Source organism: Salvelinus alpinus, chromosome 38 (genome assembly GCF_045679555.1).
Source record: "Salvelinus alpinus chromosome 38, SLU_Salpinus.1, whole genome shotgun sequence".
In the NCBI taxonomy this organism is placed as follows: Eukaryota; Metazoa; Chordata; class Actinopteri; order Salmoniformes; family Salmonidae; genus Salvelinus; species Salvelinus alpinus.
Genome location: NC_092123.1, coordinates 7,750,296 through 7,882,076, shown reverse-complemented (window position 1 = coordinate 7,882,076; position 131,781 = coordinate 7,750,296). Strand labels below are relative to the sequence as shown.

At 43.1% G+C, this 131,781-nt stretch overlaps 4 protein-coding genes and 2 long non-coding RNA genes across 15 annotated transcripts; 4 read left to right on the top strand and 2 right to left on the bottom strand.

Moving 5' to 3' along the window:
* The first annotated feature begins 962 nt into the window (after positions 1–962).
* LOC139566376 (CCR4-NOT transcription complex subunit 9) lies at positions 963–11,580 on the top strand. Of its 2 annotated transcripts, none has more exons than XM_071387502.1 (8): positions 963–1,342; positions 1,785–1,964; positions 2,078–2,193; positions 2,316–2,425; positions 2,597–2,706; positions 9,767–9,865; positions 9,980–10,071; positions 10,306–11,580. In XM_071387502.1, the coding sequence occupies exons 1-8, from the start codon at positions 1,325–1,327 to the stop codon at positions 10,484–10,486; spliced, it is 906 nt and encodes a 301-aa protein (XP_071243603.1). In that variant the 5' UTR covers positions 963–1,324; the 3' UTR covers positions 10,487–11,580. The 2 variants fall into 2 exon arrangements, with proteins under 2 accessions (XP_071243603.1, XP_071243604.1); XM_071387503.1 differs by having other exon boundaries at positions 971–1,342; positions 10,318–11,580.
* Positions 11,581–12,237: 657 nt separating this feature from the next.
* LOC139566373 (1-phosphatidylinositol 4,5-bisphosphate phosphodiesterase delta-4-like) lies at positions 12,238–31,250 on the top strand. 2 transcript variants are annotated; one of them, XM_071387500.1, is made up of 16 exons: positions 12,238–12,409; positions 17,354–17,407; positions 20,456–20,614; positions 21,467–21,695; positions 21,935–22,064; positions 22,167–22,401; positions 22,621–22,822; positions 23,043–23,187; positions 24,551–24,703; positions 26,058–26,231; positions 28,284–28,440; positions 28,736–28,852; positions 29,005–29,183; positions 29,322–29,454; positions 29,593–29,742; positions 29,876–31,250. In XM_071387500.1, exons 2-16 carry the CDS (start codon positions 17,383–17,385, stop codon positions 29,965–29,967), a joined length of 2,280 nt encoding a protein of 759 aa, XP_071243601.1. In that variant the 5' UTR covers positions 12,238–12,409; positions 17,354–17,382; the 3' UTR covers positions 29,968–31,250. The 2 variants fall into 2 exon arrangements, with proteins under 2 accessions (XP_071243601.1, XP_071243600.1); XM_071387499.1 differs by lacking the exon at positions 12,238–12,409 and having other exon boundaries at positions 17,339–17,407.
* Positions 16,816–30,096, bottom strand: LOC139566377 (uncharacterized). The gene is made up of 2 exons (XR_011673094.1): positions 29,959–30,096; positions 16,816–21,660 (listed from the first exon to the last, which is right to left on the bottom strand). It is a non-coding gene; the product is annotated as an uncharacterized lncRNA (long non-coding RNA).
* Positions 31,251–31,381: 131 nt separating the features above from the next.
* On the top strand, positions 31,382–54,883 carry LOC139566204 (ribosome biogenesis protein SLX9 homolog). Its single transcript, XM_071387239.1, has 6 exons — positions 31,382–31,789; positions 32,067–32,187; positions 42,912–42,983; positions 47,553–47,721; positions 53,902–53,970; positions 54,212–54,883. Exons 1-6 carry the CDS (start codon positions 31,601–31,603, stop codon positions 54,339–54,341), a joined length of 750 nt encoding a protein of 249 aa, XP_071243340.1. The 5' UTR covers positions 31,382–31,600; the 3' UTR covers positions 54,342–54,883.
* A 9,644-nt stretch (positions 54,884–64,527) lies between these two features.
* On the top strand, positions 64,528–127,338 carry LOC139566179 (double-stranded RNA-specific editase 1-like). Of its 8 annotated transcripts, none has more exons than XM_071387177.1 (13): positions 64,528–64,714; positions 75,696–75,782; positions 96,233–96,282; positions 109,726–109,752; positions 116,823–116,897; positions 119,014–119,987; positions 121,115–121,229; positions 121,546–121,714; positions 121,887–122,041; positions 122,145–122,313; positions 123,203–123,384; positions 124,751–124,929; positions 125,130–127,338. In XM_071387177.1, the coding sequence occupies exons 4-13, from the start codon at positions 109,743–109,745 to the stop codon at positions 125,304–125,306; spliced, it is 2,205 nt and encodes a 734-aa protein (XP_071243278.1). In that variant the 5' UTR covers positions 64,528–64,714; positions 75,696–75,782; positions 96,233–96,282; positions 109,726–109,742; the 3' UTR covers positions 125,307–127,338. The 8 variants fall into 8 exon arrangements, with proteins under 8 accessions (XP_071243278.1, XP_071243279.1, XP_071243280.1 ...); XM_071387178.1 differs by having other exon boundaries at positions 96,223–96,282; XM_071387179.1 differs by lacking the exon at positions 96,233–96,282.
* Positions 102,976–105,283, bottom strand: LOC139566180 (uncharacterized). The gene is made up of 2 exons (XR_011673067.1): positions 104,964–105,283; positions 102,976–103,513 (listed from the first exon to the last, which is right to left on the bottom strand). It is a non-coding gene; the product is annotated as an uncharacterized lncRNA (long non-coding RNA).
* Positions 127,339–131,781: the final 4,443 nt, after the last annotated feature.

Genomic DNA, 131,781 nt, shown 5'->3' with positions numbered 1-131,781 from the left:
CGCTGAAGATGCAACCACTGAGGCTATAGGCTGTGCTATCCAGCCCAGTGTTTCTGAAACCTTTTCTGTGCTAGGGACTGTGTTCTAGCCAACTGTTGAAGGATTAACTAACATCAATTAATGAACACCTGTCTATGGTTGCATCACATGATCCGCCCCCAAAACAAACAAATACAGTTGGCTGGACTGGTTAATGAGTAATGCTACAGAGGGGATCTGGATGGACTGAGCTGATTTATTGGAACTGGGCACTAAACAGACAATTATTTGAGCGCTTATTGGTGCAGTGGAACACTCCTCCTACTACCTGGTCCGATTGACATACATTAACTTCAATGCCTATGAATAAAAACAGATAATTGTTTAAATAAAATGAAAGTCTAACTCCTTGTTTCACTCTGTGATCAACTCAAACGTTAGTTGCTCAATATGTAGGATGCAGAGCATCAGAAAAGGGTGTTCATGTTATGTACACACGTCACAATGGTAAGTATAATGAAAAAGAATAGTATCAAAAACTACCACTCTGTTATTATCAATGTAGCTAAGGTTTATATTTATGCATGTAGTAATGGGAGTGTGGCTCAGTTGAGAGAATGTGGATCAACACCCTTTTTTATGGGCCTCAAAGTCAAAACGCACAAAAATGACAACCATGATATACACTAGTAGATGTAAAGTACTCCACAAATACCTATATAATTAGATAAGAGGTAGCATATCGAAAATATGAATTTCATTATTTTGGCCGTGTTGGAGAGCTTCAAATCCATTATGCATTGTAGGTAAATTGTGACTTTTAAAAAATGTAACCTTTATTTAACTAGGCAAGTCAGTTAAGAACAAATTCTTATTTACAATGACGGCCTACACCAGCCAAACCCTAACCAGGACAACTCTGGGACAATTGTGCGCCACCATATGGGACTCCCAATCACGGCCGCTTGTGATACAGCCTGGAGTCGAAACAGGGTCTGTGGTATCACAGAGATGTAGTGCCTTAGACCGCTGCGCCACTCGGGAGCCCGACTGATTGAATTATCTACACATAATAATCATAATAATCATTAGTTGTAGATCTGTCATTCGGGAGTCGCCCACTGTCGCCTGCAATATCGAACAAGTGCATAATATTGAAGTCTGGTCCAAAACAGAAAAAGGCGGAAATAGTCACGACACTTTCCCAGCGGATCACTTGAGCCACGTCTGAGTTGAAAGGTTAAACGCAGTTGCGCTCTCGCGAGATTCGTTGTATGTTTTCACAACAGAACATATTTTTATATTTTACGAAACGTTTTTCTAAAATATCCAAGCGCTGCATAGAATGCTGGCTACAGGAGCAGTAAGTACACAAACGATATTGCTAGCTTGCAAGCGTTATCTAGCTAGGTTAACAAGAGCTAACACAAGGCTTTTTTGCTTTTTTTGCTAGCACAAGGCCTGACTTTGGCCAGTAGATTTGCTATTAGCTACCTAATGCTAAACTTGTTACAAAGATGTTTCGAACCCCTCTTGTGGCAAACTGTTTGGATAATACTTGCATTTGAATGAGCTAGTTATGGTAGCGAACGATTTGTGGGAATGTTACTGTATCCATGAAAGTAACGTGAATTTACATATTGTTGTTGACACTTGTTAGCTAGCGTTCGGTAGCCAGCTAGCTACCTAGCTAACTCATTCATTCATGAAGGTGGCTAGAAACGCATTGCTAACCCTGTTGTTAACTGCATAATTCAAACACAATGTCAGTTTAGCTCAATGTGTCCACCTCTCCTGTAAAACAGGCTGTAACCACGGCTCTGGCCCAAGTGGATAGGGAAAAGATCTACCAGTGGATCAACGAGCTGTCCAGCCCAGAGACCCGCGAGAATGCCCTGCTTGAGCTCAGTAAAAAACGCGAGTCCGTGCCAGATTTGGCTCCAATGCTATGGCACTCCTGTGGGACTATAGCTGCTCTCCTGCAGGTAAGATTGTGGACAACACTCACTGGCTAGTCTCCAGCAGGATGGAGCATGGTTTTCCTCTGAGTGTGGCTCTAAACTTGATGATGACCCGCTTCATACTCTTTCAAAAATAGGAAATTGTCAACATCTACCCCTCAATAAACCCCCCAACCCTCACCGCTCACCAGTCCAACAGAGTATGCAACGCATTAGCACTTCTGCAGTGCGTGGCCTCTCATCCAGAGACAAGGTGGGTCCCTTGATTCCTCTCTCATCCTGATTGAATTGTACAGTGCACTTAACCAAAACAGTCAGTGTATTTTCTTCTATATCATGTGAAATGTGTAACTTAAGTACGGTTGTTTTTCACAGATCGGCATTTCTGGCAGCACACATTCCTCTATTCCTGTACCCCTTCTTACACACTGTCAGCAAAACACGACCATTTGAGTACCTCCGACTCACCAGCCTAGGAGTCATCGGTAAATATCCTTTATATCATTTTTGTGGTTCTATTGCTATGATGCCTTCTCTCTGTCTTTTCTTCTCTCTATCTCACTCTCTGATGTTGTCATTGCCTAAGTAATGAAATGATCCAATTACTTTGACAATACAGTGTGTTTCTCTATAACTTGTTCCTGTTTGATTGGCAGGTGCCTTGGTCAAAACAGATGAGCAGGAAGTGATCAACTTCCTGTTGACGACAGAAATCATTCCCCTGTGCCTTCGCATAATGGAGTCTGGCAGTGAGCTTTCCAAAACGGTATCTCTCTCTCTCTGTAGCTCTCTCTCTCTCTCTGTAGCTCTCTCTCTTTCTCTCTCTCTCTCTCTGTAGCTCTCTCTCTGTAGCTCTCTCTCTCTCTCTGTAGCTCTCTCTCTCTCTCTCTGTAGATCTCTCTGTTAGAGGTCAATCGATTATGATTTTTCAATGCCGATACCGATTATTGGAGGACCAAAAAAAGCCTATGCCGATTAATCGGACAATTTGTATTTTATTTATTTATTTGTAATAATGACAATTACAGCAATACTGAATGAACACTTTTATTTTAACTTAATATAATACATCAATAAAATCAATTTATCCTCAAATAAATAATGAAACATGTTCAATTTGGTTTAAATAATGCAAAAACAAAGTGTTGGAGAAGAAAAAAAGTAAAAGTGCAATATGTGCCATGTAAAAAAGCTAACGTTTAAGTTCCTTGCTCAGAACATGAGAACATATGAAAGCTGGTGGTTCCTTTTAACATGAGTCTTCAATATTCACAGGTAAGAAGTTTTAGGTTGTAGTTATTATAGGACTATTTCTCTCTATACCATTTGTATTTCATATACCTTTGACTATTGGATGTTCTTATGGGCACTATAGTATTGCCAGTGTAACAGTATAGCTTCGGTCCCTCTCCTGGGTTCGAACCAGGAACACATCGACAACAGCCACCCTCGATGCATTGTTACCCATCGCTCCACAAAAGCCATGGCCCTTGCAGAGCAAGGGGAACAACTACTTCAAGGTCTCAGAGCGAGTGACGTCACCCATTGAAACGCTATTAGCGCGCACCCCGCTAACTAGCTAGCCATTTCACATCGGTTACACCAGCCTAATCTCGGGAGTTGATAGCCTTGAAGTCATAAACAGCTAAATGCTTGAAGCACAGCGAAGAGCTGCTGGCAAATGCACGAAAGTGCTTATGAGCCTGCTGCTGCCTACCACCGCTCAGTCAAGATTGCTCTATCAAATCATAGACTTAATTATAACATAATAACACACAGAAATACGAGCCTTAGGTCATTAATATGGTCAAATCCGGAAACTATCATTTCGAAAACAAAATGTTGATTTTTTCAGTGAAATACGGAACCTTTCCGTATTTTATCTAACGGGTGGCATCACTAAGTCTAAATATTGCTGTTATATTATGTACAATTCTGGCAAATTTATTAGGAATAAATGGTCTTCACACAGTTCGCCAGGCGGGCCAGGTGGCCCAAACTGCTGCATATACCCTGACTGCTTGCACGGAACGCAAGAGAAGTGACACAATTTCCCTAATTATAAGAAATTCATGTTAGCAGGCAATATTAACTAAATATGCAGGTTTAAAAATATATACTTGTGTATTGATTTTAAAGAAAGGCAGTGATGTTTATGGTTAGGTACACATTGGTGCAACGACAGTGCTTTTTTTGCGAATGCGCTTGTTAAATCATCACCTGTTTGGCGAAGTAGGCTGTGATTCGATGATAAATTAACAGGCACCGCATTGATTATATGCAACGCAGGACAAGCTAGCTAAACTAGTAATATCATCAACCATGTGTAGTTAACTAGTGATTATGTTAAGATTGATTGTTTTTTATAAGATAAGTTTAATGCTAGCTAGCAGCTTACCTTGGCTTCTTGCTGCACTCGCATTCATGAGGAGACTGCCACGCAGTCTCCTCATGGAGTGCAATGTAATCGGCCATAATCGGTGTCCAAAAATGCCGATTACCGATTTGTTATGAAAACTTGAAATCGGCCCTAATTAATCGGCCATTCCGATTAATCAGTCAACCTCTACTCTCTGTAGCTCTGTCACTTTCTATTTCAATTCAAGGGGCTTTATTGTCATGGGAAACATATGTTAACATTGCCAAAGCAAGTGAAATAGATTATATACAAAAGTTAAATAATCAATAAAAATGAACAGTAAACATTGCACTCATAGAAGTTCCAAAACAATGAAGACATTACAAATGTCATATTATGTGTGTATATATACAGTGTTGTAACCATGTGCAAATGGTTAAAGTACAAAATGGAAAATAAATAAACATAAATATGGGTTGTATTTACAATGGTGTTTGTTCTTCACTGGTTTTCTTGTGGCAACAGGTCACAAATCTTGCTGCTGTGATGGCACACTGTGGTATTTCACCCAGTAGATATGGGAGTTTATCAGAATCGGGTTTGTTTTCAAATTATTTGTGGATCTGTGTAATCTGTGGGAAATATGTGTCTCTAATATTTTCATATGTTTGGCAGGAGGTTAGGAAGTGCAGCTCAGTTTCCACCTCATTTTGTAAGCAATGTGCACATAGCCTGTCTTCTCTTGAGCCAGGTCTGCCTACGGCGGCCTTTCTCAATAGCAAGGCTATGCTCACTGAGTCTGTACATAGTCAAAGCTTTCCTTAAGTTTGGGTCAGTCACAGTGGTCAGGTATTCTGCGCCACTGTGTACTCTCTTTTTAGGGCCAAATAGCATTCTAGTTTCCTCTGTTTTTTTTGTTAATTACTTGACACATTGGAAAGAATTCTCTTTGTTTTCTCATGATTTGGTTGGGTCTAAATGTGTTGCTGGCCTGGGGCTCTGTGGGGTCTGTTTGTGTTTGTGAACAAGAGCCCCAGGACCAGCTTGCTTAGGGGACTCTTCTCCAGGTTAATCTCTCCTATAGGTAATGGCTTTGTTATGGAAGGTTTGGGAATCGCTTCCTTTTAGGTGGTTGTAGAATTGAACAGCTCTTTTCTGGATTTTGATAATTAGTGGGTATTGGCCTAAATCTGCTCTGAATGCATTTTTTGGTGTTTTACGTTGTACAAGGAGGATATTTTTGCAGAATTCTGCATGCAGTCTCATTTTGGTGTTTGTCCCATTTTTTGTGAATTCTTGTTTGGTGAGCGGACCCCAGACCTCACAACCATAAAGGGCAATCGGTTCTATAACTGATTCAAGTATTTTTAGCCAGATCCTAATTGATATGTCAAATTTTACTTTCCTTTTGATGGCATACAATGCCCTTCTTGCCTTGTCTCTCAGATCGTTCACAGCTTTGTGGAAGTTACCTGTGGTGCTGATGTTTAGGCCAAGGTGTGTGTAGTTTTTTTTGTTTGTGTTCTAGGGCAACGGTGTCTAGATGGAATTTCTATTGTGGTCCTGGCGACTGCACCTTTTTTGGAACACCATTATTTTGGTCTTACTGAGATTTACTGTCATGGCCCAGGTCTGGCAGAATCTGTGCAGAAGATCTACGTGCTGCTGTAGGCCCTCCTTGGTTGGTGACAGAAGCACCAGATCATCAGCAAACAGTAGAAAGTTGACTTCAGATTCTAGTAGGATGAGGCCGGGTGCTGCAGACTGTTCTAGTGCCCTCGCCAATTCGTTGATATATATGTTGAAAAGGGTGGGGCTTAAGCTGCATCCCTGTCTCACCCCATGGCCCTGTTGGAAGATTTTTTTGTTGTTGTTGCCTATTTTAACTGTACACTTGTTGTTTGTGTACATGGATTTTATAATGTATGTTTTTCCCCCAACACCACTTTCCATCAATTTGTATAGCAGACCCTCATGCCAAGTTGAGTCGAAGGCAACAAAGCATGAGAAGACTTAGCCTTTTTTGGTTTGTTTGTTTGTGTATTAGGGTGATCAGTCCTTGGTTCCAAATATTGGGGAAGATACCAGAGCTAAGGATGATGTTAGAGTTTTAGTATAGCCAATTGGAATTTGTTGTCTGTATATTTTATCATTTCATTGAGGATACTATCAACACCACAGGCCTTTTTGGGTTGGAGGGTTTTTTATTTTGTTCTGTAGTTCATTCAAGGTAATTGGAGAATCCAGTGGGTTCTGGTAGTCTTTTAATAGTTGATTATAAGATTTGTATTTTATTATGTCTATGTTTTTGCGTTTGTTTTTGCTGTTCTTTGTTATAGAGCCAAATAGATTGTAGAAGTGTTTTACCCATACATCTCCATTTTGATAAGATAATTCTTTGTGTTGTTTGTTTAGCGTTTTACAATTTTCCCAGAAGTGGTTAGAGTCTTCAATTACGTTGAGCTGATTTCTCATGTGCTGTTCCTTCTTTTTCCGTAGTGTATTGCTGTATTGTTTTAGTGATTCACCATAGTGAAGGCGTAGACTCAGGTTTTCTGGGTCTCTATGTTTTTGGTTGGACAGGTTTCTCAATTTCTTTTAGGTTTTTGCATTCTTCATCAAACCATTTATCATTTTTAATTTTCTTAGGTTTTCTGTTTGAAATGTTTAGATTTGATAGGGAAGTTGAGAGGTCAAATATACTGTTTAGGTTTTCTACTGCCGGCTTTACACCTTCACTTTTCCAGTGAAACATTTTGTCCAGGAAATTGTCAAGAAGGGATTGAATTTGTTGTTGCCTAATTGTTTTTTGGTAGGTTTCCACACGTCTCCTTCCATCTATAGCATTTCTTAATATTATTCAGCTCCTTTGGCTTTGATGCCTCATGATTGAGCAAAGCTCTGTTCAAGTAGAGTATGATTTTGCTGTGATCTGTTAGGGGTGTCAGTGGACTGACTGTGAACGCTCTAAGAGACTCTGGGTTGAGGTCAGTGATAAAGTAGTTTACAGTACTACTGCCAAGAGATGAGCTATATGTGTACCTACCATAGGAGTCCCCTCAAAGCCTACCATTGACTATGTACGTACCCAGAGTCCAACAGAGCTGCAGAAGTTGTGACCCATTATTGTTGGTTATGTTGTCATAGTTGTTCCTAGGGGGGCATATGGGAGAGAGAATGCTTTCCCCTCCAGGTAGGTGTTTGTCCCCCTGTGTGCTGAGGGTGTCAGGTTCTTGTCCAGTTATGGCATTTAGGTCACCACAGACTAGTACATGTCCCTGGGCCTGGAAATTGTTGATCTCCCCCTCTAAGATGGAGAAGCTGTCATCGTTAAAGTATGGGGATTCTATTGGGGGTATATAGGAAGCACACATGAGGACATTTTATTAATTTCTAGCCAGATGTAAAATGTTCCTGTTTCGACAAGTTTAATAGAGAGGGTTAGGTGTGCTCTATACCAAATTAGCCTACCCCCTGAGTTTCTTCCCTGTTTCACACCTGGTTGTTTGGTGGATGGACCTTCCAGCTCTCCGTAGCCTAGAGGGCAACCAGTGGGTCCGTCTCTTTATACAATGTTTCTTGTATGATGACCGTCTCTCTCTCGCGCTGTCTCTGTCTCGCGCGCTCTCTCTCTGTGTCTCTCTAAAGATAAATGTATTTCAACTGGGGAAGTATGATAAATCGGTGAACATATCGGAATCGGCCAATATTAGTTAAAATGCCAACATCGGCATCGGCCCGATGTCTAGTTTAACACCGGTGTTAAAAACCAATGTCAAAGCTACCGTGCACACCTATATAATGTAGGTACATGACGTAATAACGCCACGTAAAATTTTGCGCTACACGGGCAACACAGCATTCCTAACCTAGCCCGCAATGTCTGCTGTGTGGATTGAGCAGTCAATTGAAAGACTAAGACAATTTCAGCGAGACAACTCAAAGGCGAAATCCATTAAAGCCAAGATAATGGAATGAATTGCCCTTGACAATCAACCGTTCTCTGCCGTGGGTGATGTTGGCTTTCGCCGACTGGTCGAGCACTGGTACACACTACCAAGTGCGCTATTTTTCAGATGTTGCCTTACCAGAGTTGCACAGCAATAGCGTCACTGCTATTAGCTTCACGACATACATACTATGTAATGCCGTTTGGGTTGTTGCGTGTCAAAAAAGATACAGTAGCACTGTCAAAGCTGTACAAAAAAAGTCTGCAAACACCGGCCACGAACGATGTGTTTACAATAGCGCGTTGGTAATAAAGCATAATTTGTTCGACTGCAACTTCTGGGGTAGCTAGCTTTAGCTTGGTACCTAGCTAGCACCAATACAACCTGCCTGAAAACAATGACCAGTAGAAACTGCAGTCATTTTCATTATTCTTAGCAATGATTTAGGAATCCTTGTGAGTAAGTATTAGCTAGGTTGCCACTTGTTGAACGCCTATTGAAATTGAACTTCAGTTCATGAAAATAAATAGCTAGCCAGCTACTTAACCCAGTTTCCCAAAGCGAACGTTATAAGCAGCCAGCTCGCTTCATCTGGCTAGTGAGGCTCGACCGGACCGGGTTATGTGTTGTGAAGCTAGCCACAATAAGGATTAGGCACAATAGTGGCATTTGCAGTTTGCCTTCGAAATAAAAGTATGACATTGGCAGTGATGCAAATGAATATAAATAGTATTATGCCATACTGTTATTTTGAAGGCTAGCCGCAAAGTCCACTATTGTGGCTAATCCTTATTGTGGTTGGCTTCACATAGATGGGTCCGATCACCATTAATCAAATAAGAACTGTCTCATAAATTAATTATTTTAACTATAGCTACTGAAACAGATTATGTCATGCTATTTGACACGTCGAATAGTGTTATTTGACGTGTATCTTTTTTGACACGCAAAGACCCAAACAGCGTTCCATAGAAATCCTGGTTGAGAATGAAATAAGTGAACAACGAAACAGCACAGCAAGTAAGTGAAAGAAATAGGTTTTGATTATGTTTTACTGGTAATAGGGATCTACGTAAATGCCACCAAAATAACTTTTTGGTCAGTGTGTGTGTGTGTAACCTTTTATTTAACTAGGCAAGTCCGTTAAGAACAAATTATTATTTACAATGACGGCCTACCCCGGCCAAACCCGGACGACGCTGGGCCAATTGTGCGCCGCCCTATGGGACTCCCAATCGCGGTCGGATGTGATACAGCCTGGCTTCGAACCAGGGATTGTAGTGACACCTCTTGCACTGAGATGCAGTGGCTTAGACTGCTGCGTCCATATATATATATGTGTGTGTGTGTGTTAACTATTTAATTGTACTAGAATGCTTAAAAGGCCGCAACAATTTTTAATATCAGTTATCGCTATCGTTTTTTTTTTTTGCATGGAAAATATCAGGTATCGGTATCGGCCAAAAATGTCATATCGGTGCATCACTAATTTCAACCCTAATTTTTTTGTTCGACAGGTAGCAACTTTTATACTACAGAAAATCCTACTTGATGACACAGGGCTGGCATACATTTGCCAAACGTATGAACGCTTCTCCCATGTGGCCATGATACTTGTAAGTTCAAGGTTAACCAATATTCAAAATATTATACTTTTCCAGACATTGGTTGCATCCTGAATATTTTTTTAAATAATAAAAAAAAAAGTTTATTTTTGTTCTCTCTTTCAGGGCAAAATGGTTCTTCAGCTCTCCAAAGAGCCCTCTGCTCGTCTTTTGAAACATGTTGTCCGCTGTTACCTACGCCTGTCAGACAACTCCAGGTATTGAAATCAACTCTTCGACCCGCTGTTGCTTGTCTCATTTAGCCTGCGTTCATTCCTTCAGTGTTTTTGAAGCAATTTTCCAGGAATTACTAAAAAAACATATTGGGGAAATGATATTGGGAACTGAAAACAGTAGATGTGGTCATGGTCTTATCTTGATAGATAATAGATTCTGCTGATAGTGACTTACTCACTATCATAACTAACATGACTTTGTTTTTCTCACCTCTGCCCCCACACCAGAGCCCGAGAGGCCCTCCGTCAGTGTCTACCAGACCAGCTTAAAGACACCACGTTTGCCCAGGTCCTGAAGGACGACACCACCACCAAACGCTGGTTGGCACAGCTGGTGAAGAACCTACAGGAAGGGCAAGTCACAGACCCCAGGGGGATCCCTCTGCCCGCACAGTAGCTCTCCTCACTTCTACAGCAGGGTTGCACAATTATGGTAACTTTCCCATGATTCCCAGGTTTACGAAGACTTTCCTGGAATCCGTATGGAATAATCAGAAAATCTGGGAATTTTCCAAAATGGGATTTATGTAAAACCTGGGTATTTTGCCAAAGTTACTGGAATTTTGCAACCCTACTTACCATGCAGCTGCACTGAGTGATACCCACCAGCAAGGACCCAGCTTCCATAAACAGGAAAAAGGCACCAGTTTGAATGACGGACGGACTCATAAAGGGCTGCATATTTTGTGAAGAAAGACTGTATTGAATGAAAGCCCTGTACTCAGCCGTTTTCTTACAGTATCTTTCATTCAGATCAAACTGTCTGCCCTATCTCCAGAAGTATACGGATGCCTTTTCACTTGTCCTCCAAACTATTAGTTCTATATTTTTTCTCAAGGACATTTTGGAGTCTTCACTAAGTGTTCTGAAATTGAAGTACACGACAGAATGAAATGTTACACCTCGACATATGTGGCATATTTTCTCTTGTGTAATAACATATTACCAAGTAACTGCTTTGTAGTTACACGCATGTGTTATAGGATATACACATCTCAAATAGGCTAGTGTATGGAAATCAACTGAAATCAAGCTGCTTCTGTGTTGTGTATATTACAGAAGTTGCTGCAAGGTAAACGTGTTGGCGTGCTTCAGTGTTAACAGATAAGGGACCCCCCCATTTGAGCCTTGGCCCTGTCTATCTATGTGAAACCTGAGCTGCTGCAGTGTATTATTGATGCTCTGGAACCTGAGTGGAGACTCGGTCAGAAAAACAAGTTAATGTTCTCAGTGCTAAACTGTAGAGGTAACTCCGGCCTCAAGACAGCCTTGTTCTCTGTCAGTGGCAAAGCAGGTAGCCTAGTTGTTAGAGCGTTGGGCCAGTAACCGAAAGGTTGCTGGATCGAATCCCCGAGCTGACAAGGTATAAGTCTCTCATTCTGCCCGTGAACAAGGCAGTTTACCCACTGTTCCCTGGTAGGCTGTCATTGTAAATAAGAATTTGTTCTTTACTGACTTGCCTAGTTAAATAAAGGTAAAAAAAAACATTGAGTAATGCCTCTTCTCTTTAAACTCTCCTCCTCTGACCTGGCTTATTCATCATTATAAAAACACTAACCTGATGTGCCAAGTGTGAGTGTACTGCATCTTTGATGAGTAAGGTGTCTCCCTTTAGGTAATTGTCCCCTGTCTTTTGATAGCTTGAAGTTTCTTTGTGTGTGTTCACTTGGGCTCATTGCAGCAGGTTGTCTTTATCTTGAACAAATCTCAAATAATGTCAATGCGTTAACATGTTTAAGTTCAGTTTTATAAGTCCTTACAATGATGTGTGGTAGACTGTATATACAGTAGAGTAATGCTGTTAACATGGGGTTAGTCATTTATGGAAAGGTATGACCCCAGTTGTTCAGTTTGGGGCGCCTACATAACATTTCACCTCGTTTATGAATGAATAGTGCCTTTTTATATTTATCAAAAGAAGACCTAAAATGTGTAGCTGAAGCTTAAAGTAATAACATACTTTTTGATCTGGGCTGTTGGCTCAGGATCTTTGTACAGCTCATTACATTTCAAACTGACTGCCCATTTAACACTCCCTTTGAATGGAAAAAAACCTCAACAAAGACGAGGTTGGATGAATGGAGGGGGGGGGGAGAGAGTGGAGGATGGGAAGGGTGTGTCAGAGTGTTGTTGGAGACTGTGTTGACTCAGTAAGGATCAGCTATCCCTGCCCGCCTCTCTCTCAGCTCTCTACAGTGGCATGCAGAGCCAGAGCTGACCCAGACAGACAGACAGGGCCAGCTCCCCTCCCTGTCTCAAGCTCCGGAACCACAACAGGCACAGGACGCACCTGGACCCAGCTGAGATGCGCCTCCATCGGGTGAGTCAGTAGCTATCCTCTCTCCAGCCTGCTGTCCCTTCATTTTATGTCTGTCAATACATTCATTCCTCCATGTTTGCTAGCCTATTGACTGTTGTATGTAGAGAGAAACTTGACCAGCTTCAATTAGTAACATTTAAATGTGTTGCAGGGTTCTTGGTGAGGATGAATTCAATTATTTGGGAGACATGTTTTTATTTCTGAACCCAGTGAAATGATGTGGTCAGACGGTATGACAGAGATTTAGAAGAGGTAGAGGAAATAGAATCAGTGGAGAGGATAGTTTGGACTACAAAATGTATGTGTGTGTGTGTATATATATACATACACACAGTACCAGTCAAAAGTTTGGACACACATACTCATTCAAGAGCTTTTCTTTCTTTACTATTTTCTATATTTTCTACAGGGTAGGCCGTCATTGTAAATAATAATAATACCTTCTTTAAGTCTGCTGTCCTCTTCTCATACTGACACCAGTTATACACATGTATAACACACTGTGTGTATATACAGTACCAGTCAAGAGTTTGGAAACACATACTCATTCAAGGGTTTTTCTTAATTTTTACTATTTTCTACATTGTAGAATAATAGTGAAAACATCAAAACTATGAAATAACACATGGAATCATGTAGTAACCAAAAAAGTGGTAAACAAATCGAAATATGTTTTATATTTTCAAAGTAGCCACCCTTTGCCTTGATGACAACTTTGCACACTCTTGGCATTCTCTCAACCAGCTTCATGAGGTAGTCACCTGGAATGCGTTTCAATTAACAGGTGTGCCTTGTTAAAAGTTAATTTTGGGAATTTCTTTCCTTAATGCGTTTTGAGCCAAACAGTTGTGTTGTGACAAGGTAGGGGTGGTATACAGAAGAAAATACAAAGTCCATATTATGGCAAGAACAGCTCAAATAAGCAAAGAGAAATGTCAGTCCATCATTACTTTAAGACATGAAGGTCAATCAATCTGGAAAATTTCAAGAACTTTGAAAGTTTCTTCAAGTGCAGTTGCAAAAACCATCAAGCACTATGATGAAACTGGCTCTCACAAGGACCGTCACAGGAAAGGAAGACCCAGAGTTACCTCTGCTGCAGAGGATAAGTTCATTAGCGTTACCAACCTCAGAAAATGCAGCCCAAATAAATGCTTCACATAGTTCAAGTAACAGACACATCTCAACATCAACCATTCAGAGGAGACTGCATGAATCAGGGTTCATGGTCGAATTGATGAAAATAAACCACTACTAAAGGACACCAATAATAAGAAGAGACTTGCTTGGGCCAAGAAACACGAGCAATGAACATTAGACCGTCAGAAATCTCTCCTTTGATCTGATGAGTGCAAATTTGAGATTTTTGGTTCCAACCGCCGTGTCTTTGTGAGACACAGAGTAGGTGAACGGATGATCTACGCATGTGTAGTTCCCACCGTGAAGCATGGAGGAGGTGGTGTGTGGGTGCCTTCCTGGTGACACTGTCTGTGATGTATTTAGAATTTAAGCCACACTTAACCAGCATGGCTACCACAGAATTCTGCAGCGATACGTCATTTACATTTTTACATTTAAGTCATTTAGCAGACGCTCTTATCCAGAGCGACTTACAAGTTGGCATCTCATCTGGTTTGCACTTAGTGGGACTATCATTTGTTTTTCAACAGGACAATGACCCAGCACACACTGTAAGGGCTATTTGACCAAGAAGGAGAGTGATGGAGTGCTGCATCAGATGATCTGGCCTCCACAATCACCCTACCTCAAACCAATTGAGATGATTTGAGGTCGTGCTCAGCATATGTGGGAACTCCTTCAAGACTGTTGGAAAAGCATTCCTCGTGAAGCTGGTTGAGAGAATGCCAAGAGTGTGCAAAGCTGTCATCATGGTGGCTACTATAAAATATATTTCGATTTGTTTAACACTTGTTTTGGTTACTACATGATTCAATATGTGTTATTTCATAGTTTTGATGTCTTCACTATTATTCTGCAATGTAAAAAATTAAGAAAAATCCTTGAATGAGTATGTTTGTCAACTTTTGACTGGGACTGTATGTACACACAGTATGTTATACATGTGTGTAACTGGTGTCAGTATGAGAAGAGGACAGGCAGACTTAAAGAAGGTATTTTATTAGCAATAGCCGACATGAATAATGAAACTCAATTGCTAAACATACTGCAAATAGAACAGCATAGCATAAGTGATGTGTGAGTGTTGTGATGTTGCGGAGTGTCATCGATCACAATAACTATAGTTTTACAAGGAATCATTCAAATTAGATTAAGTAAATGGAATTGCTTTGCATTAACTTTTTATTGCTTTTTGCTCTGGAAGTTCAAAGGCTTGATAGGTGTGTTTTAATATGCAAAGCAACCATATACTGCACATTTGTTTAACAAACGTTTCTCAGTGAGGATGCTATCAGAAGTGTTTCCATTCGTTTCTGGGTGTGATGTTGTCAGCAGTCATGAACATGGCCAAGTGTGAGATCATTTCCTGGGACAGGGATTAACTTCTGGTCCCACCACACATTATTTTAGATGGGTTTGAGTTCCACTGCGAAGGTTGATAAGCGGATTATTAACTATTTTTTTACCTTGTTCATAAATCTACCTAGATAGGATTGCTATGATGAGTGAATGGAATGCCATTCCAAACAATGGCAGAGATTTTTATAAAAACATGAGGGTCTCCTGCCCTCATGAATTCCACCTCTCAAAACAAGAAGAGGACAAAGTCATAGACTGGACTACTCAGTGAAAACATGACACAGCAAAACAGAGCCGGTGCTTTCCACCCGGCTGGTACAGGCTGAATGGACGAAGATAGGAGGATGAGGGTTGGACAAAGAGGCTGCTGATCCTGGACTTAAAAAGTGCTGTGCTATGCAGCATTGGGGTGATTCTCATGAAACCAGTTTTAAGCATGTCTGTTTCAAATTGTTACAAAACCATGATGCATCTGCAAAAATCAACTATAATTCTGAAGACTAAGATGTCTAGTTTTTAGCAGTTTCTTATTTTATATCTATCTAAAGAATGTGCCTGAATTTTGTACATTTTCACCCCAAATTCTCATTACCAACTACAAAATATGATGCTGTAGTTTGTCCATCAATGCTAACTATTGTATACTAGTTGAAGTTTACATACACCATACACCTTTTACATACATATACTTTTGACTTTTAAATATACATGCATGTAATTACAGTACTTACAGGGCAGTCAGCAGGTATTCACATCCCTTGACTTTTTCAATATGTTGTTACAAAGTGGGTTAAAGGGATTTAATTGTAATTTTTTGTCAAAATACTTTTGTCAAAGTGGAAGTATTCAACCCCCTGAGTCAATACATGTTAGAATAACCTCTGGTTGTTGATCATTGCTAGACACTCATTCAGGTCTAGCCATAGATTTTCAAGCAGATTTAAGTCAAAACTTTAACTTGGCCACTCAGGAACATTCACTGTCTTCTTGGTAAGAAACTCCAGTGTAGAGTTGGCCTTGTGTTTGTTTTAGGTTATTGTCCTGCTGAAAGGTGAATTGATCTTTTCCTCTAGGATTTTGCCTGTGCTTAGCTCCATTCTGTTTATTTTTTATCCTGAAAAACTCCCCAGTCCTTAACGATTACAAGCATACCCATAACATGATGCAGCCACCACTATGCTTGAAAATAGGAGTACTCAGTAATGTATTGGATTTGTCCCAAATATAACACTTTGTATTCAGGACAAAAAGTTAATTGCTTTGCCACATTTTTTTTGCAGTATTACTTCAGTGCCTTGTTGCAAACAGGATGCATGTTTTGGAATATTTGTATTCTGTACAAGCTTCCTTCTTTTACCTCTGTCAATCAGGTTAGTATTGTGGAGTAACTACAATGTTGTTGATCCATCCTCAGTTTTCTCCTATCACAGCTATTAAATTCTCTGTTTTAAAGTCACCATTGTCCTCATGGTGAAATCCCTGTGTAGTTTCCTTCCTCTCAGGAAACTAAGTCCAGAAGGATGCCTGTAGTGACTGGGTGTATTGATACACCATCTGAAGTTGAATTCATAAATTCACCATGCTCAAAGGAATATTCAATGTCTGCTTTTTTTTTTTTTTTTTTTACCCATCTACCAATAGGTGCCCTTCTTTGTGAGTCAATGGAAAACCTCCCTGGTCTTTGTTGTTGAATCTGTTTGAAATTCACTGTTCGACTGAGGGACCTTACAGATAATTGTATGTGTGGGGTACAGAGATGAGGTAGTCATTCAAAAATCGTGTTAAACACTATTATTTCACACAAAGTGAGTCCATGCAAATTGTTACATTGGTAGTTGTGGAAATTGATATAAAATGCATAATATCAGAAAAATATATAATTATGATGAAATAGATAGAAGTAAAGATCCTAATCAAATCCAATTTTATTTGTCGCGTGTAGACCTTACCATGAAATGCTTACTTACAATCCCTTAACCAACAATACAGTTTTAAGAAAATCTCAGTGATCCAAGATTCAAGAGAATCTCCGTGATCTCAGTGATCCAAGAGAAAATTGTTTGAAAAATGAGACTTGAGAATTTGTGAGTCAAATGCCAGTTTTGTGAGAATGGCCATAAAATTGGGGTCAATTCCATTTAAATTCAGTCAATTAAAGAAATGCAATTGAACCCAACAGGGCACACATCACAGGTTGAGAGTCAAATCGAAAAACTGCTCTGGCAAAGTCAGGGAGTGATACAAAATATGTATTATTTGTTTATATCAAGTCTGCTGTAGTTTGAATATGACATTCTAAGTATTGACTTACAGCATTGTGAACTATCATTTGGTTGTAAAATATTACAACTTTGCTTTCATCCTGTCTCATCATAGCACCTATACTCTCTTCACACATTCTGATGACTTAACATACATTTAATTGTCAACCTTTTTGCTGGGCAGCAGGTGGAAAAAGCGTAAAACAACCATCGATGGCTTCTACGGGAAGTGGCCTGCGTAAGTTTATTCTTGAGATATAAATATGCATATTGATCAAAACAATACCCACTGGGCACACACTGGTTGAATCAACGTTGTTTCAATGTAATTTGTCACGTGGAATTAACATGAAAATACATTGGATTTGAAAAAAGTCATCTAATTTCAACCAGCTTTCTAAGCATAAAAATTAGGGTAAAATTTAAAGTGAAATACATTGACTTAACCTGATTAACAGGTTGTTACATCAATCTAATTTCAACATAATCATCAGAACTATGTATACGTTGAAACTGCGTTGAAAATTCCACAGAAACGTAAAACATATTTTTGATTGTATATTCAATTGGGTGGTTGAAATTATGCTGAAATTTAGATTTGATTAGACATATTTTATTTGACCTTGTTTCAGTGTTGTAGTAAAATGGTATGTTTGAATCAGTGTCATTGTTTCAACGTCATGCTACTGTATCAACCGAAATAAAGTGGTATATTGAAATAACATGTGAAGACAAAGTCCAACGATTTCTGCCTGAACAGTGACTCCTACTGGTTTACGAGGGGTAATGCATTTCAGTGAGAACAAGTCTACCATCCAGATGCCTACCTCTATATACCCTGTTTAGCTTTGGAAACAAGCTGTGTTCGTTTTAGCTGAGCTATCATCTCAATACATTTTGATCTTGATCAACTTCCATACTCATTTGAGTTGACTACCTAAATAACGTTAAATCGTTTTTAAAGTAACTAACTTTTCTAACACAAGCTGTATGTGAAAGTCAATTCGGAGTGAGGTTGAGTTTATGTAGGCTACATTGACATCTGATGTGCCCAACAAAGGACACTTTGGCTGCATTTACACAAGCAGACCAATTCTGATCTTTTTTTTCACTAATTGGTCTTTTTACTCTGAAAAGGAGCTGATGTGATTGGTAAAAAGACCAATTAGTGGAAACAATATCAGAATTGGGCTGCCTGTGTAAATGCAGCAAATACACTGCTCAAAAAAATAAAGGGAACACTTAAACAACACAATGTAACTCCAAGTAAATCACACTTCTGTAAAATCAAACTGTCCACTTAGGAAGCAACACTGATTGACAATAAATGTCACATGCTGTTGTGCAAATGGAATAGACAACAGGTGGAAATTATAGGCAATTAGCAAGACACCCCCAATAAAGGAGTGGTTCTGCAGGTGGTGACCACAGACCACTTCTCAGTTCCTATGCTTCCTGGCTGATGTTTTGGTCACTTTTGAATTCTGGCGGTGCTTTCACTCTAGTGGTAGCATGAGACGGAGTCTGGTGCGGTTGGCCCTGGGTTCCTCCTAATGCAAGACAATGCTAGACCTCATGTGGCTGGAGTGTGTCAGCAGTTCCTGCAAGAGGAAGGCATTGATGCTATGGACTGGTCCGCCCATTACCCAGAGTCTACAACCCACACAAGTGGCTCAGGTAGTGCAGTTCATCCAGGATGGCACATCAATGCGAGCTGTGGCAAGAAGGTTTGCTGTGTCTGTCTGCGTAGTGTCCAGAGCATGGAGGCGCTACCAGGAGACAGGCCAGTACATCAGGAGACGTGGAGGAGGCCGTAGGAGGGCATAAACCCAGCAGCAGGACCGCTACCTCCGCCTTTGTGCAAGGAGGTGCACTGCCAGAGCCCTGCAAAATGACCTCCAGCAGGCCACAAATGTGCATGTGTCTGCTCAAACGGTCAGAAACAGACTCCATGAGGGTGGTATGAGGGCCCGACGTCCACAGGTGGGGGTTGTGCTTACAGCCCAACACCGTGCAGGACGTTTGGCATTTGCCAGAGAACACCAAGATTGGCAAATTCGCCACTGGCGCCCTGTGCTCTTCACAGATGAAAGCAGGTTCACACTGAGCACATGTGACAGACGTGACAGAGTCTGGAGACGCCGTGGAGAACGTTCTGCTGCCTGCAACATCCTCCAGCATGACCGGTTTGGCGGTGGGTCAGTCATGGTGTGGGGTGGCATTTCTTTGGGGGGCCGCACAGCCCTCCATGTGCTCGCCAGAGGTAGCCTGACTGCCATTAGGTACCGAGATGAGATCATCAGACCCCTTGTGAGACCATATGCTGGTGCGGTTGGCCCTGGGTTCCTCCTAATGCAAGACAATGCTAGACCTCATGTGGCTGGAGTGTGTCAGCAGTTCCTGCAAGAGGAAGGCATTGATGCTATGGACTGGCCCGCCCATTACCCAGACCTGAATCCAATTGAGCACATCTGGGACATCATGTCTCGCTCCATCCACCAACGCCACGTTGCACCACAGACTGTCCAGGAGTTGGCGGATGCTTTAGTCCAGGTCTGGGAGGAGATCCCTCAGGAGACCATCCGCCACCTCATCAGGAGCATGCCCAGGCGTTGTAGTGAGGTCATACAGGCACGTGGAGGCCACACACACACTACTGAGCCTCATTTTGACTTGTTTTAAGGACATTACATCAAAGTTGGATCAGCCTGTAGTGTGGTTTTCCACTTTAATTTTGAGTGTGACTCCAAATCCAGACCTCCATGGGTTGATAAATTTGATTTCCATTGATCATTTTTGTGTGATTTTGTTGTCAGCACATTCAACTATGTAAAGAAAAAAGTATTTAATAAGAATATTTCATTCATTCAGATCTAGGATGTGTTATTTTAGTGTTCCCTTTATTTTTTTGAGCAGTGTATATTGAATATAGGATGAAAATGATTTTTAATGTTTCTACGTTTTCCACGTTGATTCCACATCACAATATGTAGACAAATGACATTCAAACAACGTTGATTCAACCAGTGTGTACCCAGTGTGTACCCAGTGTGTACCCAGTGCGTATGACTCTATGGGCGAGACTGAGATGAATGTCCCGTTCACTTAGACTGATCCCAGATCTGTACGAGTTGACAAGAGAGCACAAACAGATCTGAGACCAGGCTACTGTTGACTGATATTGTGCAGTTGCCATAATGTATGTCAGGACAGGACAGTTATCTGGGCCTTGACTCCTACTCGACTTCGGCCCCTGACTCCTACTTTCCCTAATGTGTCTGATCAGGTATCCAGGGGGATGACAACCTCCAGTCCATGATTGTTGGCACGGTGATGAGAAAGATTAAGTCTCGCACCTGGAAGAAGCAGCGCTACTTCAAGCTGCAGGAGGACTGCATGACCATCTGGTACAACACCAAGAAGGCCGGGAACGCCCACTCCACATGTGAGTAGTGACATTTACATGCCTAGACAATGTTTAGGCAACGTTTAGACAACATCACCTACTGACACACATTTTATCACATATGATACTTATTATATGATTGTCCACAAGATTATGTTCGGCAGCAGGCTATACACTGAGTGAACAAAACATTCTGAATATTGAGTTGCACCCCCTTTCGCCCTCAGAACAGCCTCGATTCGTTGTGGCGTGCACTCTACGAGGTGTCGAAATTGTTCCACAGGGATGCTGGCCCATGTTGACTCCAGTGCTTTCCAAGGTTGTGTCAAGTTGGCTGGATGTCCTTTGGGTGGTAGAACATTCTTGATACACACGGGAAACTGTTGAGTGTGAAAAACCCAGCGATGTTGTAGTTCTTGACACACTCAAACCAGTGCGCCTGGCACCTACTACCATACTCCGTTCAAAGGCTCTTAAATCTTTTGTCTTGCTCATTCCCCCTCTGAATGGCACACACAATCCATGTCTCAATTGTCTCAAGGCTTAAAAATCCTGTCTCCCCCCTTCATCTACACTGATTGAAGTGGATTTAACAAGTGATACCTGGTCAGTGACACCTGGATTCACCTGGTCAGTCTGTCATGGAAAAAGCAGGTGTTCCTAATGTTTTATACACTCATTTGAGTAATTTTGTTGTAGCAGGGGTCTAGTTTTATCATCACTGAAGTGAGTGATAATATTGGGCTATAGGGTTCACCATGTACCTAAAGACTTGACTTATTCCCTTTAGCCACGAGTGGAGCAAAAGGGCCTAAAGAAAACCCAAGGAGATAAATACCTAAAGAGATACCTAAGTAGATAGTATTCAGCTTCTCTTCTCCCTTTCAACAGTCTCTGTGAGTGACGTGGAGACGGTGCGTGAGGGCCACCAGTCAGAGGTTCTGCTAAGCATCGCAGACGAGTTTCCCCCGGACCGCTGCTTCACCCTGGTGTTCCGTGGTCGCCGTGGCAACCTGGACCTGGTGGCAGACTCGGCGGATGAGGCCCAGTCCTGGATCAAAGGAATGAGGAAGCTGATCGAGAACCTGGAGAACATGGGCGAGAGTGAGAAACTTGACCAGTATCCTTTCTGACAAGCTAAACCAATCAATCAAATGTATTTACAAAGCCCTGTATATATCAACAGTTGTGACAAAGTAATTAACAGGAACCTGGCCAAATACGATACACAGTCCTAGCTAGTTTGCTTAATGGAGTTAAGAAGTGCACTATACACGTGTATAGCAGAGTATCGTTTGTGTTATAGCTTCTGTAGTTTCGCTGTAGCATGATGACATTTCCCTTAAGCGACATTTCCAGGTGGATTTGTGAATGGTTTAAGAAGGCTGATAAGAACAACGACGGCAGAATGAACTTCCAGGAGATCAGGGTCCTGCTGAAGATGATGAACGTGGACATGAACGAACATCACGCTCACCGACTCTTCATGGTAGAAGCCCTGAGATCATCTTAATAAGGCCGTCTATCTTTGATTCTTGTACATTGCCGGTGTCTGTTGAGGCCTGAAGACTTTTCTCCATTTCATCCACAGACGGCAGACAGGTCTCAGACGGGGACTCTGGAGGATGATGAGTTTGTCCTGTTCTACAAGATGCTGACCCAGAGAGAGGACGTTCTCAGGGTGTTCCAGGACTACTCTGGCGATGGACAGAAGCTGTCTCTGCGGGACCTGGAGGAGTTCCTGAGAGATGAACAACTGGAGGAGGTGGACGGGGTTCAGCAGCTGGCCATGGAGCTCATCGAGCGCTACGAACCCTCTGACACAGGTAGTACTGACCTCTGACCCTGGCATGATTTGTGGCTACAGCTGGCCAATCACACCCTACGAATAATCAGGTCAATAACCATATCATCAGGTCAACATCATGGTCAAGCAGTTCTTGTTATTTCAACCAAGAACCGATATGTTTTAATGAATATCATGATGGTTGTAATGAAAAATATAAATATAATAGTTTGAACTGACTTTGTTTGTTGTTCCACAGCGAAGATGCTGAAGGCCATGTCTATCGACGGTTTCCTGATGTACCTGGCGTCGGCTGAGGGCTCCATCTTCCACCCCCGACAGCAGAACCTGTACCAGGACATGACCCAGCCCCTCAACCACTACTTCATCTCCTCTTCACACAACACATACCTGATGGAGGACCAGCTTCGAGGACACAGCAGTGTCGAGGGATACATACGGTATGTGCGCTATGCCAGTGGTGGCTGATGGGAAGGCTTAGTAGTCCGTTCTTGAGAGTGGTTTATCCTTTGTATTGGGAGATGGCTTTGATCTCTGTCTTGAGGTGAATTACGACACAACTTGTAGAAGACCGAATCAGAGGGATCGATCGTTGACCATTAAAAATGGATATACTCTGGGACAAAGTCCAAAAATGCTAACTTGTTTCTTCCTCGTCAGGGCTTTGAAGCGAGGCTGTCGGTGTGTAGAAGTAGACTGTTGGGACGGTCCCAATGGAGAGCCTATCGTCTACCACGGACACACCTTCACCTCCAAGATCCTCTTCAAAGATGTTGTGAACGCACTGGGGAACTATGCCTTCAAGGTATTTATTTATTCCGAAAAAATGGTAATGACAAGATTAAACCTCTTTGTATGGTATGCTTCACAGGTATTCTCTGCGGTATCGTGACATAATGTTTACATATCAGTGCAGAATACAGGGGTGTTTTTAACTGTTCAGATCCAATCATTGTTTAGCATTTTCATGGTCCATTTACCAGTGCAGTACTTTGCACACAGGAATCCAAGAACTTGCAGTACCTTGCAGTATCAACACACTCCTCACTCAGCACCTCATTATATGTGTATGAGTCAGGAGGGGGATCATTCCATCATGATATCCCAAAGCCACGGCCCTTTCAGAAAGCCGAGCCCTCACACAGTAAACCAGCATATGACCTGCCTGTCAAAGACTTATCCTATTCTGTGCCAAAACTGTCCTCCGTGCCGCCAGGTTCATGTTGTGTGTCAGGGTTTCAGGGCCCTGGTCAAAAGTAGTGCACTGCATAGGGAATAAAGTGCCATTTGGGATGCGGCCACTCATACAGGACAGCCCAGAATGTAGTGGATGGACTACATAGAGGGTGCCGTTTGGGACGCACTCTCTGTCTGTCTGCAACTGGATGGTGGCCTGGGCTGCTCCATGCGACCTCTATCCTGTCTGCCACAGTGGAGAAGCCTGGGCTGCTCCATGCGACCTCTATCCTGTCTGCCACAGTGGAGAAGCCTGGGCTGCTCCATGCGACCTCTATCCTGTCTGCCACAGTGGAGAAGCCTGGGCTGCTCCATGCGACCTCTATCCTGTCTGCCACAGTGGAGAAGCCTGGGCTGCTCCATGCGACCTCTATCCTGACTGCCACAGTGGAGAAGCCTGGGCTGCTCCATGCGACCTCTATCCTGTCTGCCACAGTGGAGAAGCCTGGGCTGCTCCATGCGACCTCTATCCTGTCTGCCACAGTGGAGAAGCCTGGGCTGCTCCATGCGACCTCTATCCTGTCTGCCACAGTGGAGAAGCCTGGGCTGCTCCATGCGACCTCTATCATGTCTGCCACAGTGGAGAAGCCTGGGCTGCTCCATGCGACCTCTATCCTGTCTGCCACAGTGGAGAAGCCTGGGCTGCTCCATGCGACCTCTATCCTGTCTGCCACAGTGGAGAAGCCTGGGCTGCTCCATGCGACCTCTATCCTGTCTGCCACAGTGGAGAAGCCTGGGCTGCTCCATGCGACCTCTATCCTGTCTGCCACAGTGGAGAAGCCTGGGCTGCTCCATGTGATCTCTATCCTGTCTGCCACAGTGGAGAAGCCGCTGGTGTATATAAACTGGTAGCAGGTATAGCCTTTCTCCTCACACTGAGAATGCTGCAGTCCAGTGTTGAATTATTCACTCCACCCTTCCTCCCCTCCCAGGTATCAGAGTACCCGGTCATCCTGTCCACCGAGAACCACTGCGGTGTTGAACAGCAGCGAGTCATGGCCCAACACCTCAACACCATCCTTGGGGACAAGCTGCTGAAAAGTACCCTGGATGGAAAGATACCCGTCAGCTTTCCTTCTCCTGAGGTGAGGCAGGCACCAGGAACAGTAGCCAGGTAATCTGCTCTGATCTGACTCTCACCACGGCATGGCAAGGGCAAACGTAGCGGGATGGTGGTGGTGATAGGACAGAATTGTCCCACAGAAATGCAATTACTACAACGGACATTACTATTCCAATTCAAGCCAGCGTTCTGCAATGTGTGGACCGGCGGCCATATTGAGTTTACCCATGTCAAATTGCCATGGGCTGCAGTCCAAACACATTATTTTTTACCTCCTCATTCCTTGCGCTATCCACTTTCCCTCGGGGGAATCCCCGTCGAAACCGGATGCAGTTTGATTGCCATCTTAAGTGGAGATCCAATTCACTAACGTTGCCCCCTCGGTCCTCAATTTAGCTCGAGGGAGCGAGTGAACAACTTTGGACCAAGTTTGGGAAACCCTGCTCAGGCTACCTGCCGCCCTCTAGGCTACCCGCCGCCCTCAACAAAACACTTTAGGGTGGAGTCAGTGTACAGAATGTACATTATTAAACCAGTTTATCTTGTTGATAGAATGCCTCAAAGACATTCATTAGAATTCACACACAATTTCAGATTCACTTTTTATAATCACTGTTTGATCATATTAATATAAGGCTATAAAACAGATTAAAACTGCCCAAAAGTTCCTTGTACAAAATCGAAATGTATTCCAATACAATACATGTAATCAAAAGAATAATGAATACTCATTTGAGATATGCAAATACTGAAATATGTGGCAGAAAGCAAAAATAAATAATGCATATATTTGACAGTTAACATAGAACCCAGATTAAAGGAAAAGTGGGGGGCCCCCGGACCGAGTTTGGGAAACCCCGCTGTAGAGTGATCTGTCGGTTCACCTTCACTTTCTACTACCTGTCTTGCTACCTACCTTTCTATCAGTGCCTCCCGGGCCATATGATCTGTGCTGTAAGATGCAACACTGGCACCGTGAATTATTAAAAAGACACAACATTGTTCCCTCAGCACTGAATAGAATATGATTGATTGTTCTCTCCGTCTTTCAACATTGTATTGGGCGTGACCTGCAGGTCCATATAGGACAATGAAGGCAAATACTTTATATGCCCTGCATCTCAACGCAAAGACTATTGTCTTTCTGTGCATGATGTATATTTGTTCTGCCTCAATGATTGTAGTATACTGTGCCCACAGTCATCAAGTATGCAGGTGACTCTAAATATCTATCTTTGTTACATTACCAATATGCAATAGAGAGAGGTTGAGAGAGACGTGCTGTCGAGAGGCTTTCTGTAACATGCCCTGGTACAGAAGCATGATATCTATTCCCTGGTGATGAAACGATCTAGCTCAATTGTTCTGACTGACAGGAGCTGAAGGGGAAGATTCTTCTCAAGGGGAAGAAGATCGGAGGTCTGGAGGAGAGTCTGAACGGGCCGGTGGAGCCGGAGGACTCCCAGACAGGAGAGGTGAGCGACGAGGACGAGGCGGCTGACATCGACGAGGACAGCCTCCACAGCAACAGCCTCCGACGCACGGCCAAGGTAGGCTACTGGTGTGTGAGTTGGTGGGTGTGTGTGTGTGGGGGCTGTGTGCCTGTGTGGGAGGGTGTGTGCCTGTGTGTGCAATTGTGCATGCGACATTGACGAGGATAACCTCTGCAGTGACAGCCAAGGTGGGCTACTGATCCTCGGCCGTAGCTGTCCGACCTCTCACCACTTCCTCTAGGGATCGACCTGCGAGACGTTTGTCTGTGTGTCTTGTCTAGGGTTTCAAAGGGAAGGTATATTACTGGACACTTACAGACACTTAGAAGTTTACCAGTAAACTACAAGAATGTTGGTATCTTTCACCCTTTTGGGTACTTCAGATTATCACAGGTGTCTGTAATTATCTCTGTCCCTCTGTGTGGCCTGTCACATGTAAAATATAGGAAATAATTCAATAAGATGATAGAATGACAAAGCTGTAAAACATTATCCTAAATAGAAACCATCAACTTAGTGAATACCGTTGGTGTTTAATATGAGTGTTTCAGCCTGAAATATCCTTTTTATATATTTTTTTACACACTTTTAGTTATTTTACTATGTCAATATTTGTTGTTAATGTTTTGCCACCAGTTGTAAAAAATGTCAATAGATGGAAGAGTTGCCGAGTTCATTGAAAATAATGCCATTGTTGAGTAATGTTTTTTTCATTACTTAGGCTATTTTCTCTATATGGACACAGATATAAAAAATGAATACTATATATGTTATTCAAGTATAAATTACCAAAGTCATGTTAGACTGCTATAGATGTTCTGTTAATTATAAAATGACTGAGGATTCCGGTAACTTTGGTAAACTACCGGTAGCTTTGCAACCCTAGTCCTGTCACTGTCACTCTGGGCCTGCCTGGATGTAGTCCTATATATTTCACTGTCACTCCTTCTTAACCCCATCTCTCGCTCTCATATCAACTTAGCAGAAGACGTCAGTCACTCACTCCTCCATTGTTCCTCAATTCCATCAGGGCAAAAGTGTATCATCTTTGTCTGAATCTGCTGTGTTGACTCAACACTATAACACTGTTATAGGACTGATATTGTCCAAGGGGTGCGTTCAACTCTGACATCGCTCATGAAAGATATAGGGCTAAAGCCAGGGGCTAGACCAAGTGAGCCTCCTAACGGTGCCATACGAACACCAGAGATAGCCATAGAGAGAGAGAGAGGACGGTACCAACACTCTTTCAAGACTGTACTACTGTCTTGAGAGAGAATACTGACTGACTGACTGACTGTAGGATAGAGGTAGAGAGCCCTCTAAAATGAGACACTTAATTGAAGTCAGGGATCACCTATGTCGCTAAACACTGAAGCACCTTTGACTTTATTCTTGGTTCTTTCATGCTATCGCTCAATAACAAGCAGTGCCCATTAACAGATTAGATGGAGTCCATGGATCTAAGACATCATTTAACATTGATACTCTATGTTTAATGAAAGCCATAGATTAGAATGCCATACTAGGGTTGACATGGTTTGATCAATATGGTAATCGGGGGTAAAAGCCAGTAGTCTACAGGAGCAGTGAGCTCTGGGATGCCCTTGGCCCTGGTGTAACTGACTTTGATGATGGCTGTCCTGTCCTAAAGACGGACTGTAGCTCAGAGTCTCTGTTTGTGTTCGGCTCCGGATCTGCTTTCATATAGAGGGAGACCTGGTTGCATTGCTAATTAGTCTGGCCTTGTGCCCGCCTGCATACCTCAACCTTTCGGTCATCGAAGCCTGATTGGCACTGGCAGACCTACTGTGGTTGGCTTCATGGTGAAGTATCTCTTACTCCATATTGGGGTTGTCTCAGTCCACTTGCTGCTTTCCCCCAGGGCTAGCTACACTCCACTCCTCCTCTCAAACTGTACGAGTGCCACGTTGCTCTCAAAACTAGGTTTTTACTGTATATATCCAATCCTCCTAGTGCAGTATTGTTCAAGCCATTGCCCAATTTAAATGTAGTTGAATTGAATGTAGCTTGGTAAGGTCAACACTCCAATTTCCCAGCTGTGGATCAATAAAGTTTATTCAATTCAACTCTCGTTCTTTTCCTCAGAAATCGAAGCAGAGTCTGTCAAAGGAGCTGTCGGACTGCGTGGTTTACTGCAAGAGTGTCCACTTCAGCAGCTTCAAGCACTCCCGCATTCACTCCAAGTTCTACGAGATATCCTCCTTCACAGAGTCCAAAGCCCGCAAACACTTGAGAGAGGCAGGTGGGGCCTGAATCTCTACTGTAACTCATGACATCATCAGTCAGGGTCAACCAGTCACTTACTCACTCAGGACAGTTTGTGTCGTTCTGTTTGGACCACAAAACAGAAGCCAAAAGTTGTTGATTTACTAAATGGAAATGTTGTCTGATTAGTGAGATTTAGTCAGTTATTCATTCAGAGGTAAGGGCCGTAAACAGAGGCAGAATGACTAGAAGACACAGTGCACAGTGTACTGTTCAATTGCATGGTTCCTCAAGCTCATCTCATGTATGGTTTAACTGTCTTTCTCTTCCAGGGGCAGAGTTTGTGCATCACAATGCCAGGCAACTGACCAGGGTTTATCCTAGTGGCCTCAGAACAGACTCCTCCAACTTCAACCCACAGGAAATGTGGAACACAGGGACTCAAATTGGTGAGGGGCGTTTTAGGTCATTCTAAGGCACGACACAATGATTAAACAAAATATCAATTTCCAATTTCCAAACATGACTTTGTGAAGCTAGTTAAGCTTATACTTCTGTTCGGATCAGTTGGTTAATTTCTCTGTTTTCCTTGCTTCCTCAGTTGCGTTGAATTTCCAGACGGCAGGGGTTGAGATGGACCTCAACGATGGACTGTTCAGTCAAAATGGCCGCTGTGGCTACGTCCTCAAACCTGACTTCATGAGGATGTCAGAGAGGAGGTTCGATCCTGAGGTTCCACATAACCGGGAAGGCTACCGACCCCTCAGTCTCTGCATTCAGGTACAAATAACAAACACCTACCTAAGACACAACCTGAGCCACAACAGAAAAACTACAGAAACCAAGTGGAACGCTAACCTTCCGATCTGACCTAAAGCGCTCTCATTGTGTGTGTATATATTTGTGTGTGTTTTCAAGGTGATCAGTGGACAGCAGCTTCCCAAAGTGAATATCAAGGAGAGCTCTGTTGTGGACCCGTTTGTGAGAGTGGAGATTCATGGAGTTCCTCTAGACCAGGCCAAGCAGGAGACCAGATACATAGACAACAATGGTAATATACACACCCATTAAATCCCAATCACATCGATGCTTATAATGTGACTTTTTACAGAAATGCTGATACAAAAAAGCAGTATATTACAGTATTATATTCTATTATTTTATATATTTATGAATTGTGTTTGCTCAGGATTCAATCCAGTGTGGTATGACACTTTGCGGTTCACCATCCATGCACCTGAACTGGCCCTGGTACGCTTTGTGGTGGAGGACTACGACAAGGCGTCAAGGAATGATTTTGTCGGACAGTATACCTTGCCTTTCTCATGTATTCAGCAAGGTGAGGCTCATCCATGTATTTAAGCATTTCGTACAAACTCATTATATAACCTCCTAATATGACAGTCACACGTAATAGCATTTAATAAGATGGGATGAATGGTCTACTACAGCTGTATTACTCCCTTTTCCAGGATACCGTCACATCCACCTCCTGTCTAAGGACGGAACCAGTATTCCTCCCGCTTCCTTATTTGTACATGTTAGAATCACTAACCTTGTATGAGCTGAACATTAGAGATTCCCAGTCGCTGCTGTCCTCTCTGCAAGACTTGTAGATGGGACACATGGAAGGTGGAAGACGCTGAAGGTGAAAGACACAGAAGGTGGAAGACGCGACTAAAAGAGAACAAACCATTGCTCATAGTTTTCACCAGGCAGTTTTGAGATTCAAGAGCTAGTTTCACAAACTATGTAATGAATACTTCCTGTAACTACTTCCTCAAAATAGTACGCAATGGTGTGCATATACTAAGCCAAATGTTTTTTGTAGGTATTAATGTGCTGTTAGAAAGTATGATTGGTGTGGTTTTCACTTGTGATCTTACAACTCTATATTTATAGTGTGTATTCTCTATCGGATGTATTACTGAAGAACTGGCTCTGGCATGATTCTGTTTTTCCAACTCTATGTCATCAAATGCTAGTCAACTACACAACTGTACGATGATTTTTTGTTTTATTGCAATGATATCTAGCGGAGAAATGTGCCACCACTGGTCAAGAGTAATGACACATTTCAACATCATTTCAGTCAGTCTTCTTATCCACACCACAGTATTTTCTATGAACCAAGCTCCTCGAGAACGTAACATTGATGAGACTGTTTGGTCAGAGTTGCCTAGACTTACTGTAGGACACATTTCCTCCCTCTTTTGCCTATTGGCATGTTTTTGGTTTAAAATGGGTTATGATGCCAATGAAACCTAATATACTCCAGTCCTCATCTCTCTCACTCTCTAATGCATATTATCATTTCCATGAACAATATTCTAAACAATTAGTTTAGTATAAACAGCAATTATAGCGGAACTCAAAAATGCCTCAACTTGTGTCATCTGTTTTGGATCATTTTATAGAAGATGTAAATATTTGCTGCTTGGATAATAGTTGTATATTGTTGTACACACACTGTGTGTGTTCGTGATGTATAGCAGGGGTCTCCAACTCTGTTCCTAGGGAGCTACCCTACTGTAGATTTTCGCTCCAATCCCAGTTGTAACTAACAACCAGCTTTATCAACCAGCTGATTATTAGAATCAGCTGTGCTAGATTAGGGTTTGGAGTGAAAATCTACAGGACGCTCGCTTTCCCGGAACAGGGTTGGAGATCCCTGATGCATAGCCTATTGTATTGTGTTATAGCATATCTATTAACTCTTTTGTATTATTGTCCAGTTCAGACTTCATAGACCTGTATTATTTGTATATGTATTTAACTATGTATGCATGTACTACAGTAGTTAGTTATTTGCCATATCCATTTGCAAATAAAGATGCTTTTCAATTATCTAAAGAGTTCAGAGACTGGTGAGATTCGATCATGGATGTGTATATATACAAAGATGGCATACATATGACATTTTATAATCTTAATAATTTAGATACACGGTCTTGATTTACTTCACCCATTTTGTTTTCTTGTAAGCCTATTTTTTTGCCCACTCCATCAGTCACTGCAGGACTTTGTGAGGAAGAGGCGGAACTATAGTTTGCACAAAATTGTTTCCCCCGGGCAGCATATCACAGAGACGCACATTTTGTTGTCAAAAGACTTTCCACGTTGTTAGCTAGCTCGAGCATGAATGTGGCTTCAGAGACAGATTGTATCTTTATTTAACTCAGTAACTAAAAGGCAGTATGGTTGGAAAGATAAAGCGGGTCCGCGAAAAGCTTCATCAGGCTGCGGTTAAACTTGACAGTCCACCGTTCGGTGGCGCAAGATCCACAGATTTAGAAAAGGCACCGATTCCAAGTGGTTCATTCATCTTCGATGTAAACAAAACAAACAATGCACAGTTGCACATAAAGAAGGATGAAAACGCGAAGGTATTTTATCAACACATAATTTAACGTTCGCTTGCCAACTGCGTCTCTTCTAGATGGTTTAGCTAACGTTGTAGCTAAAATTTGTTAGAACAGTTACCGTTAGCTAGCTAACAGTTAGCTATTTCACTAGTTAGCTAGATGTCAGCTAGCTGGGGTCATAATGTATACATGTTCATGGGATCAACCTAGCTGACTATAGAGAAATTACTTTGAAGTGTTTTTTTCCGCTCCAATATATTTATGTTGGGTGTCCAATGTGGATGTTCTCTTCCAACAGACCCCACTGAGTTCCTTTCCAAGTGGAATCTTTGCTGGAACACAAATCAGCCCTGAAGCCCTCGTGCAAACTCTGAAGTTTGAAGAACCATCCAATGACACTGTTACACCTGCGCAGAAAGGTAAAGACACTTTGATTATCAACCAAATGTTTAGCTACTTAATCAGTGGAAATCTGCACGAGAGTACTTGTCTGTGTGTCTCAATAACGAATCATATTCTACCTTCAAGTACATGCATTTCATTTTCGTGACGTTTTAGCTCCCCCAAACGTCCTGGAGACATTGTTTATTTCCAGCAACATCAACCAGGCACATAGTATTTTTCTGAACACAATATGTTATTCTCTCCTACCACAAGAGGGCAGAAAATACAAAGGAATCACTCGACAACAATTGACTTGTGATGTGACGATGACAACAGCTCAGTCTATGCAGTATATTGCTTAGCATTGGTATAAAATTTGTAATGAAGAAAGGTAAGTAGGATGGTAACCTATAGATAAGAAACGATGCACCCGCCAACCTCTTCCCTCTTGAGACCTTGGCTCTTTTGAATAAGCTTAAGCCCAATGTAAGTCAGTCAGAGCAGCTACTCCAGCTGCAGTGGCAGAGCTGCAGCAAGAAGCTCGTCTTCCTTGTTAGACAACAGAGGACTGGTTCTATTTATAGCCTCTCTGCAGCATAAATAGTTCATGCATGAAATCAAGGTTCTGTTCAGTTGCCTAGCTCCCCTGCATCAGTGTTCCTCCCTGACTAGATGAGTCGTGGCACCACTGGCGCATAGAGGAGGCTGGTGCTGCAGGGTGTAGTTCTCTTGGTAGGGTACCTCGCTGCAGCCCGGTGGGAAAGCATCAGGTGTTCCTGTCCCTTGTGTATTACAGTGTAGCAGTGATGATGTTGATACACAGCGTGTATTAGTCTGCCCTGACTCTTTGTTAGAAAGACTGTTAGAGAGCTGTAATTGAGTGTCACTTTTACTGTTTGGCTTTCTCATCAAGGTTGTTCCAATGTCTTGTTGTCTCTTGCTTGTTTAGGCTTTTGTCTGTAGTGCATGGTGGGAGGGGTGCCAGGTCCCTGGCTGGCTCGCTCGATCTCTGGAGATGGTGTCTGGCTGTTCCCTGTAGCTAGTGAGCAAGGATTTAAATGGCTTCAGTTTCTGCATTCTGCTGTTTCTTTCCTCTTCTCTCTCTCGTCCTCGCTTGCAGACGCACACACACTGCTAACGAGTACTCCGTCTTCAGCCTGTTCTTGCGTCAAAACTAACAGGGTGTTTTAATACGTTGGATGTGTGTGATCTAATAACGACGGGTATATTTAGCTGTGTCTATTGATTAGGCTAACTAATTAAAGCAAGTGCTTTCCTGGCTGCTGACAAATGTATGATAATTTTTTTTTTTTAAAGGACAGGGCAATGAGATGCAGTATTCCATCTGTTGCCATGGTGAAATGTTTGTCAGTGTGCTCTTGTTTTCCCAAAACAGTGTCTGTATATTGGCCTCTTTGTGAAATGGTAACTAGGTTCTGGAAAGCAAAATCTAATTTGACAGTACATTAGTGGGAAAAGAAAATTGAGGCGATATAAGTAAGGGTTTATTAAGAATGCTGTTTTTAATTCCTGTCCACGGAAATGGTATGAATTGGATTTTTCCATTTTCTCTCATCTGAGCAGACAGACATTGGGAGCTCTTCTAGCTGTGAAAGCTGCTGTGATTAAAGCACTGCCTCCTTCTACACATTAACAATGAGGGAACGGAAGGGAGCCGGCGTTATAGAGAGCAATTATTTTAGCCTACAGCTTCTCACTTCAGCTAAACGCTCTCACGTTGTCGTGTTTAATAGGGGTATTTCACCTGAAGGATCCCAAATTCACTTTCACTGACTCTACTACATTAATATTACTTTTATTTTGGTTCGTCTTCGCCACCACCCCGTCCTCGGCGGTGTCTGTCTCTGCCCACAGGGATTAAAGCCCTCTGGTTTCTGTTCGGGCATCTGTCCAGCTAGCCACTCTACTTTGCTACGCTGTTAATTATAAAATACTCTGTTCTCTCTGCCAGAGCAGAAAGAAGCAAGCAAATGCTGTGTGTGTGTGTGTGTGTCATGTCTTTTCATCCGTTGCCTGGTGTAGGTCCCCCTGGGGGCTTGTATCCGAGCAGATATAAACTCTTATCTGACATTTTTAATTCGATTGATTTAATTAGTATTATTATGCACACTTACTGTTGGTGCTTGGCATATTCGTTGGTACTTTGTGTGTGCATGTTTGTGCGTGCCTTTTGCCTAGTTAAATAAAGGTTAGATAAAAAATAAATAAATTTCCATCCTCCTGACTATCAGTCTCTGCAGTTGATTTTCTTTTAGGCCTATTCAATTGCCTTAGTTCAGAGTCTTCACCAGGGCTCTACGTTGCCATTTTTCACATTATTTTTTACAGTGAGCATGTGTACACCTAAGTGAAACAATTTAGGAGCACAATTAAAAATATTTAAGGCAACAAGCTGTTTTCTTTGTAGTAATGGTGCAAGCATGAATATTTCAGGACGCCAGGTCCAGGTCGCACAGCAAAATATTTAGGCTCATATGCGAGTAAAACTGTCGCACTATAGAGCCCTGTTCGCTTCCATGTGTTCTGTGCTGCGTGTGTCTTGAACAGAACAATCTCTGTCTCAAAGAGCAGAACTCCTTGCTGCCGTACCACGGCGTGCAGTTAAAAGTGATGACTGCGGCAGTTGATCATTCAGTGACCACCTCTGTTTTGACAAAGAGCCCTCTTTGCACTTAATAGGGGATATCAGTATCTGAGCCGGGACCCGGTGAAACCACCTCTTTATCTTGTTGTCAGCTCCCCAAAGGCCCTACCCCTCCTCTCCTCCACCTAACAGAGAGCTGCCTGTCAATTATGCCAGAGAAAAGGGGGAAAGCGGAGAGGCTAAGCGGGGGCAAACCCAAGCAGGAAAGGAAATATGGAATTCTCCCAATCACTCATAATAAAGCCTAATCAAGTTTCACGTTTTTGTCACGTGCACTAGTACAGTGAAATGCCTTTCTTGCGATCTAATCGGTGCTATCTATTTCACTGTGTACTGAGAACCCAATCCTCTCTGGGGGTACAGGAAGGACCAGGGAGGTGGTAAGTAAGGCTCTCTTCCCCCACCACAAACGGTCCCAGGTCGGGTTGGGTTTCACCCATCAGCAGTCCAGGACCAGGGCTGTCAGGGACGGGGATGCAGCAGGAGTAGAGATGCCTATCTGGCCCCTGTACCTCTGCTGCTACAGCAGGACAACACATTTGTTGTCGACACTGCGGTGGCAGATTAAAGATTGGACCCGGCAGGAAAGAACTGGCCTGGGATGAAAGTTGGTGTGTGTGTTGCTGCTGGAAGAGCTGTATCTGAGCATGGGCTGAGGATGCACGTAGAAATTAAAAGAGAAAGATGAAAATTATTTTGCTTGGTTTGATAGTTAATTTTACGCCACCATGTTTTGGCTTGAGATAAACTCTGTGATATTGAAGCAGTTTCCGATATAAGGTGAGAGATTTTCGGCGAGGATTTACTAGTTGCAGTGGTATACCCCGGGGGTTAAGAATGACCCTGATTTGTGATGTGGGGGCTGGGTCTTGTCCTGACTCGTCAATCGCCATGGCAGCAACAGCGGTGTGGGTGGCTGGGAATTGGTGAGGTCATCCTGTCGGCCAGAAGGGAGTCAGTAACTTCAGTAGATCTAGGTTGTGGTTAGGTGTGGCCCAGTTGGTAGAGTATGGCACTTGGACCGCCAATTATCGTTGGTTCCATTCCCGCTGGGGCCTCCCATATGGAACATATATGCAAACCTGACTGTAAGTCGCGGGATAAAAGCATCTGCTAAATAGCATATATACAGTATATGAGGTTAGTTGGTTAGTCAGTGTCACACTTTGTCTTCCGTAGTAGTGATGGGGGGGGGATTGATACAGTTACACATCGCATGCGTATATTATTTTGGATGATATTGTATCGATACTTTGACTCGAATGGACCAATTTATGAAAACTATTTTGCTAGGTAGAGTTACCCACATGAAAAAATACTATAGTATGGTATAAATACGGTAGTATTACTACATTTATATATTATTGTAATCACTATAGTGTTTTTTGGTCTTCGGTCCCCAAAACACTACAGTGAATACTGTAGTATTTACTATATTGTTTTTGTTTTATCTTTGACGTAGCCACCACTTCTTTCTCCTTGGCGAAACCTACTAGACAAATACTAAACGAGCACATTTTTCAGAACCTATAAGTAGGTAGGACTGGAGTCTGAATGTATAGTTCAGAGCTTCTGCTCTTCTATAGCCTGTAGGGAACACAACACATGGTCTATACTTGGCATGTAGGTTTCTCACTCATGGTGGCACACACTGGGGAGTGGAGTAGGTGGGGTATATGCAAAGTTAATACTGCATTTGTATTACTATAGTTAAGAAAGTGTTGTTTTTGTGGAAATTACTGTAGTATTTACTACAGTTTTTTTTGTGGATAATACTGTAGTAGTTACTATAGTATACTACACAATTCTATAGTAAGCATTACAGATTTGATGGATACTACAAGTGTATAGTATACTACAAAATTATATAGTAAGTACTACACATGATCAAGCGATACTACAGTGTGGAATATAGTAACTGGAATGTTGCTGGTTCGAATTCCCGAGCCGACTAGGTGAAAAATATGCCGGTGTGCCCTTGAGCAAGGCACTTAACCCTAATTGCTCCTGTAAGTCACTCTGGATAAGAGATTTAGTATGAAACGGCCTTTTAGAAGTGCTTTGGTGTGCTTGTCAATGCACGAGTCCCTTTTCCCCCACTCCTATTGATTTAAGCAATTTCATACGAAACTTTTACTACGCGTGAAGTTTCAAATTCATCCTCGATTTACTAAATGTGTTGTGTGTCATGTATTTGAATTATTATTTTTTTTTTTACACACAAGAACATTAGATTAATAAAATATTCAATCAGTCTAATGAATAAAAGGGAAAGGGGGATACCTAGTTAGTTGTACAACGGAATGCCTTCAACTGAAATGTGTCTTCTGCATTTAACCCAACCCCTCTGACTCAGAGAGGTGCGGGGGGCTGCCTTAATCGACATCCACGTCTTGAAGGGATGACGACGATGCGCTCTTTGCGAGAGGGAATCTAATTTGATTGGTCCTCAACTCACGGCTCGAACACTTCATTCAGGGTAAGTGGAGTTAGCCTTACCCACAGCCGGTTAGTTCTGAAGGATTCGTTGCCATAGAAATGTACCTGGCTTAAAGGGGACCCACTTTCTTGTATCTGGTTAGGCTATCCCGAGTTGAACTCAAGAGTTGACCAGAGTTAGCTCTCTAACTCCTCAATCTAGATTCGTAGTACACAACGCCGATCTCTTTGTGAACTAGTTGCTGCTCTTATCTAAGGAAGAGCTCTGGTCGGGATCCTTCACTATTTGCTTCCCGGTTAAAGAAGCAATGGGAGCTGAGTACAATATCTTTTGCCTGCCAGGCCCAATGGTTTTATCCATATTGCTCATCAACCGTGCCGCGGTCATTAAAATGACTGGAATTCTATTTGTTGGCTGACTGTTGTTTAACCTTTCAACCTTGTGGCTGGGGCAGCAGGAGGGCAGCAGGAGGACAGCAGGACAGAGTTGAAAGCAGGCCAATGCAGCAGCACACTCGCCCACCATGAGCACTTTTCACCATGTTAGCTAGAGCATGACTCAGATATGGAGGACATTACCTCAATGTAGATGATTTGTCAAAGTGAATCATTCACCTGGGCATAATTTCAATGTTGAATACTATTGTGAAATGTATTATCGGGACAGTCCATACCAGTGTGGAAGTACGCTGAAACCACAATTCAAATTTTTCCCGGTGCGTTTCAATGAAAAAAAAAATGGTGATCTGATTTTGCTTTACTTTCTAAATTGACTGGAAATGATGTTGACCGCAGCCCCGGTCCATACCATAATGTCTGTTTGCGTAAAGAGAGAAGCTGTAGGATGTTTTTAATAGCAGTGGATGGGCGAGGAGGTGGCAGGGGAATGATAAACAAACACTATGAGTTCCCTCATGTGTGACTGACTCCCACTGTCCCACACTGACAGTTTCATTGCCGCAGAATGACATTAGCTACCACCACACAACCCGGACATCCCTGCCAGCTCCCCCTGCCAACCGCGCTGCCCACTCCTCTCCTTTTAGTTTTTCCCTTCCTGCTATCATTAGTGGAGAGTCATTCCCCAGCAAATGTAGGCTGAAGAATTGATTTGCCTTTACAGCGTGGGCACTGTATTGTATTATCATAACATGATTGGAAATAGTTCTTTCCTGCCTTTCCTGCTCACTTTTCTTGATAAGTCAAATCCATTTCTAACACATTACAGTGCCTATTCAAATGCATTCTACAAGGCAGCTGGATTCAGAGATGGACAGGCACAGTACAGATGATTCATAGTACTTAGGTGGGTTCATATGTCCTATTTCACACATGTAAAAGTGTGTGTTATGTGTGAATTGGACATAATTATAATTTTTTTTGTATAACCGAACTCCCCCTGAGACACCCTCTGAGAGTGGGGTCATAGCCAGTAACGTAGTAGCTACACTCAACCCAGTACAGTGATTAGGACCCCAAGGCCAATTCCAGCACACACGCACATTCCCATGTGTTTTTAATGTCTGTCTGTTGTACTAAATGTCTGTTTTCGAAATGCAACGTGAGGACTGTGTTTTCAAAGCTTACATTTCAACTGGAAGTACCTTAAAGCTAGAATCCTTAATTGCTACTTCCATTTTTGGACTTAATATAATTAATGGCATACCCGTTGAAGAATATAACTTATGCATGCCTCGTGAGCTTAGTTCAAGTATCATACCCCAAAATATAAGCTTGTTTACTCCAATGTTTGTAAAGAATGTAAATGTAAACAAACACTGGATTGCCTGAAAGCATGGTTAAAACAAACCAATAAAAATGATCATGGATGGCCAGGCCTTGCATCCCTAGCTCTGTCTATGAATTTGAGAGTGGTTGCATTTCTCCAGGCCCATCCCTCAGCGTTTTACAAAAACAGAGGCGGGGTGCAACCCATGTCACTGCCTCGTACCACCTGTCTGTAGGCTATATCCAACATTTAACAGAAGCTCATCTGTGTCTTTAAATGAGATGCTATTGATCGGGGAGGTGAAGGGAGTGGTGTCCCATTAAACAACATCTCTAGGCTCTCTGTCTCTGCTCTGCACAATGCTGTAACCTCAAGCTGCCATTCAATGATTGGAAGTTTCTAATTGAACACTAATGATAGATACTACATCTACAATGTCATGGTAATGATGATGATGTAATTCATCTGAAAAGGTCTGGATGAATAGACCTAGTTATTGGTCCATCATCGTGGTTATTGTCAGTTGGCAGGCTAAAACAACATCTATCAAACTAAACAGATCGCCTTGTTCAGTTTGACAGGAATAACATATTATCGCTGAATAGGCAACGACAAAAGTGCTGTAGGAACCTCTTAAAATTAGATCCCAGGTAACAATGTAGCCTTTTCAGAGAAAATACATTGTGGCACTGTGTGTTGACATAAAGAAGATGAGAGTAAGAAAGGTCCCTACTAGAGATGCTGCGGCGTGTAGCATTTGGGTCCCATTGAGTTCCACTTTACCGTTCTCTCAGACATGTCAGTCAAGGACTGCGGCATTGCTAATTACAAAGCCAATTCCATCAGTAGGCTCTACTAGCTATATACAGTTGAAGTCGGAAGTTTACATACACCTTAGCCAAATACATTCGAACTCAGTTTTTCACAATTCCTGATATTTAATCCTAGTAAAAATTCCCTGTCTTAGGTCAGTTAGGATCACCACTTTATTTTAAGAATGTGAAATTTCAGCATAATAGTAGAGACAATTTTTTTCATCTTTTATTTATTTCATCACATTCCCAGTGCGTTAGAAGTTTACATACACTCATTAGTATTTGGTAGCATTGCATTTCAATTGTTTAACTTGGGTCAAACGTTTCGGGTAGCCTTCCACAAGCTTCTCACAATAAGTTGGGTGACTTTTGGCCCATTCCTCCTGACAGAGCTGGTGTAACTGAATCAGGTTTGTAGGCATCCTTGCTCGCACACGCTTTTTCAGTTCTGCCCACAAATTTTTTATAGGATTGAGGTCAGCGCTTTGTGATGGCCACTCCTATACCTTGATTTTGTTGTCCTTAAGCCATTTTGCCGCGACTTTGGAAGTATGCTTGGGTCATTGTCCATTTGGAAGACCCATTTGTGACCAAGCTTTAACTTCCTGACTGATGTCTTGAGATGTTGCTTCAATATATCCACATAATTTTCCATCCTCATGATGCCATCTATTTTGTGAAGTGCACCAGTCCCTCCTGCACCCCCACAACATGATGCTGCCACCCCTGTGCTTCACGGTTGGGATGGTGTTCTTTGGCTTGCAAGCGTCCCCCTTTTTCCTCCAAACATAATGATGGTCATTATGGCCAAGCAGTTCTATTTTTGTTTCATCAGACCAGAGGACATTTCTCCAAAAAGTACGATCTTTGTCCCCATTGTGCAGTTGCAAACCGTAGTCTGGCTTTTTTGTGGCTGTTTTGGAGCAGTGGCTTCTTCCTTGCTGAGCGACCTTTCAGGTTATGTCGATATAGGACTCGTTTTACTGTGGCTATAGATACTTTGGTACCTGTTTCCTCCAGCATCTTCACAAGGTCCTTTGCTGTTGTTCTGGGATTGATTTGCACTTTTCGCACCAAAGTACGTTCATCTCTAGGGGACAGAACGCGTCTCCTTCCTGAGTGCTATGACGGCTGCTTGGTCCCATGGTGTTTATATTTGCGTACTATTGTTTGTACAGATGAGCGTGGTACCTTCAGGCATTTGTAAATTGCTTTCAAGGATGAACCAGACTTGTGGAGGTGTACCATTTTTTTCTGAGGTCTTGGCTGATTTCTTTTGATTTTCCCATGATGTCAAGCAAAGAGGCACTGCGTTTGAAGGTAGGCCTTGAAATACATCCACAGGTACACCTCCAATTGACTCAAATGATGTCAATTAGCCTATCAGAAGCTACTAAAGCCATGACATCATTGTCTGGAATTTTCCAAGCTGTTTAAAGGCACAGTCAACTTAGTGTATGTAAAGTTCTGACCCACTTGAATTATGATACAGTGAATTATAGGTGAAATAATCTGTAAACAATTGTTGGAAAAATGACTTGTGTCTTGCACAAAGTAGATGTTCTATTCAACTTGGCAAAACTATATTTTGATAACACGAAATTTGTGGAATGGTTGAAAAATTAGTTTTAATGACTCTAACCTAAGTTTATGTAAACTTCCGACTTCAACTGTATAGGGCCAGGCTGCAACACGGACACTTCATTTTCCCAAAGTCATGGAGCAGCGCATCGATCCTGTTTCTCTCTATTTTGTCAAAAGAGCGTGAAATCACAGGGATGGATAAACATTTTATTTTTAAACACACCACAAAATACTGTCACCTGCCCTGTCAGATATCAAGGTCATGTTTTGTGTTCAAAACAATTAAACCGTTGTACTTCCGTTTAAATGAGTGATTTGCTTTTCTTTACCATCTCCATCTCATTTTCTCTCTCTAAAATGTGTCCGTTTTCCACGAGACACTCCGGTGATCTGGTAGACGGTGACAATATGCATACTGCCCAGCATCTGTTGTTGTCATTGCGCTACAGGAAGCAACTGTCTGTGCGATAACCTCTGCTCTTATCGCCCAGTGTCAGTGATAGCGCTTTCTTTGTCAGGAAGGGCAGAGATGGGACCAAATGGTCACACACACACACAAACCACAAACACAGACACACACACACCCCTGGGGCAACCCTATGCACAGGGGGAAGCAACGTGGTTGTCCCAATTACTGAAAACATTCCATCCCAGGACAGGATGTTTTTCTAAAAAGGGAGAATTAGATAGATATAGTAGGTAGTGTATTCTGTTCTCAACTCCTTCCCTCCGACGGTATCTCTCCCCATTCTCCATGCCCTTTGAACCGGGAAAGACGAGCCACATGTCCTGATCGAGCCGTATCTTCTTCTGAGGCGCTCGCAACAATACTGTGATTACTTTCTCCCTTTGGGCTTCGAGTTTTTCAGCCGTGGTTTGTTTTAATGACATGTTACAGGCTTTTCTTTTTCCTGTCAAATCAAGCTCTCGCTGGGAAATTTCCATTTTTATACCCCAAACTCAAATCTGTTATTATAATTCTACTCAACTGTGAATTATTTATTTGGCAATGGGAAAATTTTTACTGGTTCCATTTATCTTGTGGAAAAAGATCTGGCACGTTTCAATTTCCAAAGCATTTTAAAAAGTCGCCTCTCTTCCTTTATCGTTGATGAATTGCTTTGAACGTTGATGAATTGATTTGCTTTGAACGTTGGTGAATTGATTTGCTTTGAACGTTGGTGAATTGATTTGCTTTGAATGTTGGTGAATTGATTTGCTTTGAACGTTGGTGAATTGATTTGCTTTGAACGTTTGTGAATTGATTTGCTTTGAACGTTGGTGAATTGATTTGCTTTGAACGTTGGTGAATTGATTTGCTTTGAACGTTGGTGAATTGATTTGCTTTGAACGTTGGTGAATTGATTTGCTTTGAACGTTGGTGAGTTGATTTGCTTTGAACGTTATTTTCTATTGTTGATGATGACCTCTTCACATACCCACGAGGGTACCTATGTTCTCTCTACTGAATGTGTGAAGTACCAGTGTAACATTGTGGATGCTCACTCACTCTGTCTCTGTTCACAGCCCCTGAGGAGAAGAAGAAGCAGCAGACGAAGAAAGAGAAGATGAAGGAGAGGCGAGACAGGTGGCTAAACAGTGAGTATTATCATAACGTAACATACATCTGACTCGTACTCTTTCTATGAGGGAGACCCTCCTATTTCACTGGTCTGTTAGGCACCCTCACAGAGAGGCACCCTCGCAGAGAGTTACACAGAATCGGGAACTTTATTGGCAGGAACAAATGTGACTAATGTGGTTCTGTACAAAGAGAGATGATGAATGAATATACTGTATTTAATAGACATATCATGATAGTGAATGGCTCAGCAGATACAAAAGCAATACTAATATGGGCCGATTTAGTGGTACTCACTTCTGCCCACACACCATCACACATGTCCACTTGAAGAGAGACTGAATAGGCTCTGAGCAGGCAAGAGGACTGTGTCCGGTTCCCCAGCAACCACCAGACCCTAGCAACCAGTGGCCTGGTCACAAAGGTCAATAGGAGATTGGGGAGCCAGTTCATGACCCTCTGATCTCTCTCTGGCACTGTTTGGGCCTAGGTGGAGTGCACTTCATTAAGTGATTAGACTCACAGGCAGGGGACTCCGTAACAAATCAAATGTTATTTGTCACACGCTTAGTCTACACCCGTTGTTTACAAACAGTCCTTCCCAACAATGCAAAATAGAAATAGCATAAGAAATTGAAATAAAATAACACAAGGAAAAAATACACAATGAGTAACAATAACTTAGCTATATACACAGGGTACCAGTACAGGGTCAATGTGCAGGGGTACGAGGTCATTGAGGTAGATATGTACATATAGGTAGGGATAAAGTGACTAGGTAACAGGATAGATAATAAACAGCAACAGTAGCTTATGTGATGAGTCAAACGAGGTTAGTGCAAAAAGGGTCAATGCAGATAGTCCGGGTAGCTATTGGTTAACTATTTAACTAACTATTTAGCCGTCTTATAGCTTGGGGGGGTAGACTCTGTTCAGGGTCCTTTTTGGTTCCACACATGGTGCATCGGATCCGCTTGCCGTGGAGAACCAGTCTATGACTCGGGTGGCTGGAGTCTGATAATTTCAACGTTCACGTTTTTACCTTTCGACACTCCTTAATGCTGACATTGGGGCTCTCTCCCAAAAGTTTGAATTTATAAAATGTAGGATTTTTCCTTTTGTGTTCAAAAATCGAATGTTTGAAAGGCAAGATAAAGAGATACCTTCAGGACATAACAGCATTAGGTTGGTGCGATGAGGAGCTCCATCCCCACTGATCTCTGCTGAGGTTTCTGGGACGCGCCAGCCCGCGACAGAGCTAGCTGTGTCTACATAATTACAACCCCTTTTTAACGCTACAGTCTGGCAAATCAGCAGCCCTCTGAAATGACCATTGAACAGATTCCCAGATCCCAGATTGAGCTTTTAACACCACCACCTGCTTTTCTAGAATTGTGATCACTTAGTAACCCAATCTGCTGATCCAATCAATTCTCTGTGTAACACAAGATGTCTCCTCTGTGCATATCATTAGACTCCAATGGTTCTTTTGACTCTGTCGGAAATTAGAGACAGGCTGTGAGCCTCAGACCTCTGCAGTTTTCGGGAAATTAACAAGGAGAAAGAAAAAAGAAGAGAAAAAATCGGATAATTGCTTTTCTGTCGTAGACCAACTGTATTCCAGGAAGAGGCGGGGCTGTCTGCATCTGCAGCGTGGGGGTCCTCTGGATCTGTAATGATGAGGATGTGCAAAATATGTGTTGACGAATAAGGGTTATTATTCCGACTGTATATTCCACAGAGGGGATTTAATGCCCCATGTGTTCCTTCATTTAGCCTAAATAAGAGACAGAGGTGGCAATTCAATCCAACTCGCATTGCACGAGTATCGAGCTACAGTTCTACACAATCTGGAAATAGCCTGAGGATTAGCCTAAATGACATGAGCGGTGAATAATTTTCCCGCTGACATTTTAATACCTCCAACACGGCCTGTCTATGATCTGGTCGTATCCACCAAAGTCAGAATTTCTACTTGAAGCCATAAAGTTTAATGCACCTCCATTTTCACCTGTTCACGAACTGTACCGATGACATCTGGTTTGAATATTCCTCCCTGGCTCTGATCACAGTATTTGTTCAAGTCTGTGGTGATGTAGGGTTTAGTGTTTTGCCGCTGACGTGGTCACAGTCGATTACATGGGCAAGTCGGCACATAAGAAACCATATGGCTCATAGTCATCATAACTCATGGCTGAAATGGATGGGATCAACACCACTCTATGATGAAAGCCAAAAGGCCCAAACCACAATGCCTTTAACCAAATGTTTTACATCTCAAGAGAAAGAGATTCTCCTCATACACTATATAGTGTATACAAAAGTATGTGGACACCCCTTCAAATTAGTGGATTCGGCTATTTCGGCCAAACCTGTTGCTGACCGGTGTATAAAATCAAGCACACAGCCATGCAATCTCCATAGACAAATATTGTCAGTAGAATGGCCTTACTGAAGAGCTCAGTGACTTTCAACTTGGCACCGTCATAGGATGCCACCTTTCCAACAAGTCAGTTCATCAAATTTCTGCTCTGCTAGAACTGCCCCGGTCAACTGTAAATGCTGTTCTTGTGAAGTGGAAGCAACAAGTTCCAAACTGCCGCTAGAAGCAACGTTCGCACAATAACTTTTCATCGGGAGGTTCATGAACTGGGTTTCCATCCGAGCAGCTGTATACAAGCCTAAGATCACCATGTGCAATGCCAAGCATCGGCTGGAGTGGTGTAGCGCTCGCTACCATTGGACTCTGGAGCAGTAGAAACGCGTTCTCTTGAGTGATGAATCATGCTTCACCATCTGCCAGTCCGACGGATGAATCTAGGTTTGGCGGATGCCAGGAGAACGCGAACTCTGACTGCGAGCCAGGCCTAATTGTCCAACCTCAGTGCCCGACCTCTCTAATGCCCTTGTGATAAATGGTCCCCACAGCAATGTTCCAACATCTAGTGGAAGGCCTTCCCAGAAGAGTGGAGGCTGTTTATAGCAGCAATGAGGTACCAACCCCATATAATGCCCATGATTTTGGAATGAGATGTTCGACGAGTAGGTGTCCACATACTTTTGCTCATATAGTGTATAAATGTCACTCTACAAAGGGTTATAGGTAATCTTGGTAAGGCTACTGATTGTTGTGGAGGCACATCTTTGACATACAGTAAGTCTCTGCTGCTTGTGCCATGATGGAAACATTGTAACCTTCCTGAACCATCAAACAAGAAAAGCATCAATACAGGATTAAGATTGAATCCTACTACACCGGCTCTGATGCTCGTCAGATGTGGCAGTACTTGAAAACTATTATGGACAACAAAGGGAAACCCAGGCGCAAGCTGCCCAGTGACGCGAGCCTACCAGACGAGCGAAATGCCTTTTTATGCTCACTTCGAGACAAGCAACACTGAAGCATGCATGAGAGCACCAGCTGTTCTGGATGACGCTCTCGGTAGCCGATGTGAGCAAGACCTTTAAACAGGTCAATATTCAGATGGATTACCAGGACGTGTACTCAAATGGATTACCAGGACGTGTACTCAAAGCATGCGGGGACTAACTGGCATGTGTCTTCACTGACATTTTCAACCTCTTCCTGACTGAGTCTGTAATACCGACGTGTTTCAAGCAGACCATCATAGTCCCTGTGCCCAGGGAAGCGAAGGTAACATGCCGAAATGATTGCCGCCCCGTAGCACTCACGTCGGTAGCCATGAAGTGCTTTGAAAGGCTGGTCATGGCTCCCATCAACAGCATCCTCCCAGACACCCTAGACCCACTCAAATTCGAAGACCGCCCCAACAGATCCACAGATGACGATGAAACAGGCTATAGGGAGGAGGTCAGAGAACTAGCAGTGTGGTGCCAGGACAACAACCTCTCCCTCAATGTGAGCAAGACAAAGGAGCTGATTGTGGACTGCAGGAAAAAGTGGTCCGAACTGGCCCCCATTAACATCAACGGGGCTGTAGTGGAGCGGGTCGAGAGTTTCAAGTTCCTTGGTGTCCACATCACCAATGAACTAGCATGGTCCAAACACACCAAGACAGTCGTGAAGAGGGCACGACAAAACCGTTTCCCCCGCAGGAGACTGAAAAGATTTGGCATGGGTCCCCAAATCCTCAAAATGTTCTACAGCTGCACCATCGAGAGCATCCTGACCAGCTGCATCACCGCCTGTAATGGCATCTGACCGACCATAAGGCACTACAGAGGGTAGTGAGTACGGCACAGTACATGACTGGGGCCAAGCTTCCTGCCATCCAGGACCTATATAATAGGCGGTGTCAGAGGAAAGACCATAAAATTGTCAGAGACTCCAGTCACCCAAGTCAAAGACTGTTTTCTCTGCTACCACACGGCAAGCGGCACCAGAGCGCCAAGTCTAGGACCAAAAGGCTCCTCAATAGCTTCTACCCCCAAGCCGTAAGACTGCTGAACTCAAATGGCCACCAAACTATTACATTGACCCCCCCCCTTATTTGTTTTGTACACTGCTGCTACTCACTGTTCATTATCTATGCATAGTCACTTCACCCCTGCCTACATGTACAAATTACATTGTAATTTAAATGCTTTTTTTGTGTGATATTTAGAGATCAGCTCCATCAAGCTGGCCAAGGAGCAACAAGTGGCCCAGGCTAAGAGGGCGGCCATGCCCGTTGTGGGTGACATGAGGCCGCTGGCAGACGCCCTGCCAGAACTCTGCCAGCTCATCCCCTCCACCACCAAGACCTCCAGAAAGGCCTCCAGAAAGAACAGTGTGTAAGTACACATCCCTGGGGAACACCCCAACAATGCTATGATTTCACACCATCCTCTTTCTCCTCACACCCACTGACTGTTCTTACAGCTGTTGGTTTGTCTCGCAGGCCTTGTTTCATCCACCACGTCATGTCATAGGTTACATTTTCATCTCCTCACACTGTCCAACCCTTTGTCTGCCTTTGTCAAGTTGAGTTTATCCAAGTCAATTTCAATCCTCTGTTTTAGGTCTTTCTTAGCATTTTTGTCACAGGAATACATGAGCTCATAATGTCCCAGTGTTTGGTTGGTCTCAGGGGCACCTGGTAGCAGGGGCCAGCCCAGCAGCAGTGCCTCAGGACGCTGTCACTGGGTTTAATGAGCCATGTTACAGGACAGACCTGGATGGACATTCCCATATTTTCCACACAGTACATTATGACAGAACCAGACTGCCACAGCACACCCCAGCTCCCCTACCTCTACAGTATGGCCTTCAGCACAGAATTAGCCAGGCGTTAGTAAGTCGTTTTGAGGTGTAGAGGACGGATGTGGCAGGGTTGCAAGATAATAAGGGAGCAATTGACTTCCGTTTAAAACAGAGGAAGAAGGAAGAGAACTGGGGTGTATTCATTAGTCGGATTCCATTGCAAAACTTTTGGTCTTTCGCAAAACGTTTTGCGACAGAAACCTTTCTATTAGACAAATGCAGGTAGGTCTCTCCCCGTTTCATTCCCTTTGGTTCCTAGAGTAAATGGTAAACACACCAAACGTTTTGCAATGGAATTCGACTAATGAATACACCTATGGTGAGATTATGCCGTAAAATGCACTATATAAGAGGGGAAGAAATCGCCTCGAACGGCAATCCTGCAAGTGAATGAAGTCTGATCTAGTTCTGAGGACATTTCAATTGTGCATTATACCATTCCTCTTTGGTTTCTGGATGCTTCCAGGGTTATTTATTGCAGTCAAATTCAGCTCGGGAAAGCCTCAGTGGAGCTTGTTTATTGTGATGGGCAGTTTTTCAACCAGTCATAAATGTCTGTATGACTTAATGCCTTGGAGCCAATGCCTTGCGTTTGTTTTTTAATGTGCTGCAGTTCTCTTTCTCTCGCTCGCTCTTTTTTCTTTCGCTCTCTCGCTCCTGTCTGTTTCTATCTGTGTCCCTCTCTCTCTCTTCAGCTTAAAGATAAAGTAAACCAAGATGGCGAGCTCAGCGGAGCACACACAGGCCTACCTCCTAATTGTAACTATCAGACTCAAAAAAGCAATGCACCATATAGGTTGTATAAAAGGGCCCTTTAGACTGTTCCAATACATGCAATTAGCCTTGTGGCTCTTACAAAGCCTTCCATCAGAGTCCATGGAGACATGGTTGCTAGGCAGTGGCGAGGTTAGCTCACTTCTCACAAGTTAATTCTTCCAGGAGTACGGAGTAGCAGGCACTATAGAGAAGATCGAGGACAGGTCTTCGAGAAAAGTTATTTGTTGATGAAAGGCAGTCTTTTGATGAAGACCAGGAGATGGATGTTGCGTATTGCTTTTGTACCAGTTTTTGATGTGCCTGTTGTATATTCATACAAGGAAATCATGTAAAGCCTAATACTGGTCTGTCAGGCTGACTTATGGATGTATTTGAAGTGTGAAACGGGGATCCTAACATAAGCCAAAGGCCAGAGATGTCAGCAATGACTCTAAGTGTGTGTGAAGTGTGAACAAGACAGGCTTATTACCACCAGCTGTGTGACACTGGAATTCCTCCCTGACTGAAGTTAGAATTCTCCAGAGAGTAGATCAAACCGGATCAGGCAGATCGTGTTAAAGGAATGGAACGTTTGTCAGATACATTTTCCTTCAATTCCACCTTTATCAAAATCCTAAAACGTCTTCGTTATCTTTTTGATGTTTGTTTTTTTATGGAATAAGGGGAACTGTACCTGAACTTTCACCCCCAGAGGAAGGTTGTTCTTCTTGACACTGACAGACACCTCTAGAAGAAGATGAGGGTTGTGTGGTTCCGTATAGAACTCAACCATTGCAAGAGTGCAGACGGCGCCTATATTACATGCTGGCCTACCTATGACAACTTAGACCCTCTTGCCGTGTATGTGGTAGGTAGAATGTTTGTTAGGAAAAAGATGTGTGTGCAGTGGGGTCTGAAATTATTGACACCCTTGATAAAGATGAGCAAAAATGACTGTATAAAATAAATAATTCGATGTATTCATTTTTTTATACGAATACAATTGCTCAGAGAAAGAGATTTTGTTTAACAAGTAAGGTGTCTCCCGAGTGGAGCAGCGGTCTAAGGCACACATCGCATTGCTTGAGGTGTCATTACAGACTCTGGTTCGATCCCAGGCTGTGTCACAACCAGCCGTGACCGGGAGTCCCATAGGGTGGCGCACAATTGACCCAGCGTCATCCGGGTTGGGGAATGGTTTGGCCGGGGGGGGGGGCTTTACTTGGCTCGTCACGCTCTAGCGAATCTTTGGAGGGCCGGGCGCCTGCAGGCTGACTTTGGTCGTCAGTTGAATGGTGTTTCCTCCAACACATTGGTGCAGCTGGTTTTCCGGGTTAAGCGGGCAGGTGTTGAGTGCTGTTTGGCGGTTCATGTTTCAGAGGACGCATGTCTCGACATTCGCCCCTCCCGAGTCCGTTTTGGAGTTGCAGTGATAAGACAAGATCGTAATTGAAATTGGGGTAAAAATAAATAAATAAAACATTTCTCCAGAAGGTAGGGGTCAAAATGATTGACACTCTTTTTTCAATACCCCACCTTGCGAGGATAATGGCACTGAGCCTTTTTCTAAAATCTTTTATGAGTTGGAGAACACATTGGGAGGGATCTTAGACCATTCCTCCATGCAGAATCCTTCCAGATCCTTGATATTATAACGTATGCGCTGGGAGTCGGGAAGCAAGTTCAGGGAGTGAATATATTTAATGAATAAACGAAACACGAACAACGCACAGACATGAAACAATGACACATGGGGAAGGAACCAAAGGGAGTGACGTGTATAAAATGCAAAAAAATGAACGTCCCTTTTTCAGGACCCAGTCTTTCATAGATAATTTGTAAAAATCCAAATCACTTCACAGATCTTCATTGTAAAGGATTTAAATACCGTTTCCCATGCATGTTCAGTGAACCATAAACAATTAATGAACATGCACCTGTGGAACGGTCGTTAAGACACTAACAGCTTACAGACGGTAGGCAATTAAGGTCACAGTTATGAAAACTTAGGACACTAAAGAGGCCTTTCTACTGAGTCTGAAAAACACCAAAAGAAAGATGCCCAGGGTGTCTGCTCATCTGCGTGAACGTGCCTTAGGCATGCTGCAAGGAGGCATGAGGACTGCAGATGTGGCCAGGGCAATAAATTGCAATGTCCGTACAGTGAGACGCCTAAGACAGCCGATCGTTCTCGCAGTGGCAGACCACGTGTAACAACACATGCACAGGATCGGTACATCTGAACATCACACCTGCGGGACAGGTACAGGATGGCAACAACAACTGCCCGAGTTACACCAGGAACGCACAATCCCTCCATCAGTGCTCAGACTGTCTGCAATAGGCTGATAGAGGCTGGACTGAGGGCTTGTAGGCCTGTTGTAAGGCAGGTCCTCACCAGACATCACCGGCAACAACGTAGCCTATGTGCACAAACCCACTGTAGCTGGACCAGACAGGACTGGCAAAAAGTGCTCTTTGACGAGTCGCGGTTTTGTCTCACCGGGGACGATGGTCGGATTCGCGTTTATCGCCGAAGGAATGAGCGTTACACCGAGGCCTGTACTCTGGAGCAGGATCGATTTGGAGGTGGAGGGTCCGTCATGGTCTGGGGCGGTGTGTCACAGCATCATCGGTCGCATCATCGGACTGAGCTTGTTGTCATTGCAGGCAATCTCAACGCAGTGCATTACAGGGAAGACATCCTCCTCCCTCATGTGGTACCCTTCCTGCTCATCCTGACATGACCCTCCAGCATGACAATGCCACCAGCCATACTGCTCGTTCTGTGCTTGATTTCCTGCAAGACAGGAATGTCGGTGTTCTGCTATGGAAAGCGAAGAGACCGGATCTTAACCCCATTGAGCACGTCTGGGACCTGTTGGATCGGAGGGTGAGGACTAGGGTCATTCCCCCCCAGAAATGTCAGGGAACTTGCAGGTGTCTTGGTGGAAGAGTGGGGTAACATCTCACAGCAGGAACTGGCAAATCTGGTGCAGTCCATGAGGAGGAGATGCACTGCAGTACTTAATGCAGCTGGTGGCCACACCAGATACTGACTTACTTTTGAATTTGACCCCCCTTTGGTCAGAGACACATTATTCAATTTCTGTTAGTCACATGTCTGTGGAACTAGTTCAGTTTATGTCTCAGTTGTTGAATCTTGTTATGTTTACACATGTTAGGTTTGCTGAAAATAAACGCAGTTGACAGTGAGAGGATATTTATTTTTTTGCTGAGTTTATAGGGCAGGTATTCAAGGAGGTGATGGATACCCGGTGAGTATTGACACACAGGTGCGTATAACGATGGTGACAGGTGTGCGCCTTAACGAGCAGCCTGGTGTCCTAGAGACCAGAGAGGGAGCACACGTGACAGATATCCTTTGTTTGCGCTTATGGACTGCCCTCTTCAATTCAAACCACAAGATTTCAGTGGGTGTCAAGTCTGGAGACTGAGATGGCCTTTGCAAAATGTTGATTTTGTGGCCAATTAATAATTTCTTTGTGGATTTTGGCGTATGCTTGGTTATTGTCTTGCTGGAATATCCACTTGCGGCCAATTTTCATGCTCCTGGCAGAGGCAACCAGGTATTTGGTAAAAAATGTCCTGGTACTAGGTAAAGGGCATGATGCCGTTGAGCTTAACAAGTGCCCCAGGACCAGTGGAAGCAAAATAGCCCCATAACATCAAAGATCCACCACCATATATTACAGTAGGTATGGGGTTCTTTTCTGCTCATGCGTTCTCATTTCGAAGCCAAACCTACCACGGGTGTGTGTGGCCCAAGAGCTATATTTTCATGTCATCCAGCAAATGTAAACACCTAGAGGTTGCTAAATGGCATTGGCACCTGGATTGGAACCGGTGATTTGGTCAGATGACATGACAATCAAGCTCTTTGGCCACGCACACTAGGGGTGGGTTTTGAAATGAGAACGCATGAGCAGAAAAGAATCCCATACCTACTGTAAAATATGCTGGTGGATCTTTGATGTTATGGGCTATTTTCTTCCACTGGTTCTGGGGTATTACTCGTTAAACCAAATCTATTTCTCTGTGCAATTGACCCCCACTGAGTTTTTTGGGGGTTTAAATTGGTCCGCAGGCCTACAAAAGGGGTACGGCCCATGTGCCGTCAGTTGCCAAAGCCTTCAGGCATTATTGACTAACTAGCTATTCAGCCAACACAATCTCTCTTCAGTTGCCAAAGATATCAAGTTCTCTGTTGTGTTCCATCTGTGTTATTATGGGAAGAGTTGATATTTACGATGATAATATTTGATTAATTCCCGAGTTGAACTCTTGTAGCTGTCCTGTCCTGGATGGACCTTTTAGACTAGACTGTGTGTTTACTGTAGCTCCACAAGGCTGTTTTCACCTTTGGCCTTTGGCTTCCCCACTGCCTCCAACCTAGCTGCAGTTCCCATGACCTCTCTGCTGAAAAACACATTTATTTGGATTGAAATGGTTTTAATTCGCAAGCAAGTCCGTGTCTACCCTTTTCACTCTTGTCTGTCAAACTTGTCACAACTCGCAAGAGCATATGTTTTGTCCCATCATGCCCTTGTTATATCTTTGCTGATGCGTTTGGGTGAACTCCACATCCATTTTGCCATAGAAAACAAGGTTTTTCTGTACATCACAACTTGGCATGGTCAATTGTTGGACAAGGCCAGAATGGATCGTTGGTGGATCAGCTCAGTTGGCCGGCCTCCATCTCTGTCTGTTATTAGTAAATTAAGTACTTGTCTGTCTGGCCCCGGTCCTAAATAACTAAACACATACAGGAAAGTCCTAACTATGGCACTGCCTGGAACGATCGCACATGGATAGCACATTGTGGTCCTAACGACCTTTTTTTGTGTTACCTGTTTCTTGTTTGTAACCATAATCATTCCATATGAAATCGATCACTTTTTGACCATCTTTGTCACTTTGTCTCTCCCTCTCAGCCCAGTGAAGAAGAAGCCAGAACCAACAGACTTCAGTCTGATGAAGCCAGCACAAAAACGCAAACTCCTGTAAGACCTCACATTAACCTGTACCCGACCCTGGCCAAACCACCACTGATGATCACATGTCCAACTTATTATTCTCCATGAGAAAATGACATGGAGCTTCAATGTAAATGTTATCCTGCTTATTATCAGAGCAACCAAGATAATAAACTGCCCATCTGCTATTTACTTTTACCGTTATTACGTCTCTTTATTTTATATTTTATTATTACCATACAACCTACCTATTTTGTTTTGATCTCAGGGAGAGTGAGACCAGTCGGTTTAGTGAAGCCGTGAAGAACCTGGCACACAGCAAGACTAACCCTCTGGCAGCTATTGGTGAGCATCTGAGGAAGAGACTGAAGCAGGAAGAGGAGCAGGGGCCTAGCTAACGTGTTCGACTGGAGACGCCATTTGGTTCTGCAGAGACAGGGGTCGTGTTTGAGATCGACTACGCTGCAGTCGGCAACTGCAAGACTGACTGACTGATCTAGAAATAACCTTGCATCCTAAATAACTACTTATTATTATTTGTAGATCAGTCATAAATTGATGCTTTCGAACACGGCCATGACACAAGAAAGCCCCTGCCTTTATTTAAGGGTGATGCCTGCATCCCTGTTCCCTGTGCCCAAACCTGCCAAAATCAATGAGCTCTTTTGATTTGAAGTGGTTTTGGTCATTGTGCACTATACCTGTAAAACATCAGAGGGCAGGTTGTCTGAGTAACGGCTAAGTTTACGACACCTAATTAGATCATGCCCCCAGTTTTAGAGAAGTTGAAAATGAATAGTTAACGTTTGTGGATGAGGAAAAACAAACTGATGTTGTAAATGTTAAGAATCGATCTGTCATCAACACGTCTCCTTTCAATTTGTGTACAGTATCTCTTCCACATTTCTTTTAAGCAATATTAAAAATGCAATACAGTACATTCAAACTTGCCTTCCATTTTGTATAACACTATGTATGTATCACGTCTTTGTGATATTGATGAATATGAATTTAGATCAGCTTGTGATGGATATGGAACATGGAAGGTTCCAGTTTGGAAGTCGTGTTCCGAATATATTATATTCAAACTGCGATCTGTAATCCTGAGGCCCAGAACAGCAGCATATCCATGGAAACCAACCGGTCATATCAATGAGCATAAGTAGCAACGGCGGTGTGCTACGCAGGTCCAGAAATAGAAAGGAAACATCTTCAGCCTAGAACTGATGATAAACATGGATGTAGATGGACACTTCAGACTGTTAGAGCCACAGAGGTTATGGACCTCTATTCCCCATTGCGCTACTTTAGGCCCAGAATAGAACAAGAATTCCCAGAACTCGTCCAAGGTGGCTTAGCAGTTCAGACGTCTTTTTCTGTTCCGTATTGTTCGTGTCCTGTATATATATATATTTACACCTTTCTTCGCATATCTTTTATCTATTTTATTATCCAAGAACTCAACTACAAAAGCTTTCCTGCAAAAGCTTTCCTGCAACCCGCTTCACCAATTACAAAGGGTATTATTTACCTCAATCTGAAAATCCATCGTGGAAGATAGCCAGGGGCTAATTCAGAAGCTAGCCTGAAAGCTAACCAGAAGCTACTCCGATAGCTAGCCAGAAGCTAATCTGTAGAAATTAGCCGGTTTGCTGGCTAGCGTTGGTGTTTCAGCTGCCCACGTTTAGTGGTCATCAGCTATTCCTTTAGCTCGATAATCTACCGGCACTTTTGTGCAACGCGACTCGGACCGGAGCATTCCGGGACTCTTTTTCTCTCAGTTTCCCCGGATTCCAGCCGCAGGCTCTGTCACTTGTACCTTGATTTCGCAGCTAGCTAGCTGCAAACCGTGTGACTATTGGCTTACGTCGACCCCGGAGCAAACTCTAATCATTCTGGAGCTAGCCAGCTGAGGAGTTCCATCACCATCCGGACCCGTTTCTTTTGTTGCTGCTGCAGATACGGAACCCCACCGGGCCTTCACGACTGACTGCCGCGACTGACTGCCGACGTTATCTGCCCGAGGGATTTATCCAACTGGCACCTCCGTCCCGACGTTACCTGAACGCTCATCTGAGGCCCGCTAATCGTTAGCTGTCTTATCGGCTGCTATTTGAACAAGTATATTGGACAACTATTATTATTATTATTTATTTATTTTATTTTTTCCTTGGGTCACTATATCTATTTTGCCAATTTGGATTGATCCCCTCTACCACACGGAACCCCACTACACGGAACCCCACTAACCTACCGACGGAAACGCACGAGGTATCTACAAACAGACCTCCATCCTATGCTGCTACCGATAGCCATATACCCGGCCAGCTGTCTGGATCGCCACGACCCCAACCAACCTCTACTCACTGGACCCTTATTGATCACTCGATTAGCATGCCTCTCCTTAATGTAAATATGCCTTGTCCATTGCTGTTCTGGTTAGTGTTTATTGGCTTATTTCACTGTAGAGATTCTAGCCCTGCTCTCTATACCATATCCAACCTCTCAGTTCCACCACCCACATATGCGATGACATCACCTGGTTTCAATGATGTTTCTAGAGACAATATCTCTCTCATCATCACTCAATACCTAGGTTTACCTCCACTGTATTCACATCCTACCATACCTTTGTCTGTACATTATTCCTTTAAACTATTTTATCGCCCCCAGAAACCTCCTTTTACTCTCTGCTCTAGTAGCTCTAGGCGACCAATTCTCATAGCTTTTAGCCGTACCCTTATCCTACTCCTCCTCTGTTCCTCTGGTGATGTAGAGGGGAATCCAGGCCCTGCAGTACCTGGCTCCACTCCTATTCCCCAGGCGCTCTCTTTTGATGACTTCTGTAACCGTAATAGCCTTGGCTTCATGCATGTTAACATTAGAAGCCTCCTCCCTAAGTTTGTTTTATTCACTGCTTTAGCACACTCTGCCAACCCGGATGTTTTAGCCGTGTCTGAATCCTGGCTTAGAAAGACCACCAAAAATTCAGACATTTTCATCCCCAATTACAAGATTTTCAGACAAGATAGAACGGCCAAAGGGGGCGGTGTTGCAATCTACTGCAAAGACTGCCTGCAGAGTTCTGTTATACTATCCAGGTCTGTTCCCAAACAATTTGAACTTCTACTTTTAAAAATCCACCTCTCTAAAAACAAGTCTCTCACCGTTGCCGCCTGCTATAGACCACCCTCTGCCCCCAGCTGTGCTCTGGACACTATATGTGAACTGATTGCCCCCCATCTATCTTCAGAGCTCGTGCTGCTAGGCGACCTAAATTTGAACATGCTCAACACCCCAGCCACCCTACAATCTAAGCTTGATGCCCTCAATCTCACACAAATTATAAATGAACCTACCAGGTACCACCCCAATTCCGTAAACACGGGTACCCTCATAGATATCATCCTAACAAACTTGCCCTCCAAATACACCTCTGCTGTTTTCAACCAAGATCTCAGCGATCACTGCCTCATTGCCTGCATCCGTAATGGGTCAGCGGTCAAACGACCTCCACTCATCACTGTCAAACGCTCCCTGAAACACTTCAGCGAGCAGGCCTTTCTAATCGACCTGGCCGGGGTATCCTGGAAGGATATTGATCTCATCCCGTCAGTAGAGGATGCCTGGTCATTTTTTAAAAATGCCTTCCTCACCATCTTGAATAAGCATGCCCCATTCAAGAAATTTAGAACCAGGAACAGATATAGCCCTTGGTTCTCTCCTGACCTGACTGCCCTTAACCAACAGAAAAACATCCTATGGCGTTCTGCATTAGCATCGAACAGCCCCCGTGATATGCAACTTTTCAGGGAAGCCAGAAACCAATATACACAGGCAGTTAGAACAGCCAAGGCTAGCTTTTTCAAGCAGAAATTTGCTTCCTGCAACACAAATTCAAAAAAGTTCTGGGATACCGTAAAGTCCATGGAGAATAAGAACACCTCCTCCCAGCTTCCAACCGCTCTGAAGATAGGAAACACTGTCACCACCGACAAATCCACTATAATTGAGAATTTCAATAAGCATTTTTCTACGGCTGGCCATGCTTTCCACCTGGCTACCCCTACCTCGGACAACAGCACTGCCCTCCCCTCTGCTACTCGCCCAAGCCTTCCCCATTTCTCTTTCTCCCAAATACAGTCAGCTGATGTTCTAAATGAGCTGCAAAATCTGGACCCTTACAAATCAGCCGGGCTAGATAATCTGGACCCTTTCTTTCTAAAACTATCTGCTGAAATTGTTGCCACCCCTATTACTAGCCTCTTCAACCTCTCTTTCGTGTCGTCTGAGATCCCCAAAGATTGGAAAGCAGCTGCGGTTATCCCCCTCTTCAAAGGGGGGGACACCCTTGACCCTAACTGCTACAGACCTATATCTATCCTACCCTGCCTTTCTAAGGTCTTCGAAAGCCAAGTCAACAAACAGATTACCGACCATTTCGAATCCCACCACACCTTCTCCGCAATGCAATCTGGTTTCAGAGCTGGTCATGGGTGCACCTCAGCCACGCTCAAGGTCATAAACGATATCGTAACCGCCATCGATAGGAAACAATACTGTGCAGCCGTATTCATTGACCTGGCCAAGGCCTTTGACTCTGTCAATCACCACATCCTCATTGGCAGACTCGACAGCCTTGGTTTCTCTAATGATTGCCTCGCCTGGTTCACCAACTACTTCTCTGATCGAGTTCAGTGTGTCAAATCGGAGGGTCTGTTGTCCGGGCCTCTGGCAGTCTCTATGGGGGTGCCACAGGGTTCAATTCTTGGACCGACTCTCTTCTCTGTTTACATCAATGATGTCGCTCTTGCTGCTGGTGATTCTCTGATCCACCTCTACGCAGACGACACTATTCTGTATACTTCTGGCCCTTCTTTTGACACTGTGTTAACAACCCTCCAGGCGAGCTTCAATGCCATACAACTCTCCTTCCGTGGCCTCCAACTGCTCTTAAATACAAGTAAAACCAAATGCATGCTCTTCAACCGATCGCTGCCTGCTCCTGCCCGCCTGTCCAACATCACTACTTTGGACGGCTCTGACTTAGAATATGTGGACACCTACAAATACCTAGGTGTCTGGTTAGACTGTAAACTCTCCTTCCAGACTCACATCAAACATCTCCAATCCAAAGTCAAATCTAGAATTGGCTTCCTATTCCGCAACAAAGCATCCTTTACTCATGCTGCCAAACATACCCTTGTAAAACTGACCATTCTACCAATCCTCGACTTCGGTGATGTCATTTACAAAATAGCCTCCAAAACCCTACTCAATAAATTGGATGCAGTCTATCACAGTGCCATCCGTTTTGTCACCAAAGCCCCATATACTACCCACCACTGCGACCTGTACACTCTCGTTGGCTGGCCCTCGCTTCATACTCGTCGCCAAACCCACTGGTTCCAGGTCATCTACAAGACCCTGCTAGGTAAAGTCCCCCCTTATCTCAGCTCGCTGGTCACCATAGCAGCACCTACCTGTAGCACGCGCTCCAGCAGGTATATCTCTCTAGTCACCCCCAAAACCAATTCTTCCTTTGGACGCCTCTCCTTCCAGTTCTCTGCTGCCAATGACTGGAACGAACTACAAAAATCTCTGAAACTGGAAACACCTATCTCCCTCACTAGCTTTAAGCACCAGCTGTCAGAGCAGCTCATAGATTACTGCACCTGTACATAACCCATCTACAATTTAGCCCAAACAACTACCTCTTTACCTACTGTATTTATTTATTAATTTATTTTGCTCCTTTGCACCCCATTATTTCTGTCTCTACTTTGCACTTTCTTCCACTGCAAACCAACCATTCCATTGTTTTTTTTAAAGTTTTTATTTTACTTGCTGTGTTGTACTCACTTCGCCTCCATGGCCTTTTATATTTTTATTTATTTATACATATATTTGTTTGCCTTCACCTCCCTTATCTCACCTCACTTGCTCACATTGTATATAGACTTATTTTTTTTTTCACTGTATTATTGACTATATGTTTGTTTTACTCCATGTGTAACTATGTGTTGTTGTATGTGTCGAACTGCTTTGCTTTATCTTGGCCAGGTCGCAATTGTAAATGAGAACGTGTTCTCAATTTGCCTACCTGGTTAAATAAAGGTTAAATAAATAAATAAAAATAAATAAATAGTGCATTATAGCAAACAGGACGCTATTTGGTGTGCAGTCAGAGGGTCCAAGAAAAAGGGAATGGAGAAGGATATCAGAGATGGGGATTGGGCTAGTTGGGGGGGGCTAGAGGTTCATTGTCATTCAGGCACCAATCTGATTACATTTGAGAGAAGAAATAGCCAATTCATAGAAGGTATGTTTATTGCTGGCACAGGCCATTACCACTCGTTAGTAATGCATGATATGATTGGAGGAATTTCTGTAGACCATAGTGCTGGGTGAGTCCTAATCAGAGTTGTGTAGCCGATACGTGCTTAGTACTCTGCATGTAACAGGGACATTCTGTCCTTCATATCAACACAGGATGAAGACTGATAGCCAGTGAACCTACAGTAGATTGATCCTGTGGTCCTCTGTAGCTCAGTTGGTAGAGCATGGCACTTGCAATGCCAGGAAAGTGGGTTTGATTCCCGAGACCACCGGTATCTAAAATGTATGCATTCATGACTCTTAAGTCTCTTTGGATAAAATTGTCTGCTAAATAACATCTATTATTATATTTTGTTGAATCATGTCGGCCTTTGTGGCGTTCAATGGCGCGTTATTGCATTACACAGGCTTATGGCAGTTTTATAGTGCAAATACCAGTCCGCCATTACCCCCTGGTTTCAGGCTAAGGTTTTAATCATTACAGTACAGGCAATTGCACTGCCATTCAGCACCACCTATCCATCTTGCTTTAATTTTAAATATTCGGGAACGGGCATGACTTTGTAACAAGAAGCAAAGCAGTTCAGTTCCCGTTGCCCATTTCAAAATGATACATGGGATTTTTGTCCTGTATATGTCAGTAGGATTACATTAGTCTCTTGTAAAAGAGGTTCTGGGTGTGAGGTCAGGGTTACTCGGACTGCCTTGTGAGTGATTGCTCTAGTCTCCTGTCCAGTATAGGAGCTTTAAATGAGCAGAGCTTCCACTGGTATTCTGGGTAGCAGGGTGTCGCATTGTGCTGTTGTTACTGTGAGGGCCAGTGGGACAGCACGGTGTGTGATATGTTTTTAAACCAAACTGCAAATAATGATCCATTGCTCTCCACTCTACATAAGCGATGTGTTGCCTTGTCTATTCATTTTCATGAACACATATCCTTGGATGGTCTGTCGATGTTTTTCTAGAACCAGGATGTTTTCATGTCTGTCTGTTGTGTATTCTGTCTGTAAGGTCTGCTTCTGTTCCTCAAGCCCAGCTGTCATATTCCTCATTCATGACTCATACTGTAGTTTTATGTACCATCTTGGGTAGGCTTAGCTAAAATAACAACACCCTCCATGACTTTCATTAGGGTATTGTACAACACAGTCATCTGCTAGCAACCTACTCATTAATGAGTAAATGGTGCATTATAGAATACAGTACTATGCAGAATTACTCAATCAATGTTAAAGAAACTACAGATTCCCATATCCCCATGTCTTTAGTGGATCTGATGGTTAACTAACTAGAAGTGACTGTTAGCCACAATGCTCTGTTGTCGGCTGCAGCCTTCAGGACATTGGGGAGTGACTCACCATCCACCAGAGTGCAGCTATTATGTGATTCATACATGAAGCCAGCGGTGGTGTGTGTGTGTGTGTGTGGTTTGAACACATTTTCCTTGCTCATCAATGTTTTGGCTGGCTGGCTCCTGTGGAACGTCTTCAGACGTGACTAGTCGCTAAGTCGTTCTCCCTCCAGGCAGGTGCGGTGAGTCAGTGAATCTTTGACACACATATACACACACACACAGGCGCACACACACACTTATTCTGTAGTCTTCATTTATCTGCCCTTTATTTAGTGATTTAATGTAAATATTGAAACATACTAATCGGCCTACTGCTTTTCGTAACAGGATTCACCGAGTACATTCACCGTTCAGAGCAGTGCACTGAAGGCCTGTCAATAATGAATGACATAGCAGAGCTAGAAAAGTAGCACATTTAAGGTATATTATGTGTTCTATTTGTTTGCAAATTTGGCCATGACAGCGTATTTACATATATTCAAAATAATTGATTGATGTGCAATGCAATGATCAATGAGCATACTGTAGTTATTGATTAAGTATCATCCTGTTCAGCTCCAAATTGAATATTCAAATATGCCTACATTTTACACTGAACCAAAATATAAACGCAACATGTAAAGTGTTGGTCCCATGTTTCATGACCTGAAATAAAAGAACCCAGAAATGTTCCAAATGCACAAAAAGCTTATTTCTCTCAAATTCTCTGGAAAAATGTGTTTACATCCCTGTTAGTGAGCATTTCTCCTTTGCCGAGATAATCCATCCACTTGACAGGTGTGACATATCAAAAAGCTGATTAAACTGCATGATCATTAAACAGGTGCATCTTGTGCTGGGGACAATAAAAGGCCACTCTAAAATGTGCGGTTATGTCACACAACACAATGCCACAGTGGCTCAAGTTTTGAGGGACTGTGCAATTGCCATGCTGACTGCAGGAACGTCCACCAGAGCTGTTGCCAGATCATTTAATGTTAATTTCTCTACCATAAGCCTCCTCCAAAGCCATTTTAGAAAATTTGTCAGTACGGTATGCCCAACCGGCCTCACAAACCGCAGACGTTGTGTGGGCGAGCGGTTTGCTGATGTCAGCGTTGTGAACAGAGTGCTCCATGTTGGCGGTGGGGTTATGTTATGGGCAGGCATAAGCTACGGACAACAAACACAATTTGAATGCACAGAGATACCGTGACGAGATCCTGAAGCCCATTGTTGTGCCATTCATCCACCGACATCACCTCATGTTTCAGCATGATAATGCACGGCCTCATGTTGCAAGTTTGTCATGGTTCCACCTGTCACCAGAGGGCAGCAGAGACTGTCCTAGAGACATTAATGACACTCAGGTGTGTCCTATTAGTCATTATGATTTCCCAGTTTAAATAGGTGTGTTTTCTGTTGTCCTTTGCAAAAGCTTGAATTGTTTTCCCTGTGCGTTTTTTCTCCTAAGTGGGTTTTCGAGACTTAGTGTGTGTTGTTTTTCTCGTGTTACTGTGATCCTTCGGTTACCGTTTTTCAGTAAAGTATTATGTTTATCCTTAACCACTGATTCCTCATCTGGTGTTTTCTCTGCACCTGGGTCAAACCTCACCACGTCACAAAGGATCTGTACACAATTCCTGGAAGCTGAAAATGTCCCAGTACTTCCATGGCCTGCATACTCACCAGACATGTCACCCATTGAGCATGTTTGGGATGCTCTGGATCGACATGTACGACAGCGCGTTCCAGTTCCCGCCAAAATCCAGCAACTTCGCAAGCCAATGAAGAGAAGTGGATCAACATTCCACAGGCCATAATCAACAGCCTGATCAACTCTATACGAAGGAAATGTGTCGTGCTGCAAGAGGAAAATAGCGGTCACACCAGATACCGACTAGTTTTCTGATCCATGTCCCTACCTTTTTTTTAAGGTAACTTTGACCAACATATGTATATCTGTATTCCCAGTCATGGGAAATCTATAGATAAGATAACTTTTTTTTAAATTGAATGATTTCCTTATATGAACTGTAGCTCAGTAAAATCTTTCAAATTGTTGCATGTTGCCTTTATATTTTTGTTCAGTATGCAATAATTTATGCCTGATCTCTTCAAAGATAGTCATTTATTATAATGAAATGTGGAGTTTCACTTAAATTAAACTGAAACAAATTAAATAAATTCAAAAATGAAAGATTATGAGGAGGGAAGGGAACTTTGCCATTTTGCGCATGTGCCTACATGATTGAGAGGACGCGTCACTTAAGAATGATGATGAACCATAATTAAGATAAACACAGCCATGGCAATGGAATAAATATTTGTGCTCTGTAAGTTCTTGACATTGAAGGACTTCAAACAGAAGTTCAGGGTGTTGACTATTAACTATGTAACAGTCTGTTACCACTTTTTTTTCACACCAGGAATAATGGCCCCAATTAATGAAGCATTCATAAACCCTTTATAACCTTTTATGAGGCCCTGGGCAAATTTGCTCTGATAAGGCATATAATGCCTCCGAATATACATAGGTAATTGTCTATGCTGTTATGGATGCTTTATATATGATGACTTTGTTGATAAATTATTGGTGAAGCATCTATGTATAGTGCATAAAGCCTTTATGAATCCTCTATAAAGACATTTAATATCAGAATAATATAAGTTACACGTTTGAAAACAGTCAATGATGAGGGTGATTGCGTCCAATCGTCGTGCGCAAATTCACTTGTCAAAATTCACCAATCTCGTCCAATTTATTCGTATCCACCTATTTTTTTCCTATCCAATCGGGACAGGCATCGTCTGACTAGTGTCCAATAAGGAAGCAACAGCATCGCTCCAACATTTTCTTATCCAATGAAGTCAGTCCTTCTCTTCATTTTTCATTCTGGCTGCGTAGATTTTTTTTTTTGCCTGCCAAGTTTCGCTGCGGTTCATCACTATTGTTGTGCTCGGTGGTATTCAGCGTAAGCGCGTCTGAACACACATCACCCGTCAAGTGTCTAGTGAGCGGGGTTTGACAGAGGACGAGGAACTGTAGATTGATCAAGCTGTGAGACGAACCATTCCTTTTTGGTTGCCCCAGATACTGTAAGTACCGGCATCTTATATTATGTATTGTATACGAGATCAGTCATGTTTTATTCTATTATCCTACGTAGGCTATAGTTTACCGTCTACATATCTATTCAAATAGCCATTCTGGTTAATTGCAGTAGCCTAGGCTACACGCTTTATTTATAATAATGCCCTTTAATAAATTGCATAACCCCCCCCCCAAAACCTTCCGAGTATATTTTGGATTTCACATCGCATGCAGTGTTAAGGTAGCTATTCACATCACGACAGAGATAGCATCCCCTAGCATCACCATGGGGATCATTAGGCCTATATTCCAAATAAAACAACTGTTAGGCCTATTAGAAACTTTCTGTCAAATCTCTGTGATCATGGGATGGATACAAATGTTATTTGAAAGGAACCTTGCTACAGCTCTTCATCACACAACAGTTCTCTGATACCAGAAGAGGTCCCAATTATTAGGCTAAATGGCAATTGCATCTGTAGTTTGACTTTCCATAAGGGCATTCTATACATGGCACAGCAGGTGTGGACAAGGGCATACAAGTTCACATTTCCTTAAATAGGCTACAGTGCTGTATACATCCATGACTAGGATGCTAAGTTATTGGGGGAAAAAACTCCCAAGTTATTGGGGGGAAAAATGTTTTATTGTCACATACACCAGATAGGTGCAGTAAAATGTGTTGTTTTAGGTCAGCCATAGTAGTATGGCGCCCCTGGAGCAAATTACGATGAAGTGCCTTGCTCAAGGGCACACCGGCATATTTTTCACCTTGTAGCATGGGGATTCAAATCAGCAACCTTTCTGTTACTAGCCCAACGCTCTACTGCTAGGCTACAATCCACTCTGTAGTCTAAAAGTGATTGCTGTCTCCTAGAAAGAAACCTCTCCCACATGTGTTTGTCATAACCACATGTTTTATCACTAAACATAGGTAAAATGTGTTATTACTAATGTAGGCTATAGCATGTATAACTCTGCTGAATGCCTATTATCTTTGGTCCAGGAGCATTTTATTTTATTCAAACACTTTTTTTCTCTGTTATTTAAACACTTTTTGGTTTCATTCCCTATTAAGTTCAGTGTGTAGTACATTGAAATGAATCTATTACACTTTCTCCATTTCCCTATAACCAAAAACATGATTGGCTTAGATTGGTTTAAAGTAGGAAATTAAGACATCACAATACGGCAAATTGTTTCACAAAGCACCATTGGACAAAAATGTATGTCCTCTCAGTCAGTCAACCTATTGGCCTTTTGACTGTTAGTGGTTGGTGCCTAGGGCTCCAAACATCCTCAATTGACTTATTGGGTGTTTCAATGTGTTACCAAGGTCAGTGCTCTATGCAACTGTGTGCGTTTATAAACTTGGTTGAGTCTCTGGTTGTTGTGTAGAATAGTTCAATTGCTTTTATTCTTGCTTTTATTAAATTGCATCTTTTATTCTTTATCGTTTCAGTAATGAGATTTATCTTTGTTGTTTTACGTCAATAGATCTTTGATGAGGTATTCACTTTGAGTATAAATATGATATTTTGATGAATAATACTGGGATCACAGATCACTGGAAACAATGCCATCAAAGATGTTTGTGATAAAAAATAGTTAATTGATCAAATTCTTTAATTTATTCATCTTTGTTTATTGTAGGTTGAAATTGTATTTCATTTTTTTTGTTGATAGGGAGTAATGCTGAGACCAAGTTCTCTTTTACAGATGAGCCCTGTATACACAGCAATATACACATCAATATACACTATACACATCAATATTCACATCAATGCACGAAAAGCAAAAAACAAATCATAGAAAACTAAAAATTTCTTCAATAAAAAGGTCCACAATTAGCATTTTCAATTGCACTAGAGGCACAAATTCATAACATTTTTGAGAGCCTTGGAGATTTGAACGTTTGATAAAAAAAAAATATATATATTAGAGACTATAGACTACCTATTTTAGTTCGAAAACATGTTTTGAAAAGTGCTCAAGCTCTCCATCGATAGGCACAGAGATGGCCAGCGAAAAGTCCCCTCCACCTACATTCGAGAGGCCTTTTCTGTGATTCTATAAGCTCCTTTAAAGACTAGTGGCTTCAAATGAGTGAGCAGAAGGATGCTATGGTTAGTCTAGCTTTGGACAAGTAGGGATTAGGGGAGGGGAGAGTGTAGTCAGAACTAGAGGCTATGGATTTAAGGGGAACTTGTTGTGAAGCCTCTCCATCAGTTAATGTGTCTCTCTGACCTTTAACCTCCAGAGTGCGCTATTTCTAGTCCTCATCATTATAATGAGACTATCCCTAATATGGGGACCTGCTACTGTGCTGTATAAAACGTTCTCATGGAACAGACATGGAGGAGAAATGATTATTCACGTTGCTGGACATTTGTGCGATTTTTAGGGAGACAACAATACATTTGTCTTGGATGGTGTTATTAGTTGATGCCCCAATAATGCAGAACACATGTACTGTAGCTATTTACAGCTTAAAGACCATGGCTTTTATACAGTAAATTAATGAAGTCCCCATTAGTGCTGGGAATTTCCAGGGACCTCACGATACGATATTATCACAATATTTACAGTATGTGCCGTGTATTGCAATTCTCACGATTCTACGTGTTGTAATTTTATTGCAATTCGATGTTCCAGAACATATTGCTCACCATATGTCTGCTACAGACGGACAAGAGAGACCCACGAGAACATTTGTTTTGATCAATCATGGAAATAAAAGTGCTGAAAACAAATGGGCTCCCTATTTAAAAAGAAGATGGGGAATCAAGCTATACTGGAGATTTGGTGCAGGTACAGCAAACTAGCGTAACACTTATATCGCGATATTGTCACAACGATACGATACATCATCAAAAAGAATATCCCGATATGTAACCGTATCGATTTTTTTCTCTCCACATCACCCATAACAGTTAGAATAACTGATTATAATGCACCACAGCGTTTGTAATGGTCTGGGCGTAATGTATATTTTCTCTTTATGCCCTGGCATAATGTGCTCTCATGTCAAGTGGATAAAGGCGATATTGTGTGCCTGAGGAAAACATTACGACTGGTCAAATGGCTGTAGCATTACGTGAGGATATTGACATGGAGTGATAACAGGTTTTTCATGCTGTTCTTAGGTCCGTTTTGCTGAAGTCACGGATGTATTTTTAGCTGTTGAGAGTGAGGCGACTTGGGGCTTTTTATCATAGGCAAGTCAGCCCATTGTAACCTTTCAACAGTCTTGCTGATTTGAGGATGAGGCCAGGCATGGCACACACACATTAATGGACACACACACACACACACACACACACAGCAGCGAGCAGTAAAACGTGATGAAGAAGAAAAGCCGTGTTGTTTTCCACTCTGTCACACTCATTGTGACATTTAAATGGCAGGAAATGATTTGTGAGAACAGAACAGTGAATCCTTTGTAATTACTGATAAGAGCCGGGTTTTTTTTTTTTACGAAGGAAAATTCTCTGTCAAACTTGGATCGATTTTTTTGGGGGGGGGATGTAGGCCTAGGGCTACGACTATGAATTTCAATGTGGTCATATTTCTCAGCATCAGGCAACAGTGTTATAGGCTTCTTCCAATTATTTCTCCTAGTCTTTTATAGGGATATAAGGCAACTTTCGCACTTTCAGTGTTGTACGCTGTTAATAATATAATATATAATAGTACTGTAATCAAGGTGACTTGTTTTCTCTCCATTTAATTGTAATTGGGGATTTGTGGGTGTGAGTTGGTGCTGGTGACAACAACAGAACTGTTGTTAAGGAATCAATTTAAGCCTCATAGAGATTAGTGTTGCTTGTTAGCATATTAGCCTGTCTGCCTTGTTTTACAGCCGTAATAATGTACAAATAGAGTTGCTTATCCGCAGGGCTGTACTGTGCGGTTCCACTGCATGGCTCACTACCTCTTTCTATAACGATTCAAATGTGCCTCCATTATACCATCTCTTCAATTAAATTTAAGGGCTTTATTGGCATGGGAACCATATGTCTACATTGCCAAAGCAAGTGAAATAGATAATAAACAATAAAAAAATGTACTGTAAACATTTCACTTACAAAAGTTCCAAAAGAATAAAGACATTTCAAATGTCATACTATGTATATATACAGTGTTGTAATGAGGTACAATTAGTTAAAGTACAAAAGGGAAAATAAATAAACATAAATATGGGTTGTGTTTACAATGGTGTTTGTTCTTCACTGGTTTCCCTTTTCTTGTGGCAACAGGTCACAAATCTTGCTGCTGTGATGGCACACTGTGGTATTTCACCCAGTAGATATGGGAGTTTATCAAAATCTGATTTGTTTTCGAATTCTTTGTGGGTCTGTGTAATCTGCGGGAAATATGTGTCTCTAATATGGTCATACATTTGGCAGGAGGTTAGGAAGTGCAGCTCAGTTCCCACCTCATTTTGTGGGCAGTGTGCACATAGCCTGTCTTCTCTTGAGAGCCAGGTCTGCTTTTGGCGGCCTTTCAGCATACACTGAGTCTGCACATAATTTTGGGTCAGTCACAGTGGTCAGGTATTCTGCAACTGTGTACTCTCTGTTTAGGGCCAAATAGCATTCTAGTTTGCTCTGTTTTTTTTGTAAATTCTTTCCAATGTGTCAAGTAATTTTATTTTTGTTTTCTCATGATTTGGTTGGGTCTAATTGTGTTGCTGTCCTGGAGCTCTGTGGGGTCTATTTGTGTTTGTGAACTGAGCCCCAGGACCAGCTTGCTCAGGGGACTCTTCTCCAGGTTCATTTCTCCATCTATCCTCCCCTCTCTCTCTCTCTTTCCTCTTTTTTTATCTATCCTCCCCTCTATTTATCCTTCCCTCTACCTTTCTCCATCTTTCCTCAGCTCTTTCTCTCTACCTTTCTCCATCTTTCCTCCTCTCTCTCTCTCTCTCTCTCTCTCTCTCTATGGCTCTGTCTCCCTCTCCTCCTCTCTCTCTCTCTTTGGCTCTGTCTCCCTTCCCCCCTCTCTCTATATATCTATCCTCTGTCTGCCTGTCTGTCTCTCTCTCCTCCCCCCCTCTCTATCTCTCTCTCTAGCTAGCTATATATCCCCTCTCTCGCTCCCTTTCTCTGTCTATCTATCTCCCCTTTCTCTCTCTCTCTTTCTCTCGCTCTCTCTCTCTATCATCCCCCCTCTCTCTCTCTCTACGCTTGTCTCTATCTATCGTTACCTCTCTCTCTCTCTCGCTCAATCTGTCCTCTCCTCTCTCTCTCGCTATCTATCCTCCTCTCCTTTTTCTCAGATAAACACCATCACTGCCACTGCAAAGAGAGAATGCCATCACTTCACTTATTCAAAGTGATAGTAGCTACTTTGTTCTATTGCTATCTGTGGAATATCTATGATCGTATATGGCTGTCATGTTAACAGGTTATGAGAGGAAGGTACAGATGTCCATTGGTCTGTGACATTTTAGTAGGGTTTTTCTAAGATGACCAACTGGCTAGTATAACAAAGTATCATCAGTGCTGTGGACGGTGGTCGAGACAGAACTTAAGACAGTGTGATTACGTAACCCTCTCAGGACACGAGCAGTGTAGACCTCCCAACCTCTTGCCCTTCACCAGAGAGTTTCTCTCCACTGCAGCAAAGAAAAGAGCGGTGCTTTTGTCCCTTCCCAGCCCTTGGACTCTCAGCCTTGTCATCAATATAACACAGCCTCTCTCTTTTATCCCACCCTGAGCTTCTGTCCAGTGTCCTCTCTCACCTTTCTAGTTTAACTCAAGTCCTTCTTCATATTCATGTAGGCCTAGCTATGGGTACTAGCTACGGTACTAGCTACGGTACTAGCTACGTGTACTAGCTACGTGTACTAGCTATGGGTACTAGCTACTGGTACTAGCTACGGGTACTAGCTACGGTACTAGCTACGGGTACTAGCTACGGGTACTAGCTACGGGTACTAGCTGCGGGTACTAGCTGCGGGTACTAGCTATAGGTACTAGATACGGGTACTAGCTATGGGTACTAGCTACGGGTACTAGCTACGGGTACTAGCTGCGGGTACTAGCTATAGGTACTAGCTACGGGTACTAGCTATGGGTACTAGCTACTGGTACTAGCTACTGGTACTAGCTACGTGTACTAGCTACGGGTACTAGCTGCGGGTACTAGCTATAGGTACTAGCTACGGGTACTAGCTATGGGTACTAGCTACTGGTACTAGCTACGTGTACTAGCTACGGGTACTAGCTGCGGGTACTAGCTATAGGTACTAGCTACTGGTACTAGCTACTGGTACTAGCTACTGGTACTAGCTACGTGTACTAGCTACGGGTACTAGCTGCGGGTACTAGCTATAGGTACTAGCTACGGGTACTAGCTACTGGTACTAGCTACGTGTACTAGCTACGTGTACTAGCTACGGGTACTAACTGCGGGTACTAGCTACGGGTACTAGCTACGGGTACTAGCTACGGGTACTAGCTACGGGTACTAGCTATGGGTACTAGCTACGGGTACTAGCTACGGGTACTAGCTATTGGTACTAGCTATTGGTACTAGCTACGGGTACTAGCTACGGGTACTAGCTACGGGTGCTCGATGGGCAAAACGTTTCAAATCAAATGTTATTGGTCACATACACATATTTAGCAGATGTTATTGCTGGTGTAGTGAAATGCTTGTTTTTTTCCATACCATCTAGATTACTGAAAGGCAAAATGATTCTGTTATATATTCTAAACAAACTGCTTCGCTATTCCGGTCCCCTTGACTTCATTAACTTGCTAAAAGGGAGAGAGCGAGAGAGGGCTCTCCTCTATTTGAGGCTATCACATAGGCTAATATTAGTTCTCTGTAGTAACACACAGAGGAACGACGTAGGCGCAGAGCTACCGAATGACTGACAGACTGACTGACTGACTGACTGACTGACGGCTGAGTTGATCCTGTAATTCTCTGCCAGGCTACACAGCCCGTGGGTCTTTTAAAAAGACGTTGAATTTCAAGTAACCTTGGAAATATTACACTGGAAATGATTGGAAAACACCTCGATCCACAGGGGCTATTGTTCATTGTGTGAGTGAATAATAGAAGTGACTGTGTAGTACGTTTTGCCCACTGTTCTCCTCTTGGTTGAGGACTGGAGAACTGCTGACAGTCACAAGTTCATTTGGGTTTGAGAGGCCTCTCTCCCCGAAGGCTGGTTGTGGTCCCACTCTTCCCTCCCTGTCGATCTCTCCATTCCGCCTTCATCTCTATCCAACACTCTAATCAACTGGGGTACAAAGGACACTGGTTCATTACTAGATTCCTAAATGTTGTCCCTGCCTGCTGGAGATGCATGGCCAGAGCCAAGAAACCACAGGATGCCTTTTATGCTGTTTCAATAGACAGGATCTCGCTGTATCTCTCATTTGACCACCGCTGTTATTACCAAACCAGCACCAGCTACAGACAACAAATATCATGCCATCAGTACGTCATTACAGTCGTTCAGTGGGTAAACATAGGCTAGACATTATTCCTTTCGCATCGTTGTTATTTTTGGCTAGGGGGAACTAATATGTTCAGTTTCGATATCATGCATGCATAATCTGATCTCCTTCACATAATGAGACAAGCAAAGGAGTGTCCAAATGAGTGTCCCGCGTCACCTCTTCCCTCCTCCCCCCCTGTAACACGGAGCCAGTGCTCTTCACTTCCCGTCTGTCCCCTGTGTTATTATTCTAACACAGGGGTCGTGCCCGCGTCGGTAATATGGTGCTGTGGTCCTTTAATGATTCATAACCGGTCTCTTTAATAGAGATAGTGAACAGGCCGGAAGACTGTGTGTTCGTGCGTGCGAACGAGCGAGCGAGAGAACAGGCCAGGAGACACGGTGCTCATTAAACAGGTCCGACACACACCTCTCAGATCAACACTGTGTGATTCCCTAGCATCTCAGCAGGTGTTCCTCACACTGTTTGTGTATGTGTGTGCATGCCATTGTGTTTGTTTCTGAGTGTGAATAAGAATAAACAATGCAAGACATGCATGTGAAAAGTCCTGCTATCTGTATACTGTATACTGTATATCACGTGTGGTGTGAAGCTGTTAGCAAATGATCCGCAGTATGGTCTCCCTACAATTCAGTCTCAGCAGTCTGGTCTGGCCTCTCTCTCTCTCTTTTTCTCTTTCTCGCTCTCTCTCCCTCTCTCGCTCCTGTCTCCATCCCTGTCTTTTTCTCCCTCCCTATCTCTCTCTATCTGTCTTCCTTTCTCTTTCTTTCTTTCTCTCTCTCTCTCTCTCCCTCCCTCCCTCTCTCTCTCTCTCTGTCTCTCTTTACCTCTCCGCAGCGCTGACTGAGAAGATGAAGTATTATAGGCTAGGCCAGCCGGATCCTCTGTGACAGGGGGAGAGCGATGGCCCCCTGTTCTGTACAGCTCGCGCCCCTGCACTTGTAGCCATTCAGCCTCAATGAATTATATATGATGTTGGGGTGGTATTAATAAGGCCTTTGAGTCTGTGGCAGGCAGCTTGTCTGGCCCTCCTGTTTCAAACAGACAGCGTATGGTATCAGAGGACATGTTGGTTGATGTATCCCCATTACAGGGAGATGAATGGCTGATAAGACACCACCATCTACACTCTTAGATAAAAGGGTTCCAAAAGGGTTCTTCGGCTGTCCCCATAGGGTAACCCTTTTTGGTTCCAGGGAGAACCCGTTTGGGTTCCACCTAGAAGCCTCTGTTCAAAGGGTCCTACATGGAACCCAAAAAGGGTTCTACCTGGAACCAAAAGGGTTATTCAAATGGTTCTCCTTTGGGGACAGCCGGAGAACCCTTTTTAGGTTCCAGATAGCACCTTTTGTTCTAAGAGTGAACCTCTGAGACTGGTTCCGCTCGAGGTTTCTTCCTTCCTTGCCGCTGTGCTAGCGCAGGGCTACATCCATCATGCTCAGTTAGAGAGCGGTGGAGGGATGTAGGTCACCGTGACCGGGACTGTACCGTGGGACTGGTGCAGTGTCGTCACCGCTGCAGGTCAGGTTGAGTGCTCAGCTGGCGGTTCCGTTTCCTGGGAGGGAATCAGCCAGGAAACCCCCTACCTCCACCATCGAGCCACGGAAGGTGATTGACTGACACAGTAGCACTACCCGAAAAGTTAGGCAATACCCTCTCATTGGCTCCAATGCAATACATGTAATAAATAACAATCAACGTTTGGACAGCGAAGCTGCCTTCACCAGGGCTTCATCACGGTCCCATCACCAGCCAGTCTGATTGGGCTTGCTGCACAACAAGGTAGAACATTGGTATTTTGTTTGTCACTAGTCTGACCCGTCTGCGCTGTACTGGTGCTGGGCATCACGTGGGCAAAGAGAGTAGTAGACCCACTGGACTTGGCGATTGTGTGTGTCCATCAAATCCTAATCTGGACCTGGAAGTCAGTTCCACTGTTTTTTTTATTCTTCCCCTCTAATCAGGGACTCATTTAGACCTGGGACACCAGGTGGGTGCAATTAATGATCAGGTAGAACAGAAAAGCAGCCGTACTTCGGTCCTCCAGGGTACGATGTGAATACACCTGCAGTAGGTCTTATATGTGGTGATGAGCAATGTTCCCTCTAAAGTGTGCGCGTGCACGCAGTAGCCCCGAGACTGCCCTGCATTAGAAATATCAGCAGCAGGAGATTGAACTTTTACCCTGTAACATGCTGACCACACGACGCGAGCGTCGCAAAAGGAATGTACACGTACATGTTATGCGCTTGTTTTGAGATCGGAGCGAGAGCTGCATGTAGCCACGTGCACATTTAGTTTATCCTATGCTAGTTAGTGAGTGATTAGCCCAGTTATGGATAATTTGTAGTCAGCAATAAAGGAGTGATTGTTTTCCTACAAGAGCACAAAATGTGTACAGTGCTAGACATTATTGAAAACAGCTCATATTTGTCTTAAAGGGGGTAGTGTTGTATTTTGAGGCAGGCTAGAATGAGCTAAGAGGGTAGCATCATTTGTCTGATTCTCTGTAATAACGGTCATGTGGTTTGTTGCATCAAACGACACAACAACATGTTCAGTCACCTCCTTGTCTGAAGGACAAGTGGATAAACAGGTTCATGTCAAGCCCTGTATGTTTTTTCCCCCAAAGCCTCATGGAATGTAGGCCCACATTGAACACCACACGTTGGCTGCTACTGTAGTCTGAATGATAGAACAGCTATTTCCAAGTTATGGGAAGCATTTTCTCCATTGTTTTTGATGGTAGGCCACTCTGGTAGGCCTACATTATGATCAAGTAGCCACAGTAGCCTACTTGGCAACTGTCAAAACCTAACTTAAAGCGGTTACAGCCTCAGTGTTCACAGTAAACACACACTGGAATTTGCACAGAATTTTCACAACGTTCAAGTTTGCGCTCAGCAGACCTGAAATATGCTCAGTGCCGGGAAAAATTAGAGTGAACATTGGTGATGAGAGTGTCCATCCTGTCCGAAGTGGTTATTTTAGTCCCACTCTACAGACCTGCACTCTCCCTAGTCCCTCTGTCGAGGGGGACGTGAAGTGGCCAGCAGAGTTATCAGAGTATTAGCCTGGCACTATTATCTCATTACCATGCCCCACTTTACCAATCTGTATTAAAAACCTCTTTGACAAACTGAGCTGAGTGAGCCTGGCCACCATGCTTCAGGGCATTACAGACGACCGAGGTTATACCCAGGATTCCCATTGTTCTTTGAGTTCTCGTACAGATGTAGGATCTTAATTTGATCCCCCTTTTGTTGCTGAGTATTTTCCTGCAGCAGGAAATGCAAACTTGCCCTAACAAAAAATGTATCAACCCCTACAATAAATGTCAATTCATTATAATTCACATAATAATTCACACTTCCTGTTGCTGCAGGATTATTTTCCTGCTGTAGCAAACTGGCTCAAATTAAGATCCTACATTTGTATAGGTCAGTGGCTCTAGTTTAGCTGGCTACTAATGCCGTTTACTTAACATTGCTGTGTTGCTCTTTTACAGGGATGAACTGAACTGGCAGAACAGTGCGTAAACTGATTGATGACCCTTGACCCTGATCTACTTCCTGCTTCTCTTCTCCAAGATACTGTGAGTAACTAAGATATCATCTGTGGCTTTATGAAGGCTTTTCAGGCCATCAAAAAAGAATTCATAACAGTTATTTTCTCTGGTTCAGACTGTAGCAGTAAGATGGAATGGTGTTTGGTTGGAGATGCTTAGTTCTAGTTACATAATGTCTGTGGCAAGTGCGTACATTTCAGAATGGAGTTCTGTAATTCCATTGTAACTCAACACTCATTGATTTTGTTGAGGATCTGTTGAAGAGATCGTTTTCCTGTGATGAACTGATGAAACCCCTGCTTTTTTGGTTGATGAGAATGTGCCGTCACACATGGGTTACTTTGATGATGGATTATTTAGACAAATCCGTCGTTGTCTTTGCCCCCTTAAACATGGAAGAGTCTAAATACCCATGTGGCTCTGTACCCTCCTATAGGTGAGCCGTTTACCTGGTATCACTGTGGTTCAGTACCAGGATGAAGGCACCACGAGGGGCCCCCCACGTGACCAGGGTTCCTCTACTTAGAAACAGGGGCCTTGAGGGCTACCAGTGGCCAGAGCAGCCTCGTATCCCTGTCCCCTTAGTCAGACCAGTGGCCAGACCAGCCTCGTATCCCGGTCCCCTTAGTCAGACCAGTAGGACTCAGATGAGAGGGGGAATAGGACACATGACAGGGTAGCGTGCAGCGCTGCTCTGCCCTGTGGGAGAAGGCTAGATTTGCTGAGTCAAACCCCCGTCCTCCTGTCCTCTACCTCCCTGCCCCAATTTGGATGGCGCTGAGTCATTGCGCCGCACCCCTAGCCCTCTGGTGGGAAGGAGGGAAGGAGAAAGGGATGGAGGACAGGTGTTTTCGTGTGTGTGTGTGCGCTGTGTGACGTTACTCGGTGGTGGCCTGAGTCATTATTCTCCACCAACACGCTAACCTGACCGGTCACATTCTCTGGCCGGCTCTGACCTCCAAGCTGAAAACGTCGCAGTACAACAAAGGGACCTTGCCTCATGACGTGGCTGTGAGTTATCAGTCCTCTGAATGTCATTTTGGGTAAAGCATCCAGCTAAAACGAATAACCGAATTCTATAGTACGGTAACGTAACCGAAGTTGCGAAGTGCGAAGACAAACTGTTTACAAAAGTAGCAATTTGCTTACCGCACATTTCAGTGTCCCGTACAATCATCCTCGAAGAGTGTTGATAGCTTTCTTTTACTGAATGAGGCTAGAAATCTGAGCAAGTCACCACCCATCCATACCAGGTGTTGCTTGACTGCATGTTTTTCTCCCTTCCTGGTGAGAATTGTGATGAGTGTAGAACACCCTCGACAGCTTAAGTGCTGTGCTTAACTGTCTATGAAACGTATTTCATCTTCCGAGCGGTGGGTTCTCATTTTCATTTGGCTACTGCCAGATAACTCAAGGCCATTGGGTGTAAGAACAGGAAGTGCCTCAGGCATCCTCGTGTCGAAGCCACTGATTGGCTGACTAATATCCCTCTCTGTGTAATATAGGCCTACACAGCCGTTAGTAATAAAGCTCTCTACTGTCTACAATCGTTAGTTCAACGTTCTAATCAGGTTGGTTATTGAAAAAACGGCTAGCTGGAGCTCATCTGAGCGGTTGGCTTCGGACGCCGTCACCCACTAGTACTTAATGCTGATTGTTAAGGTTCCGACTCAAGACAGGCTGTCTGGCGAGAACAGTACGGATGCTTCTCAGTTTTATCTTCGTCACCATCACACATAGTATTAACACACACACACTCTTTAGTTATTTAGGATACTCAGAATGTCTTGTGTTTTTTCTTGGATGCACGCACAATGTTCCTAGAGTAAATAGTAAACTTGGTCGTCAGCCAAAACGTGCGTCTTCTTCTTGGAACAACACTCTGAGCTAGAGTGGGCGAAGCCATTGTCCAAATGTCCATTCAAGCACTCTGATTGGCTAAAAAGAAGGGCCTTTTATTTTTTTTATTTTTTTTTTATTTATTTTTTTACACTTATACACAAATAAAGCCCTTTTCCAGGTAAACAAACGCAGAACAGGGATCAATAAATCCAAGCCCTCTCACATCAGCACAGTCGTGAAGAAGGCACGGCGGTGCCTCTTCTCCCTTAGATCCTTAGGAACTTTTACAGCTGCACCATCGAGAGCATCCTGACTGGTTATATCACCATCTGGTATGGCAACTGCGCCGCCCTTGACCGGAAGACCCTACAGAGGGTGGTGCGGACAGCCCAGCGCATCACTGGGGGTGAGCTCCCAGCCATCCAGGACGTACATGTCAGGTGGTGTCTGAGAAAGGCCTGAAAAGTTGCAAAAGATTCCAGCTACCAGAGACATGGACTGTTCTCCATGCTCCTGTCCGGCAGGCGGTACCGGTGCATCAAGGCTCTAAACATCTTCTATCTCCTGGTCATCGGCTAACAACTACTGCTCCCCCTCACACCTAAGCTGCTGCTAAAATGATTATTGATTACATTTATTCCTACCGCTACGCTGCTGTTCATTGATTATTGATTGACATTACCATTAGTATCTATCTATTTATCCTGCTTCTGGTCACTATTACTACTGTTTACATGTATATATTACCATTAATATATTACCATCAGTATTTATATATTCCTGCTACCAGTCACTTTTCAGCCCTGTTTACATTTACATTTAAGTCATTTAGCAGACGCTCTTATCCAGAGCGACTTACAAATTGGTGCATTCACCTTATGATATCCAGTGGAACAACCACTTTACAATAGTGCATCTAACTCTTTTAAGGGGGGGGGGTTAGAAGGATTACTTTATCCTATCCTAGGTATTCCTTAAAGAGGTGGGGTTTCAGGTGTCTCCGGAAGGTGGTGATTGACTCCGCTGACCTGGCGTCGTGAGGGAGTTTGTACCACCATTGGGGTGCCAGAGCAGCGAACAGTTTTGACTGGGCTGAGCGGGAACTGTACTTCCTCAGAGGTAGGGAGGCGAGCAGGCCAGAGGTGGATGAACGCAGTGCCCTTGTTTGGGTGTAGGGCCTGATCAGAGCCTGAAGGTACGGAGGTGCCGTTCCCCTCACAGCTCCGTAGGCAAGCACCATGGTCTTGTAGCGGATGCGAGCTTCAACTGGAAGCCAGTGGAGAGAGCGGAGGAGCGGGGTGACGTGAGAGAACTTGGGAAAGTTGAACACCAGACGGGCTGCGGCGTTCTGGATGAGTTGTAGGGGTTTAATGGCACAGGCAGGGAGCCCAGCCAACAGCGAGTTGCAGTAATCCAGACGGGAGATGACAAGTGCCTGGATTAGGACCTGCGCCGCTTCCTGCGTGAGGCAGGGTCGTACTCTGCGAATGTTGTAGAGCATGAACCTACAGGAACGGGTCACCGCCTTGATGTTAGTTGAGAACGACAGGGTGTTGTCCAGGATCACGCCAAGGTTCTTAGCACTCTGGGAGGAGGACACAATGGAGTTGTCAACCGTGATGGCGAGATCATGGAACGGGCAGTCCTTCCCCGGGAGGAAGAGCAGCTCCGTCTTGCCGAGGTTCAGCTTGAGGTGGTGATCCGTCATCCACACTGATATGTCTGCCAGACATGCAGAGATGCGATTCACCACCTGGTTATCAGAGGGGGGAAAGGAGAAGATTAATTGTGTGTCGTCTGCATAGCAATGATAGGAGAGACCATGTGAGGATATGACAGAGCCAAGTGTCTTGGTGTATAGCGAGAATAGGAGAGGGCCTAGAACAGAGCCCTGGGGGACACCAGTGGTGAGAGCACGTGGTGCGGAGACAGATTCTCGCCACGCCACCTGGTAGGAGCATGTATATATTACCATTAATATATTATCATTAGTATTTATATATTCCTGCTACCAGTCACTTTTCAGCCCTGTTTACATGTATATATTACCATTAATATATTATCATTAGTATTTATATATTCCTGCTACCAGTCACTTTTCAGCCCTGTTTACATGTATATATTACCATTAATATATTATCATTAGTATTTATATATTCCTACTACCAGTCACTTTACAGCCCTGTTTACATGTATATATTACCATTAATATATTACCATCAGTATTTATATATTCCTGCTACCAGTCACTTTACAGCCCTGTTTACATGTATATATTACCATTAATATATTACCATCAGTATTTATATATTCCTGCTACCAGTCACTTTACAGCCCTGTTTACATGTATATCCACATATCACGTCTACACTCACATTCTTGCACACACACACATTAACACCACAGATTAAACAATGAGCCAGATATTTCACCAGATGTACAGTACCAGTCAAAAGTTTGGACACACCTACTCATTCCAGGGTTTTTCTTTATTTTTTGCTATTTTCTACATTGTAGAATAATAGTGAAGACATCAGCACTATGAAATAACACATATGAAATCATGTAGTAACCAAGAAAGTGTTAAACAAATCTAAATATATTTTATATTTGAGATTCTTCAAAGTAGCCACCGTTTGCCTTGATGACAGCTTTGTACACTCTTGGCATTCTCTCAACCAGCTTCATGAGGTAGTCACCTGGAATGCATTTCAATTAACAGGTGTGCCTTGTTAAAAGTTACTTTGTGAAATTTCTTTCCTTCTTAATGCCTTTGAGCCAATCAGTTGTGTTGTGACAAGGTAATGGTGCTATACAGAAGATAGCCTTATATGGTAAAAGACCAAGTCCATATTATGGCAAGAACAGCTAAAATAAGCAAAGAGAAACGACAGTCCATCATTACTTTAAGACATGAAGGTCAGTCAATCCGGAAAATTTCATGAACTTTGAATGTTTCTTCAAGTGCAGTTGCAAAAACCATCAAGCGCTATGATGAAACTGGCTCTCATGAGGACCGCCACAGGAAAAAAAGACCCAAAGTTACCTCCGCTGCAGAGGATAAGAGTTCAAGTAACAGACAAATCTCAACATCAACTGTTCAGAGGCGACTGCGTGAATCAGGCCTTCATGGTCGAATTGCTGCAAAGAAACCACTACTAAAGAACACCAAGAATAAGAAGAGACTTGCTTGGGCCAAGAAACTCGAGCAATGGACATTAGACCAGTGGAAATCTGTCCTTTGGTCTGATGAGTCCAAATTTGAGATTTTTGGTTCCAACCGCTGTGTCTTTGTGAGACGCAGAGTAGGTGAACGGATGATCTCCGCATGTGTGGTTCCCACCGTGAAGCATGGAGGAGGAGGTGTGATGGAGTGGGGGTGCTTTGCTGGTGACACTGTCTGTGATTTATTTAGAATTCAAGGCACACTTAACCAGCATGGCTACCACAGCATTCTGCAGCGATGCGCTATCCCATCTGGTTTGCCCATTTGGTTTGCACTTAGTGGGACTATCATTTGTTTTTCAACATGACAATGACCCAAAACACACCTCCAGGCTGTGTAAGGGCTATTTGACCAAGAAAGAGAATGATGGAGTGCTGCATCAGATGACCTGGCCTCCACAATCACCCAACCTCAACCCAATTAAGATGGTTTGGGATGAGTTGGGCAGCCAACAAGTGCTCAGGGTATGTAGGAAGTCCTTCAAGACTGTTGGAAAAGCATTCCAGGTGAAGCTGGTTGAGAGAATGCCAAGAGTGTGCAAAGCTGTCATCAAGGCAAAGGGTGGCTACTTTGAATAATCTCAAATCTCAAATATATTTTGATTTGTTTAACACTTTTTATTGTCACTACATGATGTGTTATTTTATAGTTTTGATATCTTCACTATTATTCTACAATGTAGAAAATAGTAAAATAAAGAAAAACCCTTGAATGAGTAGTTCTGTCCAAACTTTTGACTGGTACAGTGTAGATGTGAAGCATCCGGTTGGCGTTTCCTCTCACTACCATATATGGCAGTGAGAGGAAACCCAGTGCCCGGCCGTGGGAGAAGATGGATTTTGGCCGACATTCTGTTCATTTACTCATCGATGAAACACTTGATCTCAATACAATTTTCTCTTCCCACAACTACAATCTGTTACAGAGTGAACAAAGTTTTCAGTTACCCTTTGTCAAAGTTTCAAAAAATTGCAAAGGCGAATTGAGTTATTGCACACGTGCAATTCCTATATTCCCCAATGGAAATATGTAAATACACGCTAGAACACACCAATATGATACCCACCTCTTTGCTTGTTCTGCCTACTATGGCTCATTTGTTCCCATTTGAAACGACAGGCTGTGGTCTATCTTGGTTTAGTTATAAAACAATATTTGCTAACACCCACCACGTACACTTCCATACATACAGACACTAACCACCACTCACATACCCACACCCACCACTTATGCTGCTGTCATACTGTTTACTATTATTATTATTATAATGAGTGTTATTATTATTATCATTTATTCTGCTACCAGTCACTTTCTCCTAATCCATACCTACAGTTGAAGTCGGAAGTTTACACACACTTAGGTTGGAGTCATTAAAACTCGTTTTTCAACCACTCCACACATTTCTTGTTCACAAACTATAGTTTTGGCAAGTCGGGTTAGGACATCTACTTTGTGCATGACACAAGACATTTTTCCAACAATTGTTTACAGACAGATTATTTCACCTATAATTCACTGTATCACAATTCCAGTGGGTCAGAAGTTTACATACACTAAGTTGACTGTGCCTTTAAACAGCTTGGAAAATTCCAGAAATGATGTCATGGTTTTAGAAGCTTCTGATAGGCTAATTGACATCATTTGAGTCAATTGGAGGTGTACCTGTGGATGTATTTCAAGGCCAACCTTCAAACTCAGTGCCTCTTTGCTTGACATCATGGGAAAATCAAAAGAAATCAGCCAAGACCTCAGAAAAAAAAATATTTTACACCTCCGGTCTGGTTCATCCTTGGGAGCAATTTACAAATGCCTGAAGGTACCACTCTCATCTGTACAAACAATAGTACGCAAATATAAACACCATGGGACCAAGCAGCCGTCATACCGCTCAGGAAGGAGACGTGTTCTGTCTCCTAGAGATTAATGCACTTTGGTGCGAAAAGTGCAAATCAATCCCAGAACAACAGCAAAGGACCTTGTGAAGATGCTGGAGGAAACAGGTACAAAAGTATCTATATCCACAGTAAAACGAGTCCTATATCGACATAACCTGAAAGGTCGCTCAGCAAGGAAGAAGCTACTGCTCCAAAACCGCCATAAAAAAGCCAGACTACGGTTTGCAACTGCACATGGGGACAAAGATCATACTTTTTGGAGAAATGTCCTCTGGTCTGATGAAACAAAAATAGAACTGTTTGGCCATAATGACCATCATTATGTTTGGAGGAAAAAGGGGGACGCTTGCAAGCCGAAGAACACCATCCCAACCGTGAAGCACAGGGGTTGCAGCATCATGTTGTGGGTGTGCTTTGCTGCAGGAGGGGCTGGTGCACTTCACAAAATAGATGGCATCATGAGGGAGGAAAATTATGTGGATATATTGAAGCAACATCTCAAGACATCAGTCAGGAAGTTAAAGCTTGGTCACAAATGGGTCTTCCAAATGGACAATGACCCCAAGCATACTTTCAAAGTTGTGGCAAAATGGCTTAAGGACAACAAAGTCAAGGTATTGGAGTGGCCATCACAAAGCGCTGACCTCAATCCTATAGAAAATTTGTGGGCAGATTCTGAAAAAGCATGTGCGAGCAAGCTCTCTCAGGAGGAATGGGACAAAATTCACCCAACTTATTGTGGGAAGCTTGTGGAAGGCTACCCAAACCATTTGACCCAAGTTAAACAATTTAAAGGCAATGCTACCAAATACTAATTCAGTGTATGTATACTTCTAAATAAAAGCTGAAATAAATCATTCTCTCTCCTATTATTCTGACATTTCACATTCTTAAAATAAAGTGGTCATCCTAACTGACCTAAGACAGGGAATTTTTACTAGGATTAAATGTCAGGAATTGTGAAAAACTGAGTTTAAATGTATTTGGCTAAGGTGTACGTAAACTTCCGACTTCAACTGTACTGTAGTGGAGGCGAGCTTTACACCACACCAGCCGACTCTTGGCATTGTGCATGGTGATCTTAGGCTTGTGTGCGGCTGCTCGGCCATGGAAAGCCATTTCATGAAGCTCCCGACTAACAGTTCTTGTGCTGACGAAGCTTCCAGAAGCAGTTTGGAACTTGGTGAGTGTTGCAACCGAGGACAGACGATTTTTACACGCTTCAGCACTCGGCTGTCCCGTTCTGTGAGCTTATGTGGCTTACCACTTCGCGGCTGAGTCGTTGTCGCTCCTAGACGTTTCCACTTCACAATAACAGCACTTACAGTTGACCGTTGCAGCTCTAGCAAGGCAGAAATGTGATGAACTGACTTTGATTTGTTGGAAAAGGTGTAATTCTATGACTGCCACGATGAAAGTCACTGAGCTCTTCAGTAAGGCCATTCTACTGCCAATGTTTCCCTATGGAGATTGCATGGGTGTGTGCTCGATTTTATACACCTGCCAGCAACGGGTGTGGCTGAAATAGCCGAATCCACTAATTTGAAGGTGTGTCGACATACTTTCGTATATACTGTATAGTGTATTTATCGTGTTTTTTTATTTATAAAAATGTTCTTATAAGTTATACCTTTTGGATATTGAATACTGCACTGTTGGGTCTGGTTTACAAGTTAGGCATTTTACTGTACTTGTGCATGTGACAAATAACACTTTTTTCCCAGCGTTTTATTTACTGCTCTCTGTCGGCTTTCATTTGTCCAGTAGCATGCTGGACTGGACAGGGCTGGACTGCTTTGACAGAACAGATTGAATCCTCACAAACATAACTCTCCTGTCCCTCAGGGATTGACGGTGGATCTACTTCACTGATGGGAGAGCCATTCTCCGTCTCGCTCCTCTCCCTCTCCGTCAGTGTGTCAGAGGCCTGTTTGTCTGCTGCCTCCGTTGGCACGGCCAGCCCATCCAGTGTGTATGTGTGTGAAATACATTGCAGATGTGGACCATGGCAGCAGACAGACAGATGACATAAATAGTAAATAGTGTCCAGAGCAGTACATTAGCAGATGTTAGCCCCTTCTTCCAGCCTGAGCTGATTCGTGTCGGGTGTGAATGCTGTCCAGACATCTGTCTGTCCCCCAGGGATTCTGCTGCTCCATTCAACCCCCTTTCTGATTTATAACACACCACACATGGTATCTGTTCGTCATGATTTCACACTCACTCTTTATGTTTCTGCATGGTGTGTATTTTTATTAAGTGCTATTTGCACAGCTGTAGGACATTTGGGACTCCAGGTGACCCTTGGAGATGTGGTGGTGTCACCCTGGGGTCTTTTCCTGACCTGCTTGGTAGCCTAATGTACTGCCTGCTTCTACACACGTGTCCTTGAGAGAGTGTTTCGCAGCTGTTAAGTCTGTCCAGAAGAACATTGAATTCCGCCTGCTAGAAAAGAGAAATCAAAAAGGGATAAGGTCTTTATGTTTTATGGTTCTTGGTCCAGGGCCATGTTTGCATGATTGCACATCCTTTTCTAGGATCATATTTTATTGTAAATCACTTTGGATTAAAAAAGGTATCTGCTAAGTGGTAAATATTTTTCAAAGTTAAAGGCTCTATTTGTTTGTGTACTTAATTTGATCTCTCTGCTGTTGCTGAGAATTTTCCCGCACAGCAGGAAATGCAAATTTGTAGTGTGTTAGAGTTTTAAAAAGGATTCTAAAGTTTGTAATTTCCACTTTGAAATTTCAGATTTGATTTGCCCTAAAGGAAAATGTATCAACCCCTTACAAAAATGTCCGTTAATTATAATCCACATAATAATTCACATTTCCTGTTGCTGCAGGATTATTTTCCCACTGTAGCAAACTGGCTCAAATTAAGACCCTACATCTGTAGCAAAGCAGATTTCATGACCTGGCTCTCTGACAGGGTGAAACCTCCCTTTAATTTCTCTGAGCTTTTCTCTTTACGGCCACTACGGTGAATGAGTCCCCAGAGTACGGTAGAGTTACATGGAGACCGGGACTGCTCGATGCATTGTGTCTCTTACTGCATTAGAAACCATCTGTCTCGGTGGAAGCATTGTTGTTTGTATTGACAGAAGTGAGTCAAATGACTCCAAAGGGACACTTGCCTTTTGATTTTGGTTTTGAGAAGGAGCACAAGTCAGAAGGTATTTATAAAGTGTCTCAGAGTAGGAGTGGTGCCTTTTTAGATCATAATGAATACGATTATCTGAACAGGGGAAACCTGATCTACATCAGCAATACTCGTAGGCTGCGTTTACAAAGACAGCCCAATTCCGATTTTTTTTTTTACACTAACCGCACTTTTGACCAATCACATCAGATCTTTTCACATCAGATCTTTTTCAGAGCTGATCTGATTGGTCAAAAGACCAATTACTGAAAAAAAATAAGAATCAGAATTGGGCTGCCTTTGTAAACGCAGCCTTAGACAGTGTGAATTCAGACCAAGAACTCAGACCTCCCATACTACGTAATGTTTGTCAGAAGACATTTGTCAAGAGGTCAGGTCAATAGCAGTACCTTGTGTCACCAAGTAGCCCTATCCTGCAGTCACCTGACCAAATCACCCTCAAGTGGCCTCATAGGTGGAATGTCATTCATATTTTTCATAATTAATAAACAAAACAAAAAAATGTAACGCAGAAAATCCGGTGTTTCTAAGTCAAACGGTTTTGTTATATTTCAGTCTTCCGTGATGTATATAAAGTGTAATATTGGGATGCAAACTCAAAATGTAATACATTTCAACTCTATATCTGACATGGTACAGGCTTTTAAACCCATAACCATGTGTGCGAGGTGTATACTTTTGTTTCAAAGTAGATTTGTTTAAGACTACCAAGAATCACTCTGTGTGACCCTGATTTAGCCCACTGCAGTGAAAGGTTAAAGGTAAAACATCTCCCCCAGCTGTGAGGTGAAGAAGAATGTGTACTGTACTCCCTGCCCCCGCAGGACTTGTTTTTCACCTGACGGTTGGTGAACTCAGAGAGGAAAGATCACAAGAATACAGAAAGGATATAACACAGAAAGGTGACATTAACATTCTGGTGTTGTGTAAAATAGCTCTGGGAAGTTGAATAAAAAGGTTTACCATGCTTCAGTTCCCACTGTATTCATTATTCCTGGTATCACAGATTAGGAGTGATGGCTATTAGCATCCTCTCTCTTGGATCTCCTCTATCATATCTTTAGTGCAGATTATTTCTTTCCGTGTGGATTATTTTCTTTTTGCCATCCCCCACTGCAGGTGCTCATCCTTCATACAGTAATGTAATCCCCGGAATCTTAATCTCCTCTCTTGGAAATGATTTTGGGAAACAGATTAAATGCAGAGAAACCAGGAGAGGCACCATCTGACCTTGTGGGCCCCACCCTGATAGGAACATGCTGATCTGTGCAATATGGAGATATAGTGTGCAGGGCAGGCATCGCCCTTACTGTGTTGCCTTGAATCGGTTATGTATGTATCCCTACACTAAAGGGGTTACCATGATTTTCACAGTAGCTTACAGGCAGCTAGGTGGCATTTAAAATGATGTATTTCATATTACAGTACACCTTCTGTAATATAAATATGGTATCAAAGCAAGTACTGTGTAATGACACACAGTACAATACTGTGTAATGACACACAGTACAATACTGTGTAATGACACACAGTACAATACTGTAAAATTGACTGTATTATACTGTAAAAAAGTTAACTCTACCTTAATCGGAATGAATGAATGAAATTCATTAAGGGAAAGGGTTTGTATTTCACAGTATTTTACTGTAATTACAAGCGATTGGTGCAAGCAGGTTGGCTGCTAGGTAAAGTGTTTACACATTACACCATATTCAAGAATATTTGGTGGCACGTCTAGAGGCCTTAATGAAGGCTTCGAAACTTGCAGCAACTACAGGGCAAAATAGAACAAAAGGACATGGGAAAATGCTCAACCATTTAAGGTTTAAGACTTGCTGCCACTCCATTATGTCCCCTATACAAACTGATGGGGCACTATAACTACATAGGAGTTAAATTGGTACAGCATTCTCACTCACGGGTGCAACAAATATAGCCTCTTACAAGGCACACCTCAACATATGTTAATAATGAGCCAGAAACAACAAACCATGCACCTACTAGTGGTCAAAAGGCTTTTGGGCCTCCCGGGTGGCGCAGTGGTCTAGGGCACTGCATTGCAGTGCTAGCTGCGCCACCAGAGTCTCTGGGTTCGCGCCCAGGCTCTGTGGGGCGATGCACAATTGGCATAGCGTCGTCCGGGTTAGGGAGGGTTTGGCCGGTAGGGATATCCTTGTCTCATCGCGCTCCAGCGACTCCTGTGGCGGGCCGGGCGCAGTGCGCGCTAACCAAGGGGTCCAGGTACATGGTGTTCCCTCCGACACATTGGTGCGGCTGGCTTCCGGGTTGGAGGCGCGCTGTGTTAAGAAGCAGTGCGGCTTGGTTGGGTTGTGCTTCGGAGGACGCATGGCTTTCGACCTTCGTCTCTCCCGAGCCCGTACGGGAGTTGTAGCGATGAGACAAGATAGTAATTACTAGCGATTGGATACCACGAAAATTGGGGAGAAAATGGGATAAAATTTATTTTAAATAAAATAAAAAAAAGAGGCTTTTGCCGCTACAAAGATACCGTACGGCACTGTATTCTGTGAGGTTGATTACAGTGCCATTGGAAATACAGCAATTCTTTCCCCGTCCACAACATTTTCCCACAATGCACCATAATTTACAGTATGCTGCAGTAAAACATTTCAGAGTTTTTTACTGTTGATAATACTCAAAAGGACTGTATAAATGACAGATTTCTGTTACAGTGTATGAACAACCGATTAGGCATGTGTCGTATGTACAGTTGGATATGTATGTAGGCCTGTCCTATGATCATTCCACGAGACATAGTGGGAGTGTATTATCAATGACAATATAATGTTATAGTGTTATAGAAGCTTTAGGGCGTTGGGCTAGTAACCGAAACATCGCTGGTTTGAATACCCGAGCCGACAAGGTGAAAAATCTGTCGTTGTTGTCACGCCCTGACCTGAGATATCTCTGTTTTCTTTATATTTTGGTTAGGTCAGGGTGTGACTAGGGTGGGTATGCTAGTTTTGTATTGTCTAGGGGTTTTTGTAGGTCTAGGTGATTTGTATGTCTATGGTGGCCTGATATGGTTCCCAATCAGAGGCAGCTGTTTATCGTTGTCTCTGATTGGGGATCATATTTAGGTAGCCATTTCCTTTTGGTGTTTGTGGGTTCTTGTTCTATGTTTAGTTGCCTGTCTGCACTACTCATATTAGCTTCATGGTTCGTTTTGTTATTTTGTTCGTTTGTTCAGTGTTCGTTCTTATAATAAAGAAGAATTTACGCTTACCACGCTGCGCCTTGGGCTCCTCCTTACAACGGCCCTTTAGCAAGGAACTTAACCCTAATTTTCTCCAGAGGCGCTGTACTACTATGGCTGACCCTATAAAACAACACATTTCACCTGATCTATCCAGTGTATGTGACAATAAAACATAGAAATATTTTGTTTTTTACTGTTGCAGCAATGCAGTATTTCAGATGTAGCTATGCAGAATATACAGTTGAAGTCGGAAGTTTACATACACTTAGGTTGGAGTCATTAAAACTCGTTTTTCAACCACTCCACAAATGTCTTGTTAACAAACTATAGTTTTGGCAAGTCGGTTAGGACATCTACTTTGTGCATGACACAAGTCATTTTTCCAACAATTGTTTACAGACAGATTTCACTGTATCGCAATTCCAGTGGGTCAGAAGTTTACATACACTAAGTTGACTGTGCCTTTAAACAGCTTGGAAAATTCCAGAAAATGATGTCATGGCTTTAGAAGCTTCTGATAGGCTAATTGACATAATTTGAGTCAATTAGAGGTGTACCTGTGGATGTATTTCAAGGCCTACCTTCAAACTCAGTGCCTCTTTGCTTGACATCATGGGAAAATGAAAAAGAAATCAGCCAAGACCTCAGAAAGAATGTGTTTACCTTCACAAGTCTGGTTCATCCTTGGGAGCAATTTCCAAACACCTGAAGGTTCCATATTCATCTGTACAAACAATAGTACGCAAGTATAAACACCATGGGACCACGCAGCCATCATACCGCTCAGGAAGGAGACACGTTCTGTCTCCTAGAGATGAACGTGATTTGGTGCGAAAAGTGCAAATCAATCCCAGAACAACAGCAAAGGACCTTGTGAAGATGCTGGAGGAAACAGGTACAAAAGTATCTATATCCACAGTAAAACGAGTCCTATATCGACATAACCTGAAAGGCCGCTCAGCAAGGAAGAAACCACTGCTCCAAAACAGCCATAAAAAAGCCAGACTACGGTTTGCAACTGCACATGGGGACAAAGATCGTACTTTTTGGAGAAATGTTCTCTGGTCTGATGAAACAAAAATAGAACTGTTTGGCCATAATGACCATCGTTATGTTTGGAGGAAAAAGGGGGAGGCTTGCAAGCTGAAGAACACCATCCCAACCGTGAAGCACGGGGGTGGCAGCATCATGTTGTGGGTGTGCTTTGCTGCAGGAGGGACTGGTGCACTTCACAAAATAGAGGGCCTCATGAGGGAGGAAAATTATGTGGATATATTGAAGCAACATCTCAAGACATCAGTCAGGAAGGTGAAGTTTGGTTGCAAATGGGTCTTCCAAATGGACAATGACCCCAAGCATACTTCCAAGCATACTTCCAAAGTTGTGGCAAAATGGCTTAAGGACAACAAAGGCAAGGTATTGTAATGGCCATCACAAAGCCCTGACCTCAATCCTATAGAAAATGTGTGGGCAGAACTTAAAAGCATGTGCGATCAAGGAGGCCTACAAACCTGACTCAGTTACACCAGCTCTGTTACACCACTTATTGTGGGAAGCTTGTGGAAGGCTACCCGAAACGTTTGACCCAAGTTAAACAATTTAAAGGCAATGCTACCAAATACTAATTGAGTGTATGTAAACTTCTAACCCACTAAGGAATGTGATGAAATAAATAAAAGCTGAAATAAATGCTATTATTCTGACATTTCACATTCTTAAAATAAAGTGGTGATCCTAACTGACCTAAGACAGGGAAGTTTTACTAGGATTATATGTCAGGAATTGTGAAAAACTGAGTTTAAATGTATTTGTGTCACGCCCTGACCTTAGAGAGCCTTTTTATGTCTCTAGTTGGTTTGGTCAGGGTGTGATTTGGGGTGGGCATTCTATGTTTTGTTTTCTATGTTTCTTTATTTCTATGTTTTGGCCGGGTATGGTTCTCAATCAGGGACAGCTGTCTATCGTTGTCTCTGATTGGGAATCATATTTAGGTAGCCCTTTTTCCCTCCTTTCAGTGTGGGTAGTTATCTTTGTTAGTGGCACTTTGCCCTGTAAGCTTCACGGTTGTTTTCCGTTTGTTGTTTTGTTGGCGACATTTTAAATAAAAAGAGAAATGTACGCTCACCACGCTGCACTTTGGTCCACTTCTTTTTACGGCCGTGACAATTTGGCTAAGGTGTTTGTAAACTTCCGACCTCAACTGTATATAACCATGCATCTCCATCAGTATGCCATCATCATTTAAAAGGGATGTTACCAGCGGTGAATAGATGAATAGTGATTTTACTCTTGTGCATGAAATAAATCCATAATATTCAGTCATACTTTTCACTGCTGAGTGCAATAAAACTGGTTTGATGGTCACAATGGAATCATTCTCTGTAGAGTGATTTAATGGAGCCTGTGCATCAGCTCAATATCGTAAACCAGATTGTTAAAGGTGCAATCTGTGATTGCGGCAAAAAAAAATTGACTTTTAAATTCACTATATTTTTGAAGAATAGATTTTTGAAGAATATAACTTATAAATTCCTCATGAGCCTAGTTCAATTGTCTTACCCAATCAGAACCCCAAATAAAAGCTTGTTTTATTCCTTTGTTTGTAAACAATGTAATTGAAAACAAACACTGTATTTAAAAAACATTTATATATATTTTACCTTTATTTAACTAAGCAAGTCAGTTAAGAACAAATTCTTATTTACAATGACGGCCTACACCAGCCAAATCCGGACAACACTGGGCCAATTGTGCACCGCCTTATAGGACTCCCAATCACGGCCGGTGATGATCAAATGATCAAAACTATCATTTTGATCACAGATGGGCAGTCCCTACATCCATAGCTCTGTCTATGAATTTTAGAGGGGTAACATTTTTCCAGTCCCATCCCTCATCAGAGGACGAGTCCCATCCCTCAGACGAGGTGACCGCTTAACTGCAGATTGCCCCTTAAAGAGATTCATGTATACTTTTTAGCCAGTATTTCTAAAAGTAGCACTCACGATCCAAAAGTGGTCCCCGAAAGTTGCGTACTACATCATATATGTTCACCACATCATTGCTCTCTCTCTCTCTCTCTTTGCTGTGTCCATTGAGTTGTTGGACTTGCCCTGCAACCTCATTGGATAACGCTGGGCAGACCTCTTGCCAGCTGTCACTTAAATGTGAGGCGCTGAAGCTCATAGAACTCAAATTGCTAGGGGGCGGGCCAACATGGGGGGAAATGTAGGGAAAATGGCATGGCACAGCTTCAAGAAAACGGTCGCTTTCAAACTAGGGATTTTGTGGCTAATTTAGGTACGACAGTAACTCTGCTCATAGATTATGCATGTATGACATTTTCAGCCCAAAGCGGGAGGTTTAAAACAATTAATTCATAGTCGCTAAAGTACCGGAGCATTTCTTTAATGTTTCAACTCTGCTTGTAAATTAACCTAACATTACATAGGCTACAGTATAAGTTTCACACACCAATTTTTAACAGTGAAAAGATCGCTCATTACAATACAATGTCAATGTAACGTTAATGTGACGTCAATGTAACGAAATAGAAATAGCCTTATACACTAAATCCCACATGTTTAAAAGAGCCACCCCAGACCCTTCAACATCAGGACTGTTCGAAAGCAATGCACTCTGACGGTGAGTCAACATCCCCGGTTGCTTACTTCATGCTCCGTCTCACTATTGCACGACAGGAATTTGTTTTGATTCCCATACATGAGTTGTGTTGATGTGATGATGGGCTTGCCCTGCTCATTCAAGAGGCATACAACTGGAAGAGTTTGGACAAGTGCCCTGGAGCGGGAGGGAGCCGTACAGGCCAAGGGGTCGGAACAGACGAGGAAGTGAACTCCCCTCAGGAAGAAGGGGGAAAATCCATAGGTTCTTCGTCTCACAATACACACACAATGCAATATGTAAGTGCGTTGTTAACAGCAACCTACTACCTACCAAAATGTTAGTCTTCCTCTCATTCACTCTCATTCTGTGTTCTGGCCGTGGACAATGGTGGCTCTATCAGCCCTTTACGAGGTCCACGCTCAGAAAGAGACTGCGTGTCACGTGCGCTCCCTCTCCGGCCTCTAGGTCACCAGGCTGCTCGTTATGGCGCACACCTGTCCCCATCGTTACGCGCACCTGCGCGCCATCAGACTCACCTGGGCTCCATCACTTCCCTGATTGCCTTCCCTATATATGTCTCTCCCTTAGGTTCCTTCCCCAGGCGTCGTTGTTTCTGCTCCTGCGTCATGTCTGTGCGTTGTTCGTGTTTCTTATTTTTGTATTATGTTGTGTTTATTTATTAAAACACGCACTCTCTGAACTTGCTTCCCGACTCTCAGCACGCTCGTTACAGTGTGTGCTCCTCTCAAACATTAGACTGTGGGAATGTTTGTTTTCTCGACATGGTTCAGTGTGGCGATATCCAGTCTTTCTTTTTTTAAATAAAGCTAGAGCAGGAATATTTGCATGTGGCTCCCACAAAATGTGCTTTTATTTTTTATTCTTGTGTCATATTTCCTTGGGAAATAGAAGCACTACAGACTCTGTAAACTGTACCAATACTCTGTCTAACACCCTGAGTTTTCAAACCATTGTCACTTGTGACCACAGTCTCTCTCTATGCACAGGGAAATTACCCTAAACATCAGGCACCATAAAACATCAAATGGAATCACTGGTGCACCAAATTACCCTCAGCACATGTGGTTCTGCCTGAGTAAGCTGCCCTGGAGCCCTCTGGGCTGTGTCCCAAATGGCACCCTATTCCCTTTGTAGTGCACTACTTTTGACCAGAGCAACTGGCGCAGCCCCTGCACGGCGTGGGGGCCCACGAGCTCAGGCCCATGTGCCTGTCATCGATAGTCACTTTTTTTTTATCCTCAAAAAAGTCATTCATGAACCTTTTTCATTTCCATATGCACTAGGAGGCTAAGTATTTGTTTCTTGGGCGTCAAGAATGTGACTGATCAAAGTGCCTCAGGCCTTGAAATAGAAATCATTGATTGAAAGTAAGGGGATATGGGTGAACAAATGCTGTGGTGAAGGCTCCGACGGTGCCGGTGTAATGAGTGGAGCTTACTCGGGGGTTCAAAAGCACATATCAGACCGAGAGTTTAACGCATTGTTCTTAGGTAGAGTTTTAGTTTAGAAAGCGATCTCTCCGCAGAAGTGACAAAATGGTAAAAACAGCTTGATTGCCGTAGCAACATCAGGGAAACTGGGAAGAAGGGAGTGGCAGTTCTGTAACATCTTTAATTGAGCCTCTCGCGTTCCCCTTATTTTCCGGCCTCAACACGTTACGGAAAGAGATGACCTATCCCAGAGCTTCCTATATAGTTAATCTGGATACTGGACAGGAAATGAATTGGCCGATGTAAACAGATCATCTTTAGTGGATAACAGTTCTTAAGGGCTCAAGCAAATCAAACATAGCTTTGTGAAATGTTAGGCTTAACTTGAGAAAATAATCCCCAAATAGGCCTACCAATAAATATTGATCCATGACTTAAAGTACGCACTGACTGCTGTATGGCACTCACTGCTGTAAGTCTCTCTGGATAAGAGCGTCTGCTAAATGACAAAAATGTAAAATGCCTAAAGCAAGACTGTAGGCTACATGCCCTGGTACCACAGAAAGACTATCATCGATGTAAGTCTGGCTGACGCATTCCACATTTGTTTTTTATGGAGGAGAGGGACGAACTCTAACCTTGGGGGGGGTCAAAAAAACAGTGTTACGCCAAAACTAGTGCACTAGGTAGGGAGTAGTATGGGTGCCATTTGGGACACAGCCCCAGAGCCTCGGAGCGGGTTGGATGTTGAATGGGCTGATTACTCCCCTCTCCCCTGTCCCCTGTCCCTAGCATTATGATGTGCAGGGGGAGAGAAATTATGCAGGTGACACCAGTAACTGATTAAGCTGTCAAAGTATTGATGAGACCTGCATGCAGATAGGATAGTGAAGCAGGGGAAAGAGCAGGCAGTTTGCTATAGAGTGCCTTTTCTTCATCACCACTTATCTGCAGATTGCTATCTGTGCAATGCATGTGAGAATGCTTCCATGGATTTGTCATGAATACATGTTTTGAGGAATGACCTGGGATGATCTGTGATGAATCGAGGCAAACGAGATTCAGAGCTGTTTAAGTGAAGCAATTAATACATGTTGACGTTGAAAAGGCCAAGAGAACACGAGAGTGCGTCCTGCTTAACCATCTGAACCATGGCACAAGCCATTGTGCTGTAAGTTATGCTGCCGTTTTGGAATGGAGGACCTCGTTAGCATTATTCTGGAGCCGTGAATGCCTACAGCTGTCTGTGGAGGAAGTTGTGATGTGTCAAAGGAAGTGTGTCTCTGTGATGTCCAGCAGGCAGCATCTGTGCCCTTGAATTACATTCAGATGTTGTGAATAAGACACACACACACTTATTTTGCTTGATTAGCTACTTAACAAGAGCGCACACTACGTTCGACTTCTTCACAGGACACGAATGAGGGTACCATGTCACCATAACAATACCCATGCTATGTTCAATTGTTCTTGTTTTCTGATGAATATGGCCGGCCCTGGCTCCCTGCACCTACAATTGTCACTTTGACTTTGAGTTCTGTGTGCTGCCAGAGTAGGCTGTAACTGTGTTGATATTGGATAAGGGGAGAGTATAATTCTGTGCAGTCCTTAGTTCATTTCTGGCCTGTAGTTTCAGGTTGGGGTTAGAGGCAGATCCACTGTCAAGGGTCAGACAGACCCTGTGGCACACTGACAAACCAAGCAGTGAGTGGAGTCCATACACTCACCCTCCTAGTGTGTGCACTTCTGATCGTCATCACACCCCTCATGTGAACTCTGTTTGTTACAGTGCATTCTCAACAGGATAGAGCACTTACTGAATCATCCTACTGTGGTGTGGGGCTATTCAGTGCTGTGTTGTCAGAGGTTGGGATCTAATAGAAAGTGTTTGCTTACTAAAAATGTGAGTAGTTCAAGAGTTCCATCTAGTGGTTGTTTGATGCTACTACATGATCTGTTGATGTGTCCACTTTTACCACAGCCAGAGGACTGCAAAGGCTTGACAGTTTGAACTATACAGGAGGTTTACATACTGTTTTAATAGTTTTTTTCAGATCACTGGATCCACCAAGTACACCCAGAGCGCTCAGCAGGTATAAACCAGGTGGGTGACCCGTTTTGTCATTTGATTTCATTTTCAGGCCCAGGGCCGGCCCGCTCTTTAGGCAGGATTAGGCGGATGCCTATGGCAGGATTCTCTGAGCTAAACTGACCAGGATGCACCTCCATAAACACATAATTCTGCCCCAAAACAATGACAATTTCTCTCAACCAGTGTCATTTGGGCTTTTTAGGTGAGCGCTGATGCCGCCCTGTGATAAGCAGTGCCCGCTTTGCCAAAGTCAGGGACACAAAATATTTATCTTGTCCATTCCCAGCGCGCCTCTCCAGGGTGCTGTTGGCGAGACGCATCGCTGCTGCGCTCCACCAACGTTCCATCATCCAATTTTTTTTACATAAATCATGTGGCAAATAAAGTGAAGAGTATGTGGCCTTTTCTGTAGCCTACAGGCTGGAGATTAAATGGATGACAATGTAATGAGACGGAAACGTTTGCATCATGTAGGGTTCTCAGATCAAATTGCCCAACCTAAATAAATAAAAAATGCGCTGACGTGTTAACAAACAGTATATCCTAAAAACAGGACAGGTCAAAGTAAAATGGACAATATGGAATGGACAATCAGGCTACTCACAACTGCTGTTCAGGAGTTTGATCCCATGGGCTTAATTGTCAAGATCAGTGGTTTCAAGTTTATATCCGTACTTTTTTTACGAGCTGATCATAGCGAAAAAAGAAAATACGGCTACATTTCCCGCTGTGTAAACACATTGCAAATAGGTTAATGTAGCTGATTTTCAGAGCTTTAATAGCTTTGAATTAATTAATTAGGTCAAAGGAATCAGGACTAATAAAGGCAACGGCCTGTTTTACAAACAGTGGGCCTACCAAATGGGTGGGCATTCATAAAATTCCATTGTGGCCAACATGGTAGGCCGTCTTTTAGATGTCTTTTTTTGGTCCCGACCGGATCGGCCATACTTTTTTTTGGTGTTTTACAAAAGGTAGGCCTCCCACATAGATGGGCATTCCTAAAATTCAATTTCAGGCGACACTGTAGGCTATACCTCAGTAAGCACGGATTGACACGGATGTCTTTTTTTGGTGCAGTCCAGACCGGCCTTGATTTGCACATCCAAGGACGTTAGTTTTTGGTCCAGTCCGGATCAAATCTGAACCAATCATAGGCGTCTATTTTTGGTTCAGATTTTGTCCGGTCTGGACCAGCCTTGAATTGGCTCAAACATATGTCTATAAATGACGTCTTTTCCACTTCATTCAGAACCAAAAATTAACCTGATTTCAATGCCCGGAAAATACGTATTTTCACCTTTAATTCAGAACCTAAATTGAACCTAACTTCAACATCTAGAAAAATACATATTTTAGACGTTTTTTGCTTCCTAGGACTATTCTAGTAGGGGCTGCAGTTTTTTAGTCATGCTAGGGTGGCAGATCACCCAGGACCGGCCGTGCTCAGGCCATGTATCTGTTGTCATTTTCTCTATGGATTAACACAATAGCAATCTTTCAAAAATATATATAAATACAAAATGGATAATAAAAAAAGTGTTTATGTCCCAACTTTGGCATTGTATAGCCAACCTATATAGAGAAATGTTTTGTTTACAATCAAATGTCATGTTAAGTGATACATACGTGCGCATGCTTGCATCATAAAGCCCTGTAGCAGAATAGCTATACACTGATGTCGGGACCTTGACAAAACTTAGCAGTGAGTGAATGATTGCCATGTGAACACACAAGACCGATTAGCTATTCTCAACAAGTATATTCTTCTTCTGGCTTTATCTAGCTCTATTTGAGATATTTTACCTTGCCTCGCTGGCTTGCTAGGTAATCAATTATCCGTTGACATCTGCAATGTGGGGCGGCAGGGAGCCTAGTGGTTAGAGCGTTGGGCCAGTAACCAAAAGGTTGCTAGATTGAATCCCCGAGCTGACAAGGTAAAAACTGTTCCTAGGCCGTAATTGTAAATAAGAATTTGTTCTTAACTGACTTGACTAGTTAAATAAAAAATGTAAATAATGTTGCGGATGATGGCCATCTTATTACGTTTGTTAACCCTTTAGGTCTTGTGGGAATTGGCCTATATGGATAGGAATACATTGAAATGTTTCTTACAGAAGAAATATGAAATGCATAAGCATGCACGCAATAGAAAGGGAACAGTTTGGAGATTATGGGGAAATGATTAGACCAAAGTTGAGGACACGCATGAGACTGAGTCCGAACGTTACCCTGTCGATTTGATGTGCGTTTTACATTTGCTGTACTTTTTGCCGCATTTGTTGATAACAAAACCTGAAAATACTCTGGATACATTCAGTAACATGATAAGAATATTCCTGGAAAATGTGAGGTAGGCGCAACATAAGACAAACAAATGACCAGGGTTTGAGTGAGAGGACTAAGGGTTTTAGTTAGAGGTGGCCACACACTTCTCCAAAGTGTGCGCGTGTAATTTCAATGCACTTTTATGACTCAAAGAATAGTCTTTAGGTGCTTTTTTTAGCTCTCCTAGCTGTGCCGTTGAGGAACTAGAGCAAGCACACGTGTAGTTGTAGTTGGTTAATCTTACGGTGTTAGGCCTTCACAAAGCAATTCAGAGAAACAAATCGTAATTTTGGTGAGCATAGAAAGGAGTCATGATTGCGTTCAGGTGTGTGTTCTTCACGATAGACAAACACAGGGTCGTTCTGTTCAGGACAACCCAGGCTATGACACCATGTCAACTATATCAATCATACTGATCATAAACGTTGACACTGTATATGACATGAGTTTTACGATATGGAAATGTGAAGTGCACATTTGGACGGGTATTTGGCTCGCTTGTATGACATCAAAGCGGTATTTATTATAATCCTCAACGTCTCATCTTTTAAATGACATCCTATCCTCTTAACCCTCCTGCTGTGTTCCGGTCGAATTGGACCGATTTACAAGTTTTCTCTCTGAAAAATGTAGTTCATTTAATCTGATTGTCATAAGGTTCCATGACTTTGTCCACACCGGGCATCTGAACACACAAAACACATTTTGATGATTTTCATAACATTTTGGGCGTATTATTTTAACTTTTGTACACCTGTGATGTTCCCGGTCAAAAATGACCGGTCATTAGAAATGAATGGGTGAGACTACAATTAGTGTATAAAATTGAGTTCAGGGACATGCCCATTCATCAGATGGACATACTTCCTCTCTCAGACCCCCACATGCATGTGTGTTTGAACACACACACACACCTCACTCCCCTTCTTGGCTTCCATGGCAACCCCCACAGGAACCTTTCCCCAATAGAATCTCCCCCCCACGGGAACCACACCTGTTGGCATTATCACAAACAATCGCAACATTGTTTTAATAATATATAGAACTTTTCTCACAGCTCTGGTATATAAAGCTTTTTTGAGGCCTTGCTCACAATTCATTCTGTGGCAGCACAATGACCGAACGATATACTGTATGTGAGGCTCTTGATCATATTTATTTTTATTTTTAATTTTATCCCATTTTCTCCCCAATTTTCGTGGTATCCAATCGCTAGTAATTACTATCTTGTCTCATCGCTACAACTCCCGTACGGGCTCGGGAGAGACGAAGGTCGAAAGCCATGCGTCTTCCGAAGCACAACCCAACCAAGCCGCACTGCTTCTTAACACAGCGCGCCTCCAACCCGGAAGCCAGCCGCACCAATGTGTCGGAGGAAACACCGTGTACCTGGCCCCCTTGGTTAGCGCGCACTGCGCCCGGCCCGCCACAGGAGACAAGGATATCCCTACCGGCCAAACCCTCCCTAACCCGGACGACGCTATGCCAATTGTGCGTCGCCCCACGGACCTCCCGGTCGCGGCCGGCTGCGACCGGGAGGTCCGTGGGGCGACGCACAATTGGGCACGAACCCAGAGACTCTGGTGGCGCAGCTAGCACTGCGATGCAGTGCCCTAGACCACTGCGCCACCCGGGAGGCCTTGATCATATTTTTGATCATGACACTGATGAGGAGAGAGTCCTTGTTAAACTTTGACACAAAGTAGTCTGTGATAAATAGCACAATATGTTTCATCTGAGTATTTGTTATAGTCAAAATAATCCATACATTATGCTTTTTTAAAACTCAAAAACGAGTTGTATGACCTCAGGTCAATGAGGCTTACAGGCCATAAATAGAAAATAGAAGTTCAAAACTTGTAATGTTCACAAGAACCTAAGTTGATAAAAAGATATAACACAACATTAGGTGATAATATATGTATTATTATGGATTTATAATCAGCTATAATGGGGCGGTCATTTTGGACCGACCCCATTAATGAACATGAAACGAACACAACAGGAGGGTTAATATACAGCATTTCCCTCAGTCAGACAACAAAACATTAGCAAAAGTTGCCCAATTAGCGGAAGGGATGGGGGTAATGCGGTGCTCAAGTTCAGAACGTCTGTCAGCTGCATCTGAAGTTGGATGTGTTCATAGTCACTTCAATGTAAACAAGCCCCTTTCTGATTCGAAACTGCTTGCAACTTTTCATGACGCGGCCAGGAAATGGGTCTATATTGATGTTGTTCAGATGGGCTTGGTTCACTTGAGTTGATACACCACTCCAAGACATGCCACAGGGGGGCAGTGTAGGCCAGAGAACCTGTTTCTCATCTGGCGTTGTTACAGCATACTATCAGAATGAAGATGCGAAGAATTTATTTATTTGTTTTTTATTTAACCTTTATTTAACTAGGCAAGTCAGTTAAGAACAAATTCTTATTTACAATGACGGCCTACACCGGCCAAACCCGTACGATGCTGGGCCAATTGTGCGACGCCCTATGGTACTCCCAATCACGGCCGGTTGTGATACAGCCTGGAATCGATCCAGGGTGTCTGTAGTGACGCCTCAAGCACTGAGGTGCAGTGCCTTAGACCGCTGCGGCACTTGGGAGCCCAAAACACGTCACCGCGTCTAACGCCGAACTGCGAGTGTGCAGGCCGTCAAATAAAAGGCACTCCTTCGATATAAAGTTATTTTTGTCGAAAATTAAAACTTGGCAGTTTGCCACTTTCATGAGGTTAGAGTAATAACATGTTCAACTACTTAAGACATTGGCTATAATCTAGGTTGTGCCGTTAGATTTCGAGAAAAGTAACAGCTAAGGCAGAATCTTTTGACTTCTGAATGAGAGAACCTCCTGGTCTATTTGGTCTGTTTCGCAAGCGTTCCAGGAAGTCTTGCGATGTTGTGCCTCTGGGTTTAGAAACTCTGTGATACTATCACGTTTTGGATCCAAAATATCTCGATTGCGTTCACTGTTCACTGGGGGGAGACAGAGGTCCAGCAGTAAGTTATACCGTCTGGTATGTGTTTTCACGAGACCCACGATGTACTACTTGTATGTGTTTTCTTACTGTATGTATAATTAATATACAATTACAGCTAATCTCCCCCTCTTTATGAGGGTGAGGAGTTTCATAATAACCCTGGCCAGATTTAGCTGATGCCTGAATGATAGTAGGCATGGACACTAAGTGGTGTGGCGCTTCTACAATACGGAGTGCTAAGTCCCCCAGCCAGGAAGCCACTGGTGCATGTCAGGACAATAATTACCCCCAGGATTAGAGAGGTCTGGATGGGGGACTGGTGGAATGGAGTCTTGGGCTGCTGACACAGGGAAACCTACACTGAGAGCCAGCTATGTGTCCATAGAGTGTGCTTGTGGAAATGAATTTCCACCTGCCCTGAATACCTGCATGTGACACTGGGGTAACTGTGACACCGTGACAGCAATGGGACAATATAGATCCTTTGAATCAGTATGAATCGATATGTTTCTATTTCTTAGATGGCATTTGTTGGCCATCTGAAGGTGATCGTCATTGGATGGGGCCAGAAAAGTGTGTGTGTTGTGCACGCATGTGTGTGTGCGTGTGTATGTGACTGTGACATGTGTCTCCTCAGATCACGAGGGTCCGTAAGGAGAGGGCGAGATTGGCTACCACTGGAGTGACGTTCGTTCGTTTTATATCATTCATATAAAAGTACCGGCTGGCAAAGCTCATGACATCTGAGGGTGTGAACGACAGACAGGAGGAGGGAGGTTCTGCGCCTGGCGCCTGTACAGTACTTAGCAGAGTGAGAGAGGGAGGGGAAGTGCAGTGCCTCCTAGACTCTCCAGGCTAAAGAGAGCCTAGGGGCAACAGGGCAGCCTAAGGGGCAAAAGGACTGGCTAGGGGCAACAGAACAGCCCTGTTAGGCATGGCTCTGTTTCTGGATGGCTCCCAGGCCATGGGGACCGCGGGGGCCTATTACTGCTTGATCCGGAGGAGGTTCAAGAGGAGGCGCAAGAAACGCTCAGAGCGCAAAGGTACTCCGCTCCAGGATAGCTCGGAGGGATAGGCTTTGTGTGTGTGTGGAGGGGAGTGCTCGCGTGGGCTGTGTGTGTATCTGTAGGTCTGGGGTTTTTGTGTCACTGTACGTCACATTGATGGATTGGTTGATTGACTAATGCAAGGATTGCTCTGGTGTGCTTGTGTATTTGGTTACAGAGTTGTGAGCGTTATCACTGCGTATGTTGTCTCTGAGAATGATGCAGGCAGTTTTCAGATATTAGAAATATGTAATTGAGTTTGTGATAACAATATGAGAATTCATGCATAGAAATGTACACTGCTGTGTGCTTCAAATGCATGTTAAAAGTTTTTGAGGCAAACCTGTATTTGTAGTAGAATAGTATTACTTTATTTTCCACGGAAACATGTATTTGTGATGTCGTATATGTGTTCGAAGGATCAAGAACTGTGTTTATATCACATGCAATCTTCCAAGAGTTTTCACCCTTTAAACAGACCTATAGATATCATACATTTAACTCTGAAGCCTACTGTCAGTGCCACTCAGACTTCACACACTATATACAGTACGCATGATGTATTCTGTCATTTTCTATGACAGGATACAGGCTCAGTTCCGCGCCCGTTGCTTTGGGTGATGGTAATAGGCAGATATATTCACTTTCAAATTAACTTTCTGCAACGATGGGGGAACCGGTAGTCTATTGCAAGGCGAGCAGATAGGAGTTTCAATTCTGAGAGGTGTCCATGCGGGAAGCATAAACCCTCCTTCCACTCCTGGGCTTTAATCTCTGGAGCGTGGATACAGCATGGCGATAGGCAGTTTTGTCTCTTTGCGTACTGTAACGTGTCCCCGTCATACACAGTCTTTGAGATCCAAAGTTCTACTAGAGAAAGGGGAATCTGAAAGGAGATTAGGAATGTGATGGTTAAGTAAAAAATGATCTGATATGTTGATTTATAAAAATACAAATAACAAAAAATCGAATAATATTCCTGAAGTGGATGGACTATGTGTACTTGTTTCTTCAGTTTTCCCCCCCTATATAGAGTCTTAAAGGTATAGAAAGAAATAGCAATAGCGTCTCTCTGCCATGCATCGTTGGTCAAAGCCTATGGGGAAATGAATGTTTTTTTTTTGAGGATTTAAGGTCTATGGTAAACACAGGCTGAGATCGCATATGTTTTGTTCTATCAGATAATCTTCATCAGCTAGCGTCACTTTTTGTGAATTTTTAAGCATTTATGTCATTTTTTAAAAGCCCGCGAAGAACATAGAGGCTTCGTAATTCATAAAGGTCATGTTAACTGACTGATATTATCTCACAGAACAAAACGTATAAGATCTCCTAAGCCTGTGTTAACCCTCAGACCTTGTTTTTGCCGTTTATCCCAAAACCCCATTCTTTCTCCATTAATTTTCCCCATAGGAATGGCTGAACGAACCAGAGGTAACTCATTTCTGTTTTTTAGGAAAGGGAAAGGGAAAGAGGGATACCTAGTCAGTTGTACAACTGAATGCCTTCAACTGAAATGTGTCTTCCGCACCTCTCTGGATCAGAGAGGTGCGGGGGCTGCCTTAATCGACATCCAGGTCTTCGGCGCCCGGGGAACAGTGGGTTAACTGCCTTGCTCAGGGCTACAAGCTGGCGAGCGCTATAGACAATGTCTAACTTTATAAGAAACAAGATGAATCTAGTTTGCCCCAGTCTTCCAATGATTTCTTGAAGTGCTTGGTCTGACTCCTCAGAGCTACGTAATCTGTTGATGCATTATGAGGAAGGACGCCAGTTGGGATTATTACATTGTTGCTATAATAGTCTGTCAAGAGGTAAACAATGAGCTGCCACCTTGGCATATTAATCATATGAATTAATTAAAGGGAAGTTCAGCAGAACCTTTTAATTATTAGACACGTTTAATATGCTGGCATAAAGCAGCCTCCCGTGACTGAATGAGTAAATCAAATCTATTGTAGTGGAGCATTTAGTAAGTATATTTGGGACTGAAGATATTGTTGTCTCTCAGAGCATTATCTGTAATGTGCTGTGCTGCCTGCTGAAGTCATTTTTGTAATATTCTCGCTTCGTTGGGTTTAGACATGATTGTCAATGGCTGCTAATATTTCAATGGCTAAATAACTCTGAAGCTTACTCAGTCCAACCCTCACATATTTGAATGTGGATTCCCTGTCTTCGGGAAACACAAGCAAATACTTGTCTCATTCTGTCCCAAGTATAAAATACATGTAATTAGCTGTAATCCATTGTAAAAACAACGTAAATAGTTTTTAAAAGTATTGCGAAGATTTTTTCCACTGTTTACACCCTGCACACTGGGAAGTTATACGTACCATCATTTTCCGTAATTTCCGCTGTACCTTCATGCTAACTGGTGTGCTGCGAGGTGAGGTGAAGTGTGAGTTTAATCTACTGGGGGAGGAAAGTGAATTCCAGACAAGGTAAGCGGATGGATTTGCGCTGTGAGGCGTACACGGCTGCTCTGTGAGACGTACCTGGCTGCTCTGTGAGACGTACCTGGCTGCCCTGTGACGCTAAAGGATGTGTCTGTCTAGTCTGCCTGAGCCGTACGTCATGAATCTCTGTCAGACATAACAGTATCCTCTTCTCTGATAGGTTGATAGTGATACTTGACGGCGGCTCTGCTGTATCCAGATAATCCTGGTCTCCAGTGAAACCTAAAATAGCTGCGTTCCGTTCTAGGTTGTTCTAGGTATATGATTTAATGAACATATGTTGTATTTTGGCTTTGGTACCAACGCCACTATAATCAGTGGTGTAGCGGTGCCTGGAGAAGTGGGTATAGCCCAATTTTGCACACAAAAAAAAAATATCTAGCGGCCCACCCAGCGAAGGAAAGTGTGACAAATTGTGTGAGAAATGGTGACATACACTAAATGACCTAAATTGATCAATCCCATATTGGTCTCTAACAGTCAGGCCAACCCAAGCTATACTGTGCAAGTAGGTCTACTATTGAAATAGATAAACGAGGCCGTTAAGTCAGAAATTCACAGGTTTCACACTTTTTTTAATAGAAAAACAACACAAATGGATGTTCAAAGTCCACAACAATGCTTAAACCACATCGGGAGACCACCTTTGAGGTCTATGAAATCGACATTTCATAGACCTTCATAGACCTTCAATTAAAGGGGCGCTATTACCCTTTAATTGAAGTGTGCAGACACCTAGCACTGTTTGGTTAGCGAAAAAACACTGTGGCATATGAGATAGAGTTTGCATAAATAATCATGATATCATTCTGCCAGGTAGGCATAGTCTACTTTGTAGTTAACATTTAATTGAGAAGGTTTTTAGGAAACCATTGTCATCTACCAGAAGACGGTTAGGCCTATCATTAGCATCGCTGTTTTTCCTGTTCCTTAATTGTTTCAAACCCGGACGTTTTACTTCGTATTATTTTATAATCATACCTTGCGTGAAAGTAGCCTATAGCCAAAATCCCACCGTAGAAATGTGGAAGCAATTATTTTATAAAGACTTCCTCATTTGCGTTCTCCTGTTCTATTCATTTTCTTTACACTTCCTTTCATTGTCCAGCAGGCATAGTCCTAGACATATTACCGACCCATGATCGTTGTTGCATCTTTAGATCTACCTTCTATCTACATTTCTAATGGATATTTCCATCTCTGTCCATGAAACCACTTGCGTGTGCGGTGTGCATTTTAGAATATGTGTTTCCTGCAAATTGCATTTTGAAACCTACTGCCGTGTGCACATTGCTGCGCTTAAAATGTGAAGAAATAATAGTTTATCGACATTTTAAGCTAAACATTCTGATCTGCTCCGTCAGCCTTTATTAATTGATATGGCGTACACCTCCACTACACTACTTTGATGCGCATCATGAGGCTTAAGAAGTGAGCATACACAATGTCCACTGAAAAATACCTGCGTATACCCTCCACTACACCACTAACTATAATGTTACATCCAGCTGACCCTCTCAAACAGGGGCTACCTCTGCCTCCTCATCCCCCTCCTCACCCCTCTCCTGGCTAGTCGGCCTGTCTGTCAACATTACATCCAGACCGGGTTAATCCAGGAGCCGTGAGGTATGAAATTCAACATCTTCCCCTTCCCCTCTCTCTCCATTCCCTCCCTTCTCTCCCAGAGATAGAGGAGCACCTGGCCCGGCCTTGACGGCAGCGGCAGCGGGGGAAGACAGCGATAGTCATCTGTTGTGAGCTACGAGGGTAGTGGTGCGGAGAGAATGGCTGGGGATGGGAAGAGAGTGGCAGAGCTAGGAACCTGGAATCTCTCATCTGTCGTATACCTACCTGCTGAGCACCTGGGGGAAAAATGGTGTGCCTCCTCAATGTACGGTGTGGGAGAGAGTACAAAATCACCTGCCTGAGTCTAGGAAGGTAGCTGACTACATGTGACACAGTTGGACCGTTACATGAAGGGCATTTGCACAGTAGCAATTTTCAGCACTGGAGGCCAGGGACCAAAGGGCAACCTGTGATGGCGTTAAATGGATTTGATCCGACTGGCTGTCAGCCAGCTGGATAGGAAGGAAGAGGGGCTGCTTGGGTGGGTTGCGGCAAGTTTTCAGGACTCGGGGCGGCTAGAAGAATTTAACAGGAATATTGACTTCCAGTCTGACGTGGTATTCTCCGAAAGATCAAATAATATACACTTGTGATAATGATTGTGTGTTCTGCCTTTGTCCTCATCATACCTGCAGACCAGAGACTGAGAGAGATAAGCCTTATACCTGGTTTACCCTTGAGCATGACAGTGACAGGCCCCTCTGCACTGCCTAGCCCCGCAGAGGGGACTCTGAGAGGTGATAGAATAGTGTGTGTTTGTGCCTGCGTGCGTGAGTTAGAGAGCGAGAGATGACCGAATACTGTGTATGAATGCCAGGCTGTCATCAGCATAGATCTGGAGACTTCGCTTCCGTTGGAGAAGACCCACAGGGGGGCTGACCCCTGACCCTAGCCCGTTTAAGTGACACTGATTAGCGTGTGGAATATATACAGCGTCCTTATCGCCCACATCATAAAGACTGCATTGGTTCCTTTGGGGAAAATGGTAAAGGGACTGCAGCCACATAATGTCCTTGAAGACCAGGGGAGATTTTATTAGCTGTGCAGCAATGGTAGCACTGACCTATATTACCCAGGGCTAGCATTCCAGGTGACTACCTCATGAAGCTGGTTGAGAGAATGCCAAGAGTGTGCAAAGCTGTTATGAAGGCAAAGGTTGGCTACTTTGAAGAATCTTGAAGAACATTCTTTTGGTTACTACATGATTCCATATGTGTTATTTCATAGTTTTGACATCTTCACCATTATTCTACAATGTAGAAAATAGTACAAATAAAGAAAAACCCTTGAATGAGTAGGTGTGTCCTAACTTTTGACTGGTACTGTATATCAGACAGATTGATATATACTATAATGATTTTTGATTTATTGCAATTCAGTTTCAGCCCATATCAAGGTTGTGATAGGTATACTTTCTTCATTTTAGATTTTCATGTGATTTCGCCCTAAATGTCACATTTCCATCGACTACTGCAACAGTTCAGTGATTTTTTCCATTGGAACTTTCAGGCTAATAGCCACACCATTTGTAACTGACAAACTGAAAAAGGTCAACCAATAAGGTTTGGTTGAATTTGCTTGGTAAAATTTCTTCAAATGGCCTTGGTGTTCAAGGCAATATTATGTTCCAATATGACTTACCCGATTGCATTTTAAGGTCAATAATTGTGGGATTTTAATGTCATTGTTAAATCTTCATTTAGCTCCCTCAGTTTGTACACTATTGCTGATGAAGAAAATAAAAGGGAAAGCTATGAACTAGCCTACTGCTCAGTTCCTTCTCGTTCTGGTAGTTTATTGTCATTCATTTTATAACCAATGAGGTACTACGTACAGTAGGAACTCTGATGATTTGGTTGGAGGTTTGGTCTTCTAGTTTGATACATCTTATGTTTGGATTGTCTCTTACAACCTGTTATAGGAAGGCAAATAAAAAGTAGTGAGGTACAGACAGCTCCCGAGTGGCGCAGCGGTCTAAGGCACTGCATCTCAGTGCTAGAGGCATCACTACAGACCCTGGTTCGATTCCAGGCTGTAATACAACCGTCTGTGACTGGGAGAACCTTAGGGCGGCGCACAGCTGGCCCAGCTTCGTCCGGGTTAGGGTTTGGCCGGGGTAGGCCGTCATTGTAAATAAGAATTTGTTTCTAACTGACTTGCCTAGTTAAATAAAAAACAGAGTCTGCTCCCTCTGTCCGTTCCTTTCAGCTCTCACTTGCCTCTGTCTCCCTTCCACCATCTCATCTCATCAGCTCTCCACGGCACATCGATAAGTCACGCCTGTGGCATGACGGGGCCTGGTCGAGGGTCCTGTCCAGCGTGTCTAAAAATGATATTTCACGGCGAGAAAATGGAGGGTGCGAGAGAGAAATATACGCCGCCGCTGCTGCCGCCAATGTTCAAGGAAGCTTTTTGTGCTGGAAGGCACCAACACCTTATTTCTCCCAAGTCCGCCTAAACCCAGTGGATCGATCCATCTGCGTTAGACCACTGAGGGGTGGCTCTGACAGTCGGGTTTCAGAATTCCCCTCCAGCTATAGTACTATTCCACTTCTAGAACCAGAACTTTCCCCAACTTCCATTGATCAATGTCTCCACATGGGTTGTCTGGTTAGCTCTGACACCTCTGGCTGGTGTCTCCCTCACAGCGTCTCCCGTCGTCATCATGAGTTCAGCATTGTTTTCCTCTCTGATGGGATTTGAGTCGGGGGTTTATCGAGGGTATTATCAGCTCTTGACAAGGGTTTATGAGGGTTGACTGCTGATTGAGACCAGGGTACCAGGTGGTTAAATACATATTGTGGTGAACTTCACAGTAAAGGCACATCATAACATTACATTTCATATTTCCACATTTTCTCTCCCCCAAAAATTTTGAATTCTTCTTTTTCATCACCAGAAAGTGTGGAATGGGTTTATCCTATTTTATCAGGGGACAATACCTCAGATTTTATGGAATATAATTTTTATATTTCCATAATAATAATATTCTTATTTTCTCTTATTTTCATAGGTGTCATCAACAAAGCAATGACACAAGGTATGTAGGGTGCTCATGTTGTCTAGTTTTATGCTACTTTAATTAACTTTATTACAGTCCTGCCATTTCACAGCATGTGTGTGCTCACGTGCAAGCCTGCTTGTGTGTACTGTACAGTATAAGTACATAACAATATTTGTAAGATATTTTCCGCCTGTGTATCTGTGTGCGGTGGTGCATGAATGTCTATGTATGTCTGAGACAGGAGTGTATTATTTAAAAGGTGAAAAACATCGGGAGACATTGTAACTACGTGTTGGTCTCTGTGGTCCAGGCTGTGTGAGATACTGTCAGTTTCTCCATAGGACGTGAATGACAGGCTTCTCATGTATCAGACATACAGCTCCAGACTCTCCTGGGTTTCTTATTAAACGCATGTTTACACCACGCAGACAGCATACGCTGCTATAGATACAGAAAAGTTCAATCATGTTTTTAATGTGAAACCTTTTAACATGCCTGGCTAACAGAGGCTATACGGGCTGTGGATACAATCCGATGTTGATATCTGTGAGCGTTGACAGTGAACAGAATGCCACTCCAAATCCTTGAAGTCTGTCTCCCTACTTCCCTTTTCTTCAAACGTGTGTACACAAACTCACTCACAGATAACTGCTTTTGTTGACATTTTCTCATTCCGCCCCAGCTAATTTCTGTCGCCCATTATCTGGTGAGCGAATGGCAACCTAAGCCTCGGTCTCCGTCAATCCAGCACATACAAAGCAAGCAGCCAGCATTCCCAGCGAAGGCGCCAGGGCTCGGCAGCCTGATAACATTGTCAGTGCTAATGTTCGGGAGGAAGGAGTTGAGTGGCGGCGGGGGTACAAGGCCACTTCTTGTCACGCAGAGAGACGAGATTACACTGTTCAGGCTGAGAGAGGCTGGTTTGGTTAACACAAAAGCCAGCTCTGATCTTCGTACAACCAAAGCTGCTTAACAACAAGGCTTTCTTGGTTCTACTTGGTTCACTTATGTGATTTACTTACTATGATGTGCACCATTCACTGTTGTGTGTATAATTCTTGTGTGTCCTCCTCCTAAGACTGTCTAAAACCAAGCTCTTAGAAAAACCCCTGGGAAAGCTGACTGCCATAAAGAATAAAGTAGGCATATGGTTAACAAAAGTATGTATGTAGCACTGTATGTATGTAGCACTGTGCAATACCATATGTGTCAAAGAAAGGAAGGTAAAGACCCTCTTCTCAGCCCTGTCCACCAGCTCCTAGCACTAAGAGCAGTATTCATATCCTGCTGATTTCCCTTCCTGGAATGTGCATTGACCACCCTGCTGATTCTGGTTGTTGTTGTTCCTCTACATGGAATATTAGCTCAGCTATGGCCCCTAGCAGTCTACAGCTATGTATGTGGCCTAGGGGGAAATATAGCAATAGCCACATTACCACACCATATGCTTATTGCTATGGTTCTGGCCAATTCAGTGGCCTGCTGTGCTGAGAGCTGTGCAGCACTAGTGCTGTCCATGGTGCTGACAAAGAGCTACTCAACAAAAAAAGAAGCGTCCCTTTTTTAGGACCCTGTCTTTCAAAGATTATTTGTAAAAATCCAAATAACTTCACAGATCTTCATTGTAAATGGGTTTAAACACTGTTTCCCATGCTTCAATGAACCATAAACAATTAATGAACATGCACCTGTGGAACGGTCGTTAAGACACTAACAGCTTACAGACGGTAGGCAATTAAGGTCACAGTTATGAAAACTTAGGACACTAAAGAGGCCTTTCTACTGACTCTAAAAAACACCAAAAGAAAGATGCACAGGGTCCCTGCTCATCTGCGTGAACGTGCCTTAGGCATGCTGCAAGGAGGCATGATGACTGCAGATGTGGCCAGGGCAATAAATTGCAATGTCCGTACTGTGAGACGCCTAAGTCAGCGCTACAGGGAGACAAGACGGACAGCCTATCATCCTCGCAGTGACAGACCACGTGTAACAATACCTGCACCGGATCGGTACATCCGAACATCACACCTGCGGAACAGGTACAGGATGGCAACAACAACTGCCAAAGTTACACCATGAACGCACAATCCCTCCATCAGTGCTCAGACTGTCCGCAATAGGCTGAGAGAGGCTGGACTGAGGGCTTGTAGGCCTGTTGTAAGGCAGGTCCTCACCAGACATCACCAGCAACAACGTAGCCTATGGGCACAAACCCACCGTTGCTGGACCAGACAGGACTGGCAAAAAGCGCTCTTCACTGACGAGTCACGGTTTTGTGTCACCAGAGGCGATGGTCAGATTCGCGTTTATCGTCGAAGGAATGAGCGTTACACCGAGTCCTGTACTCTGGAGCGGGATCAATTTGGAGGGGGAGGGTCCGTCTGGGGCGGTGTGTCACAGCATCATCGGACTGAGCTTGTTGTCATTGCAGGCAATCTCAATGCTGTGCGTTACAGGGAAGACATCCTCCTCCCTCATGTGGTACCCTTCCTGTAGGCTCATTCTGACATGACCCTCCAGCATGACAATGCCACCAGTCATACTGCTCGTTATGTGCGTGATTTCCTGTAAGACAGGAATGTCAGTGTTCTGCCATTGCCAGCGAAGAGCCAAGATCTCAATCCCATTGAGCATGTCTGGGACCTGTTGGATCGGAGGGTGAGGGCTAGGGCCATTCCCCCCAGAAATGTCCGGGAACTTGCAGGTGCCTTGGTGGAAGAGTGGGGTAACATCTCACAGCAAGAACTGGCAAATCTGGTGCAGTCCATGAGGAGGAGATGCACTTGTTCAGTTTATGTCTCAGTTGTTGAATCTTGTTATGTTCATATAAATATTTACAGATATTTGTATGACAGTGAGAGGACGTTTCTTTTTTTACTGAGTTTATATTCCTAATGAAACCTGTTCTGGAGGCTATGGCAGCTACGGCCCCTACCCTTTCTTTAATACCCATCTGGCTCCCTGCGCCTGGCCATTATGACTCTCACACATGTTGAGCCAACAGCCACGCAGTTGCCTCCAGCACCATGTTAGTGGAATAGGACGTGGTGCAGCTGGGTGGCTGTAAGGGGTCTGGATGGATGATGCCATTATAGCAAGGTTGGAAATCGCTAGCTACAGACACCTTGGTTCAGTGAGAGCTCATTTTGGCGCCGACACATGCTTCATCACTCAGCTAAACTGATCTGTTCATGCAGGGCCAAGGCAATATGAACCATCATAGACCTGGTACTTCATTTAGTATTTGTCCACTTGAAAGTGAGAGCAAACCAAACAAAGATGACATTTAGACAAAGTAATGAGTAAGACTGTAACTTAACCCAGACCTCCATTAATCTTCAGTGATGCAAATATGACGCTTCCTGTCCCTTGACCTCTGACCCCTGTCATGGAAATGCCAGCGATTATTCACAAGGCCACTCTCCAGGAAGTGACCGTTCAGTCACCGCCACCCACAGCCAGGAAAGCAAGGTCCCTAATCCCTAGCTAAGAGTGTTACAGTAAAAACCAGCCCGTCAACGTTCGTTTCAGCCCAGAAAGCAGCGATGATAATGATCTGGTAATTCATTAATTATTTAATTTCCTGCCTGGTGGATGACATGTAGAGTGACAGTTTGGGGATTAACCTAACGTGAATAACAGCAGCGTCGCGTCCCTTATCGTCCTGGAAGGCGAGCGCTGCTGTCTCACGGTGAGAGCTACAGTTTAAGACGGGGGGGGGTGCAAGGGAGGTGATGGCTCTCTGACAGGCAGTCAGGAAGGGGGAGGCAAAAGGGGTATAGGAAGAAATGTGAGCGATGTCATTTAATAGCTTAGACTCAATAAGGTGGCAGTTGCAGAAGCGCTGTCTAAATGAATGGTTTCTATTATCTACTCTGCTTTCAGACGACAACAACAAACTTGCCATTTGCTCCCAAATATTATGATCTTTTCTCATTGTCATTGAATGAGAAAAGTTGTAAAAAAGCAAAAACTTTTCAGTTTGACATTTTATGTATTCTATATCTAGTGGTGTCAGCACCCTCTCCTTCTTGAAAGTGTCATTACGGAAGTGATACGGAGTCTGTATTCCTCAATCACTCCGTCTGTAGTGGCTGGCCTGATTGGATAGATTCAGCAGGCTGCTTTTCTGTGGGAATGCTTATCAAATGCATCCGCTTCAAAGCAACGGCACCAAAGAAATGCTTCTGCGGCAATCACAGATCACCTCCATTCAATTCCCTCCATTTTCTCTCATCTGCAGGCGGACTTTGCATTTGGTTGCTTTTGAGAGAGAGGACACCAATTATACTGTCCCGGTCTATGTGAAGTATTTATATCAAAATATTATTGTTTCTATTTGAAACCCTCAGTCATTTATTTCCCCCCCCAAAAAATAAATCATGTGTGTCTAGATTACTCCAATAGTGTTTTCAAATGGTATGTTTGAGCAATAGGTGCTGCTCTGGTCCTAGTTGGATATATCCACTCTCTGAAACTCTGAAAATGTGCATTCGAAATCTCTGCTTCTTTTCTGCCTATTTACCATAGTCCTTCAAGGGTCTCTCCCCTCTCTTCTGAAAAATAACTGTGTGGATAACACTGAGAGTTTCTGTAGCCCGCCAATGCAATTGGTTTATCCCCTCAGTGTCCCTATGAAGTTACTGCATCTCATTCTGTTGACTACTCTTCCCTCTACAGAAGTGCTATGTTGTTATCGCCACACCACAGACCATTGGGGGGGCGGAATACAAATCTAACACCCTATTTAATCCCACAGGGAGAAATAGAGAGAACAGACTACTATCTTTCCACATTTCTTGGCTTTGGTCAAGATAGATTGTGGAGATGAGTATTGGGAAAACGACAGTATGCCCGATACAATACAGCTTGTATTGACTGATGTATAAACTGTAGATTCAATCACTATTTAATTATATGATTTCCCGCAGCAAATGAACATATGCAACAGCTTCCTTAGTGCTCTGTGACTGTGGGGTTGATTGGCTGGAGAAATGTCCCGTGTAAAATGGAACAGTAGAGTTAGATTAGCTTGAGGCTGTTTTTCTGTTTTACAATTATTATATTGATTTACTCTTTCTCCTTTCTGCTCCCTCTCTCCCTGACTTTTCGCTCTGTCTGTTTGTGGGTTGATAGTATCTGAGATTAACACCATGAACGGTAGTTTCCTCCCGATGGCAAGGGTATATCGCTCGGCCCATTGCTTCCTACAGTTGCTATCACTGTCATGCTCATTTGTGCTGGTTACACTTAACTTTACGCTCGGTAGGCTATTTTCAGACATCCAATAGTCCATTCCATCAGTGTGTTGCAATCTTATATGCTGTAGCATTGATACTGTATGTTTAACATGGACGTTTTTTTTCATGACTGTCTGGGGAAATATAATTTAGGTATTATATTTCTGTAGACTTCCTGTGTATTCTCAAATGAACCTCAGAGGCTACTGTACTGTAGAGTGTGTGAACTGCAGCATTTCCCAGAAGTGCTAGTTCAGGGGTTCCCAAACGTTTTTGACCCACGACCCCATTTTCATATCAAAATGTTTTTGCGACCCCACCGAGTTATGTAATCAACGACTAATGTTGACTTTTTTTTATTTGGGCTATGACACTTTATTACAAATCAGTCCGACAGTACTTTTGACAGTATTTCAATCTGAAGGAAGTATAGTTTCAAGGGACTGAAATGCATCAGAAGGGTATTGAAAAGTTCAGAAGATCATCATGCCATGCCTTTTGTATGGTCTTCTGTGTAGAAAATAATGCACCATTCTTTTCCCCCCTGCCTGATTTAGTGTCTGGTCTTGTCCATTCGGAGTCCTGTACGGCTTGTAGAGGGAAACAGAAGACACATTCTTGTTCCGAGAGTCTTCTCTTTCAGTGATGGGGGTCATAATATTTTCAAGCTTAAATGGTTTAAAAGTAGAGCCACATTTGTAGGAAGAAAACAGAAAATTGCTCTGTTTATTACAACCACGTCTACAACCACACCAAGCGTGATTTAATTGATTTGATTTCAGTATGGGAAACGCTGAGCTAGTTGAAACCGAGGGATAATGGGACAGATATTAAAGTCACAAAAGACCGCCCAGACCTATATGGTCTGTCGGCATGGACAGGATTAGTCCAGATGCTGAATATATACAGTACCAGTCAAAAGTTTGGACACACCAACTCATTCCAGGGTTTTTCTTTATTTTTACTATTTTCTACATTGTAGAATAATTGTAAAGACATCAAAACTATGAAATAACACGTATGGAATTGTGTAGTAACCAAAAAAGTGTTAAACACTTTGCTTTGCTTCATCTTGGCCAGGTCGCAGTTGTAAATGAGAACTTGTTCTCAACTGGCCTACCTGGTTAAATAAAAGTGAATTAAAAATATATATATATTTTTTAAACAAATCCAAATATATTTGAGATTCTTCAAAGTAGCCACCCTTTGCCTTGATGACAGCTTTGCACACTCTTGGCATTCTCCCAACCAGCTTCATGAGGAATGCTTTTCCAACAGTCTTGAAGGAGTATGCTGAGCACTTGTTGGCTGCTTTTCCTTCACTCTGCGGTCCAACTCATCCTCATCCCTGACTTGAACTCCATTCTTTTCTGGAGAGATCTGAAAATAGCTGTGCAGCGACACTCCCCATCCAACCTGACAGGGCTTGAGAGGATTTGTAGAGAAGAATGGGAGAAACTCCCCAAATACAGGTGTGCCAAGCTTGTAGCGTCATACCCAGAAGACTTGAGGTTGCAATCACTGCCAAAGGTGCTTCAACAAAGTACTGAGTAAAGGGTCTGAATACTTATGTTAATGTGATATTTCAGTTTTAATTTTTAATACATTTGCAAAAAATTCGAAAAACATGTTTTTGCTGTCATTATGGGGTATTGTGTGTAGATTGATGAGAGAAAAAAAACGATTTCAATCCATTTTAGAATAAGTCTGGAACGTAACAAAATGTGGAACAAAAAGTCAATTGGTGTGAATACTTTCCGAATGCGCTGTATAGCAGGATACCTCAAGATTCCTTTCTGATGTCTGTCTGTCTGTCTGTCTGTCTGTCTGTCTGTCTGTCTGTCTGTCTGTCTGTCTGTCCTACAGGTCGAGCTGGTGTGAAGCAGCCCCGTAACCAGCCAAGGTTCTTCACCATGGAGGGAGATGAAGAAGAGAGCATGAGTGAGTCGCCCCCCCCACCACCATTTCACCACTCCGGTCCCTCCACTTGCTGTTATGCTTGTGAAGTGCTTACACACACTAATAATATAATATCCCTAGTAGTGCAAAACTATTTACTTGGTTATATGTTTTCAAATTGAATACTGTTAGCAATAACACAACCTTATTGGAAGGAATCCAGAATTGTAGGCCTACAATGTATTAAATCTCCTCTCCCTGATTTGTTTGTGTCGGATTGACCTTGAGAAAGTGTCATCAGACTGTGTTTCCTGGCTCAGGAGGGTAGGATCAGAGTTTAATCTCCCATTCAGGGGGAGATGAGGGGATATCTCCTGCGTTATTTCAGACCATTTTAAGAGACGGATTGTAAGCTTGACCCCCTGCTCCCCTTCTCAAAGCTTCTAAAACCCCACAGAGTACCTCCTCTAGGTTCTGGGAGCAGTTATAGTTCAGCCTTAAACTGCCTGCAACAAGCCTGGGAGGGTTATTGAGGAAAGGATTCTCTTTCTATAGTCAAAATACAGGGTTTGCCAACAACAACAACAACACAATTCCAAGCCCAATGAGGCTGCCTCATGTTGGTAAGGTACAGAGAGAGAGAGGGGCTGTATGTATCTATGCCCACAGTATGGAGCAGATGTTGAATTCAGTGCTTTGGCTGGCAGTGCGTTGCCCCAGGACCATCACATAGATCCCATTACACACTTGACAGTTATGATGTTAGGACATGTTATGTGTTAGGACAGCCCTAATCCTCCCGCTTCCCTGTTACACCAAACCCAACCCAGACGGGAGCTCACTTGGATTACTGTGTCGGTCAGGGACGTCCTCGCTGCACAGCACACAGGGAGGGTTGTTGGCAGGCCGACGGGCATACGTTGCCAAGGTTACTCAAGGGCTTTCTGGTGTGTGTGTGTGTGTGTGTGTGTGTGTGTGTGTGTGTGTGTGTGTGTGTGTGTGTGTGTGTGTGTGTGTGTGTGTGTGTGTGTGTGTGTGTGTGTGTGTGTGTGTGTGTGTGTGTGTGTGTGTGTGGGTCAGAACTGAGCATGGTTGGCGACGGACAGTGTTGTCATGGCGTGGTCAATCACAACGCTCTGTTGTTCAATAATCTCTCTTTCCCAACAGGGTTGTAATCACAACTCCACTCCTGTTGCGCTGGGCGCTAGCAGCATTGTGTTTTTTACACTGTTTATATTTTCTCTTGCATGCTTGTTATTTCCTTTACCGCTATATACTCTGTACACTTTGTTTGATAAAATGATGATATACAGCTTGGTCCAGAGCTAAATTATAATGAAAATGAAATTATTATTTGAATATGTTTTTGACTGCGGTGGTGCATGAAAATCCCAGAAAACACTTGTTTGTTTGTCTCCATTTTGGGAGGTGGCGATATCCTTATTTTGTCCCTCTTCTTTCCAAGCCTCGTTGTCGCTTCCTTCTTCTCTCCTCCTGCATTTTGTACAAGGATGTATTTTATCCCTGAGCGCCGAAAGGAGTAACCTATCGAGCTTTTGCTGGAGGATGTTATAAATGAAAATTTACACCACGTTCCATCAGCTTTATAATCAGGACGTGGCGATATGTGTTCCCTCAACCACAGCTACACCTAATTTATTGATACCATGATAAATGCAAGCCTTACAGTTAAATTGGTCATGCAGTCCTTCACAGGACGTTTCTAGAAGTTTTGAGAGCCAGTTCTTCAATAACACAGATGAATAGATAATCAGGAGCCGGATGACAACACTGAAATGTTTAGACATTTTTGTGGAGTTACTTTTGTATTTACACTGCCTAGGTCTTTGGTAGTGCTTATTCCGAAAAATACATGAATAAATAAAATCTAAAGATTTTCCTCAGAAATCAGTCCTTTCATCAAGTTTTATTCAGCCCCCCCTTTGATTGTATTGAAGGTTAGTGGTGATACTAATATTACTGTGTATTTAACATAGTGTTTTCTATAAGGACTACTTATAACTCTTTGAAAATCTAACATACAAAGGAACACACATCACTTGTCCAGTTACAAAGAGAGATAAAGGAATCTCTAAATTTTACATTTACAAGATCCTGCAACGAAGGCGTTGTAAGTTACTCTTTCTGGGCACCGCAGGTTCCAGCAGCACCGACGTTAAGGAAAACCGCAACCTGGACAACGTGGGCTCCTCCTCCAAGGAGGGGTTGGGGGGTGAGGGGGCAGCTCACCTCCCTAATGGGGGCAGTGCAGGGTGTGGAGGGGGCAGAAAGCGTCCCTTAGAAGAGGGTAATAACGGGCATCACAATAACAAGTACAGGCCCAAGAAGCGTAAGAAAATGCCCGGGCCCATTCTGCCCAAAAATGCCCTGATGCAGCTGAATGAGATCAAGCCTGGGCTGCAGTACAAGCTGTTGTCTCAGACCGGTCCGGTCCACGCGCCCGTGTTCGTCATGACTGTCGAGGTCAATGGGCAGCTGTTCGAGGGCTCCGGCCCCACCAAGAAGAAGGCTAAGCTCAACTCGGCTGAGAAGGCTCTGCGGTCGTTTGTTCAGTTCCCCAACGCCTCCGAGGCGCACATGGCAATGGGTCGGACGCTAACAGTCAACACAGACTTTACCTCCGACCAGGCCGACTTCCCGGACATGTTGTTTAATGGGTTTGAAACCCCTGCCCCTACGGAGGAGTCTTTCTACCTGGGCTCTAACGGTACCAATGGCTCCTTCAGCTCCCTGGGACTAGTAGAGTACCCCCTGCTAGCGAACTCAGGTACTACCGGCCTGAGTCAGTCCTCGTTAGGCCTACCACCCACCTCCTCCATCCCAGCCTTCGTCTCCCCCGCTATTGCCAAGAACCCTGTCATGATCCTCAACGAACTACGACCAGGGCTAAAGTACGACTTTGTGTCAGAGAGTGGAGAGAGCCACGCCAAGAACTTTGCCATGTCCGTGGTGGTGGACACACAGACGTTCCAAGGCTCAGGCCGCAATAAGAAGCTGGCCAAGGCCCGGGCGGCGCAGGCTGCTCTCTCTGCCCTCTTTAACATGCAACTGGACCAGACACCGTCCAGACAGCCCATACCCAGAGAGGGCTTGCAACTGCACCTGCCACAGGTAAGAACTACTACTGCCGACAACACGTTCACTCAGAGACTGTTGAATGACATGATTGTTTCATTTGGTTATTTGAAAAGCTTTACTTTGAATATAAGGCACAGAATAGCACATAGTAAACTCATAACGCAGGACAAACTCCCTCTCCCCATCGGAAATCTTGTGGAGCAGTAGAACAATTGTAGTAGTATACAGAGACTCGTCTTAACTCTATCTGGGTGGTTTAACCCCATGAAATAAGAGCGCAATGGTCAGATATGTCCGTTTGGTTCATCCTGCATTGCAGGCAGTATTCAGTGTTCACGTCCTATGAACTATTCTCAGTTTAATTGACTTAATGGTTTAACCAGCTCATTATAAGCCTCTGACAGGGCTTGATTGAAAAGGAGACGAGGCTTTGAGAGACAGTGGCGCATTACAGCCTTGAACGTTCCACGTTGCATTGTGTACACTCAAATCTATTTACACATCACTTAATCCCGTACCCCTAATCCCTCCTGCCTGAGATAACGACTGACGAGGCAAGGTCAATGAAACTGCAATCGTAATTAACATCAGCTCCTGAATGCTATTCAAACATACCTATTGATTAGACAAGCTGCCTGCTCCGTTGGCCTGTTTTAGAACAGATCCGTCAATGAAGCGGATGGATGATTTGCGTCGCGGCGTTTAAGCTCCCTGGTGTCTTGTCTGTCACTCATCCCTATCTAAACCCTTTTATCTGCAGTTGGTATGTCTGATCCCTGAAGAAGTAGGCACCGCTAATCTATTATACTGCACTAGCCTGTCTTCTGTTCTGCTACCTGAGCTTCGGTTTGAGAAAGCAGTGTCTCTTAGGGGTACCCTGGGTTGTCATTGCCTCTGTGATTTCTAATGTACACGTTCATGTGGAGGTTTTGGATAGAGTTCCAGTTGATCATAGATCAGAGCTAATATGATAAGCCAGAAAGGTGATCATCATAACGTTTAAACTTCTCCTGGAACTTTCCCCTCTCCTCCCTCCCCGTCTCTGTGTATTGCCTTCTATTCTGTCTGGGTTTAGTCTCTGGTTTTAAGGCCTGGGTTTTTCTTCTGATGTCATGATGCAGAAGCCCGGTATCTAATGCTCTTCGTGGTGGTTATTTCAGGTTCTAGCTGATGCTGTGTCCGGTCTGGTAATTGACAAGTTCAGTGAGCTGACGGATAACTTCACATCCCCTCACGCACGACGGAAAGTCCTGGCAGGCATTGTCATGACAACAGGTACTGTTAGAATAACTATTCCCTCCCCCAAAGGAACTTTTACTTTAACTTGATTGTTAATCTCTGATTCTCTGTCGAATCGAGAGAGCCAGACTGGTGCTGCATGGATCACAACTGGGGGTTTCATTAGAGACTAATCACAAAATATGTTTGTGTATTTTACATTGTGGAATAGGTATCACTTCACATTTCCTAGTTGATGTTATCACTTCATCATGACACAAGAGAAAAATATGATATACTCTATTCAGTAGACTATGTCGTTCATGTACCATTTTAAACCGTTCTTGTCTCACAATCCACACATCCCACCCAGGCACCGATGTCAAGGAGGCACAAGTGATCTGTGTTACCACGGGGACCAAGTGTATAAACGGCGAGTACATGAGCGACCGCGGCCTGGCTTTGAACGACTGCCATGCTGAGATCATTGCTCGTCGTTCCCTCCTTAGGTACCTGTACACACAGCTGGAGCACTTCCTCAGGTAAGTCACTGTAACCACGGAGACTGGGTTAGTAGAAACTGACTGATCAACAACGCTCCAAGAAAATGACTTTTTACCAGAAGAAACAAAGGCCAATGTAGAGAAACGGTTACCCTTTTCTCACCACACATCTGTCTGTCCATTTGTCTGTCTGTCTGTCTGTCTGCCATAGTAACAACAGAGAGGAGCAGCAGAAGTCGATGTTCACGAGGTGTGAGAACAAGCAGGGCTTCCGTCTGAAGGACAACGTGCAGTTCCACCTGTACATCAGCACGTCGCCCTGCGGAGACGCACGCATCTTCTCCCCCCACGAGGCTGCCTTTGAGGGTGAGACTTCTCCCTAGGTGGCTCTTCTTCTTCTTCTTCTTCATTTTAAAATGCTTCTTCTTCGCCATTTTTAAGGCTTATTTCCTTTCCATGTCATCCACAGATCAGGGAGACAGGCACCCTAACAGGAAGGCTCGTGGTCAGCTGAGGACCAAGATAGAGTCTGGGGAGGGGACCATCCCTGTGAAAGTCAGTAACACCACCCAGACCTGGGACGGCGTGCTGCAGGGAGAGAGGCTGCTCACCATGTCCTGCAGTGATAAGATCGCCAGGTCTGTATCTGTCACCACTCCTTGTTACTATGTTATCATTTTAGCAACCAGTCAAACTATAACCATACAGAAGGTGTCCAGTCATTTTCATGGAATGAAGATTTAAATGTCATATTCAAAAAAACACCAACAATGTAAATCTAGCGTTTCTGCCATTACTGTGAACTTCGTCCCGACTTTTCACAAGTCAGAGATAGCCGCAAAGGCTTTTGCTTGAGCAAGCCGCACGGACAGAAAAAGCCCAGAGAACAAGCCTTGAAGAAACAATCTAACAAACTTTACTGAGTGAGATCTAAAGTGTTGTAAATGAACAATATTGTTCATGATTACACACCTGCAGTTTGAGCAGCTGTTACAGTTCCTAGGGCACTCCCAGCAGGGATGCCATTTCCGTGGAGATTAATCAAAGGGCTAATCACGGCTCTAGCATAATCACACCTGTAGCACTGCTCTGTTGGCAGAGTGATTGGGACTTGAGAGAGGGTAGCTAGCCTGAGGAATGCACTAATCAGAATCATTTGAATAGCATCTGACACCAGGCAATAAACACCCTTCATCACTAAAAGTGGAGCTTAGTGTTCGCAAAATAGGAAATGTCCAACTGAGAGGCTATTACATATTATTTTGTTCAACCCAAGTTGCATTATTAGGTGGAGAAAAACAGGGCACAAGAAGACTTTTTCAAATTCAACCTCTGCGTTCAGAATGATCGAAATGTTCAGGGTAAAATCCAAAATGTCAAGAATATTTTTTAACTTAGACTTGGGTCTTATCCGTATCGTGCACTCAGAAATGTCTGTGCTTTGAGGTGGTGAGACTCAAAAGGTCATGTGACTCAAAAGCAGTGGCTCCCTTTGAACACCACCTCTCACTACCGCCCTTCTCTCAGGTGGAACGTAGTAGGGATCCAGGGCTCTCTGATGTGTTACTTCACAGAGCCCATCTACTTCTCCAGCATCATCCTGGGCAGCTTGTACCACGCAGACCACCTCTCCAGAGCCATGTACCAGAGGATCGCTGACATTGAGGACCTGCCTCAGACGTTCAACCTCAACCGGCCACTTCTGAGCGGTAAGGGGTCTGGCTGTCGTCCTACTCATCCTACATCCTGTTCTTACTTAGTTTATGTCAGACCCCCCCCCCCGATAGTCCTGAAAACATACAGTACCAGTCAAAAGTTTTGGACACACCTACTCATTCAAGGGTTTTTCTTTATTTGTACTATTTTCTACATTGTAGAATAATAGTGAAGACATCAAAACTATGAAATAACACACATGGGATCATATAGCCCTGGTCATTGTCCTGTTGAAAAACAAATGATAGTCGCTCTAAGCGCAAACCAGATGGGATGGCATATTGCTGCAGAATGCTGTGGTAGCCATGCTGGTTAAGTCTGCCTTGAATTCTAAATAAATCGCTGACTGTGTCACCAGCAAAGCACCCCCACACAATCATATCTCCTCCATGGTTCATGGTGGGAACCACACATGCGAAGATCATCCGTTCACCTACTCTGTGTCTCACAAAGACATGGCAGTAGGAAACAAAAATCTCAAATTTGGACTCATCAGACTAAAGGACAGATTTCCGCCTGTCTACTGTCCATTGCTTGTGTTTTTGGCCCAAGCAAGTCTCTTCTCCTTTAGTAGTGGTTTCTTTGCAGCAATTTGAACATGAAGGCCTTGATTCACACAGTCTCCTCTGAACAGTTGATGTTGAGATGTGTCTGTTACTTGAACTCTGTGAAGCATTTATGTGGGCTGCAATTTCTGAGGCTGGTAACTCTAATGAACTTATCCTCTGCAGCAGAGGTAACTCTGGGTCTTCCTTTCCTGTGGCGGTCCTCATGAGAGCCAGTTTCATCATAGCGCTTGATGGTTTTTGCAACTGCACTTGAAGAAACTTTCAAAGTTCTTGAAATGTTCCACATTGACTGACCTTCATGTCTTAAACTATTGATGGACTGTTGTTTCTCTTTGCTTATTTAACCTGTTCTTTCCATAATATGGACTTGGTCTTTTACCAAATAGGGTTATCTTCTGTATACCACCCCTACCTTGTCACAACACAACTGATTGGCTCAAACACATTAAGAAGGAAAGAAATTCTACAAATTAACTTTTAACAAGGCACACCTGTTAATTGAAATGCATTCCAGGTGACTACTTTAAGAAGCTGGTTGAGAGAATGTCAAGAGTGTGCAAAGCTGTCATCAAGGCAAAGGGTGGCTACTTTGAAGAATCTCAAATATAAAATGACTACATTATTCCATGTGTGTTATTTCATAGTTTTGATGTCTTCACTATTATTCTACAATGTAGAAAATAGTAAAAAATTAAGAAAAACCCTTGAATGAGTAGGTGTTTCCAAACTTTTGAATGGTACTGTATATCTCACAAAGGAATCTTTTTATGTCACTTTCTCTTCCCTGCAGGAATAAGCAACACAGAAGCACGGCAACCGGGTAAAGCTCCTAACTTCAGTGTGAACTGGGCTGTGGGAGACCAGGGGTTAGAGGTTATCAACGCGATGACAGGCAAGGACGACTTGGGACGGCCCTCGAGGCTCTGCAAGCACGCCCTTTACAGCCGCTGGGTGCGCCTATACTGCAAGGTAGGATACTTATTAACCCGCACAACAGCTTATATACTCTCAGGTGGCTGTTGCTATGCGTGGCTGGGTAGTTGAGACTTATTATGTTCCAAGAACTCAATTTAAAAGGTTTGACATCGTGTTTGTTCACTTGATTGTTGAATCATTTCTTACCGTGTTTTATTCTTGTCCAATTAAAACCTCGCTCTTCCGGCCTTTAGCTTTCACAGACTCTGAGAATCAAGGGTGCCAAACCCAGCTTGTACCATGACGCCAAACAGGCAGCGATGGAGTACCATGCTGCCAAGCAGACTCTGACCAAGGAATTCCACAAGGCAGGACTGGGCGCCTGGGTCAAGAAGCCTATCGAACAGGACCAGTTCTCACTCCAGTCCTGAGTGGATTGTTTTCATCGAAAGAGAATGACTATGTTGTTCTAAAATGTGTATGGTTGTTGTCACGGGAGGAAGAGGAGGCTCAGATGAAGATACTACTCCTACCAGCTGTTTAGACTTGATTTGTTCTGTGTTTTGGATGATGCTCAGCCAACCCTTGTTCCCTCTCCTGATCACTCCACTTTTGACCGTAAGACATTGAATTTGGTTGAATTTGGTCCGATTGTTTCTCCTCAACGAATCGCTGTAAAGGCTTGTTCTCCGTTATTGTCCGCGTCAACCGAATGATTGTTGTTGACGTTTTGTTAGTTTAATTATGTTTATTCCACTTATACTAGTAACCTAACACGTGACATACGACAGCTGTACAACTGGAAACCTGGGATTTTTTAAACGGATTTTGTTGATACATTTTATAAATCAGTACATGCAAAAATCAACTGAAATCAGTTGGCTATCTACAGACAAACCTTGTCTACACTCACTGTATGATTATGCCAAATATATAGAAGGCTTTCAAGCTCACCTCCCAGTAGTAGTCATAACAATAACTATTTTGCTGTCTTCTTCCTAAGTATTAGTGGTGTGCCCGTGCCTCTTGTCTTGAAGGCTGATGTCCTCTCTTGCACTTTTCATGTGCAGTCTTTTCTTTGTTTCTGCTGTGAGATATAAAGCATTGCACTGTCTGAGGACGATATGTTTGTTTGTTCTTGAATAGTCATAGATACGTGTGCTTTTTGATTCCGAAAATTTGATTGAGAACGCTTTCTATACTGATAATGACATGTTTTATCTAAGTCTATCTGAAGTAGGCCTAATTAACTTATGAAAAAGATTTGATTAATTTTTCCCTTTACAGTGAATGACATAAATTATACTAAAGTACATATGGCCTTTGAAACGTACATTTCTTTGGAAAGATATTCTTGCAGGATGGCTCACACTCTTGTGGTTGCCAGACAGATGCAGTGGACTTTATGTACTGCTTTCTATTTGAACACACAGACAACATTTTGCTATCATCATGTACCATTTGTTGGGAGCTTGACAAAAAAAAACGACAGAAATTATTTTAGCTTATATTTAGCCATGAGTGTTGAGGTGACTTGAGCTAATTTTCCTTGTCTGTCATCATAAGCCTTCTTACCTCACCAAAGATGATTTCTATTTGCTTTTTGTTTCTTTAATGTGTAATATTTGTTTGTACAAAGGTTCTGGTCACTTCATTTTGATTACTGTGTTTTATACTGCTCAATGTCATCTCTTTGGACTATTTATTTTTAAATGAATTGAAATGGATCTCTGTGTTAATGTAGCAATTTAAAAGTATGAAACTGTAGATAATTTTTGACCTGTTCTGTGTCATTTTTAACCATTAACATCTTACCAAAAAAAGATAATATACCCAAACTGTATTTCTAACAGGCTCGGAAATGTTCATGTACAGTACTTTATCCTAGTATACTCATTGGAATCGGACTTCTCTCGTGAATAAGCCCATTTTGTCATTTTCCCCCTTCTGTGTTGTCACACTTCTCATCCGCACTTGGCATGTTTTCTTATTTGTTTATTTTAAAAAGAGTTGTAAGAATCCACAAGAATCAAGGCAATTGCAGTTTTTGAAAGGGGACCTAGCACAACTTGTGATGTTTAAAAAACACATTTTTTGAACTGCATCAGTAGTGAATGGCTGGTTAACCGTTGTGAATAACTTTTGATCACTCCGTCCCAACCTTTGGGTGTTCTGAGGGGTCTGCTCTACCTATGTTTGCTTTCTCTGACCAAGTTGTGAGCGTTGACTGTGAACTTTGACCGGGTCTTTTGCCGTCCTGTAATGGTTCATGCACCGTGTGATTGATGTGCCCAGTCCACTGTAGTCTCTAGAATAAGGGCCCTAATGCATGAGCTCTCGCTATAAAGCATGAGGAAAAAATTGAATAAAACAAACCAGATAAACAAAAATCATACATGTCGAAAATGAGAAAATACCTATAAATGAGAAATATAATAAATGGTAACATAGGTAGATGTTGTATATAGTTGTCTTTCTTTATTTCATACACTATTTGCTGCCAAGTTCACTACATTAAGTAATGTCTAATTTTATACACAAAGCAATTATATTGACAATACAATATTTTAAGAAAAATGTGACAGAAATGTATGAAAAGTAAAAAGTGTCACTATGATGATTTTATAGAAAATAGCGTAATAGCAATGATGTTAACACAATGCTAGGCAGCTGCTCTGTTTGCATTAATGTAACTGTCCAGTGAAAATCAAAACTTTAAAAGCTTATATTCTGTTTGCTCATACCCAAATAATGTTGTTGACTCGTCCTTTTCTTGTAGTTGTGGACAAATAATACATTAGAGAAAACCCACTCAGTTAAACCCCATCTCAAAAAATGCTTGATATTTGCTTGTAGAATGACATCCTCCTCCTTGGCCAGGACAGGTCTTTCTGTGATTGGTCCAGCAGCTTTTTCCTTTTCCCCCCCAAATTCTCTGTGGGGAGAAGGAGTCTAAGGGAGACAGGCTCAGGAGGGCGCACAAGCAGCTGGTGTTAACAAACAGGACAAACACCTATATAACAACTATCAAGCCAGTCACTTCTATTTCAAATGTTGTAGTTTGTAAGAGTTGGCCTGCTGGCTGTTTAGAAGCAGTAAGCTAGCATGCTAACATTAGCTATCGAGATTAATTTAGCTAGCTGGCTAGCCAACAAGAAAGCAAGCAAAAGTAGATCCTCCACACAACAACCATCTCACCGTTCCCTTCTATTTTAAATCCTGTGGTTTGTAACTAAAAGTTGGATGTCAAGAGGAAACCTAGTTTGCTGTGATTGACTGATATATGTAGCAGCAGTTAGCTAGCTAACTTGCAGTAGCGCCTAGAAACCACAAACAAAAATACAGGAATAGTGACAAAGCAATGGACAGACAATGGACAACACACACTTGTAAAATAATCAGTCTGCATTAATTGCTGTTATAGTAAAATTCCCTAGGAGTTCCATCATGTTTCCAAATCTTGAACATCCATACTAGCTATTTGCTAGGCTGTGTGCAGCCCTGCACCATGTGGAGTTGGTAGCTAATTTTTATATCCAAGTGTATGCTTCCCCCCCCAAACCCCTCTGTTGTTTCCACTCAGGCCAAGCAGGGACACATAGAAAATCAGCTTTTTAACATCCTTAATTATCATTTTTTGGAAGGACATCTATTTCATTCATATTTTAATTAAAGGTAGACTCAGCGATATGACATAGATGCAGAAAGTAAAGAGCATAGTGGGTCAATTTCTGCAACAACTAAGAGCATTGAAGCGCGAGGCTCAATTTCTCTGCTGTTTTGGTCCTGTGGCTACCACGCTGTACAGTGTACAAGCACAGATACTGTGAGAGAGCGAAGTGTTGCATCTCGCTCATCTCAATATCTCCAGTGCTGCTCTTGGCAACGTCATTTCACTGAGTCTACCTTTAATTTTAGGTAAATATTTCATATAAATCTGGAACGCAGGACAGAGACTTTAAATGTTATCTGGACAATCCCTAACACTATCTCCACATGAGGTGGTGCAGGGATATTACTTTGTGTCATATCAGCCTCTTGCACCTGTGCTACATGAGAGTCAGATCATCTCTGCATGGATTACCTGTCCTTTCTGCCTCCACAGCGAGCAAAACAAACAGAAAATAGAGCGAGAGAGACCTTCTCAATAATCAGGCTGTTTCCATGCCAATTCCAATTGTTGACACCTTTCTAAATTTTTTGACCAAATACCAAAAAAAAAAAGTTTAATGGCAAATATGTTTTTTTGCCCATTACAGGTAATAAATTCATGAAAATTGACAAATAAAAGAATGATGCTGGAAAGTGGCTGTGTGTCAAGGGGAAGTGGGATTAGTGGAGAGAGCTCCTCATGCTTTCCCCACTTTCATGTTTTACCTGCAAATTATGTTTCAGGAAGTTAAGTCTCTAAAAGGTGAAAATAAAACGGTTCTCCCTCCATGACCTTGACAGATGTGGCTGCTGGGAGATTTGTTGTAGCCCTCTCCTGTCTATTTCAGTTCATAGTATTGTAGAGACAATTCTCCAAAGTCCAAAACGATACATCAAGTTATATTATTGTAAAAGACAATGCTCTTAAGTTAACAAATGTAAATATACAGTATTATTTGGTAGTAGAATACAGTCAAAATGGAAATGACTTTCTTGGCTTTCCAATAATATTGTGTCTATTAAATTGCATGACATTTATAATACAACATGGACATAGACTTACGTTCATATAGCTTCAATATATTTTTGTTATACCTTGTGTACACTTTTGTAACATCCTCCCCCCCTTTCTATTTCCCACCTCCTGACTTGGATACAGTAGTGGTCCATCCTTTTGGACATATTTTCATTTGTCACAGCTCATTTGCCCTGACAATGACAATCAACCTCCATTACCCACCTAATGGAGCGGTGGACCCAACGTACATCCAGTACTAGTCCTTAACAGATGGTAAGGATACAGACAGAACTCTACATCAGCAGTGTTTATCCTCCCCTCCTAGCCCCAGCCCCATGCACTGCAAATTAAGACTAAACTTGAGTTCCTAACAACATTCAGTTCCTATAGTAACATTCCTAAAAGCAGAAGGACATCCTCACCAGCTGTATACCACCCACCCTATAACCATGCTGCTGTGTTGGCCTAATGTTCATTTTGGGAGCATCTCATTCTCAACCCCAAATAGTGGCGATATAATGCTGACTTCTATACAGTACATTGGTCCAATTGGTCAGCAAAAGAGAAAGCTACAACAGAATGAACCAGTGTGCCATGCAAATAGCCTTAGAATAGATATCAGACGGCACATTACACGTTGCTTAGTTGTTTATTTCATAGAATAAGTCTCCGGAGACTTGAAGAACCGCAGAACAGAAGCTAATGCCAGGCTTTCTGCTGAGGCTGCAGAAGGAAACACATTTCTGCCATCAGGCCACATGAAACAGATGCTACAAAACTGTTTCATTTAAAATACAAGGACAGCATTAAAACCTCTTTACATTAATTAATTTACACAAACTGAAGATAGGCGACTTGCGTTAGAAACAATAAACTACAATAAAAAACCTGCAACATTTTTTAAAAGATTATACAATCCCCAAGTACGTTTTTTTTTGTTTTTTTTACAAAGAAGGATGCCAAATTCTACTTTGCAGAGCTGACCTTGGCATGAGGTGATGTGAATGTCAGCTCTTGGCATTTGCAATCAGGTGGCAATTGTTTGGAGACATTACGTGGCATTTAACCAAATTTCAGATAACAACATGAGGTTAATTAACTAGTTCTTTGCCAGATATCTTACACTTTTAGAAGTGTCAAAGTAAATATTTAATGAGACATTGTTTTCCTCGAAATTGGAAGACATTTATTTATATGGGCCAATGTCTTCTTATATGGCTGTTGGTAATGGTGGCTATCCAATATCCAGTATCCACTTCGCTCACAGGGATCATTCTATAGGGACCACCCATCTACCATGAATCATTCATCTAAGGATGCGTTTACACAGGCAGCCCAATTCGGATCTAATTCAGATTCGTTTTGACTAATTTGTCTGTTGATCAATCAGATCAGCTCGGTTCTATTCCAGCAATATCATAATTGGGCTGCCTGTGTAAACACAGCCTTATGTCAACAGGAGTCACACTAGTTCAAGGCTTAAATTTCCATTCAAATGTTCTGCTTGGTGGACTTGATGTACAGTATGTGGGGACAGTGAGTAGCCACCTCTTCAGACAGTTCTATTCCAACATGGTATAGGGAAGGAATGACCTTTCCTTATTTTTTTTTATTTGTACCTTTATTTAACTAGGCAAGTCAGTTAAGAACAAATTCTTATTTTCAATGACAGCCTAGATACAGTGGGTTAACTGCCTTGTTCAGGGGCAGAACAACAGATTTGGAATTTAAATTTTTACCTTGTCAGCTTGGGGATTTGATCTTGCAACCTTTCGGTTACTAGTCCAATGCTCTAACCACTAGGCTGAACAGGTATGAACTCCAGTCTTTTTTCCACAGGGAGGCAGGTGATGCCTAGAATGAATAAGGCCTACAGAAATGTTCTAGCTGAATGTGAAAGCCTGACAGCTTTCACACGTACTCTAGGGATAACATATGGGATTTCTTAGATGGTTCAGCTATATCCAATAGTCTCAAGTGGTTGTTTACTGTATCTGACCACTGTTTTTTTCATCACCACATTGGCCAATAAGGGAGACATCAGGTAATGTACAATATTCACACTTTTCTGCCTGGTCAAAAGCCTGAAAAGAAGCAGACAGAGTAATTAAAAAACAGACCCTCTATTTATTCACGAGTATACTGTATGGGTGATAGTGTGGCGGCTAAGATTTGCATTTTGACCTTCTTGAGACAATTACAGGTTTGCCCTTTCTCCAGTGTGGCTGTCCAGTGAC

Coding starts and splice junctions, on each gene's coding strand:
- LOC139566376 (XM_071387502.1), top strand. Junction 2,194..2,315: donor GCCTCTCATCCAGAGACAAG/GTGGGTCCCTTG, acceptor TGTTTTTCACAG/ATCGGCATTTCTGGCAGCAC. Junction 10,072..10,305: donor CGCCTGTCAGACAACTCCAG/GTATTGAAATCA, acceptor TTCTCACCTCTG/CCCCCACACCAGAGCCCGAG.
- LOC139566373 (XM_071387500.1), top strand. CDS start 17,383: ATGGCTTCTACGGGAAGTGGCCTGC. Junction 20,615..21,466: donor CGGGAACGCCCACTCCACAT/GTGAGTAGTGAC, acceptor CCCTTTCAACAG/TCTCTGTGAGTGACGTGGAG. Junction 22,402..22,620: donor CTACGAACCCTCTGACACAG/GTAGTACTGACC, acceptor GTTGTTCCACAG/CGAAGATGCTGAAGGCCATG.
- LOC139566204 (XM_071387239.1), top strand. CDS start 31,601: ATGGTTGGAAAGATAAAGCGGGTCCGCGAAAAGCTTCATCAGGCTGCG. Junction 42,984..47,552: donor GCGAGACAGGTGGCTAAACA/GTGAGTATTATC, acceptor TGTGATATTTAG/AGATCAGCTCCATCAAGCTG. Junction 47,722..53,901: donor GCCTCCAGAAAGAACAGTGT/GTAAGTACACAT, acceptor TCTCCCTCTCAG/CCCAGTGAAGAAGAAGCCAG.
- LOC139566179 (XM_071387175.1), top strand. CDS start 102,516: ATGGCTCTGTTTCTGGATGGCTCCCAGGCCATGGGGACCGCGGGGGCC. Junction 121,715..121,886: donor CAGCTGGAGCACTTCCTCAG/GTAAGTCACTGT, acceptor TGTCTGCCATAG/TAACAACAGAGAGGAGCAGC. Junction 124,930..125,129: donor GGGTGCGCCTATACTGCAAG/GTAGGATACTTA, acceptor TCCGGCCTTTAG/CTTTCACAGACTCTGAGAAT.